At 35.9% G+C, this 144,179-nt stretch overlaps 7 protein-coding genes and 1 long non-coding RNA gene across 10 annotated transcripts; 6 read left to right on the top strand and 2 right to left on the bottom strand.

Annotated features, from left to right (window-relative positions):
• Positions 1-45,157: 45,157 nt before the first annotated feature.
• LOC127118494 (cycloartenol synthase) lies at positions 45,158-48,076 on the top strand. Its single transcript, XM_051048708.1, has 12 exons — positions 45,158-45,436; positions 45,535-45,619; positions 45,696-46,051; positions 46,141-46,377; positions 46,467-46,589; positions 46,676-46,774; positions 46,931-46,987; positions 47,065-47,111; positions 47,190-47,333; positions 47,424-47,685; positions 47,761-47,844; positions 47,929-48,076. Exons 1-12 carry the CDS (start codon positions 45,215-45,217, stop codon positions 48,064-48,066), a joined length of 1,854 nt encoding a protein of 617 aa, XP_050904665.1. The 5' UTR covers positions 45,158-45,214; the 3' UTR covers positions 48,067-48,076.
• Positions 48,077-55,087: 7,011 nt separating this feature from the next.
• LOC127118473 (U3 small nucleolar RNA-associated protein 21 homolog) lies at positions 55,088-65,189 on the bottom strand. The gene is made up of 17 exons (XM_051048688.1): positions 65,011-65,189; positions 64,789-64,917; positions 64,494-64,697; positions 64,166-64,409; positions 62,752-62,927; positions 62,021-62,103; positions 61,241-61,313; positions 60,488-60,553; positions 58,924-58,966; positions 58,278-58,417; positions 57,797-58,009; positions 57,637-57,721; positions 57,170-57,464; positions 56,521-56,791; positions 56,140-56,362; positions 55,622-55,839; positions 55,088-55,527 (listed from the first exon to the last, which is right to left on the bottom strand). The coding sequence occupies exons 1-17, from the start codon at positions 65,134-65,136 to the stop codon at positions 55,372-55,374; spliced, it is 2,745 nt and encodes a 914-aa protein (XP_050904645.1). The 5' UTR covers positions 65,137-65,189; the 3' UTR covers positions 55,088-55,371.
• Positions 65,190-65,314: 125 nt separating this feature from the next.
• LOC127118483 (protein APEM9) lies at positions 65,315-68,412 on the top strand. Its single transcript, XM_051048698.1, has 5 exons — positions 65,315-65,479; positions 65,564-65,797; positions 66,021-66,303; positions 67,506-67,870; positions 68,063-68,412. Exons 1-5 carry the CDS (start codon positions 65,424-65,426, stop codon positions 68,190-68,192), a joined length of 1,068 nt encoding a protein of 355 aa, XP_050904655.1. The 5' UTR covers positions 65,315-65,423; the 3' UTR covers positions 68,193-68,412.
• An 802-nt stretch (positions 68,413-69,214) lies between these two features.
• On the top strand, positions 69,215-71,958 carry LOC127118465 (pollen receptor-like kinase 1). Its single transcript, XM_051048676.1, has 3 exons — positions 69,215-70,000; positions 70,266-70,970; positions 71,066-71,958. The coding sequence occupies exons 1-3, from the start codon at positions 69,352-69,354 to the stop codon at positions 71,653-71,655; spliced, it is 1,944 nt and encodes a 647-aa protein (XP_050904633.1). The 5' UTR covers positions 69,215-69,351; the 3' UTR covers positions 71,656-71,958.
• A 25,310-nt stretch (positions 71,959-97,268) lies between these two features.
• LOC127118443 (U-box domain-containing protein 52) lies at positions 97,269-100,598 on the top strand. Its single transcript, XM_051048650.1, has 7 exons — positions 97,269-97,458; positions 97,571-97,656; positions 97,737-97,858; positions 97,962-98,224; positions 98,312-98,375; positions 98,487-100,128; positions 100,220-100,598. Exons 1-7 carry the CDS (start codon positions 97,269-97,271, stop codon positions 100,298-100,300), a joined length of 2,448 nt encoding a protein of 815 aa, XP_050904607.1. The 3' UTR covers positions 100,301-100,598.
• A 160-nt stretch (positions 100,599-100,758) lies between these two features.
• On the bottom strand, positions 100,759-104,696 carry LOC127118451 (methyl-CpG-binding domain-containing protein 2). 2 transcript variants are annotated; one of them, XM_051048668.1, is made up of 6 exons: positions 104,518-104,696; positions 104,322-104,384; positions 101,846-102,432; positions 101,617-101,670; positions 101,357-101,490; positions 100,759-101,184 (listed from the first exon to the last, which is right to left on the bottom strand). In XM_051048668.1, the coding sequence occupies exons 3-6, from the start codon at positions 102,415-102,417 to the stop codon at positions 101,042-101,044; spliced, it is 903 nt and encodes a 300-aa protein (XP_050904625.1). In that variant the 5' UTR covers positions 102,418-102,432; positions 104,322-104,384; positions 104,518-104,696; the 3' UTR covers positions 100,759-101,041. The 2 variants fall into 2 exon arrangements, with proteins under 2 accessions (XP_050904625.1, XP_050904617.1); XM_051048660.1 differs by having other exon boundaries at positions 101,846-102,447; positions 104,518-104,694.
• Positions 104,697-111,035: 6,339 nt separating this feature from the next.
• Positions 111,036-112,346, top strand: LOC127118434 (uncharacterized). Its single transcript, XM_051048637.1, has 2 exons — positions 111,036-111,291; positions 112,088-112,346. Exons 1-2 carry the CDS (start codon positions 111,124-111,126, stop codon positions 112,136-112,138), a joined length of 219 nt encoding a protein of 72 aa, XP_050904594.1. The 5' UTR covers positions 111,036-111,123; the 3' UTR covers positions 112,139-112,346.
• Positions 112,347-113,517: 1,171 nt separating this feature from the next.
• LOC127118425 (uncharacterized) lies at positions 113,518-114,649 on the top strand. 2 transcript variants are annotated; one of them, XR_007802211.1, is made up of 3 exons: positions 113,519-113,676; positions 113,781-114,364; positions 114,452-114,649. It is a non-coding gene; the product is annotated as an uncharacterized LOC127118425 (long non-coding RNA). The 2 variants fall into 2 exon arrangements; XR_007802210.1 differs by having other exon boundaries at positions 113,518-113,676; positions 113,781-114,649.
• Positions 114,650-144,179: the final 29,530 nt, after the last annotated feature.

The raw sequence follows: 144,179 nt of genomic DNA, 5'->3' as shown, positions 1-144,179 counted from the left end.
TGTTCTCTTACTCGCTAGTCAAATAGTTGTCATTTCTATCCATCTAATTACAATTAAAACGCCATATGGAAATGAAAAGGGAGATGATTTTGAGCCTTAAACTCCTCTCCTCGATTGTTTGAATACGAGTTCTCTTACTCGGTAGTTAGATAATCGTCGTTTCTTCACAAACCTCTAACTCAATTAAATCAAAACATTCTCATAATAAATTAAACGAAAAGGGAGATGTTCTTGAGCCTTCGATTCCTCTCCTCAAATACCTGGATATGAGTTGTCTTACTCATCCATTCAAGTACTTGTTGTTTATCTAAAATACATCAACCATAATCACTCAGATGAAAAAGAAAGCGGTCTAGAGTCTTCTATTCCCTTTCCCGGCTATTAGGATACGAGTTGTCTTACTCGACTATCTGAGTATTCGTTATCCATTTAAAACTCCTTAAATATTATCAAAATCCTTTTATAATAAAGGATGAAAATGGAGATGGTCTAGAGCCTTCGATTCCTCTCCTTGACTATTAAGATACAGGTTATCTTACTCGACTATCCTAGTAATCGTCATCCAACAAAATATCTTAACATATCAAATCTATCTCTCCTTGCCCACGTGCGATCAAAACCAATCAAACAAAACATCAAACATATTAACTTAACTTGTCACCCCCGTGTGATCAAAACTCTTTTGAGAAAGAACAATATTTAATCCTTTCTAATACACACAACAAACTAGTGTTTGAGCCTCCGCTGAGAGTAGACAAGCCAACGTTTAGCCTTTAGAGCGCGATCTAAACAATTGTTCACTAAAATACACCAACCAACCGTAGTTCCCCGAACTACAAATGCTCTGATTTCCTTATTGTACCATAAGGATACGTAGGCACGAGATTGCGAGATCTTGGCGAGCACACTAATAAAAAACCTCCCTTTCCCCCCTTTGAGGTTTCCATCCATCTCTTTTCAATATTTTTATCACTCGAAGAAAAAAAACATAAGCTAACATTCAAATCAGAAATTAAACTAAAAGGTTCTCGTTGAGTACAACGGACGTTAGGGGTGCTAATACATTCCCCTCGCGTAATCGACTCCCGAACCTGAATATAGTTGCGACGACTATTATTCTATTTTTCAAAGGTTTTATCGATATTTTCCTATTCCTTCATTGGAACAAATAAAGTTCGGTGGCGACTATGTTCGAACTAATTAACTAAAATTTTTCCGCGACCATCGCGAGGAATCGTATTTTTCGAGATGCGACAATTTGTACCATGTAATTTTTGATCATGTATCCATTTTGATCTTATCTTCAAATTCATTGGCTTCTGATAAAAATTGATGAAGCATGAAATGAAGAAACATACAGTTGGATTCAGAAACTTCAGAATCTTCAGTTAGAACCTTGACAGTGTCACCAGTCTGGCTTGAGATCTTCAAGATCTTCAGACATAACCTTGATAACCTCAACGTATGACTTGAGATATTCAAAATCTTTAGCTAAGTAACAAAAGTTAGAAGCTTTCCATTCTTCAGAAGCTTGATGATCAGAGTCACATCCAGAAGCAGAAACAGAAAGAACGTTGCAGCAACAACATAGTGTCTCTTCAGAAACTTCTCAGGAGTGAATTAGCATAGAAGCATAAAGAACATGCAACAATAACTTGACATATTTCAAAACTTCTCATGATTAGCACAAAAGTGATATTTGGAACACAATATTCAAAAAATGATGATGTTGCACGTCATAAACTCAAAATCATAACTAGCTGTTAAAGCTACACAATAACAAACCATTAGGGTACAAAAACTATTCTCACACAAATATAACATTGTTATCATTAAAACTCAAGGTACAAATTCATAACCAAATCTTGTTCTAACAATCTCCCCCTTTTTGATGATGACAAGAACATGTATTTTGATGAACAATTTTATACATGGTAATCACAGAAAGATACATCTTAGAGAAGCACAAAGCTCCCTCTGAGATGTATAATCCTAAAAAATAAAATCAGAATGAAAGATAACTTTCCTGATTAACATTTTTAAAGTACCAGAATGATCTTCCATCAAAATCTGGGTTGTCTTCAGAAGTTGCTTGATCTTATCCAGAGCATTGGTTGTTAAAATCAACATTCTGATGAACATCACTTTTCAGAAGCTTGGTTGAAATCTTTTGAAGAAGCTTTAGAGCTTGGTTCTCTTTGAAATTCTCTATGAATCTTAGAAAGAGCTTTCAAAGTCTGGTTACAAATTCTTCTTAAAGAGCTTCAGAGCCTTGTTATAAACCTTAGGACCTGGTTGAGTCAAGTCTGGTTAACATGGAATTCACAATTCCTCAGATCTTGATGTCGAATTTACAATTCCTCAAAACTTGATGCCTGATTCTGATTCTTGGTTGAAGTATTTTTCAAACAGCAGAGTTAAAGCTTCAAACTCAGAAAGTAGACAATTTCTTCAGAAACTGGTAACTTAAGTTCTGATCTGAAAAACTTCAAGAGCTTCTGATGTTCTTGACTTTTCCCTGTAAGACAATTAAGAAACTATTCTTCTAAGTAGTTGTTAGTAAAAACATTAAAAAGTGTTTGGGTTCTGATTCACGAATATAGGTATATCAAAATCAATTACGTTTCTCCCCTACACACGTTTCTCCCGCTTTGTCATCAATCAAAAAGACATAGACAAAAAATAATGAAAAGAAACAAACATGATTTCATTAAAATGTGCCATAAGGCAAAAAAATACAATCATGTTATAAGGACAGAACCACAAAAACACTTAAAATAAAAACACAAAAGTACTTAAACAAAAATAAAAACACAAAAGTACTTAAACAAAAATAAAAACACAAAAGTGCTTAAACAAAAACACAAAAGTGCATAGACTATTTTGAAAACTTAGGGTTTTGTGGCGGAGGAGGCGGTGGAACAACTAGGTAGTCATCAGGTAGATTAAACGGATCCACCAACTGACCAATATTATCCTCAAGGCAACTTTCCATGTAGTACGCCAAGACTTCCGGAGGATCAATCTTGGTGAAGATGGGATAGTTTTTCGATGGGATACTACTACATAGATTTCTTCCTTGGAGGGATGAGTGTTCTTATCAGCAACTGACTGAAGAGAAGATTGATGCTGAGCTTGTTTCTGTTGTTGTTTTTTGTCAACCATTTGAAGAATGTTGAATATGAAGAAGAACAATTGTAGAGAGGGTTTTTAAAGGTTTGAAAGAGAGAAAAGTGTGGGACTAAATGTGAGCATAGTGTGAAAATGTGAGTGAAGTGGTTTATATAGAAAGTATGCAATGATGAAAAGCTAACAAATACACAGACATAGGGGGAAGCATAAGATATTTTAACGTAATTCCAAGAAATGTGAAACCAAATGTTTCATGCTAACATCACGTATGCTCATAAAGTGGGACAACTGTCACCACTAAGAACCACATGATATCAAATGAAATGACAATCATTTAATGAAACAACTGTTCAAAATCAAGAAGGAAAATCGATAAGATTGCTTATGATTAGAACCTTTCTGATTCATGAAACTTCCTCACTTCAGAAAGCTCATGTCTTAGAATAAACAATTAAATTCTTAGAACCTAATCAAGAGTTCTGAAAGCTTAACATTCTAAAATTCATATTTTTATTCTAGACAAAAGTCCATAAATAAGTTTTTCAGAATGAAAACAAATCTATCTTCAGCAAGGCGTTTTGTAAATATATCAACCCATTGATGGTCTGTATCAATAAATTTTAAGTAAAAAATACCCTTCTGAACATAGTCACACAAAAAGTGATGTTTAATTTTAATATGCTTAGCCCTAGAATGCAAGATAGGATTCTTAGACAAACAAATAGCAGAAGTATTACCATAGAGAATAATGTTACTCTCAAATATCTGATAACCTTTCAACTGACCCTTCATCCATAGTATCTGAGTGCTGCATAGCATCCAGAAGTTACGATATACTCAGCTTCGACTGTTGATAATGCAATTATTGACTGTCTCTTGCTGGACCACGAGATTATACTGTCTCTCAGAAACTGACAACTTCCAGAAGTATTTTTCCTTTCTATTCTGTCTCCAGCATAATCAGCATCACAATAGCCTACTAGTTTGTATTCACTTGATTTTATATAAAACAAATCAAGTTTAGTAGTACCTTTCAGATACCTAAAGATTCTCTTAACAACAGTTAAGTGAGTCTCCCTAGGATCTGATTGGAAGCGAGCACATAAGTAGATACTGAATAAAATATTAGGTCTAGAAGCGGTTAGATAAAGAAGAGAGCCTATCATACATCTGAATAACTTCTGGTTTATCTTACTGCTTACCTTTTCTTTCTCCAGAATGCATGTAGGATGCATTGAAGTCTTCGTTGACTTGCATTCTAACAAGTTAAACTTCTTCACAAGTTCCCTTGTATACTTGCTCTAATGAATGTACATTCCTTCCGAATGTTGATCAATTTGGATTCCCATAAAGAACTTGAGTTCTCCCATCAGACCCATTTCAAATTCTTCCTGCATTGACTTAGCAAAATCCTTGTACAATGAAGCATTAGTAGAACCAATCATCAACATAAATTTGTACCACCAGAATATCATTCTTAAAGGTTTTGCAAAAGAGAGTTATGTCCACTCTCCCTCTGGTGAAATCATTTTCCAAAAGGAATTTACTTAGTGTACTACCTCAAAATTTGCCCCCCTCATTCATGCATTCATTTTTAGGTCATTTAACATTTCATATTGCATTTCATCATGTCAATCGGAATTAGATCCAAGAAGCTTGAATATCATCCAAGACACTTTGTGGGTCCTATATGGGTGATCAGTCAACACAAGGGAATGGCTTGAGATACTTCCAACATGTTCAAATGGGGTTTATTAATCAGTCAAAACGTTAATCTTGAAGGAGCAAAAGTTTGTTCATGAGCTGTCATGCTCGCTAGGCGAGCAGAATGGGTCGCCTAGCGAGTCCCAAGAAAAGCCACCAGAATCACCTACGCTCAGAGGAATTTCTTGAACTGTCATGCTCGCTAGGCGAAGCCCACGCGTTTTGAAAATAAAAAAAAAAATAAAAAAAAAAAAAAAAAAAAAACGAAAAAAACGAAAAAGAAAAAAAAAAAAAAAAAAAAAAAAAAAAAAAAACACAAAAAACGAAAAAAAAAATAAAAATAAATAAATAAATAAAATATAACAGAAAAATCTTGGACTTGGACCTCTCTCTTTTGAGCCCACAAAGTCACAAAAATCAGGTTATAAATTCTAGACTTCCATCTCCCAAAGGAACCCTGGGAAAAAGATAGTGAGAGAAGAGCTAATAGAGTTCAGAGCAACCTCCAGAGACTGAAAGGAACTCATATGCAAAGAGTCAATTCCATCTCATATAAACCCTCAGATTGCTTTGCTAACCCAACCGGGCAATTCAATTTCATTCGATCTCTCCAATCAGGTTTGCCCTATTTCCACTACTTTATACTTTCAACCTGAAATTTTTGATACCCTTTTAATGCATTTGTTTGACAAGAGGTTTAGGCCTCCTACCCTTGGTTGATTTTTGTGAGATTTTTGTGAACTTTAATGGCATGATTCATGTGACTCTATTATTTGGGGCAACTCTTGATTGCACCCCATATTGTTTCTCTAACCTATTTGTTGAGTTTTTGTGAGGGCTCACATGACTCCTGAAAGGATAGCTTGCTTGGCATTCCACTTTATTTGTGGGATACCATTTGGAGATTTATTCTGATTACCTGTATTGACTTGCTTTCTTTGATGGTGCCAGCTCAAGAGATCTCTGGGTTTCTTATTTCTTTAGCTGTTATTACTTCGGATCTTTATCCGTGTGGTAGACCTCTTGATCCCTTTATCTTTCCCGCATTTTACCGCTTTCTTAGCTGAAAGACCTCGATAGGAGGCAATGTTTTCTTTTGTTTATTTACTTTTGTGCCCAAAGACCTCCAAAAGGAGGCACCAGTGCTAAAGACCTCCACGAAGAGGCAATTGACGGATAAAAGGGATTAGTAATCAATCCCCCATTATTCAGTGTGTCGTTCTTTATGCTCACACTACATGCTGATGCTTCAGAACAAAAGCCCAAGATCTTTTGTCCGGTCAGTCAGTGGAGAGGGTTCCACCTTTCTGAATCCCCACTTTTTGTCATGAGCTCACCCTGTCCAGGGTTAAGAGCTATGAGGTCTTATCCTCATTACCCTTTTGATCTGCTCACCCTGACGTTCAATGTCAGTGGTTAAGAGCCCATTTGATTACCTTTTTCATGGCTTTGTTTGTCGAGGTTGATATGACCCCTCTTGACTAAAGCCCTACCCACGTATGTTTGAGCCCCCTTGGTGGCCTTTTACTTTATGCATGTTTGTTTTGTATGGTGTGATCGTCTCCCCATAAGATTGCTAGGCTTCGTACAGTCTCTCGTTTGCATGTCAATTAAGGTAGCATTGTTCCTTCGTCTAGGACTTCCTTTTTGCATGAGCATTCCTAAAACACAACAAACTCATTGATTTTTCTTCTCCTAAGAACACGTTAACTCCTTCTACTACAGGCGAGTAAGTCTACAAAGGTCGAGCATCCGGTAGATTGCGTAGTAACATCGTTCATCCAAAAACACAACCCTTAACCCGTAGTTAGCCGAACTACGGCTTGCTCTGATTCTCATTCCAGATGAAATACGTAGGCATAAGACGCGATGTCTTAGCGAGCACACCCCTCTTTAACCCATAGGTAGCCGAGCTACGAAGACTCTGATTCTCATATTCAGATGAGATACGTATGCAGTGGATACGACATCCGTGCGAGTCATTTTCTTTTGACCCCTCTTTTAGTAAATAGTACATTAGATAAACCCACACCCTTTAGACAAGAACAACAAGAGTGGATCCCGTAGAGTACTACGGATGCGTAGGGGTGCTAATACCTTCCCTTCGCATAATCGACTCCCGAACCCAAGATTTGGTTGCGAGACCTTGTCTTTTCCTTTCCTTTTTTTCCAGGTTTACTTCGAGCGTTTCCTTTCCCTCCTTCGGGATAAATAACGCACGGTGGCGACTCTTCTGTCATTTCTTTCTCGCCGGTTTTTTTTTCGCATCTCCTTTTTCAGGTTGCGACAGCTGGCGACTCTGCTGGGGACCCTGGTTTCCCTGAGCGAGTCCCTCCTAGCTTTTGTAGGTTGTTTGTTTATTGGGTGTTCATTCTTTTGTACAGTTATTTATTTTTAAGCATTTACCTGCTTCATTGCATTGTGTACATATCATTGTTGTATCTGTTGACTCTGCTGTTGGTTTGTTTGTTTGTTGGAATGGGGTGTTCTATGAGAGATAAGCCCATTACCCAGGCTTGAGTGTACACACAGGTTTTAGAGTGGATAGTCATGAGGCTTGCGTGGCGTGTTGCTACGTTAAGTCGTTCATGAAGACCCACATCCAGACGAGGTTTCTTTTGGATATATTCTGTCCTATGGGTGTTCCATAACGGCAAATGTTCCTCTAGAAATCGTCGACTCTGGTGACCATTTCCCGAGAACTCAGTCGAGGCCTCTCCTCCGAGATGTGATTATGTTAGCTCTGGTGGGCGCATTCTCGCTGCTCAACCCGAGGACCCCGAGACTGGGAACTTGCTATTAGGATGTCCTGTTGAGGGGAGTCAGTGGAGGTCTTTTATCCCGTAATAATGCCAAACCTTCAGTGGTAAACGTATTATTCTCGACCGAAGGGCCGAAGTTGACAAACTTCTGTTCTTAGAACCTACCAGTGAGGGGCGGGCTAAATTCAGGAAACCTTAACCTCCAACCAACCCGGTTTTCTGGAGCAGAGCTTTGATCTTGTATTATATTCTTCAGTGAGTTTCTCTTCAGACAGTGCAACCCGACAGATATTCAAGCGGATCCAGCAATCCTGATTCCCATGTCACTGCATTGCATCACATCATTTTGCATTCATATCATTTAACATATGTTTATCTATTCCCAGGGGTTTATATCTTCTTCTTGATTCTAGTCGGGGTTTTCTTCTTACACCGTTTATCAAATGTGAGACTGGAATCAAGGGGTTAGAATACCATTTGGAACTGATAAACATGTCATTGCATTGGCATATCCGTCAGCATCTCTTGCATAACAGGTACCGCCACAGTGTTCTCAGTTGTTTGGTGTTCCACTAGCAGGATAGTTGACTCAGGCATTCACCGGTACGATACCCGCAGAAACCACCAGAGAGCAATGGAAAGCCTACAAGTAGAGCTCGCCGAGATGAAGATCCGCATGAACCAATTCATGGATGTGGTTCAAGGGGTGGCTCTGGGACAGCAAGAGCTCAGGCAGATGATGCAGAGGAAACCCGCCACTACTCAACCAGAGACGTTGACAGATCCTCCAGCTGGAGAGGTTAACGGACCCAGTGGACCGGGGCCTACCCCGATCCTACTTGTCAACTCCGGTCAACAACCCGTCCATGATGACCAGGAGGATCAGTTTCCCTTGCTTCAGGAAGACTTTGGTATGGGTCATGGTATGGACCCTATGCTTCGAAGACTGGAAGAGAGGTTGAAGGCAGTGGAAGGACAGAGTCCTTTGGGAGTAGACATTGCTGACTTGGGATTGGTCTCAGGCGTGAGGGTGCCACCGAAATTCAAGGTCCCAATATTTGACAAATACAGTGGAAACTCTTGCCCGAAGACCCATGTGCAAGCCTACTTCCGTAAAATGGTTGCATACTCTGACGATGAAAAGTTGCTTATGTACTTTTTCTAGGATAGCCTAGCTGGGGCATCCCTGGAATGGTATATGAGGCTGGACAGAGCCCACATCCGCTGCTGGAGGGATTTGGCTGAGGCTTTCGTGAAGCAGTATCAGTATAATGTAGACATGGCTCCGGACAGAACTCAACTTCAGAATCTGTCTCTTAAAGGCAATGAGTGCTTCAGGGAATACGCTCAACGCTGGAGGGAGACAGCTTCCCATGTTCAACCTTCTATGTTGGAGAAGGAAATGGCTAACATGTTCATGAACACTCTGCCTGGACCTTATTTGGAGCGCCTGGTGGGTTGCAATGCCTCCGACTTTGCTGATGTAGTCTCTACCGGAGAGAGGCTGGAGAACTATTTGAAGACATACAAGATCCAGAGTGGAGGTGGATCTTCATCAGGGGTGAAGAAGTCGTTCATTCAGGGACAAAAGAGGAGAGAATGGGATGCAAGTGTCATATCTTCTTATCAGAACAGGGATAACCGGAGGAATAACTTTCAGAACTATCATCAGCAACCGTATGTTGCGGCTGTGACCATTCCAGCTGCAGCACCACTATAACAACAACAACCCCAACGTCAACCAACTCAGTACCAGCCACAACAACCGGGTAACAGACCCGCTTATCAACAGAGACAAAGGATGATGGACCGGCGTTTCGACACTCTTCCAATGTCGTACACTCAGCTACTTTCTAGTCTTCAACAACTACAACTTATGCAGTTATGCACTCTGGCTCCTCCTGTTGGTAGACTTCCGATGGGTTACGACGCTAACGCTAGGTGTAGCTTCCACTCTGGGGCACCTGGCCACAATATTGAGAACTGCAAAGCTTTTAAGCACGTAGTTCAGGACCTCATAGATTCAAAGGCCATTGACCTTGCACCGGCTCCGAATGTCGTCAACAATCCCATGCCCCAACATGGTGGTGCAAATTTTAATATGATGGAAGGGGAAGCCAGATCCGTCAAAGATACGTTGAAGTTGAAGACTCCGTTGTCGGATATCAAGGGATACTTGTTGAAGGCCGATGTTTTCCCCGGTTGTGGGAAAGGTTGTTTGGATTGTGCTACTCAGAGTGGAGGTTGTTTGAAGCTACAACAGGGTATCCAGGTCTTGCTCGACAAAGGTATCCTCCAGGTTGAAGATTTGTATGTCCAAGAGTCTGCGGAAGGGGTTGAGGAAGAGGTGTTTGAAGATGCTACTGATGAATTCGCAGATGTTGTTCCTACTGATTCTATAATCCATGATGATGTATTTAATTCTTCCAATGTGGTTGATTCTGATGTAATTGAACTTGATTCCGATGTTTCGGATGTGTGTACTTCAGCACTTCAGACTCGTTAGGGGCCGATTACTTTCTCCAGTGCTGGTATCATTCAGTATGGCTAGGTCTCTGCGGTCAACGATGTAGATGGGGATAGCGATTGCGACATTGATAACTGGGTGCGTCCGAGGATCCCAGGTGAAGTCATCAACAATTGGTCTTCTGAGGAGATTGTCCAAGTCACTCTTCTGGAGGAGTAATTTTCTTTGTTTATTCATGCATATCCAAGTCTTACGTTCCGCTCAGGGCGTAATGACTCATTGTAGGGCTCATCTATGTGGATACTTGCATTTTTTATCATCAATAAAGGACGTCTTTTTGCATTCAAATATTTTGTTCACTGTTTTTCCATTTTTGCAGTTTTCAAAAATCACAAAATATTTGGCAATGTTTTGTTTAGTTTTCATTTTTTCACACTCATAAGCACATACCATCACTCATACAGATGCACATCACCGGATCCTATTGATAACGATTCTGCTATGGCTCGCTTCGACTTTGAAAATCCAATCTTTCAAGCTGAAGAAGAGGGTGATGAAGACTGTGAACTCCCTGAAGAACTTACCAGGTTATTAAAACAGGAAGAAAGGGTCATTCAACCGCATCAAGAGTATGTGGAAGTGATTAATCTCGGCACCGAGGACGCCAAGAGAGAAATCAAGATAGGGGTTACTTTGGAAGATAATGTGAAGAAGAGGTTGATTGAATTGCTGCAAGAATATGTTGACATCTTCGCTTGGTCTTATCAGGACATGCCAGAGCTTGACACAGATATTGTGGTACACCGTTTGCCTCTCAAAGAAGGTTGTCCTCCGGTCAAGCAGAAGCTCAGAAGAACAAGATCAGAGATGGTTGTCAAGATAAAGGAAGAAGTGCAAAAACAGTTGGATGCAGGGTTTCTAGCAGTCACAAATTATCCGCCATGGGTTGCAAATATCGTTCCAGTACCTAAGAAGGATGGAAAGGTACGGATGTGTGTTGACTACCGGAATCTGAACAGAGCTAGTCCTAAAGATGATTTCCCATTACCTCACATCGACGTTTTTGTGGATAACACAGCTCAGTTCTCGGTATTCTCCTTCATGGATGGCTTTTCTGGCTATAATCAAATTAAGATGGCACCAGAAGACATGGAGAAGACAACATTCATAACCCCATGGGGCACCTTCTGCTACAAGGTGATGCCGTTTGGTCTGAAAAATGCCGGAGCAACATATCAACGAGCGATGGTGACTCTTTTCCATGATATGATTCATCATGAAATCGAGGTTTATGTTGATGATATGATTGCCAAATCTCAGACGGAAGAAGAACATTTGGTGAATTTGCATAAATTGTTTGAGCGTTTGAGAAAATTCAAGCTGAGGCTTAATCCGAACAAGTGTACTTTTGGGGTGAGATCTGGAAAATTACTGGGTTTTATTGTTAGTGAAAAAGGGATTGAGGTGGATCCGACCAAAGTGAAAGTGATACAAGAAATGCCTGAGCCAAGAACAGAGAAACAAGTCTGTGGTTTCTTAGGGAGGTTGAACTACATCGCAAGGTTCATCTCTCACCTAATAGCCATGTGCGAGCCCATATTCAAATTGCTGAGAAAAGATCAGGCTATCAGGTGGAATGATGATTGCCAAAGGGCTTTCGAGAAGATAAAAGAGTATTTGCAGAATCCTCATATCCTTATGCCTCCGGTCCCAAGGAGACCGCTGATTATGTATTTGACAGTACTAGACAATTCCATGGGTTGTGTTCTCGGTCAACACGACGAGACAGGTAGGAAAGAGCATGCCATCTACTACCTGAGTAAGAAGTTCACAGATTGCGAGTCGAGATACTCGATGCTTGAAAAGACGTGTTGTGCACTTGCATGGGCTGCTAAGCGATTGAGATAATACATGTTGTCTCACACAACCTTATTGATCTCCAAGATGGATCCAGTCAAATACATATTCGAGAAGCCAACTCTCACCGGAAGGGTTGCTCGTTGGCAAATGGTACTGACAGAGTACGCTATCCAGTATACATCCCAGAAAGCCATCAAAGGGAGTATTCTGTCAGACTATCTTGCTCAGCAGCCGATTGATGATTATGAGCCGATGAAGTTTGATTTTCCAGATGAAGACATCATGTTCCTCAAGATGAAAGACTGCGAAGAGCCAGTTGTTGAGGAGGGACCTGATCCAGACGAAAAATGGACTTTGTTGTTTGATGGGGCTGTCAATGCCAGAGGAAGTGGAATTGGCGCTGTCATTACTACTCCGAAAGGTGCCCACGTGCCTTTCACCGCTCGTATGACCTTTGAGTGCACCAACAATGAAGCTGAGTATGAAGCCTGTATCTTGGGTATTGAGCAAGCCATTAATTTGAGAATCAAGACTCTGGACATCTTTGGAGATTCATCTCTAGTGATCAATCAAGTGAATGGTGATTGGAACACCCTCCAGCCCAATCTGGTCCCTTATAGAGATTACACGATAAGACTATTGACTTTCTTCACAATAGTAAAGCTGTATCACATACCTCGTGATGAGAACCAGATGGAAAATGCTCTTGCCACTCTATCCTCCATGATCAACGTGATTCAGTGGAACCACGCTCCTAGGATCGATGTGATGCGCCTCGACAGGGCCGCGTATGTGTTTGCTGCTGAACTGGAAGTTGACGACAAGCCCTGGTATCACGACATCAAGCGCTTTCTGAAGAATCAAGAGTACCCTGCATGGGTATCCAAAAATGATAGAAAGACTTTGAGAAGGTTGGCAGGCAGTTTCTTCTTGAACAAAGACGATGTGTTGTATAAGAGGAACTTCGACATGGTTTTGCTCAGATGCGTGGATAGACACGAAGCAGACATGTTAATGCAGGAAGTTCATGAAGGCTCCTTCGGTACTCATATCGGCGAACATGCAATGGCTAAGAATTTGTTGAGAGTGGGATATTACTGGATGACCACGGAATCTGATTGTTTCAAATATGCTTGGAAGTGTCATAAATGCCAGATTTATGCTGATAAGGTACATGTGCCGCCAAGTCCTTTGAATGTGATGTCTTCGCCGTGGGCTTTTGCTATGTGGGGCATCAATATGATTGGAAAGATTGAGCCGACCGCCTCCAATGGGCATCGCTTCATCCTTGTTGCCATCGACTATTTCACCAAGTGGGTCGAAGCAACATCGTTCGCGAATGTCACCAGACATGTGGTTGCCAGTTTCATCAAGAAAGAAATCATTTGTCGCTATGGGATTCCCGAAAGAATCATTAACGATAATGGTTCTAATCTCAACAACAAAATGATGAAGGAGTTGTGCCAGAACTTCAACATTCAGCATCACAATTCTTCCCCTTACCGCCCTAAGATGAACGGTGCTGTTGAGGCGGCAAATAAGAACATAAAGAAGATTGTGCAGAAGATGGTCGTTACGTACAGAGATTGGCATGAGATGCTACCCTTCGCCTGCCATGGGTACCGTACTTCAGTACGTACATCGACCAGGGAAACCCCTTACTCCCTTGTGTATGGTATGGAAGCAGTCCTACCTGTTGAAGTGGAGATTCCTTCTCTAAGAGTCTTGTTGGATGTCAAGTTAGACGAAGCTGAATGGATTCGGACAAGGTTCAATGAGTTGAGTCTTATCAAAGAGAAGCGAATGACAGCCATTTGTCATGGGCAGTTGTATCAGAGTCGGATGAAGAGAGCCTTTGATCAGAAAGTGCGTCCTCGATGCTTCCAGGTCGGAGATTTGGTGTTGAAAAGGATCCTTCCTCCTCAGACAGATCACAGGGGCAAGTGGACTCCTAACTATGATGAACCGTATATTGTCACCAAGGTTTTTGATGGTGGGGCCTTAATGCTTGCAACTATGGATGGTGAAAACTTCACTTCCCCTGTGAACTCAGACGCAGTTAAAAAATACTTCGCATAAAATAGACCCGCTGGACAGTAAAAAGAATAGTCCAGGCAAAAATGGGCATCCCGACGAACCAAGAAAATGAAAAGGTTCGGGAAAAAATTAGGGATTAAAAATGAAAAGATTGTACACCCGGTAAGTTGAGAACCTGAAAAGACAACTTAGGCAAAAATGGGTATCCCGGTGGATTGAAAACCCGAAAAGGGAGATCCAGTCAAAAGTTAGGGATTAAGCGAATGACTGCGTTCTGAGTAGTTCTGAATCTCATCTCGTGTCAATGACTGGAAACTTTTGAAGGATAGGAAACAGTCCAATCACTCTTTTCAGAAAGCTGATCATCTAGAGGATCTTGAAGACGAGCAAGTCATAGCAGAATTGGAACCCAATAGAAATCCATTTCACATTGCCATTAGATTAATTTCTGTTTTTATCTTTTGTGCGATTACCTCTTTCTAGGGATTGCTTCCTTATGTAAATGCCTATTCAGAGGCCATTCAATCCATAAAATCATGTTATTCAGTATATCTCTGTTTTCATTTTCATTTTACTGTTTTGTTTGCAAAAATGACGTCCGAATTTTTGATAAACATTGCATCATGAAACATAAGAGCTTTACAGGTACATGCTTAATAAACATTTAAAATTGCTGTAAATGTTAAGTGCTTTAGATCGTCTATTCAGAACAGGTACCCTCGGGGCATTTCCTTAAGGTTCCCAGCCGATGATCGCGAATGTTTTCCCCCAACAGTCGAAGTTGGTATCTTATCCCTGCAGAGTTGATCAGAGCATTGGATTCTTCGATCCCCAGTAGGCTCTCACTGCTGTACCTCCCCCAAGCGGTTGTTTCAGAATATACACTCCCCAGTAGAGTTGACAGTGCCAGACTATATATCCCCAGCGGAGTTGACAGTGCCAGACTGTATCTTCCCAGCAGAAGCGGCTGCTCCTCAGGGTTCGATGCCAGATCGATGATCTCGACGCCAGATCCATGGTCTTTTTCCTTGAAGCAGAATCTTGGTACCGTATCGGTGTTTGCTTCCCCTGCTAAGTCGTCTCTCTCGCAGATTATGGTTGCCAGAACCACTATCGCTTTCCCCAACAACAGGTTTTCAGTGCCGTTCTTTCCCCAGTCAGAGTCTCGGTATTTCGTCATTGCTAGAACACCGTGTGGCGGGTCATTTCCCCACAGAGTTCTTTGCGCTGTGCATCTCCAACAGTCTTTCCAGGGTCTAGAAAATGGTGATCATTTCCCCAGTAGATTCCCTTGCCTCGGCTTGGCATTCTACCCAGCATTTCGCATCCCTGCATGTAGAATCATATTGCATTGCATCCTCCCAAATCGCGTAGCATTTCCATTTTCATGGAGCATTACACCATTGAAAAATTCAAACATACGCATGTAAGCATAAAACATTCTCGGTATCCCAAGTGATAAGCCAGAAGTTGTTTTCAGTACTCAGACTGAAGATTGTTTATGACTTACCTTTATTATCCCTAGCAAGTGTCATTGGCCCATGCGCCGCCTCTATTATCTTTCCCTATTTTTGCCGATGCTGACAGGCATGAAGTTTCCGGTATTCAGACCGAAGTGGCGTTCAGGCCAGTTTTCTGATGTTCAGATCGAAGAAGTTTCCGACGTTCAGGTTGATGCAACTTGCGGCATTCAGGCCAGTTTCCGATATTCAGACCGAAGTGGCATTCAGGCCAGTTTTCGGTATTCAGACCGAAGTGGCGTTCAGGCCAGTTTTCCGATGTTCAGATCGAAGAAGTTTCTGACATTCAAGTCGATGCAACTTGTGGCATTCAGGCCAGTTTCTGATATTCAGACCGAAGTGGCATTCAGGCCAGTTTCCGGTATTCAGATCGAAGTGGCGTTCAGACCAGTTTTTCGATGTTCAGATCGAAGAAGTTTCCGACATTTAGGTTGACGCAACTTGTGGCATTCAGGCCAGCCTCTCGGTGTTCATACCGATATTAATAATCTCATATCTTCCGATGTTCAGATCGAAGTCATTTCCAGTATTCAGACTGATTAGCGGCATTCATGCCATGGTTATTTCTGTGTTACCATTTATTTTGGTATCCAGGTTAACATTCTTTTTCGGTATTCAGACTGACTCTAACCGTACCAGACGGATTCTTCTTTCAAGACCACCTCTTTGCCGATTCTGACATGCATTGTTACTTCACTTCACTTCAGTGCAAATTTTCGGGCTTTTATTGTATTCAATCCCTTGATACCTCGAAAGTGCGAAAGTCGCTGCTATCTTCTTTTCAGGTCTCCAGTTGATTGAATAGGGGCAGCTGTAATACCTCAAAATTTGCCCCCCTCATTCATGCATTCATTTTTAGGTCATTTAACATTTCATATTGCATTTCATCATGTCAATGGGAATTAGATCCAAGAAGCTTGAATATCATCCAAGACACTTTGTGGGTCCTATATGGGTGATCAGTCAACACAAGGGAATGACTTGAGATACTTCCAACATGTTCAAATGGGGTCTATTCATCAGTCAAAATGTTAATCTTGAAGGAGCAAAAGTTTGTTCATGAGCTGTCATGCTCGCTAGGCGAGCAGAATGGGTCGCCTAGCAAGTCCCAAGAAAAGCCACCAGAATCACCTACGCTCAGAGGAATTTCTTGAACTGTCATGCTCTCTAGGCGAAGCCCACGCGTTTTGAAAAAATAAAATAAAATAATAAAATAAATAAATAAATAAAAAACGAAAAAAAAAAACGAAAAAAAAATGAAAAATGAAAAATAAATAAATAAATAAATAAATAAATAAATAAAATATAACAGAAAAATCTTGGACTTGAACCTCTCTCTTTTGAGCCCACAAAGTCACAAAAATCAGGTTATAAATTCTAGACTTCCATCTCCCAAAGGAACCCTGGGAAAAAGATAGTGAGAGAAGAGCTAACAGAGTTCAGAGCAACCTCTAGAGACTGAAAGGAACTCATCTGTAAAGAGCCAATTCCATCTCATATAAACCCACAGATTGCTTTGCAAACCCAACCGGGCAATTCAATTTCATTCGATCTCTCCAATCAGGTTTGCCCTATTTCCACTACTTTATACTTTCAACCTGAAATTTTTGATACCCTTTTAATGCATTTGTTTGACAAGAGGTTTAGGCCTCCTACCCTTGGTTGCTTTTTGTGAACTTTAATGGCATGATTCATGTGACTCTATTATTTGGGGCAACTCTTGATTGCACCCCATATTGTTTCTCTAACCTGTTTGTTGAGTTTTTGTGAGGGCTCACATGACTCCTGAAAGGATAGCTTGCTTGGCATTCCACTTTATTTGTGGGATACCATTTGGAGATTTATTCCGATTACCTGTATTGACTTGCTTTCTTTGATGGTGCCAACTCGAGAGATCTCTGGGTTTCTTATTTCTTTAGATGTTATTACTTCGGATCTTTATCTGTGTGGTAGACCTCTTGATCCCTTTATCTTTCCCGCATTTTACCGCTTTCTTAGCTGGAAGACCTCGATAGGAGGCAATGTTTTCTTTTGTTTATTTACTTTTGTACCCAAAGACCTCCAAAAGGAGGCACCAGTGCTAAAGACCTCCACGAAGAGGCAATTGACGGATAAAAGGGATTAGTAATCAATCCCCCGTTATTCAGTGTGCCGTTCTTTATGATCGCACTACGTGCTGATGCTTCAGAACAAAAGCCCAAGATCTTTTGTCCGGTCAGTCAGTGGAGAGGGTTCCACCTTTCTGAATCCCCACTTTTTGTCATGAGCTCACCCTGTCCAGGGTTAAGAGCTATGAGGTCTTATCCTCATTACCCTTTTGATCTGCTCACCCTGATGTTCAATGTCAGTGGTTAAGAGCCCATTTGATTACCTTTTTCATGGCTTTGTTTGTCGAGGTTGATATGACCCCTCTTGACTAAAGCCCTACCCACGTATGTTTGAGCCCCCTTGGTGGCCTTTTACTTTATGCATGTTTGTTTTGTATGGTGTGATCGTCTCCCCATAAGATTGCTAGGCTTCGTACAGTCTCTCGTTTGCATGTCAATTAAGGTAGCACTGTTCCTTCGTCTAGGACTTCCTTTTTGCATGAGCATTCCTAAAACACAACAAACTCATTGATTTTTCTTCTCTTAAGAACACGTTAACTCCTTCTACTATAGGCGAGTAAGTCTCCAAAGGTCGAGCATCCGGTAGATTGCGTAGTAACGTCGTTCATCCAAAAACACAACCCTTAACCCGTAGTTAGCCGAACTACGGCTTGCTCTGATTTTCATTCCAGATGAGATACGTAGGCATAAGACGTGATGTCTTAGCGAGCACACCCCTCTTTAACCCATAGGTAGCCAAGCTACGAAGACTCTGATTCTCATATTCAGATGAGATACGTATGTAGTGGATGCGACATCCGTGCGAGTCATTTTCTTTTGACCCCTCTTTTAGTAAATAGTACATTAGATAAACCCACACCCTTTAGACAAGAACAACAAGAGTGGATCCCGTAGAGTACTACGGATGCGTAGGGGTGCTAATACCTTCCCTTCGCATAATCGACTCCCGAACCCAAGATTTGGTTGCGAGACCTTGTCTTTTCCTTTCCTTTTTTTCCAGGTTTACTTCGAGCGTTTCCTTTCCCTCCTTCGGGATAAATAACGCACGGTGGCGACTCTTCTGTCATTTCTTTCTCGCCGGTTGTTTTTTCGCATCTCCTTTTTCAGGTTGCGACACTTAGTCTATCATACAAAGCTTTTGGAGCTTGTTTCAAACCATATATTGACCTTTTAGTGAAAACAAAATCAGGGTTTTGAGAACTTTCAAAACCAGGGGGTTGGTGCACATACACTTCTTTAGAAATGTATCCATTTAAGAAGGAACTATTAACATCCATCTGATAAAGAATGATGTTATGATTGGCTGCAAATGAAATTAAAAGACAAATAGACTTTAACTTGGCAACTAGAGAAAAGGTTTTTGTATAGTCTATACCTTCTTGTTGACTATAACCCTGTGCTACCAGTCGAGCCTTATTTCTGACGACTTCACCCTTCTCATTAAGCTTGTTTCTGAAAACCCATTTGGTTCCAATGATATGGAAACCATTTGGTTTCAGAATAAGATCCCAAACGTCATTCATGGTGAATTGATTTAGTTCCTCTTGCATAGCCATAATCCATTCATTATCCAGAAGATCTTCATCAATAGAGGTGGGCTCTATCAGAGATACCAAACCCAAAAGAGTTTCTTCAGAAGGTTTGAATGAAGACGAGTTCTGACTGGTGCGTCTTTATCTCGCAGAATAAATTCTTTAGAATAATAAGTTCTTGGTCTACTCTTCTTAAGATGAGTTAGACCAACTATAACTTCTGGTTGAGTTACTTCTGATTCTTTTGCTTCAGCGTCCTTTGCTTTACCTTCTGAGTCTTTATCTTTAGATTATGAGAAATTAATCTTCATATCTGCAAATTTCTCAACTAGCTTTGACTTTTCAGGGTCAAGCTTATCATTGAATCTAACAAGAATTGATTCTTCGACAATTCATGTCTCAGTGTTAAAGACTCTGCAGCCTTTTGAGCATTCAAAATATCTTAACAATAAGCACTTATATTTCTTAGAATCAAACTTGCCAAGATTCTTTTTAATGTTCAACATAAAACACTCACAACCAAAAGGATGGAAGTAAGAAATGTTTGGCTTTCTATTCTTCCACAATCCATAGTGAGTCTTACCCAAAATAGGTCTAATAGAGATCATGTTCTGAATATAACAAGTTGTGTTAACTGCTTCGACCCAGAAATGCTTAGCCATATAAGTTTCTTGGATCATGGTGCAGGTCATTTCTTGCAAAGTCCTATTCTTCCTTTCTACAACCCTATTTTGATGTGGAGTTCTAGGATAGGAGAAATCATGAGAAATTCCATTTGCATAAAAAATATTTTCAAAATGTTTATTTTCAAATTCGCCACCATGAGTCTCTCTGCCCTTACAGGGGGAAGACGCACACCCAATACTTTTTGACCAGTACAAACATCAAGAGGAAGGCGAAGATGGAAAGAGATTGGTGTGAAAGTAGGAAGCTGAGCTAGAAAGTAAAGAGATAAGATCAAAATTCTAAAAGACAATTAACTATGCTTCAAGTTCTATTCTTGTATACCCATTTACTCCCAATAAGTTTCACATGAGGTGGTATATCAACTATGCTTTAGGTTCTATTTTTGTTCAATGCTTCTAATTCAGGGATTGGTTCAATTCAGGTGAGAATGTGTCAAAGAAATCTAATCCCTGAATTGAAAGCATTGAACAATAATAAAATCTGAAACATAGTTGATCTACCATCTCATGTGAAACCTATTGGAAGTAAACGTGTATACAAGGTGAAACACAATGCTGACGACACTATAGAGATATATAAGACTAAGTTGGTTTCCAAAAGGATACAATCTAATTAAGGGATTGAATTTCTTTGACACATTCTCACCTGTGGCAAAAATCACAATTGTCAGGACACTTCTTACAATTGTTGGAATTCACAAATTATTTTTCATGCTGATGGTGGTAAACTATTTGATGACATTGGAACCTATAGAAGGTTAATTGATAGATTGTTATATGTAAGTACTACAAGGCCAGGCATTACTTTTGCTACACAATAACTAAGCTAATTCCTTCACAATCCTATAATGATTAATTACCAAGCTGCCTGTAGAGTGATCAAATATTTGAAATACAATCCTTGGAGAGGTCTCATGTTCCATAGAAGCTCAGAACTGCATATCCTTGGGTACTCAAATCCAGACTGGGCAGGTTCAACAAAGTCTACTACGCATTCTTCTAATTTCATCACAAGAACAACTTACATACTTTTTGACAAAGACTTTAATACTTCTAAGTTTAATAATTTAATTTCCAAGCTTGACATATCAACGTTCATCATATCAACATTCATCATGCTCAACTTAGAGAAATTGTAAAGAAAATTTTAATTAAACTTAGTTTATAAGATAGTAGTTAGTTATAACTACTTTTCATAATTTTCATTTTTAATTGCAGTGAATAAACTCAATTATTTTTTAATGCTTCCATTAACTCTGATTTTAACACTAATTCAACAACGCTAGTCATATAATGTAAATATTATGGTAAATTAGGAGGGTCAACATGATGACGCATTTTTATTTTGGGGGTTTTCCTTAAAAGAAACACATCTTTTTTGTGAGATACACATAACATACTCACCTAAAACTTCAAGATGATAGGTGTGTGGATTATCCCACTTATAAATGCTCAAGTCTCCATATTTCTAACTAATGTGAGACTTCCCCACACTACTCACACTTGTTATTCTCAACACTGCCCCTCAAGTGTGAGTCTATCTACAATGCCCCCCTCAAATGAAAACTCTTTTTTTATCATATACACTTTTACCGTTGTTGATACTCTTCAACGAGACACTCTACCAACGACCATGTGAGGATACTTTCAATACAAGTGAGTCGGTCCCTTCACTCGAACCAAAGGCTCATGATATCATTGTTGGGGTCAATTTGGGGATCAACATGAGGGATCATCTTCACTTTGAGACTTTTCTTTAAGAGCAACACACATTTGTGAGAGATACGCGACATACTCACCAAAAACTTTAAGGTGATATGTGTGTGAGTTCTCCCACTTATAAATACTCTAAATCTCCACATTTTTAACAAATATGAGACTTTTCCACCTTACTTACACTTATTATTCTCAATAGTAAATACACATCAATTTATCATAAAATAAATTTATTTAAACGAACACATTATTATCACATTAAAAACTTAAGAACCAGTAACATGTTACAAAGAAACATCTAACTTAAATGATTAAAAATAGGGAATAATTTCTCTATCCATTACAAAATAAATAAATAATGTACCTTCAATCAATCACAAAATATTATTTAATTTTTATATATTTAATTATTTATTAAATAATATAACTTTTTATTATTTTCAAAGCATTTTATATTAAGGGTAACCTTAAGTAAATAAGAATTCACCTTAGAAATACATTTGGTCTAATGAATACAAGTTTACTAACGGCCCCACAAGTTTATTATTATTCACAAAAAAGACAAGTAACATTTTCTTCCATTAATGTACTTCAATGGCTCATGACACTACTATTAGGTGGAAATTAAATATCAATACTAAAGTCCAAACAATATAGTAATGATTAAAGAACTATGAAGGAAAGAAAACAACACCATATATACAAGCTTGCGTCTTTTCTCTGCTAAGGAAAGTTACATGAAAGAAAAGTCGCATTTTTCTTAATGAGTATGCACTCAACTTGGCTAACATTTTAATGCATTGGAGAGATATATGCAGAGGTTGGTTGACATTTTAATGTAGTATTCATTTTTGCTGAACTATAACTTCACTAACAAGTTTGGTGTCATATTTTTCAAACAATTATTGGAAGGAAAATGTACCATGTATATTCAAATATTGGTTATATTTTTCTGTCAATTATGATTCAGACTATTATTACACTTGATTTGATTTGTAGACCATAATAATATCTATAGAGATATAGGGAGTATGTTTCTTAACTAACAAGTTTGGTCTCATTTTTCTTACAATTGTCCCCTCCATAAAAGAAATATGTTGCATATATTTAATTAAATAAATAAATAAAGAACTACTGGTTAACATTTAGACAATTTAAATTTGAGATTATAAATAATTCTAATCTTAAAATGTTTAAATTTGAGTTTTAATTTATCTATACTATTAAAGTTTTAAATTAAAATTTAATATAACTACATGTTAACATTTAACATAGATTATTCACTATGGCCTCAAATAGTCTCTTATCAGACCGACATAGTATTTATAAGTACCACCCTGTTAAAACTAATAAGTCAAATGTGAAAATTTCACATTAATTATATATATATATATATATATATATATATATATATATATATATATATATATATATATATATATGGATATTTGAGAATTTATAAGTGGGAGAATCCATAGATCTATCATCTTAAGATTTTGGGTGAATATGTGGTGTGTCACCTCTCATTTGTATGTTGCTCTTGATCCAATATTGATGTTCATCTTCATGACCCAACACCCCCGACGTCAAATCAATCATCAAATATTCATCTGTGATCGAACTTCACCATCTCATCTAGACAAAGTCTACCACCAATCCTCTCAGGTCGACAACCGATCAAGTTTCTTATAACAATTTTTTCTTGAATTTTTTACACTATATACTAGTATATTTGCAAAAGATAACACGAGAATCTCCGAGCACAGGCGAATAAAATCCATCGTCAAAGTAGGGATCCTAATCACCCATTTATTACAATATGCGCTCATCATCTCTAATCATCTCTGGTTCTCTCGCTCGTTGGCCATATCACTCGCTCACTTATGAAAACATGGGGAATAAATAGTCCTTACCCCATAACAGTAAGGGAGAGACGGTCAAAGAAGGAAACCACGTTCTCCAAGATAATACGAAAAATAACACCTCCATTTCCTTAGAGAATCAGATGGTAACTACTTTCTTAGATCCTAAAATTCAGACTCAAACAACCTCTATAAATATCTCAACCCATTAGATTGAGGAGGAAAGACAATTTGTTCAACAATCACCTATATACAAAGCTTCTTACTATTCTTGTGCCCGAGTTTGCTCTAACACCACATTAATCGTAAAATCCTCATACAACCTTGTATAATTAAGAGATATAACAAGATCACATTATTTATAAAAAAAATTATAATATAATAAATTATAACTTTTTAATTTTATTTTCATCTTTAAACAATATTATAATAAATTCTATATATAATCTTTATTCTCATTATCATAATCTATAATCTAGTGGTTTTACATTTTGTGGAATCTCAACTTTAGAATTAAAACGCTTTTTCAGTGCATTATGCGATTCAATTATTTCAATATGAAGACAATGTGCACAATCAATTCATGTATAGATATTAGGTGTTCCAAAACAAGGTTGGTACATTGTACATGAATTTCAAATTTATAGAGGTCCAACAAAAATCACACAGCGTTTGGACATGGAATAGATGCTTATGCTCTTATGGATTATCACACTGATCGTATTCATGCTAATCATTACATTCGCACTGGTTTTAAGAGTTTGGTTGGAACAGTTTTTGAAAGTGGAATTGATGCAGCTTTTAAATCTGATAAGAATGATGAAGCTTATATTCTCAAACAACAATATTATGCATGTGTTGATATTGATCAAGGACATTCTATTGGTGGACACTTGCTTGGTGGTAGAGTCAAGAGAATTCATGATGATTGGAATGCTCTTAGAGGCATATTGCAATTCCATTAATAATGGTTTTGGTGTTAATTATGTTTTCATTCTGCTAATGCTACCTGTAATGTGGTGGTAATCTATAGTATTAGTTGTTTTCTCTTGTTGTTAATGTTTACTTTCTGCAAAATAATGTAAGATATGTTTGGTGGGTTTGTTTCTTTGCTTCAAAGTATAGATCCATATTAACCAATTTTGTTTCAATTTAGACTCTCACATTTAGAATATTTCAATTCAGTTGGTAAGGATAAAAATAACAAGATAATTCCAATATCATATGCAATTATGAAAGCTGAATCAAAGGATTCATGACAATGGTTTCGAAAGTTATTACTTGATGACTTGCAAAAACATTTAACATAAGGTGTATGGGTTCATTTTACATCAACATAAGGTACAATTTATATTTTTACTTATTTTGTTCTATTAAGACAATATCAATTCAAATTATTTTCACATTTTAGGGATTGGTACCGACAATTCTAAAAGTGAAGTCTATTTTCAAGGACAAAATGCACAAAAATGAAATTGAGACAAATTATTAAAAACCTTGTGTGCTATCATTTTCGTTTAGAATTTTGTATGATTTTGTTGATTTGCAAATCCAACCACAATCTAATAGATTGTGATCAACTCAAGAAAACATTTTTCAAAAGATTATCCAAAAGTTTAACTAAACGTATTGATCACACAATCGATGAATTCAATCATTTACAAATGAAAAGTAAGAGAGAGAGAGAGAGAGAGAGAGAGAGAGAGAGAGAGAGAGTACACAAGAATTTGTTTGGGAAATTCCCCAATCGATCGATCTTATTATGGGTACGTCAGCCATCAATTTGAACTCGAATTGAGATAACGAAAATTAATCTTACTTTGCAAAATTAGTTTTACAAGAGAAATGTAGCAATACAACCTCACAAACCCTATGTTTGATGTTGATTCTAATACTTTCTCTTTCCTTGATCTGAGCTTGATCAAGTCACCCAACAATACCAATTTGATTCACCGTCTCACGTTACTCCTTTATAATAAACTTCGCTCTTCAAAGCTTTCACTCGATCGAATCCAAATTGCGAATTATTGTCACCCAAGATTTACCAAGATGATCCACTGTCACACGCTACTCCTTTGTAAGAAACCTTGTTCTTCAAAGCTTTCACTCGATCGAATCCAACTTGCGTAATCTTGTCCAAAATCTTCAAATCACCAATTGATCTTGAAGAAAAACTCCAACTTGGTTTTCTTATTTGAAACCCCCAAAGATTATCAATCCAATTTACAATTCAACAACCTAAATTGGACGTTATGAGCACTGATTCTAGATGACACACAAACAAAAAATGATTATGTGTAATTTATTTGTGTGTATGCATAAAACATGGGTTGAAGATGAAGAGAACTCTTTGTATATTCCTGGTTTCGTATATGGTTCTCCACAACCACCATTTTTAAAATGATGCATGTATAAAGTATATATATGTGTGTGCAAGTTGGAGGCAAAATGAATGCAAAAGATTTAAAAAAATCATGAATTTTTGGAAAAATGCATCGTATGCGTCGACCTATGTAAGTCATGTGTCGACACATTCGAAGCATGTGTCGGCCTGTATAGGTCATGTTTTGACTCAGAAGAAAATTTTCTTCTATTGTCGACCTGAAACTCATCCACAGTCGGCACATTAAACAGAAGCTACAACCTTTAAAAATGATCAACATGTGTCGACTTGTAGCATGTATGTGTCGACACATAGACATGTTTTTTTACATAAAAACCTATTTTTAATGCATGAAACATTTTCGAAATCATTCCTAAGTTTCCTAATACTAAGATGCACATTTAGACCTAGAGAATACAATCCAATATACATAAATGCTAAAATGTCCTAGTTTTGACATCATACAAAATATTTTTAATGGGAAGGTGCACTCACACAAACTACTTGAAGGAATTAAGCATTACATAACAATAAAGACTTTTACTCAAAAATATGTTATACGTAGGTACAAAGGTAACATCTTTCCTAAAATACAACAATTGTTGGAAAACAAAAAGAAGACACCTGAAGGATGGAATCCAACATGGCATTTTGATAATGACTTTATAAAATGGTGTAGAAACATATGTTATTAATCTATTGCAAACTAATGTGTTTGTAGGAGGTTGGATTTAACTAAGATACCATGTTGTCATCTTATCACATGCATCTTATATAACAAGAAGGAGGCAGGAGATTATGTTTCATCATACTATATAGGTAATGCATTATGATATTGTATGCATATGGTATTGTAAGCATGTTATTATGTATAACTACTTACTAAGTTTGTTATTATGTTTAAGAGGTCCAATGTGATGACTACTTATAGTCATGTAACTCTGCCAACAAATGGTCTCCAACTATGGTCCATTGCTGAAACTGCACAAATCAACCCTCAAATCATATGAGTTATTGGTTGTAGAAAGCAGAATCGTAACAAGGTAAATGATGAGACAAGAAAAATAAGCATTTTATCCAAAAAGTATTCAAGCAGTTACATGTAAAAAAATATGGGGATACGAGACATAATAAGAGAACCTATAAAGGAGAAATATGGATGCAAAGAGTGAAAGTGAGAAAAACACAAGAAAGAGGGTTGAATTGTGTTGACTTTTTTATTTTAAAACTCTAAAGCCAGATTCTAAACACAAGGTTATGGAATTTGATTCATTCAGAGGTAGGCAATGAATATAATATGCAAGAAAGAAGAATAACACACAGATTTATCCTGATTCCTCTCACAACTTGAGAGTAATCCAGTCCCCTTGTACTTACAAGAGATTTTAACTATAATCACACAAGATTACAATTTTCTCAAGCACACAAGTGTAGCACCTCAAATTTGCACCTACCTTTTGTACATTCATTTTCATATTAGGTCATTAACATAACATAGTCCACTGCATAACATTGCATTGTCCTTTGCCCAAGTGCAAGCCATCAGACAAGATTAGGTCAACTGGTTAGGAGGATCAGTCAAGCAAGCAAGCAAATGCATTCCTCAAGGAAACAAAGCCCTAGGATTGGGTCAACATGTTTACAGGACCTAGGGGTCCTTTTGAAGTGGTTTGGTCAAAGATTGGATGCTCAGAAGTCATCATTCATTGTTCAATCCATCAGAAACCCTAGAAATTCAACTGTGGTCAATTGTGGTCAACTGTGCCTGATTTTTTGGATTTGAAGGTGGGAGTTGGATTGAAAGGCTTCATTCATGTCCATACAAGTCTTATTTGACATATCAAAGATCAAGGTTGAAGAAAATAAGGTCAGATCAAAAGTTTCCTAAAATGGCAGGTGACCTGTAATTGGAAACTGCCAAAAATGGAAAGTTCTTCTCCTCAAATTTACATCATCATACAAGCTTCAAATGAAATTTTGTCCAACATGAAAGTTGAAGATCTTGATCTCACCTTTCCAAAAAGTCCAAGAACACTCATTTCTCATTTGTGGTTGGCAAGTTATGATCAAATCATTCTCAAGAATTTTTAAACTTCAAAGTGGCATAACTCTTGAACCATTTGGCCAAATTGAGTGAGGTTTTTTGCTACAAGTCACATTTGACATGCTCTATCCAAATCCTTCATCACATTTCACCAAAAATCATCCAAAAAATGGCATTTTTCAAGTGGCTTGAATTAAAAAGAGAGGGGTAAAAAAATGACTTTCAAAATAATCATTTGCTACACTTTCTACCATTTGCACTTGATTAAAAACCATTTTTGGAATGTGTTAGGCCCATTTTCGTGCACTGTAGCATGCACACCATGCATGGGGGTGATTTAAGCAATTTGTCCAAATTTCTCATTTTCATTAATTCCTTTGGTTTGACTTAAGATTAATTAACAAAGTTGCTTAACAGATGGTATAAGTAGATAATTCTAACAGAAAATAGATTAGCATTCACCACAAAACCAGATCTAGATCTAAGAATCACATTTTTCTCTCAACTTTTGCTCTCATTTTTTTTCTGCAAATTCCAATTCCTTGCCATTTCCACGACTGAATCATCATCTACTATCACATTGGAGTTGGATTAAAGCTGGAATTCATCACTGTTGAAGCAAAACCAGCACTGTTACATCCAAGCACCTCCCATGGCAGTTGGACTTTTGAGCACGATTGAGCAAGAGTGAGCTAGGATCATCCTTCCATTCACCTCCTGGAGTATCAAAGAGCTGCTGTTTCTACATTTCAAGGCCAAATAACCACGAAATCAACACTGTCATCACTTGGAGGTAAATTTTCGAACCTTGCTAATGTTGAAATCATGATATGCTTTGGATAGATTTTGCCATGTTGGTTGCAATGAACTTTGAATCGTGAAATATTATTGAGTATTAAGAGAGAAGTGTTGATTTGAAGTTTGATGGTTGAATGTTATTTTGCTTGTTTCTTCCATATTAGCATGAGTTAGGGCTAATGAGTTTTGGATTGTTGATGTACACTGTGAGATGAATCGATTGGTGTCTCATTTGTTGAATTCTTGAACAAAATATTCTTCACCTGGGTTTTGGATGAGGAACTTGATGAACATGGTTAAAACCCTAGCTGCGTTTTTCCAGATCGTGTTTGGCTGGGCTTTGCATGAGTTTCCAGTTTCATTGGCCATGCACCAATCGTAGCTTGCCACACCCTTAAGTGAAACGCGGCGTTTCACTTAAGCGGCCATATATTTACGGATTTGCCATTTCTTATATTTTTATCATTTAATTCATTCTTCATTTCAATTTTTATTTCATCTTGTATGCCAATCTTCAAAAATTCATAACTCACTCAATTTTAATCCAAATTTGATGCAATTTTTTGTGCCATGCTCCTTGTGATGTGCTTGATTTTATGGTGATTTTTAATAAATTTGTGCACGGCTGGAAAAAATAAATGCCTAGGGTTTGCTTTGACATGTCATCTTGTGCACCATGCTCACTCTTTTGCTCATACAACGATGATGCTTCGTTAGAAATTCATGAAATTTTTTGTGCATAAACTAGACTCACTCCTGGTCATTTTGATATGTGGTTTGTAATTTTTGGGTTCCTGGATTGAGAGTTATGACATAATCTTTGTAGGTGTTACATTTTGTATCACACCATTCATGTCCAACTTCTTGATTTTTGTTACCATGCTTATTGAACTCAAAATGGTCTGGATTTTTGCATGAAGATACTTGTGAATGTTGAGAATGCTTGTGAACTTTTCCTGGAATTTTTGAATGCATTTCCTATTTGTTTGGTAATTTCTCCTCTGTTTGACCAATTGTTGACTTCTTGTGAGACATGATTTCATTTGATTTGTGAAATTCTGGTTATTAATTGGATGGATGTGAAATTTGGCATGAGTGTTGTAGACATCTTGAAGTGAATCATGGTTTTAGTCCCATTCATTTATCATGTGTTGTTTCTGTTTTATGATCAATTGAAGTTGATGCTTGTTTTGATGCCATGAATGAGCTTGCTTGAACTTGTGTTGACTTTATGAATTTCATTGACTTGCTTCCCTTAACCCAAATGAGCTGAAATTTGGTATGATTGACATGTTATGAATTCTGTTTGACCATGAATGTTTTGGGAATTTATTGAAATGTTTATGATTTGGTTTGAGTTGAATCTTTCTGTTGACTTCTATGAGCTCCTATTTGCATGCTTTGTGCTATTTTGATCATGAAATGATAATGATGAATGATATGAATGTGAAACCACTTGGATTTGTTTCCTAATTGTTTGATCTTGATTTTGGATAAGTTTCATGTTCTGTTTTGACCTTTTGATATCATTTTGACCCTAGTCTTGTACTAGTGGTTTGTGCTCTCACATTTGAGCTGTGTTTCAGGTTAATAGCACAATGGCCTATGATTGATGATGCTTACACAATTGGAGTTGACTTGTTGCTTGTTCATGACTAACTTTGACTTTGTTTTGTAGGTTTTAAAACTTGAGTTTGTGCCGTATGGCTTGCACCCTTTGTGCATTGTGATTATTGTTTGCCTGTACAGATTAACTGTTGATCTTTGCTGTTTGGTTTTGGTTTGTCTGAGTACTGATTGTATTTGATTGATTTCAGGTACATTAGTTGCTTTAGTTCCATTGAGAACTTGCTTTGTGTTGCTTAAGAGCATTTGCATTGAGGTATAACATCCTAACTCCATGTAGTCTGGAAGACCTGGCCTGTTACTTGGCCAGGCACCTGTCTGAAGTCCTCCTTAAGAGGCAATGTTTGTGTTTGTTTACATTTGTCCTTGTACATATCCAAAGACCTCCTAAGTGAAGAGGCATTGGCAGATACCAGGGATGTGCAATCCATCCCCTGCTATTCTGTATGTCATCTGCTTTGCTCACACTACTGTGTTGATGCATTGCAGATACTAGCCCAAGATCATTGTACATTGTGTCAGTCATATGTGTAGAAGGGTTCCCACCTTCTGAACCCACACATTCATGTCTTAAGCTCTCCCAGGCCAGGGATAAGAGCTGTGAAGTCTCATCTTCACTCACCTTTCATCTACTTCACCTTGACTCTCAATGTCAAGGTTAAGAGCTAACCTCACCCTGTTACAGTGGTTTGTTTGTCGAGGTTGACATGACCCCTCGACTAAAACCTAACCTTGATTGAGCCAACTGATTGCATATAGTGTGTGCTATTTGTGCTTGTGTGTTTGTTTTAGCTTGCTTCCTATGCAAGATAGGTTTAGTTTGGCTTGCTTCCTGTGCAAGTCATGTTTAGGATAGCTTGCTTCCTGTGCAAGTTAGCTAGAAACCTTAACTTAGGGATGATTTTGCATGATAACATCTAGGCTCGAGTCGTAGTCTCCCTAGTTGTGTCTCCCTCTGTTATCTGGTTAGGCTAGCCCCTTTTCCCTTCGTAGGGGAACTACGTCGCCCTGATCCTCATACCAGATGAGGTACGTAGGCAGGAGATGAGCAGATCTCTCCGGGCGCTCTTTTTGTTTTGTGTTGTGTGTGTCAGGAGATGGATGTAAGCCCAGCGATTGGCATTCCGTATCCTCTTGTTGTGTGCTTGGAGTCCGGTATAAGTCCATCAAGTGGCATCGGGTTTCCAATGTGGGTGTGTTTGGTTCGGAAGCTGATGTTAGTCCAGCGATTGGCATTCGGGTTCCATGTTTGCCCATTTTTGTGTGGAGTTTGACGTAAGCCCAGCGATTGGCAGTCGATTTCCTGTGTTGCTTTGTCTGTGTGCGTGAGCCGAGCTACGAATGCTCTGATTCTTCTTCGTCCGAGAAGATACGTATGCATAGGATGTGACATCCTAGCGAGCATGTGTTTTCCCCCTTAGTTCGAACTACTTTGACTCTGATGTCTATGCCCGATAGACTAAGTAGGCCCAGGACGCGATGTCCTGCCGAGTCAGTCTTGTTTGTTTTCTTGTGTCTCTTTCAGCCAGTGTTTGATGTGTGTTTGAGCAGTGATTTTAGCAACCATTTTCCTTCCTATTGTGCGTGGATCCCGTCGAGTACGACGGATGCGTAGGGGTGCTAATACCTTCCCTTCGCATAACCGACTCCCGATCCCATTCTCTTTGGTCGCGAGACCATGCTTTTTTCCAGGTTTACTTCGAGCGTTTCCTTTCCCTCTTTTGGGATAAATAACGCACGGTGGCGGCTCTGTTGTTCTTGTTTTCCCGCCGGTTTTTCGCGTAATGCGACAACAAGCAAGAGACTTTCTTTACTCATTTACACAAGTAAGATATTTCATTTGCTTAAACACACAAGTAAGATACTTTTATGCTCAAGCATACAAGCAAGAGACTTCATTTGCTCAAACACTAAAGTAAGAGACTTATTTGCTCAAGCACACAAGCAAGAGACTTTCAATATTCAAACAATTAGTAAGAGACTTCTAACAATCTACCTAGTAAATAAATGATTATTGGGAGAAATAAACTTGATATACAATCAGAGGTGTATAAAGAATAAATAGCAATAAGACTCTTTTAAGACTTAGTGATTTCTAAAATATACAATGATAAGAAATCCTAAGTTTTAACTTGGGCTTATATATTGACATAGTAACTTCTTTTTTGATGTCAATTGGTGTTCATTGGTATTTTTCTTCAAGTTTTTTAGCTCCTTAAATAGAGAAGAAAAATAGTCGTTGAAGATGCATCACAGTAGAGTTCTTTGAGAAGCTTCAAAAGAGATGTTGGGATGTTTCACCAAATTGTCAAGTTAGGTGAAGGCTAGTTTGAAAACCCTTTTCTACAAAAGGAATTAACAATTGTATCCCAAAATACTCTATGAAGAAAATAAAGCTTAGATCTTCACGTGACAAAGTATGTTCAGAGATGAACAATGACCTATCAGGGTCACCTTGGTCCCCTCACTTTGATTGGCTCGGGTTCTGATCATCAGAGGCAGACTTCTCAAAAGTTTGGTCTTTAGAGCTTGACTAATTCATTCTCTGATCTTCGAACATTGACCTCTTCAGAAGTTGACTTCTTCAGAGTCTGGTCTTCGACTTCTGATCAATCAGATTTTGGTCTTTAAGCTTCTCTTTGAATGTTCATAGTCAGAACCAATACTTGGATTCTATATGAAATTTTAGTCTATGGTCCTACACATTTGAACAAACATTAGTATACCTAATTATTCTTTAAATACTTTGATATCATTAAAAACTAAGGGATATGGGACATACCAATTTTATTCTAACAATCTCCCCCTTTTTTATGATGACAAACATAAGTATTTAAGAACAATGATTGATAATTTAATTAACTAGTTGACTTCAAGGTCTAAGGTTTGTAAGCTCCCCCCGAGTCTAACAACCCATAGTGTGAGGTTTATAAGCTCCCCCTAAGTTTTATCCATATTAATTAAATTTAAACGATTAAAGCACATATATAATCTTTCTGAATTTAAGCAATGATAATAACTTTCAGATTTCAGGTGCTTAAATACTTCTATATGTACCCCCCCTTTTTGTCATCAACAAAAATAATTTAAGGAAATAGAAAAGATATTGATGAGAAATATCATTTAATCAAAGAAGATTCATAGGCACACATAAAAAAATTGAGCATAAGCTACTCAGAAAAACAATGTTTGGTATTTTATCAGATATGGATAAAAATAATTTAAAGTCATTTTTGATTTCCTTTTTTTTTTTAATTTTGAGATGGTGATTGAAAACTGGCTAGAATGGTTGGGAACCAACTCTTCAATCCTCGAGATGGTCAAAGCAGGCTTTAATAGATGAGTATTTGATAGGAATAAGATAGTCAATACTGGGGAGATGTGCTAGAGGACCAAGAATATATCTCTCTCCAAGGTCCATTGGTGCACATTAATCAACATTGACTTTGCTTCATTCCAAACTCTTTATAAAACATGTCCTCCAAAACCATCAAGGTCACATATGACTCTATCTATCTCTTCTCATAACATAAGACATGAGTAACTCATCCAAAAATTCCAAGGAGAGCGCTTCCAAGGAGATTGGCAAGGCTGTCAATGAAGTTGAAGGAAGGAAACACAAAGATAATTTCAAAAAGGTTGTAGGTTCAAAGTAAAAAACAGGTTCATCTGCAAGAGCTTCTAAAGTGGGAATTACATCAGTCTTTAAGATGAAGAAAATCAACAAGGGTCGGGATCTAGCTTTTTAATTTGATTTATATGTCGATGAGGACTGGATGAACTACCTCAAACATCGTGCTTTTTATCTTGAAGAATTTGAAGATGAGTAGTCTATGTAATGCATGTTGTTCCTTATGAGAATGAATTAGGATTTGTAGTAATATTTCACTAATAACAATAGATCCTTTTCCTTTTCATCTAAAATTCTTTTGACATTAGCATCCAATGTTTGAGCCATCAAGAATAGTCTCCTAGAGAGGTTTTCAACCATTTCAGCCAATTTTGTGTTGTGTGTGTTAAGAAAAATATAGTGAGTTTAAAATAAATTTTAGTCACAAAACCATAAAAGGTATTATTTAAGGGGAAACAAAACAAGATTAAATTTTATCAAGGGAAATGATTCTCAAAGGTAACACAGACATATTTGTCAAGAGAAGGAAAATGTATGATAAATGTCACACTCTTTTACTTAACTAAACTTGATTGGTTAGGTTCATTAATATAACTCAGAGACCAGAAGCCATAAAATTCTCAGAAGAATTCTGACTTAGGACCTTCTGAACCAAAAAATCTTCTCATTTAAATAACTTACTGATTTAGAGTCTAATAATTAAAAACTCAGTACAACCAATCAGATACACAAAGGAATCTGATGGAATTAAAGTGTATGGTAATGACAGTTAGGGATGAGACAAGGTATTAAGAACACTTACATCATTAACCATCAGTTATTATCCAACAAATGGGAAATCAAGTGTTAGAAAACCTTTCAGATTCATGACACATAAGTGGACAGATGTCCAAAATGAATTTTCCCACTTATATGCTATCAGAGGAAACTAATCAAATTTTGAGTATCAAAGGTTGAGTTGCTCAGATGCTACTATTCATTAGAAGCTAGTTCAAAGCTTTTAACCACAATAACTTCTGATCATCATCAGACTTTGATCCTCCATTCAGAAGCAAGCACTAATCTTTAACAAAATTCATGTTCAGATTCTTTTGATAAAATCAAATCTTTCAATAGTAAGAGGTTTGGTAAATATATCACATCATTGATGATATGTATCAATAAATTATATATCTATCACACCCTTTTGAATATAGTCATTATGTTTCATTTATATGTGCTTGGTTTTGGAATGTTGAATAGGATTCTTTATCAAACATATTGAAGCACTATTATCACAAAAAATTGGATTATTGCTTCCACTTATTTGATAGTCTTCCGACTAATATTTCATTCATAGTGGTTGTCTTTTACTAGTAATTGATATTAGGTTTTCACCTATGAATTGACAGCTTCCACTAGTGGATTTTCTCTCAATTCTATCCCCAACATAGTTAGCATCACAAAATCCAACTAACTTATAATCTAGATATTTTTTATAAAGCAATCCTAGATTGATTGTTCCCTTCAGATACCTAAAGTTTCTCTTAACAACTTTTAAGTGAGTCTCTCTAGGATCTGACTGAAATCTTGCACACAAACAGACACTAAATAAAATATCTGGTCTAGAAGTTGTTAAATAAATAAGAGAGCCAATCATACCTCTATACAACTTCTGACAGACATTGGTGTTGTTTTCCTCTTTGCTCATGTTGCAGGTTGGATGCATAAGAGTGTTTATGATCTTGAAATCATCAAGCTTGAACTTCTTTAGAAGCTTCTTTGTGTACTGAGTCTGCTGAACATAGACTCCGTCTTTGCATTAATTGATTTGAATATCAAGGAAGAACTTATGCTCTCCCATCATACTCATTTTAAATCCATCTTGCATTGTATTTGAAAATTCATGGAAAAGAAAAGCATTATTTAAACCAAATATAATATCATCAACATAAACTTTGACAATTAATATATCATTCTTAAGTGTCTTTCTGAAGAGTGTGGTGTCAACTTGCCTTTTATGAAATCCATTTTCTAACATGAAATTATTCAGTCTCTCATACCAAGCATGGGAGCTTGTTTGAGTCCATAGAGTGATTTCTTAAGTTTGAAAACATAATTTGGGTGGACTGAGACCTCAAACCTAGGTGGTTGTTTGACATACACTTCTTCAGAAATGACTCCATTTAAGAATGCTCTCTTAACATCCATTTGGTATAAAATAATGTCATGATTAATAGCATAAGAGAGAAGTAATTTGATTGCCTCTAACTTTGTAACTGGTGCAAAGGTTTCATAGAAATCTATACCTTCTTGTTGAATGTAGTCTTGAGCTACAAGTCTAGCCTTATTTCTTACCATTTCTCCTTGCTCATTGAACTTGTTTATGAAAATCCATTTTGTTCCAATAATGTTCTTCTCCAAAGGCTTTGGTACCAGATTCTAGATATCATTCCTTTGAAACATATTCAACTCTTCTTGCATAGTCATAATCCAACCATCATCAGAAAGTGCTTCATCAACAGAAGTAGGTTCAGTCATGGAGAGTAGTCCTAGCATTGAATGTTATTCTCTTAAGGAATACCTTGTATTTATAGGGTTATCTTTATTTCCAAGAATTAACTCTTCTAGATGAGAAGACTTGTACTTGAAGGTCTTTTTGGATTGCGATGCATCTGAGGAGCCATCTTGTGCTTCTTCATATTCTTAATCATCTGGATGAGCTTCTGAGGTAGGATTAACTTCGGGATCATTAGCTTCTAAAGTTCTGATAGCTTATGAGAATCCAACTTCTGATGAATTGCTAGCTTATGAACTTCCAATTTCTGGACCTCTAGCTCTTGATGTGTCTTCAGATACACAAATTTCTGAATTTTTTTTAACTAGCTCTGACATTTTACTACCAGGCTCTTTGTCATCAAATTTAATGTGTATTGACTCTTCAACCATATTGGTTTCAGAGCTATATACCCTGTATACTCAGAGTTTTCAGAGTATCCAAAAAACATACCCTTTTGAGCTTTAGCATCAAATTTCTTCAGATAAACTTTCTTGATTAGAATGTAACATATACATCCAAACTGATGAAATTAAGAAATGTTTGGGTTTCTTCCCTTGAACAACTCATATGAAGTTTTGTTTAGAATAGGTCTAATATATATTCTATTTTGAACATAACATGTTGTGTTCACAGCTTCTACCTACAAGTACTTAGGTAAGTTGTTTTCATGGATCATGGTTCTGGACATTTCTTGTAAAGATATGTTCTTTCTCTCTACAACTCCATTTTACTGTGGAGTTCTAGGAGAAGATAACTCATGGAAAATTCCATGTTTTTCACAAAAAAGTTCAAATGGCTCATTTTGAAATTCACCACCATGATCACTTCTTACCTTTAAAAAATTATATTATTTTTCAGTTTGTACTTGTATACAAAATATTTTGAACACGTCATATGATTCACCCTTGGTTCTAATGAATTTAACCTAAGTCCATATGCTATAGTCATCAATAACGACTAGACCATATTTCTTCCCATTGATTGATGCAATACTAACAGGACCAAACAAATCAATGTGAAGCAGTTCTAAGGGTCTGGAGATAGAGACAATGTTTTTAGATTTGAAAGAATTTTTACTTATTTTCCCTACTTGGCATGCTCCACAAAGAGAACTTGGGTGATAATTGAGATATTGTAATCCTTTAACAAGTTTTAACTTGCTAAGTTTAGAGATTAATCTCCAATTAGCATGACCTAACCTTTTGTGCCAAATCCACTTCTCATCACTCACTAATAGAAGGAAAAGTACCTTTTGATCAACCAATTCATAAAACTTAATTTTATAAACATTTCCCTTTCTCTTACCTTTGAACACTATTGACTTGTCAGATTCATTCATGATTATGTAGTTGTTCTTATTAAACACGACTTCATAATCACTCTCATAAAATTTACTAATGCTCAGTAGGTTACGTTTAAGTCCATCTATAAGCCAAACATTATTAATTAAAATAGAGAAGTTACCAATAGTATACATATCAGTGATCTTTCCTTTCTAGTTTCCTCCAAATCTCACAATTCCTCCCTCTTTTAGAGTTAGGGTTTGGAACATAAGCCTTTCTCCTATCATATGTCATGAGCAACCATTGTCCGGGTATGATGACTGTTGCTTTGCTTCTCCCTTGAGGCATATTTGTAGCAAAGACAATTTGAGATTTAGGTACCCTTAATCTTATGAGTCCTTTAGGGTTACTTGTGACAAGTTTCTTCTTGTTGTGTACCTTTGCTTTTGTATGATAAGGTTTAGGATTATTCAAGACTTTTTATTTAAAAGTTCGTTGTCTTGAATGAACCTTGACCTTAGATTTTGAACCTTTCAGAACCTTAGCTCATGTTATCTTAGGTTCTGGCTTCTTCAGAACCTTTGACTTTAAGGTTTTTGGCTCTGGTTTCTTCAGAACCATTGACTCAGCAACTTTAGGTTCTAACTGATTCAGAACCTTTGCATTTTGAGTATTAGGTACAAAATAAGAGTCAAACCCCTTCTAGCAGATCTTAAAAAGGAAGGGTTTGTTGGTTTACCCAAGGTTTCAAACCTTGGATTAAAATATTTTTGTGAGTAACCAAGATCTTCCCCTTTGCTTCTACTTACTCCATAAATCATGGAAGCAAGATTAGTTCTATTAAACCAATTTATGATAAACTCTTGTAGAGCCATTTCATGCTCATCAAGAGGTTTATCAAACACTTCCTTTACTAGAGCAATATGATCCTTCTCTAGAGCTTCATTTTTATTTTAAACATAATTAAATTCTTCTTTCAAAATATCATATTTCTTTTTCAATATTTTCATATATCTAGATTTCTCTTGACATTGTCCCATGAGATCTTGAATGAAAGTAACTAAATCAGAACGAGATATTTTAGAAAATACCTCATCCTCTTCCTCAAACTCTGAACCAGAATCTAAGTCAAATTCTTCTTCAGAAGATGTAAGAGCCATCAAGGCAAGGTTGGCTTGCTCTTCATCCTTTTTAGAGACTTCTTCATTATCAAGTTCACCCCATGTTTCCATGATACTTTTCTTGAATTTGTTCTTGAAGCTATCTTTCTGAAATCTCCCCTTCTTTGGCTTATCCTTTTGTAGTTTAGGACATTCAACAATGAAGTGACTAGGCTTCTTGCAGTTGAAACATCCTTTCTGATCATCCTTCTTTTCTCTGGAGAAAGATCCTTTGAAGCCACTACTTCTTCCAGAGAATCTTTTGTTCTTCCTAGCCAGATACTTAACCCTTTTAATGATGAATGCCATTTCTTCATCATCCGAGTCACCTTTAGAACCTTCTACATGAGATATTTCTTCAGACTCCCTGACTTGAGGAGCCTTAGCAGTTTTAGCAACATATTTCAAATCCAGAGGCTTTTAATTTCTAACAGGTTCATCTCTATTGAGCTCCATGTCATGGCTCTGAAGATTACTGATAAGACTTTCAAGACTTAACGTGTTTAAGTTTTTAGCCTCTTGGATAGTTGTCACTTTAAGTTGTATCTAACAAGAAGACTCCTAAGAATCTTCTTGACATAATCAGATCTAGTGTAACTCTTATTCAGAACCTAAAGTACGGATACAAGAACTTGAAACCTAGAAAACATGGTTTGAATGTATTCATCCTCCTTCATTTTGAACAACTCATATTTTTGAACTCGAAGATTAACTTTAGCTTCCTGAACTTGTTGATTCCCCTAAAAAATAGCACATGTGGATTTGAAAATGGTTTTAGCAATCGATTTATCAATGATTTTGATGTACTATGATTGAGGTAGAGCATCAACCAAGATTCCTCTAACTCTATGATGTTTTATATAGACCTTTTTCTGAGTTGGATTGGGATTTTTTCTATGAGACACCATTCCAACTCCATTGACTGGAATATCAATGTCATCTTCTAGAATATCCCACAACTCATCACCAAGATCTATATGACTATACATATTGCTCTTCCACCATTCAAACTCAATAGAGTCTCCCCTGAAAGTTATAGGTCTAGCCATATAATTGTTCTTTTATGAGTTACTATAATCATGATTTATAGCAGCATGGGGAGTAGGAGTACCACTATTAGATTTAAAGATTCCAAACATGATTCAATACAATTTTCTCAGGATCTTTTATGGACCACTGAATGTTAGAAAAACACAAGAAGGGGGTTGAATGTGTTGACTTATTCTTTATTCTAAAACTCTTAAGTCAGATTCTAAACACAAGGTTATAGAATATGATTCAATCAGAGGTAAGCAGCGGATATAATCTGCCAGAAAGAAGAATAACACACAGAGTTATCCTGGTTCCTCTCACAACTTGAGAGTAATCCAGTCCCCTTGTACTTATAAGAGATTTTTATTATAATCACACAAGATTACACTTTGCTCAAGCACACAAGCAAGAGCCTTCATTTTATTAAACACACAAGTAAGATACTTTCTTTTCTAAAACACACAAGTAAGAGACTTCTATGCTCAAGCACACAAGCAAAAGACTTTCTTTGCACAAACACTATAGTAAGAGACTTCTTTTCTCAAGCACACAAGCAAGATACTTCCAACTCTCAGACACTTAGTAAGTCACTTCTAACAATCTACCTAGTAGATTAATACTTGTTGGGAGAAATACACTTGATATACAATCAGAGTTGTATAAATAATACACAACAATACGAGTCTTTTAATACTTAGTGATTTCTAAGATATACAAAGATAAGAAATCCTAAGTTTTAACTTGTGCATATATGTTGACATAGTAACTTCTCTTTTGATGCCAAATGGTGTTCATTGGTATTTTTCTTGAAGTCTTTTAACTCTTTAAACAGTGAAGAAAAAGATTCGTTGAAGATGCGACACAATAGAGTCCTTTGAGAAGCTTCAAAAGAGAGATTAGGATGTGTCACCAAATTTTCAAGTTAGGTAAAGGCTAGTTTAAAAGCCCCTTGCTACAAAAGGAAATAACAGTTGTATCCCATTAGACTCTATGAAGAAAATAGAGCTTAGGTCTTCACGTGACAAAGTATGTTCAGAGATGAACAGTGACCTATCGGGGTCACATTGGTCCTTGCGCTTTAACTAGCTTAGGTTCTGAGATTGACCTCTTTAGAAGTTGACTTCTTCAGAGTCTGGTCTTCAACTTCTGATCAATCAAATTTTGGTCTTTAAGCTTCTCTTTAAATTTTCATAGTCAGAAAACCAATACTTGGATTCTATATAAAATTTTAGTTTATGGTCCTGCACACTTGAACAAACATTACTATACTCAATTTTTCTTTAAATACTTTGTTATTATCAAAATCTAAGGGATATGGGACAAATCAATTTTGTTCCAACAAAGAGAGCAATTCCTAAAGGGGACAGTAAGAAAACAAAAACAAGTTGAAAGAAGTCAAAGAAGGGATATGAATCAAAAACAAGTTGAAAGAAGTCAAAAACAAGTTAAAGGAAGTAAAAGAAGTCAAACAAAAACCACAATGTCTCTTATCGTTTTAGGGGTGATGCTTTTCTCACAACATGTCACCTTATCATCCAAATGCTTTTATCGATCCTTCAAGATCAAATTCCATACTCTATCTTGAACTCGCAATATGATCTCTACCACATTCCTCTTTGCGTCTTTAGTTGCACATATTTTGTTCATGACCTCGGTCCAGATAAAGCCAAACTTTCTACCAAATATATCAAATGTATTTTTTCTAGGCTACTCACATATATAAGAAGGATATCGTTGTTTTTGTCCCCAACTTCAATGGTAGATTGTTTCCTCCGATGTCACATTCTTTGAAACCTCTCCATTTTTCTCTTCCTTTGTGTTACTTAATGAGAATGTTACTTTAGATGTTTGAGATATCCCTTCCATCATCCTCACATCCATTTCAGCCCATACACTTCCATTGCAGATCTACCAGCGACAGACACCCCGTTCATCAAAGGTAAGAGATGATATTGATCCACCAATACCATCTCTTGCTCCAACTGCTCCTCCAATTATGTCCCCTGAATGTGGCCTTCCAATAGCATTAAGTAAAGGTATTTAGTATCGTCATCCTAATCCTAAATATGTTTGTGTTTTAAATTATGACCATCTCTCTACTACATATGTCTCTTTTGCTTTTGCTCTAGATTTTGTGTCTGTTCCTAAGTCTACAGGTGAAGTTATGACTGGTCCCAATTAGTGTCAGGCGATGGTGGAAGAAATGGCCGCATTGCATTCAAATAACACTTGGGACATTGTTACTTTACCTTCATACAAAACTATTGTGGGATGTCAATGGGTTTATATAGTGAAAGTTGGACTAGATAGTTAGATCAATCGTTTCAAAGCCCATTTCGTAGCCAAAGGATACACACAAATATTTGGTTTTGATTATGGTGACATTTTTTCTCTGGTGGCCAAGATCAGTTCAGTACACCTCTTTCTTGCAATGGCTTCCATTCATCATTGGTTGCTTCATTAGTAGGACACTAAAAATGCCTTTTTACACGAGGAAATGGAGGGGAATGTTTATATGGGTCAGCCTTCAGATTTTACTGTTTATGGCAATTCTAGACTTATTTGTCGGTTTTGTCGTTCTTTTTAGAGGTTAAAACAATTTTCACGTGCTTGGTTTGGTCACATTAGCTCTTCCTTGATATAGTTTGATATGATTAAATGTGAAGCATATCACTCTGTTTTCTTCCTTCATTCCTCCACCAGTCAACACATCTTTCTTGTGGTCTATGTTAATTACATTGTTATCACTAGAGACGGTACAAAGGGTATCTAGCGACTTAAAACTCGTCTTTTAAAAAAAGCAGACAAGAGACTTGGGTCCAGTCAGGTACTTCTTAGGTATTGAAGTTTCCCAATCCTCATTAGACATTGCAACCAACCAACACAAATATACATTATACATCCTCATGGAAACTAGTATGTTTGATTGTTGTCCTATTGATACTCATATGGATCCCAATGTCAAGTTTCTTCCGGTTCAGAGGGAACCATTGAAAGATCCAGGAAGATATCAACGATTAATGGGTAGACTCAACTATCTTACCGTCACCAGACCAGATTTTACATTTGCGGTGAGCATTGTGAGCCAGTTTTTGAATGCTCTTTGTGATAGTCAGTAGGATGCAGTCATTCGAATTCTTAGATATATAAATAATGCCCCACAAAGAGGACTATTATATAAAGATAAAGGTGATGCTAAAATCATTTGTTATTCAGATTCAGGCTGGGCCGACTCACTATTGGATAGGAGATCCACATCCGGATATTGTGTTTTTATCTGAGATAATATGATCTAATGGAGAAGCAAGAAACAAAATATTGCTACACTATCTAGTGCTACAACTGAATATCGTGCTATGGCAGCAGCCTCAAAGGGGCTTGTTTGACTTAAAATTTTACTCTCAAAATTGAGGTTTAGAGATCTTCAGGCCTCAAAACTCATATGCGACAATCAAACGACAGTCCACATTGCATATAATCCGGTTTTTCATGAATGGACCAGCACATAGAATTAACCTGTCATTATGTAAGGGACAAAATACTTTCAATAGAAATCACCACAGATTGGGGATTCTTGAGTGGATTACATTTGTAACAAACTCAATTCATATGACATATATGATTCAGTTGGAAAAGAACTGAACGGTTAAGAATCAATTATGTTAATATTTGGATATAAAATATTCCTGAGAAAAATATACCTTAGCCTATCTAGAATAGAATATACCGTAATACATTCCTTTATGTAATTAATACAATAAACGGAAAAATTCACTCTATAATACAATCTTCGTAATACTATTCAAATATATTATATTCAAATGTCTCTCATTCTCTTTAATATAAACAAAGTACTAAGAATACGAGAAGTATAAACTTCACAAATCTAACAACCCACACATCATACCAGCAAAAAGAAGGGATAAAATTGAGCAGAAAACCCTCACCATAGCAAACTGAGGGAAGACATAACGAACATCAAAGGAATTAGAGAGGCAGCCGACCAGACAACACTCCCCTACAAAGACTAAATACAAGAGCATGTCTTGCTCCTTGTCTAGAAAAGAGAGGTCACAATGAAGTGAACGATCCGACAATGACATATATACATAATTGATATAAAACTAAAACATTAATTTTGCTGTTTCGGCATTGATGTTATGGAGGATTCTTGCAACAAATGAAAAACAACAAACATGTTGCAGATAAGAATCAATTGTGAACTAAACAAAAACAAAAGATAATCAAACAAAACATTAATATTAATAATAAATAGAGAGAAAGAAGAAGGTAACAACTAGAAATTAAAGAGGTTCAGTTTTTAACAAAATCTCTCTGTCAATCATTTGTATAAAACAATTTAACTTAAAATATAGCCATTTTTAAATGATGTATTATGATGCATATGGTACTGGTTTCCGTCCATGTTTATGTTCAAACAAAAATGACATGATTTAGCCGGACTCAGAATATTAAACTCGGTTTTCTGAACTGTGATATTATATATGAAAAGTTTAAGTCTGAAAGTAATCAATCAATCCAAGATGTGGAAACTCAAGTATTCAGAAAGCAAAGAGGGTCAAGAGTTGGTTACAAGTGTGAATAATCACATTGGAAGACAATATTGGGAGTTCGATCAACATCTTGGAAACGAACACGAACGAGGTCGAGTGGAACAAGCTCAAAAACTATTCAATGATAACCGTTTTGTAAATAAAAACAGTTCTGATCTCATAATGAGACTCCAGGTACATGCATGCATGCATAATGTATAGTATTGTTATTTTCAAGAATAGTTTTAACTTTGGTTTTGCAACAGTTTGAGAGGGAAAATGGTTTAAAGATGAAACTAGATAACAATAAGGTGGAATTTGAAGATGAGATAAGTGAGGAGATAGTGAGAAAGACACTAAAAAGATCATTGAGATGTTACTCAAAGATGCAGACTGAGGATGGTTTCTGGCCAGGTGACTATGGTGGTCCATTGTTTCTTTTGCCTTCTTTGGTATGTAATAATAATTATACCATTTCTCTCTATTTTTGAAATGAAATATGTTAGTTAGTTGTAGAAGTAGTTAAAGCTGTTACTTGTAGGCTAAGGAATGCTATACTGTAGTTGGTCCGTCGTAACTTATGCTGCAAGTAACATAGTTTGTATATAAGTGAAGCTTGTATTCATTTCTTCTTCAATGAGAATTCACCATTCTCTCAATAAATATCTCTTTTGGAGCATTATAATCTGAATTATTTGATTAATTATGTGATATAGGTGATAGGATTATGGGTGACTGGGGCCTTAAATGCAGTGTTAACGTCTGAGCATCAAACTGAAATGCGACGCTATCTCTTTAATCACCAGAACAAAGATGGAGGGTGGGGACTGCATATAGAAGGTCCCAGCACAATGTTTGGCACAGTTATGAGCTATGTAGCATTGAGATTACTCGGAGAAGACATCGACGGTGGAGATGGATCCATCGAAATAGCAAGAAAATGGATTCTTAATCGTGGCGGTGCCACTTCTATTCCTTCATGGGGAAAAATATGGCTTTCAGTAATGCTCTATCATTATTCATTAATCAAATGCTACCTGCATCCACCTTATGAATGACAATGAATCAAAATAATCAGGCATTATTGTTATATCTATAGGTACTTGGCGTATACGAATGGAGCGGAGTGAAACCAATCCCTCCAGAAATATGGCTTCTTCCCTACTTTGTTCCTTTCCATCCAGGCAAGAATCTTGTCATTCATTATATCATATATGTACTATATCTATACTATTTAACTATATGCTATTACTCTAGCAGGAAAAATGTGGTGTCACACTCGAGTTGTATATCTACCGATGTCGTATTTATACGGTAGACGATTTGTTGGACCTTTCAGTGCCATTGTTTTATCCCTTAGAAAAGAGCTATATACCTTACCTTATCATTTACTTGATTGGCACCATGCTAAATATCTATGTGCTAAAGAAGACTTGTATCATCCATCTCCAATCATACAGAATGTTTTATGGAGTTTTCTTGATAATCTTGCTGAACCTCTTCTCATGCATTGGCCCTACTCAAAACTAAGGAGCAAAGCACTTAATCATGTTATCAAACATATTCACTATGAGGATCAAAATACTAACTATATCTGTCTTGGTCCTGTTAACAAGGTATAGTTAATTATATATCATTATTTACCAATGTAATGATAAATATGAAAAATACTAACAAACAAGAATACTTGTAAAAACATATACAGGTACTAAACATGATTTGTTGTTGGTTGGAGAATCCCAATTCTGAGGCATTTAAGTATCACATTTCAAGAATCAAAGATTATCTATGGCTGGCTGAGGATGGAATGAAAATGCAGGGATATAATGGTTCTCAATGTTGGGATGTTGCTTTATCTGTTCAAGCTATTTTGGCTACTAAACTTGATGATGAATACGGTTCGATGCTTAAGAAAGCTAATAATTTTATAACACACTCACAGGTAATATTGTTGTATTTTCAGTAAAAGTTCTTAACCTTAAGAAAGTAACTAAGATAAACATATGAAAATAAAGTATTTTGTTTCTGAAGGTGACAATGAACAGGTCCGGCGATAGTAATAGCTGGTATCGCCACATTTCGAAAGGTGGTTGGCCTTTCTCAACTCAAGACAATGGTTGGTCTGTATCAGATTGTACTGCAGAAGGCTTGAAGGTCACACAAACCTATATTTCAAACACCTAAACTCTTTTGATTTAAATTTGAGAGAACCACATATCTTTTCTCTATGGTATTTTCAGGCAGCCATTTTGTTGTCAAACCTGTCATTTGAGACTGTTGGGAATGCAATGGAAACCGAACAGTTCTGCGATGCGGTCAATTTTATTTTATCCCTGCAGGTATATGTTTGGATTAGGATGGAGTAATTAAAAATTCTAAACAATTTAAATACTTTCAGGAATAAGAAGAATGGTTTTGTTAAAATTTAATTAGAACTTCAACGGTTCAACCACATGGCTTAATCATTTTGGTCCTCCACATTAAATATATTACAGAATAGAAATGGTGGATTTGCATCCTATGAGCTCACAAGATCATATGCATGGCTGGAGGTACAGTTGATTACTTTCTCTAGTTACTTTAGATTCAATTCTTAAATGATTTGACACTTTATTCGTTTCTGTCACAGAAACTAAATCCAACTGAAACATTTGAAGATATCGCCATTGATTATCAGTATGTACCTCACATTGACACATTTTCTTGTAATGTTTTCTATGTCGTTTGAATTTGTAAAAAATGAGTCTGTTATAGGTATGTAGAATGCACATCAGCAGCGATTCAAAGTCTCACCTTATTCGCTCAACGATATCCGCGGCACAGGAAGGTGGAAATAGAGACCTGCATTGCCAAGGCTGCAGACTTCATTGAAAGCATACAGCTAGCCGATGGCTCATGGTTTGGTTTGGTTTGCTTTACTAGTCCAAGAACTTAATTACTCGACAAAAACGGTTTCGAAATGATTTTAGTTAATGAACAAAATTATAGGTATGGATCATGGGGAGTATGCTTTACATATGGGACATGGTTTGGAATAAGTGGGCTTATAGGTGCAGGTAAGAGGTACAAAGACAGCAAAAGCATTAGAAAGGCATGCGAGTTTTTGCTTTCGAAACAACACAAGATTTCTGGTGGATGGGGTGAGAGCTATCTTTCATGCCAATACAAGGTATACACAAACCTGGAAGGAGACAAGTCTCATGTAGTGAACACTGCTTGGGCTATGTTGGCACTAATTGAAGCAGGCCAGGTAACATGAAACTAATTGAGCTAAATGCTGAGATTTGTTTACAACTAAGAGCATTATCGATATTTTATGGTATAGGCGGAAAGAGATCCCGCTCCGTTGCATCGTGCGGCCAAGGTTTTGATCAATTCACAAATGGAAAACGGGGAGTTTCCTCAACAGGTAACAATGAACATCTGTTGCTATGCAGTAGACATGTAGTACATACTGATGAGAGATAGCTGATAAGATAGATGTTTTGTGCAGGAAATAATGGGAAACTTCAACAAGAATTGTACTATCAATTACTCAGCATACAGAAACATTTTTCCTATATGGGCTCTTGGTGAATATCGAAGTCGGGTACTGCTTTGTCTCGACAAAAAGTCGAGAGCAACTGCATAATAGTAATAAGGTAAAGAAACAAATGTCTATATTGTTTTACTTGTTATTCACTTGCATGGTCTCTTATGTTTAACTAGTCTCTACCCTTTCAGCTACACAAGTGCCAGCAAAACAAAAGGACAGTAAGAGCTGCAAAGTTTATGTTGAATAAAACACTAATGTGAAATGTAAATTTCAATGTAATTGATGTGATACAAATTAGTAAGCTTTACCCAGAGCAACATTGGTTATCATGCTTCAAGCAGGGACAAAGTGGTTCAAGGTGAAAATATAACAAATTATAGTCTCTCAAGAACAAGACTTGCAAGGGGCAAAGTAGTTGAGAGTGAAAACAATATATCCTTAGGCCAGGGAAAAATGGTTAAAAGTGAAGACATGACAATCCATATAAACTCAATCATAGGACTAGCTTAATAATTTCAACATGAGCAATCAATATTGATCCAATCTTGGTGATTTACTATGATGATTAGGGTTGTTCACGATATAGTTTATTGAGAAAACCGAACTGAACCGAACCAAACCATGGTAAAAGTTCACTCGAACCAAATCGAATCGTTTCAATTCACTTAGAATCAAATTGAACCAAAATTATTGGTTTGATATACCGTTTCGAAATTCCGAACTGTTAAGACAATTTTTTTCAAATTGAACGTTTTTTGAATTTTTTTTAAAAAAAAATTAACTTATTTTTAGTATCTTTCATTTTTAATTTCGATTCTGTTTGATTTTAGTATTTGTTCGGTTTATTTGTAATATTGTTCGGTTCTAGAACTGTATATATAATATAGTTTTGTTCAATAACCAAACATAATGGTTCAATTATTTTAACATCAATTTGATTCGGTTCGGTTCACATTTTTTGAACAACCCTATTGAGGATCATATATTGTAATTTCTCTTCTCTTGGCATTTTGTTGTGTACATCACAACTTAGCGAGTCCATTCAACATATTCTAAGCGAGATAACATATTTATTCGGTGACTACATTTCAACTTGGTGAGTGGATTTAGATGATTTCATAAATGAGCCGAAATATGTTTTCATTTTTATTAAAAATTAAGTGAGTTTATCTCACCTTCATTGTTGAAAATTAACTAGTTATATCTCGGTATTCATATTGAAGATTGAAAAACTTTATCTCGTATCTCTTATTAAGTATAGAAAGATGAAGTTTAAGCATTTATTGTAAAGATGAAATAAGTTTAAGCATGTAATTGATATAGTTCGTCCATTAAATTCATTGTTAATGTATCACCCGTCAATTCTATTCAAGTCACTACAAATAAAATTTATTTGCGACGTGATTTTCATGTCACAAAGGTGAAAGTCACGTCACAAACCTAAATTAGTTTCGTAGAAAATCTCCAGGCAGGAGCACTTGTGGCAACTATTTTGCCACGTGAAAATCACGGTGACGTGATTTTCACGTCATAAATTTCTGCTTATATCAGACGTGCTAGTCAGGTTGGCAGATTTATCACGTGAATTTCAAGACACAAATATCAGTCTTTTTTGCGTCGTTTTTTTCACGCCACTAAATTAAAATATTTAATAATAATTAAAGTACGAAAATTAATAATAAAAAATTGACAAATTTGTTTACAATTAAAAATATTAACATGTCTCCATTAGATTGCAATAATATAACATAGGGTTCAATGATATTCCATAGGGTGTCACGATAATATGTAGGATGCAACGATACCTCTTAGGGAGAAATAATACTACTAAGTCATGTTCTTGGTTTATAATGCTTCCAAAATGAGTTTACTTGACATCTATCGTGTTATATTGGTGACAAGTTAGTTTTTGACTTTTTTTTGTGTAGTGTTATATTTGTGAAGGCCCTAAACTAAGGCGCCCTCATCTAGAAAGTTGTACCACCTAGGTTAGGTCTTGAAGACTCGCCCAAAGATGTCAATTACGTCTTTCAGTCAAAGGACATGGGGTCTTCCAGTATTTCTAAAATATAGGGGGTCAATAACTTCTTTTGATTAGGGGAAGCGGCTGCCATCACTCGGGATTATCCAAACCATGGGCTCAAAGGGCCTTTATAAATATTCCTCCCCTCAAGGGAAAAAAGGAAAGATCTCAAGCATACAAATCATTACACCACATGAAAGTCATAGCGTTTAACTCACATATATCACCCCCTCATAAGCATATACCTAAGTACTTCATCCATCTACAGAGTCTCTCACCTCACGTGAACTCCTAAAACTAGTGTAATACATCGCAGTACAGGGCTTCTCGTCGTCCTAGACAAGCCCTAACGATCCATAATAGTTATAAACCTACTAAGATCGTTGAGTCGCCATGCCCTTGTGGGGGGAACACGCACGCCTGTACTTTTTTACTAGTACAATGGCGACCATCGTGGGGCCCCGATAAAACTAACACGGGTGCACCCTCTTTATCATCATCACCGTTAATGTTGTTACCTTTCACTCCTATATTTAGTCATTTTTTATCATGGTTAACAGGAGAGCTCCAACCCCTATGCCGAAAGGTACCATCGGTAGTAGTGATGTCAACGCTCTGACGGAGATGTGTGCCACCATGGATGAATTACATTCCCATAATCAGGCTTTGAAAGACGACTTCCATATCATCAGACAACATCAACAAGATTCAAATCCCTCATAGGAGATAGAATAGGTGGACCTCAACCACTCTCATACACGATATGGGGGGAGCCTGTCTCATAGGACTTCAAACCTCCTGTCTCATTGGACTTCAAACCTCCCTCCTTAACCAAGTTTGATCAGCGCAGCGGCCCCTACGAGCCTGTTACCTTCATCTATACATAGATGGCCATCATAAAAGCAATTAACTCCCTAAAATGCAAGATGTTATGTGGCACAACAGTTCCATCTTTTCAACCTTCTTCATTTTTACCTAATTGTTATCTAGTTTCATCTTTAAAACTTATATGAGTCACACATACTTTAAAAAATCAAAGTTTGTTCTTGATATATTATCTATCATTATTTTTGTTTTAAGCTTAAATATGGCTTTTTTAAAAATTGAATTAGCTTATTAATCTATTTAAAAACTTATTATGAGTTAAAGCTTAAAAAATTATAATATAAATTTTGTGTTAAGACTGTTTTATTATTTTATTAAAAAAATTATTTGTTATTATATATGTCGGCCTAATAGGTCTAGTAGGATTTTTAGATAACCAAGTTTGGCATGCTTACATAAATATGTTTTATAAAGAGTTTGAACATGATTTTTTAATTGGAAAATTTCTTAATGCATCTTATATGTTATTTAGATAACACGTGAAAATATTTAAATGCTCATATGTTCTAGAGATCCATCTTCGGACGCACCCAATTATGAGTTAACATTAAAATATTTCATAGATGCATCTTCGAACTTATTTCGGAGATGCATCTCTGGAATGTTTTGGAGGTTAAATCGCGACATAACCTTTCTCCTTCGTCATTTTTGAAAAATCTCAAAACTTCTTCAAACTCTAAAAAAAATTTATCACCAAGTCTAAAATTAAACAACCAAGCTCAAAATATTGTCAATCAACATCAGAAACATCATCCAACACTGAAGCAAAGTGAAAAATTGTAAGTTTTTTTATGTTTTAAAAAGTTTTTGAATTTTTGTGTAAATGAGTAGAAATTGATGATTAAGGTAAGAAATAAGTAGAAATTGCATGAATGATAGTGTAGACATAGTGCTAAACATGTTTGTTGGCTGTAAATGATGATCAAAGCATTATTTTTTGTGTTTGCCTGTAAGCATTTCCGCCTTTGACGCATTTGCTATGTTGCAGAAAATTCCAAAGATGCATCTCTGAAATTTTTCAACGTTTAAGTTTTCCAATAACTGGAGATGCGTCTCCAGAATTTTCTCAGTCTTTTGTTTGTTTTCTTACGTGTAGGATTGCTTTTTTGAACTAATTGTCTGGTTTACTTTAACTTACAGACATTATGGCAGATAGACACGATAGACTGACGCACAGGAGGATTGCACAGCAGGCATCAGTGCGGCGGGAGAAGAGTCAGGTTTTAGAGGCTCATACTCATTATGTCCATGTAGAGTCATCTACTTCTATGGCTCATGCTTCTACATCTTCTTCCTCCCGTAGAATACGGGTTTCACCTATCGACACGTCACTCTCTCCATCCTTCTGCAGGCGTCAGGCTTCATCTATTTCGGCACCAGAGGTACCCCAGTCACCGGTGGTATCGACGACACCTCTTACTACTGATATTGTTGATGCTTATGAGTCAGTGGCACCTCCTACTACTGATGTTGTTGAGTCAGTAACACCTTTGGATGGTGACGCTATTAAGGATGTTGAGGCAGAGGCATTTGGAGGAGGCCTTGTAGAGTTGTTACTATTGCCTCTATACACATATCATACTGCCAGAAATATCTGGGATGGAGAGGTAGCATTAATTGAATTCATTATTTTTAATTTATGTTTATTTTAATTGACAAGTTTCTAACATTTATTATTATTTTCTGCAGGACCGTGATCCGCAGAAGTTTATTAACCACGGGCGAAAGATTACTGACTTGTCTCAACCGAATGAGGATTGCTTTCAGGTAGTTTTATCCCTACCTGAGATTAAGGACTTGTGCATGACCGGTTATATTATGGTCAACTACGGGATTCTTAATGCATTTGTGGAGAGATGCACACTCTAGACCTCGTCATTTCATCTCTTGCTTGATGAGATGTCTATCACACCCGACAATGTGTCATATTTGCTACATATTTCAATCAGGGGGAAACTTCTAGATCATATGAAGATTATCAAAGATGAGGCACTCGAGATGATGGTAGACTATCTAGGGGCTGACCCAGCGGAGGCGAAAGAGGAGTTAGATAGAACTAAGGAGGCTCATGCTAGGTTTGAATACCTGAAAAGGGTATATACATATGACCTCCAGAGAGCACATCAGGCTATAGGTGATGACGAGCAGATGAGGCTCCATAAAGCGTATGCAATGAGAGCATAATTGTTATATTTGGTTGGCACTACGAATTTTATGGACAAGAGTGTCACTTATACGAATTTCATCTACCTAATATATTTCGAGGATTTCGAGCGGATTCATTAGTACAACTAGGGAGCGCTTGTTTGGTTTACTTGTACTCGAAGTTATTAGAGGGTTGTAGGTGAAATATGAAGCTGGTCACAGGCAGCATCACACTACTGACGGTAATATTTAATGGTCTTTTAATTTTTCTATGTCATTTTTATTTCATCTTTACGACGCCATTACTTATGATTCGTGTGTTCCAAAATTTTCAAACTTGGATCCTCCAGCACTTCCTGCGTGTCTCCGGATAGGCGGGTGTACTGACTTACCCTAAGGATATATGGTGTGCTACTGCATTTTCCCAACTTAGAGGGAAACAGGCGACTGAATCATTCAAAGTTTATCTTGACCGCTTGGTTGCCGAGGACATGCACTTCAACAGCTATGTCGATCACCATGAAACGCAGCCATTTGATGAGATAATGTTATACTCTATATACTTGGCATGAGAACCACGTCTCACTGCTCCTCATCTTCCCGAGCATGTCATGTGGCAGTTCTGCTACACTCAGACCATTCCCATACAACCTATTGTCTCTGCTCCTCCTGCTTTGACATGTAGACAGATGGATGTCATATTTGATGATTATGAGAGTCATTTATAACCGCATGAGGCACGGATTATCATAGTTGTGAGCGATTAGAGTTACGTCGACATGTATATCAGATGGTTCTTCAGAGTGATACATCCGTATATGGTGCATGATGTTCCAAGAGATCCACTAAGGTCAGCTCATCAAGAGATATTAGAAGAGGAGCATGCACAATTAGATCATGTTGATGATGTCTTGTCTAGATGTCGTTGCATATTGGAGATTGCGCAGACAAGCATTGACAGAGGTGTCTTCCTTGATGGATCTGATGTGAGGTAGATCCTAGATGCCATCATGATGGAGGCACGGGGGACATTGATGTACTAGAGACAACGCCAGAGGGCGAGGGGATTGATGGCCGATGAGACATATGAGATGTAGTCTGACATACACAGTACTGCAGTAGTGTATAGTAGTTGTATTATGGATTGTATTTTATTTTCACCCCATACTACTTTATCGTTGTATTCGGCTGTATTTATATATGATATTTGGACCATCTGAATTTATATACGTCATTTTTTGCTTATGGATTGTATGGTGTATATGGATTGCATGGTTTAAATGTTTATCTGAATACACGTAAACAAAACATAACATGTATTATTTCGTTCTGATGAGTCAGACCTTGAGTAGATTAGACCATAAGCCTCACTAATATTACATATTGATACACAGAAAGTATCACATATTCTAAGTCTCAGATACAAGTGCATATAAGGATCAGACTACCTACAATGTCACCTTCCTTTGCAGATGTTTCCTTCTAAATTTATATTGAAAAATCTCATCCAGATGTGGGAGTTAATAGGAATATGATATGTTATAAAGTTGACTAAAAAATTAAATGAGTTCAAAAATCCTGTAGAAAATAATTATATAGCTATTTAGTCTGTAACAAACGAAGGATACGTAGTCATCAAGAATCTCTTACATAAATTTAAATAGTTCTCTTTTGGTCACTTTAAATACATTGTGATCAATCTTTGAAAAAATTCTTATGTAATATTTGCTTCAAAGTTACCTATAAACATTTTTGAAAAAAGTAGAGTTGAAAACATTACTAAATAAAACGTCTAAAAAAAATTATCTTGAAAAAAAATTTGAAATTTTAAACAAACACACAATTAAGTCAATTGATGATTTGCAAAACATCTTTTGCTTACACAAATCACTTAAAAGAGTCGAGAGCAATTGCATAATAATCGGGTACGCAAATAAATGTCTATATTGTTTTACTTTCCGTTTTTGTAATTAATTGCATCCTTTCAGCTACACAACTTACAGTAAATGAACACAAGCAAAAAAAAAGTGCAGAAGTGCAATAAAATCTATATTTAAGACAGCATTGATGGGAAATGTAAATTGCAATTTAATTGTTACAAAATTTGTGATACAAAATTTGCCCTCGTACGAGGATGAATATACCAGACTAATTTACCCCAATACAAAATTCCTCCATTAGATTCCCCACAGAAATTTAATAAATGAAAACAGAAAACATCCCACACAATTTTTAACCAATTTTCTGCTCAGATTTCTCCATCAATCAAAGCATGAGTGGAGAACAAATATATTTCTAACCCGTTTTCATTTTCTGCCTAAATTTCCACTTGCAGAGCTGAAGACTCGTCAAGCATGAATTTGGGAATTACTAAGAAAAGCAACCACACACCTCGTACTTTGAAACAACTTATCCACCCTCTGCCATACCATGGACTGAATATCTAGGAGTTTCCTTGCTTTTTCTTGTAAGTGTGAATGTTTTCGAATTGTCTCCCCATGGATCTGCCAAGATGAAGAAGAAATATAGTAAATATACAATCACATTCATTTGAACTTGTATAAACAACTAGAATGGCCAACGAGGCAAGTCTCTTACCTTTAAGAATAGCCTGATGACAGCTTGTAGAAACTCAAAATTGTTTCTGGAGGAGAGCTCAAAAATAAAATAATCTATCAGCTGTTCAATCGATACTAACTCAGGTCTCTTCTCATCTTCTTGCTCATCATCGTCATCATCAATGATCTGAAGCATTCGGAGTTCCATATCTAGAGTTGAAGGAGATAATCCTTTGATATAATCGGTGAATGCTCCATCTGCAATATGGAACAGTAAATCCTAACAGTACAGTTTTCAGAAAAGAAAAGAAAATTATAATTGTTATATCCAGTGCATATTTATCAACCCGGTGAAAAGGTTTTATCACTTAAATAAAACCAAGGCTCAGAGACAGACAAATTTATTTTGAAACAACTAAACACCAGCTTTTTACAAAAAAACGACATTGTCTTCCTGAAAAATCATTTTGAAGGATATGCACATAGTTTCAAAGAATGATATAATTGACTGTAATTAACATATGAGATGCAAATAAGAACGAAATGTAGGATTCTTACAACTGTCTGAATCCTTTGTGGATTGAAGAAGATGCAGAAAACGGGATGATGGTGTATCTAATTTTGTTTTGTTCATTTGCTTTTCATTGTCTACTCCCTCGTTCTCCTGTACTGACCCCTTCCCAGGCTCAAACAATATTTCCCCCGAGAGCAATGGAACTGATGGCAGGAAGAATGGAGCCTTTTCAGGTTTTTTGGGAGGCTCAATAGGTTTATTACGAACCTGGAATTCGGAATTCAGAATTCATCATTCAACAAACAGAACAAACTAATGTCATTCAAGAGCATAACAGAAAATAAAAAAAGAAACAGAAAAGGAAGAATATAAGGTTCAAACAGAAGTTCACAGTATGAGAAGGAATTATCTGAGTGGTAGAAGACCTTTATAATGTCTAAATTGATCAAGCTTTGCCACTGGCTCTTGGGCAGCAGTGAAAGTGTAACTAAATCGGGTATTTGCTTTTCTTGAGTTGGGACAGCCGGAGTTATCGCCGGAGCATCTTTAGGTTGAGAAGCATTCACCAGGACACCAGAATGCTCAGCTTGAGCATCTTCTGTGGAAGAGATAGTTGGCAACTTGACACTCACAACCTCTTTTCCACTTGCATATGAATCAATATTTGAACTACTAGAGAACATTGTCTGGCTTACCCTGATAAAATTTCTCAATATCAGAAATGGTTTTATATTAGAGCATTCAACTTCATTCTGAAATTTATAGAACCATAGATACATTCAATATCATTTAAATTACAAAGGAAACATTTCTCCCATTCAAGATTGTTTGCACCTTTCAGAAACTTAATAAAATAAGTATATATTGACATGATAGTGAAAATGTTATATAGAGTGTTGCCCTTCATTCAAGAAAATGACTTTAACCTACAAGACGGAATCGGTTTGCTCATCTTACAGGATCATTTGCCAAAAACCATACAAGAATACATATTAGGTGCAACACTTGAAAAATGCAAAATATTTTCTGCAAAATTATGCTCAATGGATAAAAAAAACAAATTTGGAAACTTACCACAGGTATACCCCATTTTGATCAACATGGGTAGTTGCTAATATATCCATGTTTGGGGACAGAGATAATGCTGTGATAGGCACATCAACTTGTATAGCATCTATCTGTCTAGCTAAGATCACATCCCAAATTCTAAGACTTCCATCCATACTGGATGAGAGAAGCCACTTCCCATCCTCACTGAAGCATAAATCTGTTATACGATCTGTATGACCTTCAAATTTACGAACAAGTCTGAGAGCCACGATGTCAAACAATCTGATTGTTAAATCATCTGCTACTGTAGCCAGGAGTCCTGAAATTCATTATAACCCTTCAATCACTTCATGGCTCAAGCATATGAATTATATAGTAAAATTTTATTTTCTTCAATTGATAGCTTACACAATTTTATTTAACAAAAAAGAATTAGGAATTTACAAACACGTGGATACATGGATTTAAAAAGTAATGAATATTCAGATTACCATTATAACGATGGTAAACAATTTTAACAACAGAACAACCAATCTCCCATCTAGATTTAAGACCCCGTCCTTTGAAATCCCAAACCTGCAATACAACCCATAAATAAGAATTTCTAGTATAATTAGCAATGCAAACCAAATTTTCTGATTGTTTATGAACCTTTATATCTCCGTGATATCCTGCACTTATCATGAAAGTATTTGTTGAGTCACAAGCAACCCCAACCACTTCACTGTCATGAGCACAACTTCTTGATTCTGACGTGTCAATGTAAGCCCCCCTATGAATTCCTGATTGAAGGTTAAACTTTTCAATCCAACCACCAGCTGTCCCTAAAATGGCAAAATTGCCACAAGCACTAATGGCACAAGCCTGTTTCAATATGAAAGCAATACTCAGCTAGTATCCAACACTCAGTCAAAATGCCTATTAAAAAAATGACACCCTGACAGGGAAATGAAGCATATTAAGTATTATTCTGCCACACGTCCAATAGTTTTTTCATTATAAAAAGTAACTTGAAGAAACAAATTGAGTGGCCAGCTAAAATAAGTAGACCACTTCACGCACACCTTCTATGAAAGCAGAAATTGTTAGGAATCAGAAAGAAACAAAAATTCAGTCAAGACGAATTCCTAACCTTTACAGGCGTTGGATTTTCAGGGCATGGATTTAATATATGCTCTCCAAGAACAAAATTTTGAAGTCTCCACACATATGCTTGAGCAGTATCCATATGACAAGTAACCACATTGCACCAATCACGCTCTCTAATTTCAGCTGAAGTTTGCACAAGAAAAAAAATAAGTGAAACGTCTAAAATAACTTTCTCTTATAAACCATAGCATAAATGCTACAAGTGCAATAGTAGACAAAAAAAACTTCAAGTTTTCTTTGGATTAACAGCTGATTTGGGACAATATTAGATGATTGGATTCTATTTCATGCAAAACACATGGTCCTTTAAAAGGCGTTTCCTCAACAGATAATATGCAGAGGGGTTGGGCGGCATCGATATGACGTTTTCTCTTTTTCCGTGTTTATTTCCTTTTTCTGCTCAATTACTAAATATTAATCAAACTAGCTAGAATGTAAGACATATACAATCATCATTTACCCATTCAATTCTTTGTAAGCGTATATACATATCAAATGCTTACCAGCCATACTTTTGATAAATCATTTAAAAGAAACAATTAAAGTCATTGGATTAAATTCCATGTATAAGTTCGATCTCCGCCACTCCAGCACAATTACACATGAATGAATGCCAAGAAAGAACTTACCACAATCAAACGCAATGACAGGCTTCAATTTTATTTCTTCCTCCTGTACAATCACACGTGTATGCACACATGAGAAGTAGATAATGTGGATTAAAGCACGTAAAAGACAACGTACAAAATTTGAGTTTACAAAAGAAACAATTATTTAGTAATAAGCAGCTATAACAAAGTGCACCACAGTCATTTAATTGAGCAAGGCAGGTTGAGTGGGAAAATAGCTGATGTGTTCAATAAATACAATATTTCATTCATGAAGAATGAAAAGAATCAGAATACAATATATTTCTTAATCCCTCCCTACCCATGCTGCAAATAGCAAAAGGCATTATTACTCAGATTATTAACAATAACTACAAACTTCATTTTACTGACTTCCAAGTTTGAGCACAACATACAACTATCATGAAAAAATGTGATTGACAAACTCCAGATGAGAACAAATCATGTGACAAATTCCAGATGCAATTTTTACTCTTTAAGAGTTTGTTGACAAAGTACAGATAGGAATAAAAGTTTGGAAGGAGTTTTAATCTTATATAAAGAGATAGCAAATAGCAAGGCATTAGTGATGTTCATTGAATAAATTGCTTCTAGATCATACATCTAATTTAATCATGTGGATTTGAATAAACCCTTCAAGATGTAGCAACTTTTTAGTTCTCCACAAATTTTCTCAAAAAGAATCGAGAGGAAATTGTGGTTAGGGAGGGAGAGAGTTATATTATTATAGGGAATGGCTGCAGTACTAGAAAGATGAATAAAAAATGCAGTTTTTCAGATTAACACTGAACTCCAGAGTTAGGTCTGAAAGTATCCTTGTAAAGGGGTTTTTAGGGTGTGCTTGGTATGAAAGAAGTAGAGAAGAGAGAGTCTAAGAGGAGAGAAGTTGATAAGAAAAGGCCAAGTTACCTTGATTGGTACAGAGGAGAGGTAGGAAAGAGAGAGTAAACGTCTATCAGTCCCACTAAAAAACCTTTCTCTCTTCATTAACGAAGAAATGGAAGAAGAGAGCGTGTAGCCTTTTAAATTTCTTTTATGCCCTTAATTTAATGTTTTATTTATATTTCTTAATTTATTTAATACTTTGGATTTTTACAATGATAAAAATTATTTATTTTCAATTTTTTTCAGTGCCACTTAAAAGAATTATTAGTATTTTTTATAAAGAGATACAGTTAATTAATTAATTAAATTTAAATTAAAAGAATTAAATTAATTTGATTGAAATGTTATTTATCATAAGGGCATTATAGTACTTTTCAAAATCTGCAACACTTCTCTCTTCTCTATTTCTTCTCTCTCTCTTAAACCAATCAGTACCTCAAATCTACTTTATTTTTCACATTTTTCTCTCTTCTCACGCTCTCTTATCTATTTCTCTCTTCACAACTTCTCTTTTAAATCAAACACACCCTTACTGAACCAGACATTACTATGCAGGGCCATGCAGGTGAGTGTGTAACCAAAACCTTCAAAGTTCAAATATGAAATAGTGAAGGAGCAATGCTGTTGTAAGATCTGTAAGGCAGCAAAAAATTCAGAATGAGATCACCACCAGTCATACCTTAACTCTCAGCTTCTTAGCGCGTTTAGAAACATGGCGTTGAGAAAGCTCCCTACTTTGCTGATCCTATTAAAATTTCAAATTCAATAAATACAACAGCAATAAATATGGGGAAAGATATTGAGTAGAAAATGATTACACACTGCAATCATACACAAGATTAAGCCATTAAATGTAGGAAAAAAAAGAGGGGGATATAAGTAGATGTCAAAAGGCATGGAGGGAGCAAAGGCCATAGACTAAATGTATATAATAAATACTCCACCCTTCTCATTATAGTGGAGCAGTTAGGCAGATAGATTATTTAAATAAATGAAGGTATTGTTGGAAAATAATAAAAAAATAATAATTTTGGCATTAAAAGTGACATGATTTGAGACAGAAATATTCCAAACGGGGCACTTATTATGAGATGGGGCATCTAAATACACATAGGCATTAACCTATTGCATCTAAACTTTCTAAAAAAACTCAGCAAATATACAAAAGAGTACTACTTTGCGCTCTTTGCAGAGTAGTCTACTGATACATCAGTAATAAACCTAAAGTACTCCTTCGATTGTAAAGTGTTACTCCAACTCAAATACTCTTCATAGAAAACAACAAAAAGGCTTATATTGTATGAGGCACTTAGATGATTATAACCTATAGGTTGTAAAAAACTTGAATAAATGACATTTCAGTTGATTACAACCAAACGTAACAAAATTTCTGATGAATAGAGAAAGCATTCTGTAAAGAACTACAACTAACCTGTATAACCGAGAAAAGGCGAAAGGCCCGATCCTGGCCAGCAGAAAGAATATGTCTTCCATTGGCATAAAACCTGACACGTTGCAAATTGGAAGTGTGAGATTTACAACCATTGTGTAATACGGTGACCATACCAAAAACACATGGCCTAATTTAACCCAAATACTTGAAGAAAAGAACAGTTAAAAAGGAGGGAGGAAGAATGGTAGCGAATCCTTCATAAAATTAATTTTTTTTAAAAACACCACTAAAAAGGAACAAAGCAAAACCTCAAACAGAACTGTTAGTGGAAAATAGTTTTACATCCCCTCTGCAAATCTGCGTAGGGGATTCAACAAAGAACAATATGCTGAAAATCACAGAAAGGCCGTGAAAGTGGCACTGTTTCCAAGCATGTTAGGGGTAAATAGATAGAGACCTTCATTCAGAAGTTAAAAGTCAAATCACTCCTTTATAACCAAAATGCAGAAATCATCCAAGGAAAGGTTGACAAATGGATATAGAGAAGAGATGGTGGAGTAGATGTTTCAATAGTAATTAGCACTAGACAAAAAAGCTAATCGAAAAAAATCTTATAAACTAAGACTGGAAATCCACTATTACTTTATTTATGTAGAGAGAACTGACATTGTCATCCAAGGAAAGGTTGTCAAATGGAAAATAAAAAACAGCAGATAATGGAGTAGAAGAACTCTTTTCTGATCCACAATAATTAACATTACCCAACAAAGTTAATAAAAAAATATCCTCATAAGCTAAGATCCAGAAAATAATTATTACTTTATGCAGAGGGGAGGAGCACTATGTCCACTTCGAAAGCGCAAAAGGCGAGGGTCACCATCACTTGTGTCAAAAATCCACATCTGAGAAAAAATAAAAGCCATTCTTTCATGTTCAGGCAGAACAAATACTTAAAAACATTAGAAACATAAACCACACCAAGCAAAATCAGGCAACAAAAATGAAAATTTTAAAATATTATTTTTAAAAATGGATTGCTTTATCCAAACAAAACAAAAAGTATTTCAGGTGCAACATTTAGCTCAATTAAATGGAGTGAAGTCAAAATGGAAAAAGATATGAGCATGCGTATCAATAGTAACAACCAGGAACACACAAAGAACTGCATATAGAGTTTGGTACAAATTCATTATAATCTATGCTGGAAGCCAATTGTCAGTCACAGCTATTCGGTAAAGAGTATAGACTACCAACATAGCTCAAGTGATTATTAGAATAGATAGATTTTTACTTTTCTAAAAAATGTTACCAGTAAGGAAAATGATGTTATATTGACAGTAATCAATAAGATATTGCAGGCATCCAAACTTACAAGTTATCTTGAATTAAAAAACAAATATCTTCATTTTGCATATTAAAACTTGAAATTAAACAGAAAACAACCTATGACACATCCAAAAAGTAATATAATATTTTCACACATTTAACTCTAAACAAGAAATTTAATTGAATACATACAAGTGTGCATATTATTGACACAAAAATCTTACTTTAATAGAGTTGTCTGTCGATGAACTCATTAGCACAGGCTCGTTAGCAAAAAAATGCAGCGAAGTTATCACACCATCATGAGCCTCTCTTACAACTGAGTGGAGCCTTTTCTTTTCTAAATTCCAAATGCTTATAACACCAGATGATCCTCCAGAAGCCAGAAGGGGTTGTCCATCTAAAACAGATAATCCAATAAATAACATAGAATAATGCAAAGAAACACACTTTTTCAATTTAATTATGTGATGTGTCATGCATTCTTATTCTCAATTCTTACTACCTCTGTTTTTTATTATATGTCGCTTTGGAAAAATATTTTGTCAATTTGTCTATTATATGATTTATAATATGAATAAATCATTAATGTTATTTTTCCTATTATACCCTTAAATATTTATTATTCTCTCTCTTTTCAATTATGTCAATTTGTCTTTTCAATACAATTAATGAAGGACAATTTTGTAAAATCCTTCATAATTTCTCTTTTTTATACCACAATTATTATATTTCTTAATACGTGTGAAAAGTCAAAAACGACTTATAATAAAAAACGGAGGGAGTATATTCTTTTAGATAAAAGTCAACAGATCAGTTTCATCAACATGAAAATTGCAAACCTCAAAAGAAAATCAAAAGTGTGACTGACATAACTGTCAACTACTTGAATAGAAATATTAACATAGTTCATTTGAATGAGACTTAAAAAAAAACATGTTAATAATTAAACGGAGGGAGTATATTCTTTTAGATAAAAGTCAACAGATCAGTTTCATCAACATGAAAATTGCAAACCTCAAAAGAAAATCAAAAGTGTGACTGACATAACTGTCAACTACTTGAATAGAAATATTAACATAGTTCATTTGAATGAGACTTAAAAAAAAACATGTTAATAATTAAATACCTCATTCAAATTTGCAGAAAGTTAGCAAGCAGAAAAAAAATTATCTAAAGTTGGAGGGGAGCAAAGTCTTTCCTCGCTTAACTTTGGCATCCCGCCCAGATTGGGAGAATTTAGAAAAGAGAGCAGATATTTTAATAAAATTTTAAGCGATAAACTAAAACATCCTGGCATAAAATATGACATGATTGATGTAAAAAAAAATTTAGCAATGTCCCTCCATTAAAATTCCTCTCTCCCTCTCAACAAAACAAATATCTCTTTGAATTTGTCCCCACCCCTCCCCTCATTTGAACCAAACACACCCTATGTACTTCATTAAAAGCCTATGGAAATCCTAAAAACTATTAATCCTTTTAATTTCAATAAATAAATGACAAACATAATCTCATGTAGCATAAGAAAGACAATTAGCAAACAAATTACTAGCAAAGAAATATAATATGTACAACAAAAGTATTGCATGCAGCAAGTGTAGTGAATTAAAGAATTTGAATGTTGCTCGGTCCTACCAGTGCTGAAAGATAAAGCGGTTACAGAACCACGTGTGGAATGTGTAAACGTAACCAATTCTTCATCATATCGTATGTTATGAACATGAATCTTTCCATCTGTACAGCCAACTGCGACAACGTCTAGAGCAGGGGATGAGACGCAACAGGAGATAGGTGAATCCCATCCTTTAAACTCAAATATTTTTTTCTTTGTGCTAATGTTCCAAAGCTGCATAGGGCCTTGCTCACTCCCAATAAGAACCTGTTTACAGTGGTCTTTGGTTTAAGTTTAACCAATACAATATCTATATCTATGAATCTTTGTCATTATGAAAGACATATTTACCTTATTTAGGTAAGTATCTGGATGCATAATACAACTGGGGCTAAAATTCTTATCTAGCATAATATGACCAACGGGAACTAGGTTGTCCTCGATTCCCTTGAACGCCCACAAGAACATGTTGCCCTGAGCATCAAGACTAACAATATGTTCTCCAAACAACAGTAGCGATTTAACCTTAGCATTATGACTGCTCCAAGTTGCAACCTGAAAATGTATCAAATGTTAAAATTTCCCAAATAAAAAGCTCCAAAAAATTACAAAACAAATAACTTAAGAGCATCGTGATGCACAGAACCTGGTGTGCTCTCTTGAAAACACCAATGGTGTTTCCATATGCAGCAAAAGTATAATCACGATAGGAAGCAAGAGCACCAATCTTCTTAGGAAGTTGAGGACCAACGACAACCAAAGTGAGCTTTGCACACTGCAGGAAGCAATTGAAAGTTTAGCGAAGAGAAACATAATATATATTAAAAACAAATCAAAGAAGAAAAAAAAGGAAGGTGAGTGTTGTTACGTTGAAAATCTGAAAAGCCTTTCCAACACTGACGGTGACAAAAGCTTCGGTGCCGAGCCTCTGAACGGAGAAGGGGACGCCGCCGGCGATACATCCGATAGCTCTATAAGGTTCAAAAATCCCCATTTTGCTCCTACTAATGATACAGTTTTAGGGTTTTTGATTCATTGTTAGGGTTTTTGCACGTTGTTGGTGATATATTTTTATTTTTTATTTTTTCAAAGAAACTTATGGACACGTGGCAAAGTATAGGACGTTCGATACATCGGACGGGTCAAACAGTCCAAAAGTATGGTACCTTTCCCGCTACAAACGCACACAATCTCGATCACTTTCTTCTTCGTTATCTCCATTTTTTCAAATTTCTTCGCTACATTCGCAATTTCTAACGGCGTCGTACTGAAACGGAAATTATGGAAGATTCCGACTCCGAAACACCGACATGGGAAGAAATAGAGGCTTCAGAGAGGTAATGTTTTCTTCAATTCTTCTGTAACTCAAATATTAGGGTTTTGCTATTGCTGATACTTTCAATGATGGGTTTTTTTTGTAGCTACCTTGTTTGCTCCATGTATGAACAAGCTGCATCATTAGCTTCCTCTATCTTGAAACGCTTGCCTCGTGATTATGATCACAGAGACACTGCAATTCAAGATATGCTTCAATCAACTGCTATGGTCCTCATTCAAGCATTCGATCAGCTTGGCAGGACACCGGAAATTCTTGATCAACTTAGAATGTATTTCATTTCACTAAAAGCTGTTCCTGCACAAGTTCTCCTTACTGGGTATGCTTTTTGCTTTGTTTCACACTCATTCCTGCACAAGAGCTATGAAGCACGACACTGATACTGACACGGCGACACCATTAATATTTATTAGTGTCGGTGTAGGTGTCCAGCACCGACACAGTCACATTTTTTCAGAGGTGTCGGTGCTACATGTCACAAGAGTCTGGGATATGTAGGTCATTGGTCAAACTCATGTTTGTGTTTTTTTTATTTGGTTCAGAGCCTGTTTTCAAATAGCACAAGGTTCTGCTTTGGGTGTTCGAGAATTTCTCGAAGAATTTCTTAATGGATGGACTCTTGGTGATGGGAAATATGATGCTGTCATTGCAGAAGCAAATGTAGAGCATGGAAATAGTTTCGAAAGGCATTTTGTTCTTGGAATTGATGAATATTTGGAAGTCGTTGAAGTCTTTGCCATCACACTTCTTGCAACGGTTCTAGAAGATGTAGATCTTGCAATTTCCTGGGTTGAAAATGCTCCATTGCCTGAGGAAAACCGACAGGTAAGAGTGTTCTCTGCAGATTAAGTTTGTTACTACTAGTTCTTCAACGACATCAATGCTTTTTTTAATCAGTAATTTCAGCTGAAAGTTGGGAGGCAGACTTATGTTCTTGTTTTGCCTGATTAGAAATGATCAATTTTCCTGCTGGCATGCACTTTGTTAACAGTAAATCAGCCGAACTTTCTATGTGTGGCACATGTTAAATTTCAACGGTGTTATCGATGCAGTTGAGTAGGAACTAAGCATTAAGTTATCATTATGCACGAATCATATCATATGCTTTTATTTTATACCGATTGCAAGAACCAAAATCAATGGTTGTTTCTATTGTTATCTTCGCTCTTTGTTCTCATTGTTCTTCGTGCATATGTTAATGGAAGGTGAGTTTCGTTGAGTTGATTAAAGACTCGGATTTAATTTTTTGCATGTAAAGTCTAAAACTTGAAGCATGATAACAAATGTTACTTTGTGTACCACCGACTCAGACCCTATAATTTGTTTTTTGATAACAAATGTTACTTCAATTTTATCAACCTACCTTGATCTGATATCTATTCTTTACATTGCTGCTCAAACTCTGATAGTGAAAGTTGCATGTTCATCTTCTGCAAGTGATATATCTCTTGATTGTATGCTTATATTTCTCCTTTGCTGTGTTTTTTTCATTAAAATACCTGATTAGTGCATTCTCTATAATTAACTCCTCTCTCTTGCTTTAAGGGAATATATGTTGTAAGTTTTTTTTTGTGTTTGATCTATTAGTCTGAGATTTTAAACTGACACTATTCCTAAGTCAGTTGTCTTTCCACTGATTCTACTTGTTTTTTTTTTATATTAACCGCTTATCATTTTGCATTAAGATACTTAGGTTTCATAAATATGCATAAAATAAGGATTTTATTTAGAGAGTCTAACAGCTAAGGAAATATTTAGCTCAACATTTACAAAAAAATGATTTTTTATAACAAAAATCTGTAGTGTGATTTAGTTGTCAATAGTGGTTATTATTTCATTCATTCTAAAAACTTGGTGCCTAGCAGGTTGAACTCGTAAATATAACAAGTTAACAACCATTCTCTGCAATGTAACAGCAAAACTAGTTTTTAATATTTGAAGACTCCTGCTTTTTTGAAATCAGTCTGTTTCTCCTAAGATGTGATTTCCCATGCATTTACTAAATATTGGTATGTCACTATTCATAGGGACTTCTGAGAAGGTTACACTCTATGCATTCTCTTAAAAACACCATTTTGTCTCAAGTTTCCTCTCTGCAATCACCTACAACGGCTACAGATAACAACGAAACTTATTCGTTGAAAGAATTACACGAGAGTAGAGGATTGCCTGAAGCATTGAAAGGCAAGTATGCCAACAATAAAATGTATAGATCTAAAGATGGAGGGTCAAAATTGTCTGAACGAATAGAGACATGTTTCTGGTGTTTCCGTTCTATTAATTTGAAGTTTGGTAATGCGGAGTTCGTCGTACCTAGTGGGAAGATTATACTTGGTTGTATGATCTTGTTTGTCTGTTATGTTATCAAAAGAAAGCAAGCTACTTTAAAAAGGTAATCACTTGAACTCATGGCTACCTAGTAGAATCTCATGTCTATATCGCCTCACATTAGACTTGTGTGTCAAAAATAGCTTAGTTTAAACTAATCTTTATTTTTCTACTGTTTTGGTGTTGGTTTTCTTTTCTGGGCTGTTGTTACTGATCTTTTATGAATTTCTGAATATAGTCACTCTTCATGTTTTAGGACTGTAAGAAGACAAGTGGTCGCAGTGAAGAGGGCTTTGGTCGATTTATGGCAGCTTGCATTTTCATATCAAGTTAATCCTTTAGCCGCTGTTGAACCACTCGTTGTTGCAACACGTCAAGGTCAGTGATGAAGTTGTTGATCAAGCATGACCTTCAAGACTGTGTCATAAGTAATCCTTAGAATACCAGCTTGGCTATCCTTCTTGTACCGGAAAAGGCAATATGTTGTTTAGAAAGGTGCTTGCTTAAGCTGATCCATAAAGCCTTGAGAAATTATGTGCCTTGAGTTTGTATGAAAATTTGTACATAATAAATGCATCTATAAAAGAAGTGCTCGAGATTTGCGCTCTTGATAATCTTTTATTTATATAAAATATCACAAATGCACTGTAGTGATCAACAAATTGTTTTGCTATGAATATAAATTTAGTGTTCTGAACTTTTGCATTTTGGTGGTCAAAATTGGAAGTTTCTTAAATTGTTATTATGTTTTGTATAACTGTACGCTGTAGATGAAGTAAATCAAATCACAATTGTTTATTATATAAGCTAAGTAAACTAGGAGAAACTCTTGAAGAAAATGGTTATGGATTTTGAGATTTATGAATCGTGGTCCTTTTACTTTACTATGGCTACAAAAGGCTGCATGGGAGCATGGGAGCTTTGGTTTATGCTCTAGAATTTGGTCCTCTTAAATTTTTCTTCAAACAACGACTGTTAAAGTAAATTATAAATAATAATATATAAATGGATTATATATAAAGGAATATAGTTCTTTTGATTTTTATATATATAAGAGAAAGTTGTGTTAAAATTGGTTTTGACGCAACTTTCTCATATATTTAGGATAAGTTTTTGGATCTTATAATTGGACTTATAACTTTATGATGGTGTATTGGTTGTTGTGGTAATTAAAGGCTTTCCGTGCATTTCTGGTGTGTGATCATGTGAATTCTCCCTCTGATGCAACACAAATAAGAAAATAAATAAATATATAATTAAAGGACTGGGTCAATTGATTAATTAATTAACCTCACTCTATGGATCTCTGAATTAATTAAACAAAAAAACAAAAAAAAAAGAAACAACCTTAACCAACCAACCATCCTCGTATTCATGTGTTCTATTATTAGCTCTGTTTCTTCCTGCTCCCTGCGTTTCTCTCTTTCACTTCCTCCATCTCAAAAATGCAACGCCATCTCTCTTCGCCTTCCAGAACGGCTGACTAACATCATCATTCTAGTGCAAGTGCGTGTGCATCATGTGCATGCCCTTCACTACGTTATTATGGCACCACAATTCTTCATCACTTCTTTAACCATCTTCTTTTTCTCTATTCTCGTCAAATTTTCCTCTTCTATTTCAGATATAGATTCTCTCCTCCTATTGAAAACCTCTTTCCAAAACACCGTTGCGTTATCTTCATGGAACACGTCCATCCCTCCATGTGATGGTGATCATGCTAATTGGTCGGGTGTTCTTTGCTATAGAGGACATATTTGGGGGTTCAAACTCGAAAACATGAACCTTAAAGGCACCATCGACGTCAATGCAATCAAGGATTTACCTTATATCAGAACCATTAGTTTCATGCACAACCAATTCGATTCACCCTGGCCCAACCTCAACAAACTCACTGGTCTCAAGACCATTTTCCTTTCTGATAATAAATTCTCTGGCGACGTTCCGGATGACGCGTTTAAGGGGATGCAATGGTTGAAGAAAATTCATCTCTCTAACAATCAGCTCACTGGTCCTATTCCATCTTCCCTTGCTTCGTTGCCAAGGCTCATGTCCTTGAAGTTGGATGGAAATAAATTCAGTGGTCCTATTCCTCAATTTCAACGCACTATTAAATCATTCAGTGTAGCAAATAATCAATTAGAGGGTCAAATACCTGCCACCCTTAGCAAGATTCCAGCTTCATCTTTTTCTGGTAAGACATATGTATATATAGACTCGTGTATTCAAACAATAGTTTAATTCAGCGCTCACAGCATAAGCGCTTATATATATATAATAAGCTATATGCTGTTTTCATTGGCTATCTGTCGTGGAGGCTTTAAAGAAAGAAGCCGAAAACAAATTGTTTTCATAATATCTTTCAGATAGTTTTACAAGTACTTATGTTACTAGATAAGTTCAAATTCAAACATGCTCGTAGTAATCAATGAATTGATACAAAAAAAGGGTCAGCGCAGGTAATGAAAAGCTGTGCGGAGCCCCTTTAGGACCATGTTCATCCCAAAAGAAATCATTATCACCGCCATCATCATCATCGTCGTCATCATCGTCATCATCAATAGATGCGCACGGTATTTGGTTTGTGGTTCTTGCTAGTCTTGCACTGCTTGTGATTGCGGCAGTAATATTATTTTTCATTATTAGAAGGAAAAAAAAAAGTGAACAGGGAGCATTAGAAGAAGGAGGAGGAGTTGGTCTAATTGGCACCAGCAACAGAACTGTGGAAAGTAGTAGTACTCAAAAGAGAGGACCATCATCGTCGAATAATGATAATTCAGATGATCCAGGAGGTTCAAGAAAGTCACGCGGAAGCAGCAACAACAGTAGCAGAAGAGAAGAAATGAAGTTATCTTTTGTTAGGGAAGAAGCATCAGAACAATTTGATTTACAAGATCTTTTGAGAGCCTCTGCTGAGATATTAGGAAGTAGTTGTCACAGTTCATCTTACAAGGCTGTTCTGTTGAGCGGCTCCACCGTTGTCGTCAAAAGATTCAAACAGATGAACAATGTCGGTAGGGAAGAGTTTAAAGAACACATGAGAAGATTAGGAAGGTTGAATCATCCTAATCTCATTCCTCTCTTAGCTTACTACTACAAAAGAGATGAAAAACTCTTCATTACCCCATCCATTCCCAATGGCAGCTTAGCCGTCCGTCTTCACGGTACGTGTTTCCTGTTTTCATTTGCAATTCAACTAATAAACATCATAGAATATAGATTCAATAACTAGCGTAACTAACTTTTACATCTGATACAGGATATAAAGCCATAGGACAAGTAAGCCTTGATTGGCCGAAAAGGTTGAAGATTGTGAAAGGTGTAGCACAAGGTATTGCATATCTGTACCAAGAGTTGCCAAACTTGATTGCGCCTCACGGTAATCTTAAATCTTCCAATGTTCTATTGGGCGAATCGATGGAGCCTATTATAACTGACTATGGATCAGTACCTGTGACAAACCAAGATATTGCTCATGAGATAATGGTTGCGTACAAGTCACCCGAGTATTTGCAGCACGGGCGGATCACTAAGAAGACTGATGTGTGGAGTCTTGGTTTACTCATTTTGGAAATTCTAACTGGAAAATTCCCTGCTAATTTTGTACAACAAAGCGAGTTGAGTTTGGCGAATTGGGTTGATTCAATTGCGCAAGAAGAGTGGACTAGTCAAGTTTTTGATAAAGATATGGAGTTTAGTAGAAATAGTGAGGGAGAGATATATAAGCTTTTGAACATTGCATTGGCTTGTTGTGATATTGATGTTGATAAGAGATTGGATTTACAAGAAGCTGTTGATAGAATTCAAGAGGTACAAATACAAGAGGATAATAATGAGGAGGATCTGTAGCGAATGAGTCTCCGAAATCAAGATTTGTCGTGTTTCTTGGGAAGGAAGAAATCAGATTTTCTTCATGAATGGTTGAATGAGGGTTGCGATAAACATTTGTTGGATTATATGATATGATCTCCCTTAAAAAAAACACATGCAATGCCATGGCAGGATTGAATGAATGATGGAAAGCAATGGTGTTCATATGCATGCATGGTTGTATCTCTGTTACATAACTGGGTTTCAATGTTTGAATTTTCAATCTGTTGATTGATTTTTTTCCAGTGTAATAATGAGGTGAGATTAAAGGAGAATGTATTATTTGAGGGGAACAAGAGCTTAATGCCAATCATGAAATGAGAAGTACTTTTGTAATATAATTTAGTGTAAAAAAATTTATAAAAAAAAATTTCATAAAAGTTTCAGATAAAAATCTCCTCTTAAATTTCATATGATTATGAATGAACTCAAATAAAGACAGAGTCTGAAGTAAACTAATAAATATATGTTTGACAATACCATTTTGATAAATTTTATTGGGAAAATTAAGAGTACTATTTTATTGATTATGTTTAATGGATTGATTATAGAAGAAAAAGAGAAAAAGAATTCCTAATTTCGTGACTATAGAGTTAGGCTCTTATAGGAAACTAAGTTAATACTTCATATTCATTCTAATTTTTCTGACTCACAAAGATGTCATCTCAACCCACACCTCTACTTCTTATAAATGGAAATTTTTACGGCTCACTCACATCCTTTTCAAGAGTTATCTATAATTCCTCATTAAATGAAAAATGTTACACTTTAATGCTCTTCTCACAATCATCTTAAGAGTTATTTATAATTCTCTTTTTTTTTTTCACTTTTAGAATAAGCTTACATTACTTTAGGTCAGATCGGATTTGGACCTATGCATTCTAGTCCATTGCACACGGCCTCCAAATCCTAAGGGCTTCTTATTTAAATTGAGTATTATTTCTCCCATCTTTAAGGGTGCACCATTGTAAAAAACTAAAACTGTCTTTGAAATTCAAAAATGTATTTTTGGACGCACCCTCATTTCACACCACATCCATTTGTAAGTAAGTCACACCCTCATTTTTGGCAAAAAATAATTTGAAAATGCATATTCATAACAACTTAAGAAAATATACCTTCGGACGGAGTTTTAATCAATTAGGATTCAGACATTCCCCCTTCCTCATTTCTAGCAAAACACACCAAAACTATTCACCCTTTCATTCCTCACTAAAAGAAATTTATCAATCTAAGTTTCATTTCTATCTGAGGCACGAACAACATTGCAATACAGGAGGCTTTGAAGGAATGTAGGGTTTCGATATATCCAGTATGATAGTATTTGTATTAGGGATTATGGATAATATTATCATGTGTAATTTATTATTTTGATAGTATATGGATTCTGGATTAATTCTAATATATGAGATTTTCATCTTATTACATCAGTGTATGATTTAATAGATAAAAAAATTATTATAATGTATAGTTATAATACATGGTCTATTACATTAGTGATTTTCTAAAAAATGTTAAAACTTACTACCTAAAGGGATATTTGTTGCGGAGATGCATCTCTACAACAAATATATGGGGTGCATATGGGGTTATTACAGATAGGCATCTTCAGACTCATTTTTGAAAAAATGAAGGTATGACTCACTTACGCATGGATTTGGTGGGTAATTTAAAATTTATATAGGGTGGCTCCTCGCCACTAAGGGTAGGATAAATAATGCCCTTTAATTTACACTAGGCCTAACCCAAATGGGTATATAGGGGGATTGCTCTTTCTACCCTTGGGGGTGTTCCTCCACCATTGTGAAAAGTCACAATTATCCCTAGCGTTCGGAGATGTATCTCCGAACACACGTTCCACACTCCTCAATGCAAATTGACGAGAAGTCCTTGTTTTGCCCAAATTTAATCCGGAGATGCATCTTTGTATGTGTATAAGGTCATTTGGAAGAAGCATCTCCGTAAACACCATTAATTCAAAATTCATTGAGTGGGACATAAATGTATTTTCGGACGGGATGAATACATTAACGTGCGCTAGAACCTTCCATTTGTTGGTGTAAGCCCTAGAGGCCAATACTTTTGGTACTTGTATCAGAGTTATTTATTAATAATAAAAGACTTTTTCTTTATTATGTTTATTTAATAAAGTCCCTAGAATAGCTAGTTCTTTTAATGTATCAAGTGTGACTTAATCATGAGATCACTTTAAACATAAGGACATTATTCTTAAAGTATTTGTAGTCGATCTTTATTGTGAAGTGGGATAACATTAAAGCATTAAGACTATTATGTATATAGACTGATGATCACATCTCATGGATCAGGGATAAGGAGTTATCAAGTCTTAAACATAGGTATGAATATTAAGAGTAATATTTATACTTGATTGACCCGCTATGAGAATATTATATAGAATGTTATGCAAAGTGTCATAAGTTATTCTCATGGTGATAATAGTGTATACCATCCTTCGACCTGAAACCATTATGGACCCTAGATGTAGAGTCGAGTGCCTTATTGCTGATTAAACATTGTATGTAATTGGTTGGTCATAAAGACAATTGATGGGTACTCCACGAAGCATGTTGAGGGACATGAGTGACCTAGATGGAATTTGCCCATCCTGCGTAACAGGATAAATGTCTATGGACCCAATATTGAACTGGACAAGGATGACACGATCTATGCCTTGTATTCAATATAGACATAAGGGCAAAAGGGTAATTGTACACCTAAGTATTATCACAAAAGGATTTGTTAGATCACATGACATTTTTGTGTCTTGGGTAGCAGTGACGTGTTGCTAGATACCGCTCACTGTTTATTATGTTAAATACGTGATTTAATATAATTGTCAATGCCACGAAAACCTACAGGGTCACACACAAAAGGACGAATTGATGAGAGATAGAGTAAATAAGGAACACCGTAAGGTACGGTGCACTTAAGTGAATTGTAGAACATCGTAAGGTACGGTGTACTTAAGTAGAATACGAAATATGGTAAGGTACCACACGCTTAATTAATTTTGGCATATTATAAGATATGGGCCACATACACTTAAGTGGACTTTTTAGCTTGCAGCCCACACAAGTGGTTCTATAAATAGAACCCTTGTGCAGAAGCATTTGTGCAGTTGCAAATTCGTTTCTCTCTCTCTCACTCAAAGCCTTCATTCGTAGCAGTTAGCACTGAGATTGAAGGAATCTGTTCGTGTGGACTGAGTAGATACGTTGTCATCGTTCAACGTTCGTGATCGCTCCGTAGATCTGCATCAAAGGTTACAATCGCCACAAGAGGTAACGATTCTATCACTGATCATGCTCATTTGTAAGGATCACTAAAGGAGAAATTTTTTAAATTCCGCTGCATTTTGGATCGCTCTTCTCCTTCAGTGGTATCAGAGCCACTTACGAAACCATGCATTTGATAGCTGTTTATTTTCTGTATTTTTTGTATTAATACGATTAAAAGATAGAATGAATCAAAGAATAAACGAGTAATTAAATTTGGCATCATGTATGTATGATTTGGATGATTGATGTTGACTATGCTTCGGAATCCAACGTTAGTATGGTGAAGCAGCGATACATCAATCGTCCATAGGTTACGCAATTGAGATCGATGAAGTTATATATATGATATAAGTAATCCTGATGCAAAATACGGTATATATGATATATTGTTTCTGTTTCGTTCATTCAAACACTTAATGGTTGTTTTCCTTTGAGCGATCAATGGTCATTTTCTTCTTGATCCGACATTAGTATGGTGAAGCAATGACGTGTTGACCGATCATACTAAATTAACAATCGAGGTGTGTTTGACGGTCTGAAATTGGTGCATTAGGGTTAATGACAGCACAAGGGTTATGCTGTCAAAGAGTTATGCGATTAGGGTTGTGACGGCGCAAGAGTTATGCCTTAAAGTATCAAGTGTTTATGCGGAAAACGACGTCAATTTCAAATGAATTGTTCATTAAAATTTTGAGTCGGGGTGCTGCCCTGCAACCCTGACTCAAAAATTAATAATAATGTGTTTATTATTATTGTCTTGTGGTGATCGCTTATGGCCTTGGTTTTCCTTTATTTTGTTTTGGGATTTTAAAATATGACCCGTGTGTCGTGCCTCTCTTTTAATCTCTTAATGTAACTTCTTTTCTCATCTCACTACCTCGTATATAAAACGAGTTTCTTTTATGTAATGTAATGTTATGAAGAAAGAGAAGAATACAATATCAAAGGAGGACAACCTTGAAGATCTTTCTTTGAGAAGCTTAGATCGTTATTAGGTTAGCTTAGGTTCTCTCATTGGCTTGGGAGAACAATTGCGCTAGGGGCCATAACTGTTTCATTATGTGTGTTGATGCATGTGAATGTATGTTGATGCATGTGAATGTATGTTGATGCATGTGAGAGACGATTTATATGATAAATAAGCCGGTGAGATCAGATTACACTACGCCAAATAAGGGAAAAAAGGGCGCTTATTTTGGCCTATAACAGCGCTTTTAAGCGCCCTCTAAAGTGGCGCTGGCATAGGTAAAGACAGCGCTTTGTTTTCCTGGAGAAAGCGCTGTCTAAAGTGGCCCTTTAAGGGCCACATTCTAGTGCGCTTTCATAAAAAAGCGCTGTCTAAAGTGGCCCATAAAGGGCCACTTTAGAGGGCGCTTTCTGGATAAAGCGCCCTCTAAAGTTGTCATGTAAAGCCACCTTAGAGAGCCACCTTAGAGGGCGCTTTCTGGATAAAGCGCCCTCTAAAGTTGTCAATGTAAAGCCACCTTAGAGGGCGCTTTCTGGACAAAGCGCCCTCTAAAGTTGTCAATGTAAAGTGTTTAGAGGGCGCTTCCTGCAGAAAGCGCCCTCTAAAGTGTTAGTTATTTTAAAAAAAAATTGTTTGAAAAGCAGTGGGTATTTAATTGGGAACCTGTTCGCATGCTGCAAAAGTGTAAAATTCATATTGATTTCATCCTTTAATCCAATGTTATACACCATTAATCCATTGATATATACAACATGAATCCATTTATATACAACATTAATCCTCCATATATACAACATTAATATATGATTCTTTGATCAACAATATACAACAACATATTCATGATTTAGTAAAACTAGTACAACAACAATATACAACATATATACAACAACAACATACAACAACAACATTCCATACATATATGTACAACAATATACAACCTAGCTATATGATTCTTTGATCAATAATGAATTGACACAATTCATCCTTCATTTCATCCAAATGAGCTCTTGAGTAAGATTTGTATTCGTCAAAGTACTACAATTAAGAGAATAAAACATATTCAAGATTTAGTAACAAATTAGATGAAATATCCGATAATATTAAAATAAACCCTAAGTTATTATTCCATACCATTTTTGGGATGTCTATACGATTCAACGCAATGATATCTCTCATAAATCTCAATACAAAAAATCCGCAATCGACCGAATTGTTTTGCTGAGGACACTACAAAGAAAAACAAACAATATATATATAGTTAATTTCTTACAAACACTATTATAAGCAAAAAATAAACACTATTATAATTAAGCAAAAATAAGATACTTAATATATACCTCAACTCTGACCCAGGTAATGTCCTTCCTATTACGATAATTCTTTTTCGATCTAAATTTTAGTATTGCCCTAACAAGAACAAAAACGTATATTGAGATCAATCTGACAGACATAATTAAATATACAAATACACACGAATATTTAGGGGAATTTCACTTACGCGTCAACCGTCTTCTTCATACTCGGATATTTACTCCAATCACCCGATAACGAATCCAGATAATACAATATGAGTCTCGAAAGATCCATAGCAACCAACACCCAGTGACCACTGTAAAATAAAACAAAAATTTAGATGAATGAAAATTTTCTACGTAAAAGATATACATAGATTAGAATGAAATTATTAGAAAGAAAATCTAACCCGTTGCCAGAATTAAACGGTAAAAAATACAAACTGGGTGTAGTATTATCGCCGGCCGCCATGAATCTATCGACTAGATCATTCTTTACGGATGTTGGATTTTTCGTTATTAACGTTGCGTTGATACGGGAAGCAGCAATAAAATTGAAACGGTTACACAATTCAGTTCCCCGCATCAATGTTACATACATATACCTTAAATAGAAACATAATAAACATTAGACTACTCATTGAAATGTGTAAATAAATTGTTCAACTAAGTAAATTATAGATTGATCGGAGTACCATATGTATGTATGAATGACAGCGATGCCCAATTCGTCATGTTCAAAAAGTTGTTGCATGTCCTCCTTTGCAATTATTTCGAAATGAGCAATTCCGAAAACACCTTCATCAAAATCTATACTACGAATGGCCCCGTGCATAATATCGGACTCTTCCACCATTTTCTCAAGACGCATCATAATTTGAGATTTTGTCCCGGACGTCGTTGGAATATCCTTACCAGCGCTTTTCAACTTTCGATCGGGAACCTAAAAATTCATATAAAATAAATCATGACTTTTTGTGATGCAACAGAATCGTTGCATATATAATTAAATGGGTATATATATTTGTACCTCTTTTTGAGATGCAACCGACTCGATGCGTCTTGAAATCCCTTTACCAGCTTTATGTGTGGGTCTTGTAGGAGTCTAACATTACCATGTAATAAGGATTGATTAAATATCATAATTGTAGCTGAATTGAAATGTGAATACTAAATATTCATAATCATTTAGAACATATATACCTCGGCATCGGGGAAAATTAGATCTGACGGCCAACCAACAAAGGATCCGACTGCATCTCGCATCAACGTTGTCTCTGAAACAACGTCAGGTAATGGTAGAAGAGCGTCCGTATCTAATACAAGGTCAACCGAAACTTTCATATATCCCACCGGGAGGGGATTATGGTGAAGTAATTCACCCGAAGTATTGTGCACTTTTCCCTTGCCAACTATGCGATAAGTTGGTGACGATAGATACAGCTGACAAGGTGAAATGCCCTAAACCAATAATAAATGTTATTGTTAACATGTATATGTGTCAAGTAAAAAAGTGCTATTTTAATTTCATAATAACATATATAATTACCTCGGGAAATTTCGGTTGACAATTGATACTAGCTCGGTCACTAGTATCTTTTGCCTCGGAAGCGCACCTTTCCTCTCTATACCTTGCATTCTCGTTTTGCAGTTGGAGTACTTGTGCCCTTAACTCCGCCAAGGTCTTCATCACCTCTTTGTTGGTAGGACTTTTTGTTTTTGGTTTTTTATAAAATGACGACGGAGTCACACCAAAACCCTTACCCCTCACACGACCGGAATACTCAGGAACATTTAGTACTCGACTAAGTACGCTCCTGCAATCCTGGACCTCGGTTGAAGGTAAGGTTTGGGATAAAGTCTCCTGAAATATTATTAGAGGAGATTAAAAATGAATTATATGTCTAACAAACTTTTCGATATAATTAAAGAAATAATGTTACATATACTTACACATTCGTCATAAACATTTTGGACCGCTTCAACGACAGCCTCATCCTTCCCAACCCGAGCAGCCTTCCATAATACGTGCTCCGGAAGAGATGTTGCGTCACTTTTCTCCTCGGCTAGCTACACATTGAATTAGATTATAAGATCATCAATTATAACATATTGTGACAATGTATAAGCTCATAGCATTTGAATATACTCACAATTCTTTGTTGTAACCGTGCATATCCCGTACGCCCTTTTTTGTACGGATACGCGGGTTTTGATGCCCTTTTCCGATTTTTATCGCTTACTTCCTGGATAAAAAAGTTTAAGGCATATTAGAACCAAGTAACTTAACAATTGTATAATACCATAATTAATAGACATTACATGGAATTTTTCGTTTCTTCGTTTGGCGACAAAGTTATTCCATTCATCGGCTGAAATAATCTCGGCATACTTCATTGGTCGTTCTGCTTCAACAAATTTTCCTTCCTCATCCTTGAGAAATTTGTTGGACAAAAAGGATCGAAATCCTCGGAGTCTTTTTCCGGCCAATTGAATACAATATTTTTGCTGGCTTTCATCGATGTGAAAGGATCTCTAAAAAACATACACATGGAGTGTGTTATTATAAGTAATATTATAACAATATATGGTCAACAAATAGTCAACAAAAAAAACATATAACAATATATGGTAAGTACCTGTATCTCGGACCATATTTTTTCTTTGCCAACCTTCAATTCCAGACTTCTCCAATTATCACATGTAATCGGAATATGTTGTCGAACAAGGAAACCAATGTAACTTGCCAACATTGAACCGTTAGGCTCAATTAGTTGGTCTTCAGCACTCCAATGTACTTCAAATTTTACACCCTTGTCTCTTGCACGAATGATTGACTTCATAACAGTCAATCCTCGTTTGATTTCTTTTTCAACATTGTTACGTAATCCATTCGCGTCATGGGTATCGTCTTGGTTAGCCATTTTATCTGTAATATAGAAATGATTCAATAAGACCCAAGTAAGACAATGACCATATTCGTGAAGCTACACAAAAAACACATTCATATACCTTCCATTTCTCTCATGTTACAACAATCTAAACTCTTTTTTTTTATCATTATTGAATACAAACTCACACACACCTACTGCATACAAAAGACCAATGCAAACTTATGGTGTTTGGAACATGAACAAACTTGCATCCATAATCATCAAACTTCCAAGCACAAGCTCAAACACACTTCAAATGATATCAGTTTTCAATCAGAAATAAAAAACTCAGTTTGCCCTAAACAACATTAATCAACATAATGCACAAAATGTAAAACTAAGTTTAGAAAATTCCCTAATCAAACACATGAAGAAAGTGAACGGTAACGATGGAGAAGAGAAATACCTTCAAGGTGACGGTAACGATGGAGAAGAAAGTGAACAGTGACGGTGGACGCAGATAACTCAGTGAACGTGAACGCAGCAGCAGAAAAAGGCGACGACGACGACGACGGTGAGGGAGGGAGAACGAACGGAGGACGAGAGTAATCGCAGTAGAGAGAAAACCCAGTTACGTAAACGAAATAGCTTGTAGAGAGGGAAAATAAAGAGACATGCAGTATATGTTATAATTTTAATGTTTACTAAAGGGGACCTTAGAGGGCGCTTTTGTAAAAAAAAAGCGCCCTCTAAAGGGGGCCTAAGAGGGCGCTTTTGAAAGCGCTCTCTAAAGCTTTCCAAAAGCGCCTTCTAAACTGGAAATGTACATGGACTTAGAGAGCGCTTTTTTAAAAGCGCCCTCTAAGGGTAACCTTAGAGGGCGCTTTCATTAAAGCGCCCTCTATTGGTGTCCATCCATTTCCTCATTATTTTTTATTTGGCTTCACTTTAGAGGGCGCTTTGTTACAAAAGCGCCCTCTAAAGGGGGCCTAAGAGGGCGCTTCTAAAAGCGCTCTCTAAGGCTTTCCATAAGCGCCTTCTAAACTGGAAATGTACATGGACATAGAGAGCGCTTTTTTAAAAGCGCCCTCTAAGGTTACCTTTAGAGGGCGCTTTCAATAAAGCGTCCTCTATTGGTGTCCCTCCATTTCCTCATTATTTTTTCGCTTCACTTTAGAGTGCGCTTTGTTACAAAAGCGCCCTCTAAAGTGCGCTGTCTATTCCAGTAGTATGCTCCTTATTTTTTCTCTTCACTTTAGAGTGCGCTTTTGTAATAAAGCGCCCTCTAAGGGGCGCTTTCTATTCCAGTTTTTGGCGTAGTGTTAATTGCAAATTCCCTCAAAGTAAATATTAAGTTTATGATTTCCAAGTTTTAGCACTCATCAAGACTAGTATCGGATAATATAGGTTTCGCCTACGCGAGGTGCATGTTCTATATTAGTAAGGTGTGATGGGATAACTGTAATATCCAATTGCTAAAACAATGGGTCAAACTTAACTAAACAAATTATAATAAGATTATATATGTTTAGAAGCAAGAGTTGGAAATGATCCATGTGATGGATTGGAATAAAGAGTTATTCACCCAACTAAAATATTCGAGAGTTGTATTAGATACAATTGGAAGGAGTTCCTACCTAAATAACTTAGTTTTGTGTATTAGTATCGGATAATATAGGTTTCGCCTACGCGAGGTGCATGGTCTATATTAGTAAGGTGTGATGGAATAATTGTAATATCCAATTGCTAAAACAATGGGTCCAACTTAACTAAACAAATTATAATAAGATTATATATGTTTAGAAGCAAGAGTTGGAAATGATCCATGTGATGGATTGGAATAAAGAGTTATTCACCCAACTAAAATATTCGAGAGTTGTATTAGATACAATTGGAAGGAGTTCCTACCTAAATAACTTAGTTTTGTGTAATCCGCCTACGCGGACTTAAAACAAAGTGAAATGTGGATCTCGACCCACTAGAAAATCTTCCAACGGGATTTTCCGAATCAAATGGTGAGGGTCATTTGTTTTGAGTAAAATAGTGGGAGCATATTTAACTAAAGGTCTAAATTAAATATGTTATTGATACTTATATTTTCACTATTTTTATGTAGATTACCATGACAACAAACACCTCTAACAACATTTTACGATCAATCCTTGACAAGGAAAAATTGTCTGGGACAAATTTTCTGGATTGGCACCAAAATCTGAGGATTATCCTCAAACAAGATAGAAAGCTGTATGTCTTGGAGAAACCTGCTCCTGAAGAGGAACCTCCTAGTTCTGCACCTAAGGCAGAAAGAGATGCTTATAAGAAGCATGTCGATGATGCCAATGAAACTGCTTGCCTCATGCTAGCTACCATGAACTTAGAGTTGCAAAAGCAACATGAGAATATGGCAGCGTTCAATATGATCGAACACCTGAAGATGCTCTATCAAGAGCAAGCAAGGCATGAAAGGTTTGAAGTTTCAAAAGCTCTTTTTTAAGGCAAGTTATTTGAGGGAGCCCTTGTAGGTCCCCATGTGCTCAAGATGATTGGGTATGTGGAGAACCTTGAGAGATTGGGTTTTCCCCTCGGAAAGGAACTTGCGACTAATTTGATCTTGCAATCGTTGCCAAATAGATTCAATCAATTTGTCCTTAATTTCAATATGAATGATATGGACAAATCTCTTCCTGAATTGCTGGCCATGTTAAGAACTGCTGAGCAGAATCTGAAGTCAAAAGGGAAGTCTATTCTGATGATCGGAAATGGAAAGAGACATAACAAAAGACCCACCAAGCAGGGTGATAAAGGGAAAGGCAAGGAAGTTGCCAAACCCAAACCCATTGTTGCTACTTTGAAGCCTAGTGGAGGCATAACAAAGGAAGGCACCTGCTTCCATTGTGGTAAGACCGGACACTGGAAGAGAAACTGCCCAAAGTACCTAGAAGATAAGAAGAATGGAGTAGAGACTTCAACTTCAGGTATTTTTATTATTGAAATTAATTTATCTACTTCTGCATCATGGGTATTAGATACTGGATGCGGTTCTCACATTTGTACCAATGTGCAGGGGCTAAAAAGGAGTAGAGATTTGGCAAAAGGTGAAGTTGACCTACAAGTTGGCAATGGAGCAAAGGTTGATGCTTTAGCCGTAGGAACTTATGTATTAACTTTACCTAGTGGTTTAATAATTCAGTTAGAGAATTGTTATTATGTACCTGCAATTAGTAGGAATATTATTTCCGTTTCTTGTTTGGACAAGTTTGGTTTTTCATTTATAATAAAGAATAATTGTTGCTCAATTTATTTGAATGATATATTCTATGCTACTGCACAAATGAACAATGGACTATATGTCCTTGATCTTGAAATGCCTATTTATAACATTAATACTAAAAGGATGAAACCTAATGAGTTAAATCCAACTTACCTTTGGTATTGTTGATTAGGCCACATAAATGAGAAACGCATTTCCAAACTCCATAAAGATGGACTCTTGGACTCTTTTGATTATGAATCATATGAGACATGCAGGTCTTGTTTAATTGGAAAGATGAAAAAGTCTTCATTCACAGGAAAAGGTGAAAGAGCTAATGATCTTTTGGCCCTCATACATACTGATGTATGTGGACCACTGAACATACCATCCAGAGGAGGTTTTCAGTACTTCATCATATTTACTGATGATTTCAGTAGATATGGTTATGTGTATTTAATGAAACACAAATCAGAGTCCTTTGAAAAATTCAAGGAATTCAAGAATGAAGTACAAAACCAACTAGGTAAGAATATTAAAACTCTTCGATCAGATCGAGGTGGGGAGTATTTAAGCCTAGAGTTTGATGACCATCTGAAAGAGTGTGGGATCATATCCCAACTTACTCCTCCTGGAACACCTCAATGGAACGGTGTATCTGAGAGAAGAAATTGAACCTTGTTAGACATGGTCTGATCCATGATGAGTCACGCCGATCTTCCAAACTCCTTTTGGGGACATGCATTATTGACAGTAGCTTACACACTTAACCGTATTCCATCCAAAAAGGTTGAGAAGACACCATATGAGATATGGAGTGGTAAGAAACCACATATATGTTACATGAAGATCTGGGGTTGCGAAGTTTATGTGAAACGACAAATTTCAATTAAGCTTGAGCCTAAATCTAACAAATGTTTATTTGTGGGGTATCCTAAAGAAACAAGAGGGTATTACTTCTACAATCCTTCTGAGGGCAAAGTGTTTGTCGCTCGAACTGGAGTTTTCCTAGAAAAGGATTTTATTTCCAAAGGAATCAGTGGGAGGAAAGTAGAGCTTGAAGAAATTCAAGAATCACAAAGAATTGATACACCTATGAAAGAATTAGAGCAGGAAACACAAGTAGTTGTGGAAGAGTAACCTGCTCAAGTAGAACAAGACCAACGTAGGTCAAGCAGGATAGTCACCTACCTGAGAGATATGGATATCTCATAACTGATCAAGGTGATGTATTACTGATGGATCAAGATGAGCCTGTGACCTACCAAGAGGTCATAATTGGTCCCGAGTCTGAGAAGTGGATAGAAGCCATGAAATCTGAAATGGATTCCATGTACACAAACCAAGTTTGGACCTTGGTAGAGCCTCCTATAGGAGTTAACCCTATAGGATGCAAGTGGGTCTTCAAAAAGAAGACTGACATGGATGGTAAGGTACATACCTATAAGGCAAGACTGGTTGCAAAAGGATATAAAAAAATTCACGGGGTTGACTATGATGAAATCTTTTCACCAGTTGCAATGCTTAAATTTGTTCGGATTTTACTTGCTATCGCTGCATATCATGATTATGAAATATGGCAGGTGGATTCCAAAATTGCTTTCTTTAATGGGAATCTTCTTGAGGATGTGTACATGACACAGCCTGAAGGATTTGACATACCAGAAGAAGCCCAAAAGATATGTAAGTTACAAAGATCAATCTATGGATTGAAGCAAGCTTCCAGAAGTTGGAATCTTTGTTTTGATGAAATAGTAAAACAATTTGGATTCATCAAGAACGAAGATGATCCTTGTGTCTACAAGAGGGTTAGTGGGAGCATGATCGTTTTCCCGGTATTATATGTAGATGACATATTACTCATTGGAAACGATGTCCCTACCCTACAACAAGTAAAGTCTTGGTTAGGGAAATGCTTTTCTATGAAGGACTTGGGTGAAGTAGCCTATATATTAGGAATCAGGATCTATAGAGATAGATCACAAAAACTGCTTGGCCTAAGTCAGAGTAAATACATAGACAAAGTGTTGAGACACTTTAATATGCATGATTCCAAGAAAGGATTCATACCTATGAAACATGGCTTGTGTTTATCAAAAACACAATCCCCTTCAACTAAGGAAGAAAGGGATCGCATGAATAAGATTCCATATGCACCTGCAATAGGATCTATCATGTATGCCATGTTATGTACTCGACCAGATGTCTCGTATGCTTTAAGTGCAACGAGTAGGTACCAATCTGATCCCGGTGATGCTCATTGGGTAGCTGTCAACAATATCCTTAAGTATTTGAGAAGGACTAAGGACTCATTCTTGATATATGAAGGTCAGGAAGAGCTTGCTGTAAATGGATACATCGATGCTAGCTTCCAGACAGATAAGGATGACTTTAGATCGCAATCTGGTTATGTGTTTTGCTTAAACGGTGGCGTTGTGAGCTGGAAAAGTTCAAAGCAAGATACAATTGCTGATTCTACAACTGAGGTCGGGTATATTGCTGCCTCAAGTGCAGCTAAGGAAGTTGTTTGAATCAAAAAGTTCATTAGTGAACTTTTCATAGTTCCTAGCATTGTGGATCACATTGGTCTCTATTGTGATAACAATGGTGCTATCGCACAAGCTAAGGATCCTAGATCTCACCAATGATCCAAACACATACTTAGGCGTTATCACCTCATTCGAGAGATAATAGATAAAGGAGATGTGAAAATATGCAGAGTACCTACACTTGACAATATTGCTGACCCACTGACAAAGCCTCTTGCGCAGCAGAAGCATGATAGCCATACTAGATCTATGGGCATTAGGGGTATGCCTGATTGGCTCTAGTGCTAGTGGGAGATTGTTGGTGTAAGCCCTAGAGGCCAATACTTTTGGTACTTGTATCAGAGTTATTTATTAATAATAAAAGGCTTTTTATTTTATTATGTTTGTTTAATAAAGTCCATAGAATAGCTAGTTCGTTTAATGTATCAAGTGTGACTTAATCATGAGATCACATTAAACATAAGAACATTATTCTTAAAGTATTTGTAGTCGAGCTTTATTGTGAAGTGGGATAACATTAAAGCATTAAGACTATTATGTATATAGACTGATGATCACATCTCATGGATCATGGATAAGGAGTTATCAAGTCTTAAACACAGGTATGAATATTAAGAGTAATATTTATACTGGATTGACCCGCTATGAGAATACTATATAGAATGTTATGCAAAGTGTCATAAGTTATTCTCATGGTGATAATGGTGTATACCACCCTTCGACTTGAAACCACTATGGACCTTAGATGTAGAGTCGAGTGCCTTATTGCTGCTCAAACATTGTCCGTAACTGGATGACCATAAAGACAGTTGATGGGTGCTCCACGAAGCATGCTGAGGGACATGAGTGACCTAGATGGAATTTTCCCATCCTGCGTAACAGGATAAATGTCTATGGGACCAATATTGAACTGGACAAGGATGACACGGTCTATGCCTTGTGTTCAATATAGACATAAGGGCAAAAGGGTAATTGTGCATATAAGTATTATCACAAAAGGATTTGTCAGTGTAGCGGGGTATTCGTTACCTTTAGATTTATTGACTAAATGAAAAGTAAATCATACAATTCGAGTCGCCACCGCACTTCTATTTATCCAAAGGAAAGGTTAGAAAGCGAACAAAAACCGAGAAGTTTTATCAAATCAAAAACTAATAAAAATGTCAGAGATCTGGGTAAGGGGGGTTGGTTATGCAATGGGAAGGTTTTAAGCACCCAAAACATCCTTAGTACTCTAAGGGAGCCCTTTTTGCAAATGTTGTATGGTAGGTTGGTATTTATGAAAATATTTGCGCAAACATGATTGGGGAGATGAGAAAAGAATATACAAGTTATTTACAATTTTGTTGTTTGAATGGATAAACCCATTGCCTACGTACCATCACAAAGGTAGGATCAAAACCTCGTAGTTCGGGGTAAAAATCTCAAAATAAGTTGATGAATTGGTTTATCAAAAGCCTTAAGGTCTTTTGTTATCAAAGGGAGAAAACTCAACATAAACCAACAATCCACCATGTGAGGAGAGCTTCAACATACTAGTGAAGAATCCACCCTATAATAAGTATGGAAGACTTATAGTCCAATCACTAAGGATAAGGTGAGGTTTACATCAACCACTATGATAACTCAAACCTAATAGCTAATGTTTATGAAAAGCTTTGGCAAAGGTGGTCATTGGAACCACAAAAGAATTTGAAGTGAGTTGGATTTACCAATTAGAAGTATTCACAAAAGAAAGTCAAAGTTGACTTAAGGTTCAATTCAAAATAAGTATTATGAAAAGAGTTTGAAAAATCACAGGCATAGTGCCTAAGTTTCTAATTTTGAAAACAATGTCAATGTTTGCACAAAACAAGTTTGGCTTGGGTTAGAGTGGAGAGAAGAAGAGAAGGGTTAGGTCCTAAACATTAAAAGATGAGAGAAGAGAAATAAAACCCTTGGAGTTCCCTTCTTGAGATCATAAAGATGATCCAAGTTGCTCCTTTCCTTTGGACTTAGTAAGCAATAAGCAATTAACTCAAGCAATCAAGCAAATATTCAATCAAGCTCCTAGGATCTTCCAATTTGGATTTGTCTCTCTTATCTTGGATGCTCATGACAATGGTCCTTCTAATTGGCTCAAGTTTGGGATCCCTACCACACAAGAACAAAAAAATCAAAAAGTTCCACAATGCAATAGAAAGAATGGACAAGAATGAGTTTAGAATAGGGGTCCTTTCAAGTCATCTTCAAGATTAAGCATTCTAAAGGCATGAGGCCTAGTTGCTCTTCAACAATATTTATCATTCTAAAGGCATGAGGCCTAGTTGCTCTTGAAACTCCATTAAGCATAGGTAAGGTCCTAATTCTAAGTCCTTTCTCCTTTTTTCATTGGTTCACACAAACAAAATCAACACAAGCACAAGGCAATAATATATACACAATAATATGCTCAAGTGAGCAAAAGGCAAATGGAATAAACATAAACATGAGCTCAAGTGAGCAAAGGGCAAAGACAATATGAATAAATGAGCAAGAAATTTAAATTGCACTAAAGTAAATTGCAATAATTAAATGCTTGAATTAAAAGTTAGTAATTAGTAGTTAGTGTTAGTGTGCCATAAGGCAATTTAGCGCTATGTTAAGCAATCGTAAGTGGACTAATGTAGTATTCACACCTATCTGAGGCCGGTCAATAAAACTATAGGCAAATAAACACAAGTTAGAGACCATGACTAGTAAGCCAAGCTCCTACAACTTGCCATGCCAAAAGAAAAGAAGAATGACCTTGTAAGGATTTCAGGTTCTTTGCTTGACCAAGAAGCAACCTATCTTGGACACAAAGCAATTCATTTGATCTTTGATCAAGATGAATTTGATTTGGATCAAAGAAGGTTAAGCCTCTATATGTCAAGGCTAACCACAAATCATTAACTCATTGGTCAAAAGAAAAAAGAAGAAGGTGAAGATGGAAATGGAATGTACAAAATTGAAATTCAAAAGACATAACCAAAACACATTGATCAAACATGAATGGAATCAACATCAATCAATGGTAAACAGAAGTGAAATGAAGATTGGAAGTCAAGAAAGGTCAAACACATTTTTGGTATTTTTTAGAATTAAAATAATGCATAAATAAAATGAATAAATAAAGGTCAAACTTCAAATCCAATTCAAATCAACTTGGATAAGTCCAATTGGATCATCATAAGTCTAACATGGTCAAACAAGGTTTGACAAATTTTCTCAACATTTTTTAAAAACAGAAACTAATTTTAAACAATTAAAAATGGAGAAAAATAACATAATTGGACTAAAATCTCAAATCAATTAAGAAATTGATGAGAATATTTTTTATAGATTCATCATCATCCAAAGATGTTAAGAAAATATTTTGGCATTTTTTGAATATCAAAAAGCATTTTAAATGAATTAAAAACAATCAGAAATGAAATAATTCACAAAAAATATTAAATGGAATCACAAAAATAATTAAAAATCATTTTTAGAAACTAGAATTTAAGAGATTTTTTTTGCAATTGGTCCCATATTTTTGTGATTCCAAATAAAGAATTTATGAATTTTTGAAATAAAATGGAATAAAGGAAATTAAAACAGAAATTAAAAAAAGCAAAAAATCCACAAGCGTCTGATCAACGCTCATTAATTGACGTGGCTGATCAGATAGCTATGAAGCGCGCACTCATTGTGTGAACGAGTCAACAGCGAAACATGAATGATTTAAAAAAGTCATATCAACACAAGGCTGAGATTAGATCTGGAAGACTGGATCCAAGGGCCAAGGTTTGGACGCATGGGGACGGTGGTGGAAGCCACCGTCTTCTCCGGTGAGAAGGCCTGAAAACGTCACCAGTTGCAGGTTTTACAACCTCAACCATAGCACGCGATCCATATACCATTCGAAAGCTAGGGTGATGTACATTACCCCTGTGACCTTAGTTTCTTCTTAAGATTCTTATGGAGGAAGAAATCTGAGGTTGAAATATGAGGTGTTCAATCTGAAGTTAACTAATTCTCAAAATTAAAACCATAAATCAATTGCCTCTCACATGAGGACTTCAGAAATGCCAACCAAACCAAGCAATGCACAATATTCCAAGAGATTCGAATCAAAACAGTTATGAGATAAACCTTTTGAAGTGTAGCTTTTAAGAGCTTGATCCAATCCAACCTTGAGTGCAGCTTGATCTTGAAGTAACAATGAAGCAAGGCTAAGGAATTAGAAGCTAAAGATCAACCAAGGAAGTTGAAATTTAAGCTTGAAAAGAGAATTGAAATTTCAGAATTCCTTTGGTGAGAGGGTGGGGATTCAATTCTGCAGAGGTTCAGGCGCCTTCAGTTTGCCAATTGAATGAAATGAAACGTCTATTTATAGCCACAGCTGATGCAAGGTGTGTGAACAAATTGTGTGCATGAACTTGGGTCCTCCATGCATGGGCCTGTACAGGCGCACGTGAGGCCCAAAATCAATTGGTTTTGCATGTTGAACATCAACCAAATGGATTTGGACGTGCAGATGGCAATGCATTAGCTTGTGCACAAAGATTTCACTTGGTTTCCATAAATGATCACAAAACTTCACCTCTTCGAAAATGCCAATTGGAAAATCCAAACATAAGCATGTGGGTAATGGTTGGAAAGGTCTTGACATAAGGAACAAATGTTATGTTGAAAAAAAAATCATTTGGATTGTGGAAAATTGTGAAAATTGGCCATGAAGTTCAATGTACAAAACATGTATTTGAAAATTTTGCCAAAATGGACCAACTTCAAGCCCTTTTGTTTCAATGATGCAAGTCTCAAATGACAAAACCTTCAACATAAAAGTTGTAGATATTTTCAATAAAATCAATTTGGACTTAAATCTAGAATCATTTGGATTTTTGATGAGAAAGTTATGGGCACTTGAAGTTGGACTTTTTCAAGATTCAATGGCTTTGGTCCAAAATGACCTATAATGTTTTGTATTATCACATGTACTTATTTTAGGATTATGAAATTTTGTCCAACATAACAATTTAAGTAGACATCTTAAAATTTCCAGTGCACTTTGTCTCACCTTAAAATCATAAAATATGAAGGAGTTAGGTCCTTGGGAAGTTGACCCAAAATTAGGGTTTCAGTCAAAATGACCTATAATGTTTTGAAATCAATGATGATCTTCCAAGTTTCAAATGAATTTTTGATGAACATGAAGGTTGTTCATATGGTTCTTAATAACATTTTTTATCTTGTGATAATCATCATTTGACAAACACATAAAAAGTTAGGTCTCAGTGGATTTCAAAATAGTCAGATGAATTGGCTGATCAACTTCTCAAGTCCAAACTTCAAATATTGATGAATGAATGATTGAGGACACTCACATAGGCTCATATATGCATAAAATTATTAATGAAATAACTTCCCTTGATTGTATTTGATCATAGGTTGAGGTTGCTTCATGAGTAAGGCACAGTCAATGCACAGTTGAATTAGGATTTCTTTGGGAAACAATCCTCAAGCCCTTTGGTTTATCTTGATCAAATTGTCAAATTAAGATACTTGAGAGGAATATATGATGATTGAGAGCTTTGGGAAACATTGTCATGCTTGCTTTCATCTTCATCTGGCCACATCAATGGGCATAGGGGCCTCCTAGGAGCCTTGGATCACATGACTGCTTAAGCTTCAAAACAAACAATGTTAGTGACATATTTTTGTGCTTTTGGTTAGTAAACAAAATAAGAAAAGCAATAATATACAATTCAAACATTCTTGGTGGTCTCAAACCACTCACACAAACCCCAACCCAAGGGTAAGGAGCCAAGATGCCTTGATCCTTGAGGAAAATGCAATGAGCAATGATATGATGCCATGAGGGATCTTAGGGTCAAAATTAGGATCTTACAGTCAGATCACATGGCATTTTCGTGCCTTGGGTAGCAGTGGTGTGTTGCTAGATACCTCTCACTATTTATTATGTTAAATACGTGATTTAATATAATTGCCAATGCCGCGAAAACCTACAGGGTCACACACAAAAGGACAGATTGATGAGAGATAGAGTAACTAAGGAACACTGTAAGGTACGGTGCACTTAAGTGAATTGTAGAACATCGTAAGGTACGGTGTACTTAAGTAGAATACGAAATATGGTAAAGTACCACGCGCTTAATTAATTTTGGCATATTATAAGATATGGGCCACATACACTTAAATGGGCTTTTTAGCTTGCAGCCCACACAAGTGGTTCTATAAATAGAACCCTTGTGCAGAAGCATTTGTGCAGTTGCAATTTCGTTTCTCTCTCTCTCTCTCTCTCTCTCTCTCTCTCTCTCTCTCTCTCTCTCTCTCTCTCTCTCTCTCTCTCTCTCTCTCACTCACTCAAAGCCTTCATTCGTAGCAGCTAGCACTGAGATTGAAGGAATTCGTTCGTGTGGATTGAGTAGAGGCATTGTCATCGTTCAACGTTCGTGATCGCTCCGTAGATCTGCATCAAAGGTTACAATCGCCACAAGAGGTAACGATTCTATCACTGATCATGCTCATTCGTAAGGATCACTAAAGAAGAAATTTTTTAAATTTCGCTGCATTTTGGATCGCTCTTCTCCTTCACCGTCTTCCTCCTTCATTTGTCTCAAAAGTCACCAAACCTAAAAAAAAACAGGTGTTCTCCCTTATCCATTCAAGATTATCATCCAATCAAGCTTCTCATCCAATTTTACTTCATTTGCTGGAAAACTTCTCGCTTCATTAAAGCTTCTCTCCACAACTTAGATTTGGTAAGTTTTTCAAAAACCCTTCCTTTTTGTTTCGAATAATTTTTTTAGGAAAAATAAGTTGTTTAAGTCACATTAGGTAGGGTTCAGTCGAAATAGGTAGCTTATATGGACATGCATTGAAAGTTTTTTGGAGTTTAGGGTTGCAATTGTGTTTCTTCCATTTTTGCAAAATCGCAACTTTGTCCGGAGATGCATCTCCGGATTTTTTCTGTGTTATTTTTTAGATGTATCTCCAGATTTATACCTGGTTAAACTTGGTTGAATATTTTATGTGATTGTCTGGTTTTATCGCAGCTGCAATGGCTAAAAATAACCCTGGCCGAATTAGGCTCGACCGTGTGTCCCAAACCGTGTCGGTACGACGTGAGAGGGTCGTGGCTAAAACCACAATGCCATGAGTCAATGATAACTCGTTTGATGGTTCTCAACGTCGAGGTTCCTAACCATCTAGTTCTACTTCATGTAGACTCATGTCTCAAGCCTCTACTTCACGGGGCCACGAGTCCCATATGATGCAACAACACCTAAAGCCCTGGAAGCCTATAAGGAACCTGGTTCTGGTAGCCCTTTAGAGATTTATCTAAGAAGTCCATTTGACACATCCTTACTTCATCTCTATGCAGACCATGTTGCTATGCATGTCAGGGAAGGAGAGGTATACTTATTTTCTTTTGCAATACATATGTCTTAAACTAATTAAATTGATATTGATAGTGATTATTTTTTACAAGAGGGTTTGTGTTTGAAATCGGTAAACCATAGCAGAAAGATATTGGAGTTGGCATAACCCACAAATGATTAGTTCATGGATGTTATCCGTTATTTCAGTCTTACCGGTTTATGTTCTGCTGTGTACATGACCATAAACCACAGCATGCAAGTGGCATTTACAAAAAGGTGGCATTTAGAGACGTCATCTTTCCACCTTCCTATAGGCGAAATGACCATCACCCTGGATGACGCGGGTTAAGGATGCTGAAGGTGATGATCTATAAGTTGACTACCATCAGACTTGTGCATTGAGGTGTTACCTCTTGTTCTTTGTTGGCACGTCCATTTTTATGGACAAAAGTGTCACCTACATCAATGTGTTATACCTTAAGTACTTCATCGACTTCACGGTGATTCACAGATACAACTGAAGGGTTACCTGTTTTGTCTACTTGTGCTTGAAGCTTGGCGAGGGTTGCCTTTAGAAGACAAAGAGATAATTGGGAGTTTCATGATGTTTATGTTTATTTACTGGTGCTAATATCTTCATAATTATTTTGTTACACTTGTTATTAATATTTTATTTGAACCATATTTCAGGGATGGATCATATCCCGCTTCCCTCACATTACCAAGTGGGAAGTTGTGCCTACCTACACTGATAATTGGCCACGTGCTTCCACTTTTGCGTCTTACATAGGGAATAATGTGTTTGAGCCATTTAGGGTGTATTTTGTATGTACTCTAGCAGATGACATTTCCTTCTGCCCATATGATCGTCACTGCGAGTTGCATCTGCTAGACCATATTTCTTTATACTCTGGATGTTGGCATGTGAGTCATCTCTTATGTATCCTTGTCTATCCAAGTGAGTGATGCGCTAATTTTCTTATTTACATATTATTTCGAGACACACCCTCCGAGTTTTCTCCTCCCACCATCTACCGTAGAGATTTAATTGTGATAATTGATAATTTCGAGAGTCGTATGGTACCATATTAGTATCGTGGGGTGCTAGCTCCTATACATTGGGTCTAAGCATACTGTTACATGACATAGTTATATAGTGTATCACACCCTATCATGACACCAGACGCTTCTCGAAGACCATCTAAGCCAACTAATCATAAGGAACTTGAGGCTAGGAATGACCAAACTAAGGACATGTCGGCGGTCTGTTAGTGTATTATGGAGATGGGGAGATCGGGCATAGAGACAAGATTAATTGAGGATGTCATCCCCCAATTATCCCTCGTAGAAGGCCTGATTTCCTAGGCACATAATGCCTTGTAGTACAGGCAGAGGAGAAGGCATCGGGGTTAGACATACCGAGTAAGTTTTTGTCTGGTTATATTATTTTATATTTGGGGAACAACTTATATTCTTGAAATAAGTTCATTAATATATATATATATATATATATATATATATATATATATATATATATATATATATATATATATATATATATATATATATATTTGAAATAAGTTGACCAAAATATAGTTTTTGAATTGAAAAGTTTTCTTTGTTTTTTCACTGTTGTTATACAAAAGTTGATCCAATTCAATTATACAAAAAATTTCTTTGTAGTTTTCATTGTTGTTTTTTTGTTAGTTAAATCCCATATTTCTTGTGTTTATATAATCGAATTTAGCATATGCGATGATTCATTTAGGTTATTTGTTGTTTGAAATAAGACAATATAACATCGATATTGATAGTGAACAAATGAGAAGAAATTCTTGTTTTATTAAATTGCTGCTAGATAGGTTGTGGTTCATTCTGATTTCGGATGAATAAGGAGAGTTAATTATTTTTTTCAATGAACTCTAGGTAAAGCAAACACACCATTTTATACGCTTTCTTGTGTATTTTAGTTACATAAAGTTTATGTGCAATTTAGACTACACAAAAGTATCTCATAACATGTTTCAAATTAGAGTTTAAACCATGAAGAAAAAAAAAACTCAACATAGATTTGGAATATAGAATTTGAATCTAAATAAGGTGTCTTGTAATTATTTTAGATTTTATAATATGAAATTGTCTCTTATAATATCGAAATTCATTTCTTTGATGATAATATATTTAAATTACACTTTATAAACACTAATCTAAAATATCATAAAGCCTATTGTAAATAAAAAATAGAATGAAATGTAGAAAGTGTGGTAGAGTAGAACTTTTAATGCCGCGGAATAAGGGTGCGGCAGAATAAGGGTTCAACTATAAGGTTAACACTTCAACTATCAAATTAGTATGTGTAAGAATATTTAATATTTAAATTGTGTTTGAAACTTGTTAAGTGAAATGGAGTCATTCCCTATAGGGAAGAAGAATAACGATATCGCTATCTTTTAGTCATAGAATCGTTGGATGTGTCTGAAGCAGGAGTCTCATGTAGTGAAGTGCAGGATAATCTTACTAGAAGAAAGAGATTTTGGAAGTATGATCATTTAGTTGGTTGATAGATTTCAACCAAGAGTGTCTTATTTTATGGTGGTCGTTCCGAATGAGATATGGACGACCCGGAACATAATTATTTGAGTCATTTATTTGAAATTAATAATATTAAATTATAGTTATATTATATATTTGAAATTAGTAATATTAAATTGTAGTTATATTATAGTTCATTCTAACTCCGAACGAATAAGGATGATTTATTATATACAAATTATTTGTGTTAGTTATGTTAAATTTATATGCAATTCAGACCACACAAAAATATAATCTAAATCATGAAAAAATAAAAAAAACTCTAACATGAATTTGGATTATAGAATTTTGAATCTAAATGAAATCACTCAAAATTGTTTCAGATTTTATAATATGAAAGTGTCTCTTATAATACAAAACTCATTTATCTGAAATAACACCTTTAGATTTCACTATTATAAATAATAATCTAAAATATTTATATATATATATATATATATATTCAAAATCCTTAATATGTTAATATAAATATATAATAATATTGTACACAAAATACAAATCCTAAAAAAACAAATCTTAAAAAATACACATCATATTAGGTTGCATTGAATTATTTGTCTCATCTTCATTCTCAATACACTGTTGATTTAAAAATGAGATTAATTACTATGCACGGTCAGTCTATCGATTAATCACCATCACCCGTTTGCATTATTTTATAGGTTTTTAAAATGAAAATCAAACTTATTTTAATATTCAATGTCTAAGATTAACTGACGGTGTAAAATCATTTTACATTGTCAATGTATTTCAATTAAATCATTTAAAAAATTATCTTTATTAAAATTTTGTATTATAGTAAAAAAATTACAAAAATATATTTATAAAAATGAGATCGTATATAAAAAATATAAAAAATATATAAACAATATTCATAAATAAAGATAAGCAAGCTAGTAAGCAATTTTTTTCGAAAGACATTAAATATTATTTAGATACAAACTTTCTCATAATTAAATTTAATTTATTTAAAATACATAAAAAAAATTATATACATATAGTATCAACTAGTATTAATAAATAATATTGTCACACAAAAAAAGTAGCCATGTTTTGTTCAAATTAAGGAAGACAGAGAAGAAGAAAAAACAATTGTACATATCCAAAAATGAAAGGGTTGCTTAGGTAATATTGTTAGATAATCTTAACTAAACTTAGAATCTAACAACAAACAACACTCACAACGGCCGCTGGAGTTTCAACAAATTAAAAACATATAAACATGTTCCCTTACTGTTTGTTTCTTAATTCATCAACTAGATTATGCTAATTAATTAATTCATTAATCTTTTAGCTTCTTTTGTAAAGGAAGAAGAAGCTATAAGAAAAAGAATCATATATATATATCATATATCAAACATATATCAAGAAACCAAACACAAATGTCTCGGTTGAATTCAGAAAAGAAACTCGGTGCAGGTCGTGTTGTTGCTGTTGCTATTGAGAATAACAAAACAAGCCAACATGCTGCTAAATGGGCCGTTGAAAATCTTCTTCCTAAAGATCAATGCCTCTATCTCGTTCATGTTAAATCAAAAACTAATTCTTCAACTTCCGTCTCATCATCGTCGTGTAATTCTTTCATTCTCCTCCGTCTCTCTGTCTTGTTGTCCGTTTGTCTACTATAACGTTTTTTCTTTAATATATACTTACAAACATTCTGGTGCAGCTGGAAGCTATGCAGGTAACGGCGATGTAAACGAAGATACTATTGATAGCGAATCAAAAGATCTTTTCGACTCCTTCCGTGTTTTCTGCAATAGAAAAAGCGTATGTTCATTTCATTATTATGTTATGTTATATTAATTCGGATTCGAGAAAAAGAATAAAAAGTGATTCTGCAATGACAGATACAATGCAAAGAAGTGTTGTTGGAGGATGCAGATATATCAAAGGCATTGACAGATTGCATTTCGACTCTTTGTATTGAGCTTCTTGTGTTAGGAGCATCATCAAGAGGTGGCATTGTTAGGTACATTTTTTAATGTTAATTCATCTGTTTCATGTTTTATTCATTTTCATGATCATGTATATATATATAACAAAATTCTGTGTGAATGAACAATTTATGACAGAAGATTTAGGACTACGGATGTTCCAACCACTGTTTCAAAAGCAGCACCACCATTCTGCACTGTATATATAATATCTAAAGGAAAAATTTCGACGGTTAGATCCGCAACGGCTCCAATTCCAAAACCAGCCGTGCCGGTCGCGGCGTCTATGATTGCGCCACCAACACCGTCGCGTAATCAACAGTTTCAACAGCAATATGCAATGCCGACTCGAAGTCCCGAAAGATCCGACCCTCAGTTGACCAGAAACTACCCGCCGCGACGTATGTGCGATTAGTTTACTAATTAGTAATAATTTGTTTGTGTGATCAAAATTCAGAAAATGTCTGAATGAATGTGTTTTTATACAGCTGTATCAGATAGGCATGCAACATATGGGATGCGGCAGGGGCTCGATGATGAACAAGAAATGATGTATGTTTGTTACGATATATATATATATATATTCATTTCGTTTAATATAATAGTTATGTTCATTGATTGATACTAATTAATGAAGTTGTTGACGATGACATGGTCGATCAGATCACCGTTCAACAGGAGAGGACACAAAGCGTACGAGTCATCGGTTCCTGATTCAGATATATCATTTGTGAGCAGTGGAAGGCCGAGTATTGATCGAATATTCCCTTTGATGTATAACATGGAAGATCTGGCCACTAGTATTAGTAGTGGAACTCCCACCGGGAGGCTTTCAGATTTTGATGCAAGAAGCAGCTTTGCTTCGTCGTATTCTGGAGGAGGAGGAGGAGAAAAGTCCATTGACATGTCTTCTCCTTTGGATAACTATTCATTCAGCTCCCAAAGCAGTGGTGGTGGTCTTTCTTCATCGAGGTTATCTGATGCCGGAGATGAAGTCGAAGCAGAGATGAGGAGGCTTAAGCTTGAACTCAAACAAACTATGGAAATGTACAGTTCAGCTTGTAAGGAAGCACTCTCAGCCAAACAGAAGGCACTAGAACTTCAACGATGGAAATCCGAAGAAGAAAAGAAGTTGGAAGAGGCGAGAGAAGGTGAAGGAGCAGCTCTGGCTATGGTAGAGTTGGAGCAAGAAAAGTGTAAAGCTGCACTCAAGGCAGCGGAAGCATCTCAGAGAATCGCAACATTGGAAGCACAAAAGCGAATGAACGTAGAAAGAAAAAGCGAAATAGAAGCAAGTCAGAGGAGAAAATCTGACGATTCTTATAGTCCAAGACATACCACTGCCAGATATAGAAGATACAGTATTGAGGAAATTGAAGATGCAACAGAGAGATTTTCAGACAGTCTCAAAATTGGTGAAGGAGGGTATGGTCCTGTTTTCAGATGTGAACTTGATCATACGCAGGTCGCTATCAAAGTGTTGAAATCAGATGCAGCTCAAGGAAGGGCACAGTTTAACCAGGAAGTTGAAGTTTTGAGTTGTATAAGACATCCAAATATGGTGCTTCTGTTAGGAGCATGTCCTGAATTTGGTTGTATAGTGTATGAGTACATGGCTAATGGAAGTTTGGATGATTGTTTGTTCAGGCGAGGAAAGGCTCCCCCTCTTCCTTGGCAGTTGAGATTTCAAATTGCGTCCGAGATAGCCACTGGACTCCTTTTCCTTCACCAGGCTAAACCAGAACCGATTGTGCACCGTGACTTGAAACCTGGAAACATTTTGCTTGACCGAAACTATGTGAGCAAGATTGGTGATGTTGGTTTGGCAAGGCTTATTCCTCCTTCTGTTCAAGACACTGTAACTCAGTATCGCATGACTTCGACTGCTGGAACTTTTTGTTACATTGACCCTGAGTACCAGCAAACCGGTATGCTTGGTATCAAATCTGATATTTACTCACTTGGAATCATGCTTTTACAAGTGATTACCGCCAAGCCTCCAATGGGTTTGACTCATCATGTTGGTAGATCTATTGAAAAGGGAACTTTTGCTGACATGCTTGATCCTGCTGTTCAGGACTGGCCTGTTGAACACGCCTTGCATTTCGCCAAACTTTCCCTTCAGTGTGCGGAAATGAGAAGAAAAGATAGACCCGATCTTGGAAAAGTTGTGCTTCCTGAGCTCAACAAACTCAGAATATTCGCCGAAGAAAACATGCCTATGATGATGTTTAGAGGCGGTAGTGCAGCATTCAATCCCAGAAGTACCAACTATTTCATGAATTGCACAGTTTCTACAAATCAAGTGAGTCAGTTGATTTCATTAGTTATACAGTAATATAACATTGACACTATCAAATTAATATTGAATTATATATCTGTATGTTTTGTTGTAGGACATTAGTGAATCGGATTCTTTGTCTGGCAACTCCGGATACGAAAGCCGTTCAAGCACATCATCATTGGGGAGATTGTAATGGTCAGAGTATATATAGTTCTTTGAAGTTTTCCTTTTGTTGGTTTGACAACATCAAATCAGGCAGCCACATACATGTTGAAGTTTAAGGTTACCATGCATCCATGATGCATCTTTGAAGAAATTAAATGTCCAGCCAAAATTTGTAACCCTTGATTTTAATGTATTTCACAATTTGATGGATACTATACCAGTACCATGAATTTTGTCTGTAAATGAAATCCAAATGCCATTCTATGTAGCAAGTCGCATAAATGTAAAATTTGGCACCTGGCTATGATTGAACCCATTTTATGTCTCGAATAATATTCTACAAAAATTATTTCATCTCATGTCATTTAAGAAAACTATTTTTCTCCTAAACTGACTGCAAAACATTCCATACATTTCGATTATGAAAACCAGCATATTACATATGAAGATGCAATCTTACATCCAAAAGAGTGTACACAATAAAAATCGAATAAAATTTCAATCAAATTGATACATCAGTATACATTGTACACATTGTTTCGGAATGCTTAGACCATACCTCAAACTACATGCAAGGCTAAACTGTATTTTTCATCCAATGTAGCAGTTGATTTTGAACTCTTGGTTTACTAATGCAAAAAATAATACAATTCTCTATTTGCAACAGACAAATTACAGATGAAAATGGAATCTTACATCCAAAAGCAACTAAAAAATGGAACAACTTCGAAATGGATGTTTAGTGATTTGGTCAGGTGTTTGCTTTGTTTTATGGAAAAAAACTCCGAGTGGCTTGCTTCTTTGCAGGATGGCTGTCAGGGTCATATGCTTCCATGAAGGGAGCAGGAAGGCCAAGTCTTCCCTCATTTGAATTAGTGCCATCTTCCGGACCTACCCAAGCCAGAGGTCTCACTGCATCACACATATTACCGTGATAACACGGCAAAAAAATTCTCAGTACCAACATTTCATTTATAATAATAAGGGTGCTAGATAACTTTTATCCGTAAAAAATTTGTCGCATCAAGTTTAAAATCATAGTAGTACAATTGAACCCTTATGATTTAGTTAAAATTTTATGTACCTTGCTCAGGTTCAACTGATTTAGCATGAGAGCGCTTCCTCACATAGTTTTCTTGCAATGGCTTAGGTATTTGAAATGAGAACCGTGAAAGAGTTACGCCGTCTATCATGTACTCTGGATGTTCCACCAAGAACCTAAAAACACAATCACCACGAGCAAGATAAAAGAAAGATGAAAGCCAGCAATTAATAATAATTATGACAATAATTCAATTAAGACAAGGTGTAAATGGCATAGATAGTAAAGTAGAAGGAACATACTTCTGGACCTCGACCATTGAGCGCAATCTCTTGCCTGATGGTGCTACATAGTATCTGAAACATTAAAAGATCACAACAGTGACAAAATGATGATGAACAACTTAGAACTTCCATGAGAGGGTCGACTTCTTAGCCCAGAAAATTCATAATAGTGGTATTGTATCATTGGATAAGGTTTTGTTTCAATTCTAATAACTGATTAAAAGAATAACCGAAAATGGATACATACATATCTGCAAATTTGCTGCTTCCTTCACCTCTAATTCGTAGAAGTCGCTGCCATCCATCTGGAGGCTGTGCAATGCTAGGCTTGTCAATAGCCCAAATTCTACTGCCATCCTGGGAAATATCCTCGGGATCATCACAAGATATATCGGGTCGCCACTCACGAGCTTTTTCACAAACAAAAGGATGTTGAAGGATATACTCGCGTATTTCTTCGTATTTTTCCTTTGTTGGAATCAACCTCCATTTAAAACAGGAAGCACATTGAACAGTGAAAGCACCAACTGCTGGCAAAACTCTAGGAGTTGAACTTGAAGGTTTACTTCGTGGACGCGGTGGAGACTTAAACTGAAAAGGATCCGGGGATTGAATAGTGTTGTCTCCATTTATCACAGGGTCATAAAGTACTAATTGTTTAGATGCGTCGTCATTAGAGATGTTATTTTCATCATCTGAAGATGAAGAAGAAACATATATGGGTTCGGGAAGACTTCTATGTTGATTATCAGGAAAACCTGAACCTGCTAGGTCATTGACTTGATTCTTGGGTGTAAGTGAAAACTTCCCACGATGCATTTGATTTTCCTAGGTCTAGCACCTGATACACTGAAAAAGATGATCAAATTAATAATTAGAAAAATAAACCTCATCAATATTGTTACACAGCGAGCTTTAGGAAAAAGATAATTCTTGAATAAAGTCAACCCTTGAAAAGAATTTTTATTCTCATGTTTCTTGAGACTATATATCAATCTCATCAAGGGTTATGCATATCTTCTCTTGTCTATTCATTGAATAAGAATTAGGCACAATCAAGGTTCTTGAATCGAGATGAAAGAACCCAGAAAAATTGGTAACACTATACTAATTAATGCAAATGGTTGAGCTTAAAGCTCTTATAATGGTGGATGAAACAGAAAACTAAACCAAGGTTCCAAGAACTCATAAACCAGAAAATAACTCTCATAACAAACTTTCTAACAATATTTCTGAATGAATTTCCCACTCTCTTACATTGTCTTTTATAACAGAAAACCCCTTAAAAGTAGGGAAAATATTCTAACTGACTCATATTCTTAAAGCTTCTAGAAGCTGTGCTGATGTAATTGACCCCAATAATTGGGTCATCGCGCATTTAAGAACTCTCCACTCAAGGGTTATGCATATCTTCTCTTGTCTATTCATTAAATAAGAATTAGGCACAATCAAGGAGGTTATTAAACCGAGATTTGAATCATAAATCGGAAGAACTATTTTCTAACTCGTAGATTAAATCTTATTGTGAATAATAAAATGACCAATGTTATATAGAGCAAATTTTTGCTTCGTGAATGCATCACGACGCTGATGTATTATGGTTTCAAGGAAATTTTACTCCCGTGTTTCATGGAAATAATGGACATCATGGGAAATCAAAGTTTGACAGCCAGTAAAAAAATGTACGTGAATCATTTGCGATGCTTCATGACACGAGATCACAAAGCACACTGTAGGCAGGAAGAAAACAAAAATCACACGTAGGAGGGACAGACGGAGTGAGGACCAGAATAAATATGCTGGGGCTGTTTGTGAACCTGTATCAGGTTAACCGAAAGTTTGGTTTTTGCTGATTCTGTTCCATTTAAAGAAGAAAAAAAATGAAAAACAACCCGTGTGGGCCTTTTAGAAATGGGCGAATGCGGCCTGGCCCTTTCTAGGCTGCACCAAGCAGTATTCATGATTCATGTGAATCGGGATTTACACTATTATTAAGTTCCAAAATAGATTAGTGTTTTGATATGTATCAATTGCATTTGATATCATTTTCGAACCAAGATATGAGTCGCACAAATCGCGCGATACTCACTAACGACATTGGGCACAATATTCACAACCCTTACAGAAGGAGGATAGATCGTTTAAGAGAAAGGTTAGGAAGCACAATTTTGAGCCTTGCAAACTCGGTGGCATGGCAAGCTTGGAAACAATCTAAAAGGTAGCCCAAGCTGAAACAAGACTCCACATGACAAAGCAAAAATACCAAAATTTAAATATTGTTTTGGAAAGTATATCCAATCCTCTCAGTATTCAAGCTTAATATGACATGAAAAAGAGCAGAACTCAATTATAATCTCATAATCACATACAGAAAGTAGCAAACGACCTAGATTCACCGATTTTAATTTTATTTATACCAAGTTCTAACCATAAAGTTACCAAACAACAACATTTAAAGGCTGTAATAACTCAAACAGCATATAACACACATGAATTGGTTTGAGTATTGGGTTCTGGCAATGAGTTGAAGGCTTGATCTCGGTATAATAACATATTCCTCTTAACACATAGCAACAAGAAAATCACATTGTTTCAATCAAAACAAATATCAAATTACAGTCTAGGGCAGTGTAAGGTTTAACCCTTGTGCAATAAACAAACGTTCATATTCTCGTATATTGAAAAACACAAACAATGTAGAGTAAACATATATATATATATACCTAGAGGGAGGTAGATAGAAGAAGAAGAAAGAGGCTGCAAAAGTTAAGATCCTGTTGCTGAACCTGTGGCAACAAAATCAGATCAGAACATGAAGATAAGATCAAGAATTCATGAAATGAAATCTAATAAATAAAGGGTTGAATGATATCTATCTATCTAGGTATATGATCTAAGAGAAAAGGGGGATCGAGAAACCTTAAAAGAAGGAAAACACAGAGAGCGTTGTAAGGATGAATTGACAAAGATTTATGAGACAGAGACAGAGCTGGGTTCAATTATCCTCACAACACAAAAACCAAGGACCTTCTTTGTTCCACTTCTACTCCACTTGTTGTCGTTTCAAATCTAAAATAATATTTACTCTCATCTCACTATTTATAACATTCTTTCCCAAAATATTACTACTTGTTACCTAAATATAAGCAACGTTCAAAATTATAGACGCCACATGCATTTCTTACCCCTAATTAATACTAGTACTCCTCTTAATTTATCTCACACTATAAAAAATATTTTTACAAAGTAAAGAAAAAAAAAAAAAAATATATATATATATATATATATACTCCCTCCGGCCTTATTTATAAGCAAAAATCTTCTAAATTTTTTGGCCTTAAATATAAGTAAATGTCAATAAATTTATACTCATTTAATGCCTTTATTCCAAAACTATCCGTGCATTAATTACTTAGATGACAAACTAATTAAGGGTATATTAGTAATTGAGTTATCTTTTTTTCATGAAACCAAGAAAATTAAATGCACTTAACTATCATTCTTAATAAACGTGAAAGTTATCTTTTTTGCTTATAAATCAGGACGGAGTAGTATATATATATATATATAGAGAGAGAGAGGGGGGTGTTCGGATGAGTCCATTTCATTAGGAATTCATTAAATTGTATTTTAGCGTGAATGAAATGGTTAAAAAAAATGAAATTCTTTTATCATGTTCAATGGATAATGGACATATCGGATGAATTTTAGGTTGGTCGGTTAAAAATATTAAGGAGGGTCGCTCATTACACCTCATAAATTTCTCCCAAACCTTATAAATTTTCTAAATTATTTATATTTTTTATGGATCGATCAAATAAACTTTAGGTTGGTCCGTTAAAAATACTAAGGAGTGTTGCTCCTTACACTTAATAAATTTCTCCCAAATCCTATGAATTTTTTAAATTATGCATTTTGCTTTGTCTGTATATTAAAATATGGATGTATCATATGTGTTTATTTGGATATTATTATTTAGATAAATCCAATTTTGAGAATTGTGGCAATTTAAACATCCATAATTTTCAAAAAATTAGGTTAATGTTGCTAGGATTATCCAAATAAATTCAATTTTGATTATTGTGTTGTCTAAAAACCGCCATAATTTTTAAAATTAGGTTTGTTTAGATAAACACAATTTTGAGAATTGTGTCGTTTCATTTAACAATGGGATACACACACCACAAACTCCTTTTATGACCCATTTCACACTTTTGTTTGGTTGGTTTGTCAAATAACTTTGTGTACATGATCTCCTTCTACATATGGATTTTCCTAATGTTCAACTCATTTGTTAGGAAGTCATATAACATTTTATTATGAAATTGGTGTACCTTAACATGTTTCTCTGTCCACACTCTTGTTATTCCTCCTTTATGTAATATTCATTATGCGTTATAATGTTATAATGTCTTGCATGTTAAGGGTCGACTTCTATGTTAAAAACTCGTTTAAATGTATGGCCTTATGCTTGATTTGGAATGTGACTATAAATATCTTATACTCATGGTTATAAACCTTCATACTGACTTCATTGAATCAAAAAAGGTATTCCTTTAAGATCTTTGAACAAGCTCGTCACAATTACTTTATGATGCTTACTCTTAGAAAATTGATGAACTAATTTTCGAGAATAGTTGGAGTACCTGGTGATTGAGTGTCATAATAGCTTCATATACCACCCAAAGTGTTTGAAAAGAGCTTACACTTTAGTGTTTCTATTGCCCTGATAATGGTCATTTGTGTATTGATCGAAGCCAGATTCTCCAAAGGATTACAATTTCCATATTAAGGGGTGTCAAGTTTTTTAGGACCGAGACATCACAAATTTCTTCAAATAGAGGTTGAGTATCCTCTAACTTGTTTCTAGAGACATCCTTTACAACTCACTCTTATTGGATTCCTTGGACTTGTGTATGCAGGGCGTTGTTCAAGCACCATAACTCATTCATGGTGGCTCGAATTACGTCTAAGTTCTCATTTTCTTTAAGTGGGATATTGACCGCCCATCTAATCGATTGATATGAAATTGATGAATTATTCTTAGAAGATCACATAATGGGCACTAAATGGTTTTGTTAAATGAGAGAGGGATGGATCTTGTTAGTAGTATACTATGAATAAGACCTTACTTATGTATAAGTGGGTTATGGGGATTTCTACTAATTGTGTGTTATGATTACAACTGTTTATGTTTTAGAGTTATGGATGTATAATCATGGCTCACGTTCATTTTCCTATTTATATTTGTTATGACACTTGTTCTAACCCAATTAAGGTCCTCAACATGGGTGATACTCAAAGATTAAAAAAATTGGCAATGACTCTTTCGTAATGGCGAAATCGTGTAGGTGGAGACCAGACTTATCCTAATGTTAGATAAACTATATTGGAGTTTATATTTGTTTGTCTATTCGAACCCAGATCATGAGATAAAGAGCCTATAGTGTACTATATGCTCATTTTAAGGTCTCGACTGCTTCCATGTCCCTATATTGAGGCAGCCACTTTTAGAGTTAGTTTTATGTTTGTGTGTTGGGCTTATGCTGTGAGTTATCATGTATAGTAGTATATCATAAGATCGTGTTTGTTTGAGGTTAAGTTTATGATGTTTAAGTTTTATATTAGGCAAATTATCAAAAATATATATTATATATTATTTCATATCTAAATTCGAAATATCACATCATTACACATCACAAAAATAAACTACAAACTGCATAAGAATAAAATTCCAAAAATATCATAAAATAAAGGGAATTAAATTCTCAATTTAAAATAAGAGAAAACAATCTTATTTTAATTAAAATAACATCATTAAAAGTTCATTTAACTAAAATCTACGGAATTAACATTGTATATTTATATAGAGATTGTATGAGATTGACAAAAAATAAAGTAGAATATAATATAATGTTGGATAAAATATGTTTTTGGTCCTTAATTTTATTTTTAGTCCTTTTAAAATATTCTTTTCAAAAAATGGTCCCTCCAAATTTTTTTATCCATACAATCGGTCACTGACGTTAAATGCCTCAAATGGAGTATGATGTGGCAGTCCACGTGGATTAAAATTTTAATTATTTAATTGTTTTTTTACTGTGTTACTGGAAGTACACGTGTAATCATTTTTATTGTGTAATTGTTTTTAATTTACCATTTGAAATCTAATTTACAAGAAACCGTAAACTTCACATTCATTGCCAAATCGTTTCTTTAATCTTAGCCACCACTCATACTTTCTTCTCCATTGAAGACGAAGACGATTGACGTTTGTGCTCCATTGAAAGTTGCGGCCCCAAAAACCTTTTTGTCTAAGAAGATTTCACATTTTGAAAGTTGTGGTCCAAACAACATTTTCTTGTACGAAGATTTCTCATATTGAAATTTGTGGTCCCAACAATTGTATATCACCCACGATTAAGTCAAGTTAGTCCCACATGTGTCTTTGTTTGTTGTATTTCCAATTTTTTATGATCTCTCTTTATTTTTTGCTTTGTTTTGCTCTGCCCCACTTAGTTCTAGGATTATGCATTGTGTTTTTTCGTGTTGACTATAAACATCTAAGATTTCAGCACGTTAGTGGTCCATTTCTATGAATGTAATGTCAAATTTACCCCCTTTCATGTTTGTAATGTACATGAGATGGTATTCTGTAAGGTGGTATTTTATACAAAGGGTTGGTTTTAAAGGACCCAAAGTCAAGGTATGAATGTGGGAATATTTATGCATTCAGTGAGCAAAACTTTGATTTTTGGTCCTTCTTTGAAGCTCGTAACCTAATTAAGGGGATGAACTCAACCTTTAATGTTGATGATGTAAAAATATGGTGGAAACATGAAGATGATTGTCTTAAAAAGGATCTAAAACCATTTAAAATGACGAGGATGCATCATTGTTAGCTTTGTTTACTGAGAAGAAGAATTGTGAAGTTGAAATTTTTACAGAGCCCAAATTATCTACAAGTGAGTTGACTTATATGGAGAGATTAATAAAGAAACAAAAGGGACGTGAAAGTTTTGAGGACAGTGATTCAAGTGAAGACTCTATGAATGGTATATAGTTTGAAGACAGTGAAGAAGAAATAATTCATGATTTTGATGAAGACCTTAATGAAGATATTTATCCTGCAAGATCAACGAAAAGTGTTAGGTACACAATCTTCATAAAGCATCCACCAACGAGATCCCATACTCTCTTCATAGAGATAAGATATTTATCATGTAAGATCAACGAAAAGTGTTAGGTACTCAATCTCCATTGGGTCCTTGAGGATTAATGAAAGCTTGGTTGCATTTAGGCAACCATTGAAAGGCACCTTTAGGAATAAAAAGTCTCATAAACTCTCACTTTGCAATAGTGTGACCCTTTTTACAACAATAATGACAATATAAGTTGTGAGAATATGTGTTTTTGCTATTATAACCCTTTTCAATAAAACTATACATTATATAAGGATTATGAGAAAGCATATCATATTTAGAAGTATCAATAGCAAAAGTAACCTTAGGTTGTAAAGTCTTATCCAACTTTGCTTTAAGATTTTTTGCCTCCTTTTGCCAAATGCGACAAGTTTGACAGTCAAACCATAAAGGTTTTTCATCCTTATTCTTATCTTTTAGAATATCTAGTATAGATTGCTTAAGACCTTCCATATTCTTTTCATTTTCCAAAACTTTAACTTCTAAGTGTGAAATGATACTTTTGTTTGAAGCTAACTTTTTGAAAGCGTCGATGGCTTATGTTTGTAGATGTTCGAAAGATTTTTGTAATTGAGAATAAGATAGGTCATGAGTATATTCAAGCTTATAGTGACTTACAATCTTCTTCTTCTTTTTGTTTTCCATGTAGCAAATCTTGGCTAATTCGACACTTGAGTTCGAGCTTTCATCTCTTGAATAATCACTTTTGCTCTCCCAAGCAACATAAACTCTCCTAGACTTGCTAGATTTCTTGTGATGGACTTTTTTTTTTGTAATATTTTTTTATCATAGGATACTCCGGCCTATAATGACCTGTTTTTACACGATTATAGCATAAATTTCTAGGTTTATCCTTCTCGATCTCATCTTCTTTTGAGGAGTTAGATAGCCTTCTAGATTTGCTTTGGTTCTTTTCGAAGTACTTATCTCCATGTTTCTACATGTATCTATTAAACTTTTTGATGAACAACCCCAAATCTTCTTCATCGAAATACTTGTCATCTTTAGTTTCACAATCACTTTGCTCATTATGTGAGGGATTTGAGCTTGAAGTCTTTAGAGCAATGAATTTCTTCTCTTCCACCTTGTCTTTACCTATCTCCTTCTTTACCTTTTTTTCATGTTTTTCCAAGCAAGTGAGTTCTTACTTATGTTCTTCCAATTTTCCAAATAAAGTAGTGAGATAAAGTGTTTTAAGATCATTTGCCTTTTTGATTGTGGTGACCTTGAGTTGCCATTCCCTATTAAGACACCTCAAAACTTTATTAGTAGCGATATAATTGAAAATAGGCTTACCTAGAGCATTCAACTAGTTAATAAGATGTGCGGACCTGTTTTGCATTCTGGTAATGGTTTCACCATGCTTCATATGAAAGAGTTCAAAATCTTGATTCAATGTATTGATCCTAGCCTGTTTGACCTCATTAGTTCCCTCATGGGCAACTTGTAATGCGTCTCACATAGCTTTGACGGTTTCACAATGGGAAACACGATAAAATTCATCAACACTGAATGCGGATATAAGAATGTTTTATGCTTTCCAATCTTAAATTTATTTTGATTATTAGATAGAAGATATTGTGAAGTTGGATAGCCCGATAAATTTCATCTACCTTAAAGATGACACAATGATGAATACTTTTTTGTTTATTTATACACATGATAAATATAAACAACAACAAATTATGGAGGAGATAGTTTAGTGTAGATGATACTTGCCAAAAACATATACAAATTGTACTAGAAAAAAAAAACTACCGGTAAACTAGTTTGGCCACACTAAGACATCATGACTTCAAAGCTATTATATTATTATAAGTAATTTTCTTTGCTTATTCTCTATTTTTAATTTTTGGTGGTTATTCCTCTCCTCCATTTTATTATGATATATTTTTTTATAATTATTTATATTTTTGATAGTTTTGTATGACCATTCAACATTATATTATATTATTATTATTATTATTTTGCTTTTTAAATTTGCTGATTTATCTTTTGAATATTTTTCTTTTAATCTTATCACTCCTTTTCTATTATCCTGAATTTTTATTTATATATATTTTATTTTCTATTTTATACACGAGCTTTAAATATTTCATTGTTTATCTTATACAATTTATACAATTTTGTTTTTCTTTCAGTATAATATAATTTTACATCTATAGTTGGAAGAAAAACAAAAAAATATAGGTGTAGAGAGTGTTAATTAGGTGGGTTAGGCCCAGGCCCAGATCCATTTACAGAGAGGAGAGTAATAGAAGTGAGTGATGTGAGAGAAGAGGAAGAGAGAGAGAGAGATCGAAAGGAAGAAGAAGAAGAAAAAATGGGTGGAGGAATGGAAGCAAACAAGAACAAATACATTGAAGAATGGGGCGCTGTTAGAGAGAATCTCGAGCACAATTTCCGTTGGTCTCGCCGGAACCTTCTTCTTGTTGGTATCTTCGGTCTCGCTGTTCCTGTACTAGTCTACAAAGGCATCGTCAAGGAATTCGTAAGATCCACTTTCATCTTCTTGCTTTCACTCATCCTTATTTCAATCCACCATTGATTTACCCCAATTCTCAATTTAGGGATTTTATTTTAGGTTTTGATGAGTTGCGATTAGGTTGTATATCTGATTTGAATGCACTCACTTCTATAATTTGATTTTGTGTTTCTATCTGAACAAAATGCCCAGGGTTGTTTGAAGGTGCTGGTAGGCAGTAATTTTATATGCTTGGTTGAATTATTGGTTGCAATTTCTAAATTATGAAGTTGAAGTTTGAGATGTTGGATCATATATGATATTGTTAATTAATGTTACTGAATTCTCCAACTCAGACCTTGTTGAATAGCGTCTTATTGTTGTTACTGAATTCCTTTTGGTTTCTGTAAAGATTTCAACATTCGATGAGATAACACCTAAACATGTTTAACATGGAGGCAAACATCTCATTACAAGCCTATTTTGTAAGGGTTGTGATTGACCCAACTCAAATTCTATCATGGGATCAAAACCTATCCAAAATTCGTCAAGTCACATGCTATCAGACCACTAGGGTCATGTTACGGATGTCCAGTCCTTAGCGTAAGGGTATGTGCTAAGTGTTTCATATTAGACGAGATAAGACATTATAATTGGGGCAATCCTTATCTTACAAGATAATTTTGTGAAGTTTGAGTTAGGTCAAATTCAAAATTTAAAAGCAATGTATTGTTAATCAATGACGTTCTTATGTAGTTTTCAAACCATTTTGATTTTCTTTGCGTTTAGACGTGATTTTTTTTATTTATTTTTATGATTACAGCATATGCAAGATGAAGATAATGGCAGACCATACAGGAAGTTCAAGCCTTGAGCATGGAAGATGCTTTGTAATAATCATGAGTTATGAAAGGTAGACCTTAATGAGGCTACAATGTGTTTTTTCTTAACTTGCCAAGGGCTGTTTGTTTATGTAGTTTGGTTCTATCAAACCACTCCATGTTTGGCTATCTTCATTGATATTTCTGTGATGTTAAATTGGTACTGATGTTTAAAATCAATAATATATTTGGAAAACAAAAGCATGAGTTTGAGAAAATATTATAGTAACAACTACTATTAGATTCTATTTGCTAGGTGAAAAAGCTAATGGTGTTACTCACACTATTATATTTCTTGCAGTAACTTTCATTATATGTTTTTGTTGTATTTCTCATATTAGCAATGAAATGCTTTGATTCTTATTCTGTATGTTACAAGAAATCATGAAACATGGAAACACTTCTAACCATGAACTAACCATGAAATGAATGATAATGTTTGGCCCCAAAAGATGGATTCCAAGTGGGGATGAGACCCAAACCTGTTGTGTTAGAGGACAGTGCATAAAAAGATGTTATTGCCATTCCTTTTCATTAAAATCTTGTTCAACAATGGTTGTCACAAATTTATAAATACACAGTTATTGTTATTTGGATTTAAATTTCATATTTGCATGTTTTTGTTAGGTGTAATTTATAGCATAAGCTCTATATGATTTTCCTTAACATTGCATGGAGGATCAGTGTCGGCACAACGGTTTTGGAGGTCTAAAAAGCTCCTTTTTATTGGTGGATTATAAAAAAAATTGGTTGATAAAAAAAATTGCTCCTTTTAAATACAATATATAAATTTCGAGTCATACAAAAATAAATTATAAACTTAATGGTTACACTACATGTTAAAACTAAAAGTTAAATATGGTATTTATAAATATACCATTTTTTATTATTTCTCTAAACGATGGTTTCCCATCTTTGATTTTAAATCTATCTATAAAGTGTTAGGTTTATCTTTTTAACAGCTATAAACAAATAATATATCAAATAGAATTTAATTGAAATGTATTTTTGGTATAAAATAATACAAACGGGTAATGGTGATGACTTAAATGTATTTTTGGTCCTTAATTTGAGTTTTTTGATCCATTAGTTAGAGCTTTTTAAATAATTTCTCATTATTGATGACTAGAATAATTTATTAATTAATATTTTTTTAAGGATAAATTAATAATTAGTTGTTTTAATTAATATTTTTAAAAATTAATTATTTAAAATTTTGAAAAGAATTATTAGATCCAAGTCCAATTCATAATAGTAATCATTTTATTTAACATTTGTCCAATATAAAATGACAATAATTTATGTGTGATTAAATTTTATAGACACTCATTTTATTTGTAAATAAAATAATGTGAGATTTTGTTGATAAACAAAACAATTCATTCACCGCCTATTTCATCACCACACGCACCACCGCCCTTAAGCAGCAATGTCATACAAAACAAAAGAGAACTAAAAGCATTCCCTTTTCATTTGTGTAGGATGACAAGCGTAAAAAACTTTTGATGGAAAAAGCCATTAAAACATTAAAGTAAGTTTATGAATTATTAGCTTGTTACAGTTTCTGCTACAATGGATATCTATGTTTCCACTACTTTGCTTGACATGTATGCTAAGTGTGGCCATTTGTTTCAGGCACAAACACTATTTAATATTGTGTCCCACAAGACTAGGGATGTTGTCGCATGGAATGCCATGATCACTGCCTTTTCATTTCACGCACTTCCCACTCAAACACTGCACTTGGTTACCCAAATGCATCAAGCTGAGATTCCTCCAAATTCTTCAACTCTGGTATCTATTCTACCCAAAATTGGACAAGCTAATGAACTACTCTAGGGGAAGGCTATTCACGCACACTATGTTCACAGAACTGCACTTTTGGATATGTATGCTAAGTGTCATCAATTATCTTATGCCAGAAAAATATTCAATGCCGTCAATAAGAAAAATGAGATATGTTAGAGTGCTATGATTGGAGGTTATGTACTTCATGATTGCATCAAAGATGCATTGGCTCTTTATGTTGACATGGTATGTATATACGGCTTGAACTCCACACCAGTCATTCTTGCAACCATGCTGAGAGCTTGTGCATAACTCACTGATCTGAAAAGGAGAAAAATCTTGCATTGTCACATGATTAAGTCAGGGATACACCTAGATACAATAGTAGGAAACTCACTGATATCAACAGTAAAATATAGTGTGATTCTCAAGTAGGTTTTGGTTTTGCTTAAGTTTTGGAAAATGGCAATGACTTGTGAAATGATTTTAATTTGGTCATGCTTCCTTTTGCTATATAGGTTTCTTTGGATGGATAAAGCATGTCTTGGAAGTTGTTTGGGCATGAAGAAAGGATCATATGGCATAGTGAATCAAAATAGAATGCTTGAAGATTTAGTGAAAAATCTTTAACTTTTTAGGTTTTGTTCTAGGGACTGTGTAAAGATCACAATTCTAAATGTAGAAGACTTATGTAATGCAAAATAGATCTTTGAAAACTCTCTTATTTTTTAGAATTTTAGATATAATGCAAAAGATGTTTGAGCATAAAAATGAATGATATGTTGGAAAATTTGGATTTTCATGTTTTGATTTAATTTCAAAACTTTGAATCCCAATTGTAACATGCCTAAAAAATGGAATGAAATGTAGTGGACTAAATGAAAATCTTTGAAACATGGGTCAATTATTTTTATTTTTATATTTTTTTACTATTATATTTTTTTAAGAAAAAAAGAATGAATGCATATATGGATTATAGATGTATGACCTTAAATGGACTTTAAAAAATGTGAAACATAAGAGATGAATCATGCAAATGAAATGATAACGAGGCCTCACTTGTTTTGATATGGAATGCATGGTCTGACCATCCAAATGATGATACAAAATTCGAGTTGTTGACTTCTTACAATAAAGACTATCCAATGACCAAACAAAATGGTCAATGTATAGTGATGCAAATGAGACATTAATGAATCATGCAGATAAATGAATGCAAATGAATTAGGTGGCGTAAAATTTAGGGTGTGACACCATCCATTTGCATCCCTCAATCATTAAGCTATAACTAGCCGATTACAACTTGCTACATATATAGTCTTTATTCATAGCACGGGGTTTAACTATTAAAAATTAATTTTGACTCAATGCAAAGCATATTCATTCATTATCTCTTTTTACCATATGCATCCATTAGCCATTTTTGAACATTCATTGATGCACTTTTGTCTCTAAATAGATAACTTCATTTATAAGTTATTAAAAAGAAGATGAATCAAAGTAAGAATTATTTGAAGCATGATACAAGTTCTTTTTGAATCTGATGTTTCAAATTACAAATTAATTTGACTTTTTGTTCTACAAGGGATCATTTTTGTTTAATGTATTAGTAGGTCTCTAAACAATGTACAAACTGGACTAATTTAATGTGAAGCATCATGGAATCTTCAAATATTTTTGATTTCAAAGAATACAAAGAACCAAGTTACAATGCAAGCCTACTACTATTTGAATGCAAGTTGTACAAAAATCCTCAGAATCTACAATGTCTTGAATTACAAGTTTTTGTACAAGATCATAAGCTAAAAGGGGGGGGGGGGGGGGGGGGGGGGGGGGGGGCACTATAAAGGGTCAACGGCAACCATGTTTATGAATTTCCCAAATCATTTTCATTTTCCAACTTCTTAATTCTATCACCTTTGCACCACGTGGAGGTTTCTTCTTGATATATAAGCCATAACCCTATTAAAAGAATATCAACAAGAAAGAGAATGAGAAATATCATCAAATTGAAACCAAAGTTTGCACATTGAACATTCATGCGATTCACTATATACTATCAAGGTTTTGGAGTTAAAGGCTGGATCGAATTTGTAACCCACAAAAGTTACAATAGTAAGAATAAATTTACAAGGAGAATTTACTTATTCACTCAAGCAACATGGGACCATTGGTTTCCTTCTAGAAATTTGGCATTCACACACCTCTCTCCAATTCTAACTAAGTTCCCCAATTGCCCCTAACAAATTCACAACTTGCACAACTCAATCCCAAAAAATCAGGGACGATTATAAATCCCTCTAACAACTTTATTGACCTTATTCTTATCCTATCAATTTTTACAAAAAAAAATCCGCACACTTGTGGAAAAAATATTTGCATTCTGACACGTACACCACTTCACTATATAAAGACTATTGTTTCATTCACCAGGGGGAGGAAAAGAAAACTCTAACGTTACTCTAAAAAATCATTTCCCAAATGACACTGAGAGCTCATCAATCCTAAAACTACTTAGAGTTTCTCACTGAAACTCTGAGATAGTTGAGCTAAATCACAAAGAGACAACAACAACAAACGTTCATAGAAAGAAAAATAAAGTAAGGAGAAGAAGTAGGGGTGGCAACACGGGTTTGGCCCGTTGGGCATGCCCATTTTTCTCACACTTTAGTGCGGAGCGGGCAAAGGATTTAGGTCCACATCCTCTAGTGTGTTTGTCCCGCCCCACCCCATTTTCTTCGCGGGCTTTTGTGGGCACATGCATTTACATAAGTTTTTGCGTTTTTTAGCTTAAAAGGTGCAGTGACAGTGGGTTTTCCCTACTCCACCCTTAATTTTTTGCGGGGTAGGCCTAGGTTTTAAGCCTGGATCCTCAACTATGCCCGCCCATTCTGTTTTTTTGCGGGATTTTGTAGGGCGTGCCTAAACGGGGAGGGCATGATCGTTTGCCACCCCTAAGAAGAAGATTCAAAAGGAATATCAGAAAGTGGATGAAGGAAAAAAGAGAAGCAACTGTCGTACCTTGAAAAATACGATCCTTCACGATGCACATCGCACCCTCGCGGAAAAAGTTTCGAATAAAGTCGCCACCGAAATTTATTTATTCCAATGAAGGAATAGGAAAATATCAACAAAACCTTTTGGAAAAGAACACAGTCGTTGCAACCATGTTTGGGTTCGGAAGTCGATCACGCAAGGGGAATGTATTAACACCTCTCACGTCCGTTGTACTCAACGAGAACCTTTTAGTTTAATTTACAATTGAATGTTAACTTATATTATTTGTTTTATTTGAATTATTAAAAGTATAAAGATAAAAATAAATGGGTCACAATTTTTTTTATTAATGTGCCTGACGAGATTGCGGGTCTCGTTCCTACGTATCTCCGGGTGTGATGGAAAACTCAAGGAATACACAATTTTGGATAGAAAATATTTTGTTTGTTGGTCGATTTTAGCAAAAGTTATTTTGTCACAATCGACATAAAACATTGTTTTACCAAAAATAGGTGATGAGTGGATATTTGCATCACATTGAATGGATTTTTACATATCAATATTCACTGAAAAACGTCACTTATCTCAACTCAACGGTTGTGGATGAAACATTGCTTTGCATCATCTCGAGATACACATAGATACACATAGATACAATAGTAGGAGCAAGCATGAAATATTATGAGGTTTATGTGTTTGGCTTCGAAGGTTGTGTCGAGATGCAAGATTGAGGAGTTGAAGGTGATGTGGTTTTACGTCGATGGTGTTTTTAAATAAATGAGTTTGTTGAAAGCAATGAGAGGCATGAGTCCAGATTGGAAATGGAGTGGGAGGTAGCATGAAGGATATTTATGGTTATCATGATGGTATTTTAAGGTGGTAGTATTTTCATGTAGTGAAGAGAGAGTTGATGTTAAGGAGGAAAAATGTGTTGTTGATGATGGAGTTTTGTTATGTATGAGGGAAAATTAGTTTCTTTTGTGATGAGGGGGGTGATAATGAAGGTTTATGGTTATTAGTTGGATGTTTGTTGGTGATAAAAAGTAGTTTATGTGGTTGTTAAAAGGATGGTGATAGCTCGGAAATGGTGGAGGTGAGGGTAAAAGATGGAAGGAAAGTGGGATGATGAGCTTGTGATATGTGAGTAAAGAGATGATGACAATGAAAAGTGAGAGTTTTTGTGTATAATGGATGTAATACCCCAATCATATGCATTAGCATTGGGATCATACATTGACATCCTCCTTACTCCTCTTTAATTGGGTTTGTTTTCGGAGAGATCACCAAGAACTATGTGATTCTATCATAATTGTATATTTTCATTTCACTAACCAAAATACCAAAAATATGTCTTTATATTTGCCAAACTTTTTGTAGGTAGGGCATGATCCTCATTGATCTATCAAGTCCACACCTAGGGTTTGAGACCCTCATGGCTAAGAGCACAACCAAGGATTGATTCACAATATCTCAAAGCATCATATATGAATCCCAATGATCTCTGCATGTCATATTGATCAAGTATTCTTCAAGACTTTGGAAGTGATTTGCCTTGGAAACCCTAGTTTGACTAGGTATCTTGAGTAACTTCTCCAACAAGCTATCTCACTAACTGATAAAATTTCTCAAGGGACACTTCAAAATTCATAATATTATGCATATATGATCTACCATGAGCCTATAAATTCAAGAGAATTGAAGGTTAGCAAGTTGGTTGATGGTGGTTGGCCAGATGAACTCATCTCATAAAAACTGGGTCTCCCTAGACCCTATATCCTACAATTTTCACCATATGAAAAATGATTCTAAGAGAAAAGTTACTCTAAATGACATTCCAAACAACTTTCATGTTAAGACCTAGAGCTAGTTTTGCTTGGAAAATCATTTTCTATGTTGAAACATTATAGATCATTTTGTCTAAACCCTAATTTGAAAGTCAACTTCCCAAGGCCATAACTTGCTCAATTTGTATGAGATGAAATATTTAAAAGTTTCAAAATCAAATTCAAGATGTCTAATTCAACTTTGATGTTTGGAGTGAGAGATAATTCAACTTTTATGAGCATGTGATATGATGATACATTATAGGTCATTTTTGACCCATACCGTTGAACAAGTGATTTTCCTCAACTTCAAAAATGCATAACTCTATCATTCTAAATCCAAATGACATGAAATTTCTGACTATTTTGAAGGTCTTTTAAATATATACAACTTTGATAAAGACACTTTTCTTATTTGAAGCTCACATAAAAAGTTAAGTAAGATGGAATATTGAGGTATATGGCTTGACACTTAGAAAAAATTTCAACATGTTGAAATTTCCAAACTTCCACCTCAAAATTCACCATGATACAAGTTCTAAATGAAAAAGTGTCCAACATTAAAGTTGTTCCCCTTGATCTAAGCTTTCCAAAAAACCCAAGTTCATGCATTTTGGACAAAGCTTTCTAGGTCTGCGCATGGCTTTAACAGAGCTGCATGATTGGAAGAAATCAAATGCCAAAAATCACATTTCACATTGCCTTGACATCCAAGCCTCATTTGAACTTCAGAATGATTATACATGGATCAAATTGGATTGCTTTATGGGCCTATACACGCCCATGCAAGCTTGTGCATGAAATGTCCAAATTTAGCAATTTTTCAAGTGTGCAAATATCAGTCACAATTGCTATAAATACAAGCCCTTGGAGCTCTATTCAAAGACATCTTGCGCGCCAACTTTTCCCCCCAATTGAAACCCTCACCATTCAAAGGAAAACCTGAGAATTTTCAACTTGAAAATTGAGTTTGAATCTCACTGTTTGGAGATTCAGAAACTCCAGGATCCAAAGCTTTGTACCATTGCCAAACCTCTCCTGCAAGCTTCTCAAGTGTGATCATATCAACATTGAAGCAAGCAAGATCCATTTCTGCACAGCATTGAAGGTAAATTTCAGAAAACTTCTTCTCTTCGATTCTCACTTAATTCTCATCAATTCTCTTGAATCTTTGATTGTCTGAAGTCCTACCAATGTAGGCAAGAAGGTTGAGTTGCTTTGAGGTCAAATCGAAGCAACTCAATTATCACACCTCAAAATTCAACTCCTCATATCGTTTTATATATTTGGAGTTAGTTGAAATTAAGGCCAGATTCGTGCTTTGCGCCATTTTTTCTTTCAGATCATGTCCTCTTTTTTTATTTTGGTGATGGTTGAGGATGGACCAGTCCGGTGAGGTCCACCGGAGAAGAAGACCAGAGATCTGGCTCCGACGTTGTGTTGGCACGTCTCCCAGCCACAAGATCCATTCAAATTGTTTTAATCTTAGGCGTTGATTTTGATTACCACGCGTGTGGCGCGCTGACTAGGTTCCACCATGGAACGTGCACGCTGATCCACTTGATCTGCCACCTCAATTAATGAGGGAGATCAAGTGGCTCACATTTTTTTGATTTTTTGATTTTTGTTTTAATTCATTTGATTTTCATTAATTCATATTAATTTTAATATTGATCCAAAAAATATGAGAGTTTCACCAATTTTTTTAAAATAAATTCCTCTTTCATATTCTGAATTAAAATCATTTTTTGGATCATTATTAATATTTTTCATGATTTAATTGATTTTGTGATTATTTTTAATTGTTTAAAAATGCTTTTAAGTCTTGAAAAATTCTGAAATTTTTTCTCCAAGGTCCTTTGATCTTGTTTGACGTATGATAAATCTCATGGCCATTTCTTTGGTGTTTTGATGAGATTTTAGGAATTTGACAAACCATATTTAATTTAAATGCATTATTTTAGTATTTTTAAATTGGATAAATGTCAAATAATTGTGTTGACCTCTTGTGATGGTTTGTATAAGTTTGACTTGTGTTGTTGGGCCTTGGTCAAGGTTGATTTGACTTTGCTAGGTTAATATCATTGGATTTAGCGGATTGATGGAATGTATATTCCATCTCCCAAAATGAATGAATGATATTAATTTGGTAAAAGTCCTCCTTTGATCAATTTGAGTTTTGATCCATTCCCTCCCCTCTTCATCTAATTCCCCTTCTTTATGCATCCATTTCATTTGGCCTATGATGTCTCTAAGTCCTAAGGCTAGTTGATTGCAAAATCAACCTAAGTATGGATAAGATTAGACCACCTCTTTTGCATATTCTTTTTGTGTATGGTATGTTTCATGAGCATAGTCCATTATACTATGTCTCTAACATGCATTAACACCAAAATTCTATTGCCCGACCTCAAATAGTTGTGACTTCTACATAAGTCCAATTACGATTGCTTAACATACCGCTAAAATTTTGACACAAAAGGCATAGTATTCTAGTTAGTGAGATTGTAAGTCTCCCCTCTTTCATGGTATTGTGTGGAAACTTGACATTTTTCCTTCCTTTGGAAGATGTCTTAGCTCAAGGATCCATGCTTGTGATAACTGGGTTGAGTGTTCTCCAAAGAATGACTTAAATCAAAAGCAAAACAATACTAACTTCTAACTTATTAACAACTAACATTTAATTTCAAGTCCTTTATTTTAATGCACTTAAATTTCAAGTTCTATTAATTTTGCCATTATTCATACCATTCTAATTGTTTATGTTAGTGCCATTTTCACTTTGTCCATTTGGACCATATTGTGTGATATATCTTGTTTGTGTATATTTTGTTTGTTTGTATGGTCTTTGACTATTAACGTACATAATAAGAAACAAAAAAACCTAAAAGACTATTGTGTGGACTGTTGGTTTGATCTTGAACAATTGGACTTAGAATTTAAGCAACATTCCTATGCTAAAGGACTTGGCCAATGCCAACTTTCATGTAACCAAATGCTTGCAATTTGAAAGTTCATCTGATACATCTTTGAAGATCCCTTTGAGTTCATCTGCAACATGATCATTGTGAAGCTGTTATTTTGAACCCGTGACTTGTGGAATTCATCTGCTACATGGGCAAATTTGAAGAAGATCATGGAGTGGCTAAGGCTTGGATGGGGCTATCTTTATTTGATGCCTTGCTCTTCAAGATAATATTGTATGCATTGTGTGTTGCTTGATTCTAATATCCAAGGGAATTTGGGATTTCTATAAGACATTCTTGTCTATTGGATTGCTACCCATTGGTCAGATCTTTTCAACTCTTAACTTTTAATTTTGTGCATAGGATTAGTCTCTTCATCTCCTTCCCACTTATTTAATTTTAAAATCTCCCCCTCCTTTTAAAAATTCTTCTTTGCTTGAACTAGTTTTGTTCTAAACTTTGACCATTTTGCAAACTAGAAACTTTGGCCTTATGCAATTGCATTTTCAAACTTCTTTTCTTAATCAAACCTGTAAATAGACTTAATTGTACTTGACTTAAACTTTCAAAAAGCCAAAAAAAAACTAACTCATTCAAACCATTTTTATGCCTTTGTGCCTTTCAAACTTAATTTTTTTTAAAAGCAATGCACTCACTTTGAATTTTGTATCACGAACTACAAGGTTTTTGTAGCGGGGTATTCATTACCATTAGAGATATTGACTAAATCCAAGGTAAATCATACAAGTCGAGTCGCCACCGCACTTCTATTTATCCAAAGGAATGGTTAGAAAGCGAACAAAAACCTAAAAGTTTTAACAAAAACTAGTAAAAGAGAAACAGAGATTTGGGTAAGGGGGTTGGTTATGTAATGGGAAGGTGTTAGGCACCAAAAACATCCTAGGTACTCCTAGGGAGCCCTTTTCACACTTGTTGTAAAGGTTGTTGTCTTTTGTGAAAATTTTGTTTGTGCAAACATGATTGAAGAGATGAGAAAAGAATATACAAGTTTATTTACATTTTGTGTTTGGATGGATAAACCCATTGCCTACGTACCATCTTAAAGAAGATTAGGATCAAAACCTCGTAGTTCGGGGTAAAAAATCTCAAAAGAGTTGGTGAATTGATTGATCCAAAAGCCTTAAGGTCTTTTGTTATCAAAGGGAGAAAACTCAACCTAAAACCACAAATCCACCATGTGAGGATAACTTCAACATGCTAGTGAGGGGTTAACCCTATAATAAGCATGGAAGACTCATTGTCCATCACTAAGGATATAAGTGAGTATTACATCTACCACAAAGATAACTCAAACCTAATAGCTAAAGGTTATGAAAAAAAATTGATTAAAGAAATGGCCATTGGAACCACAAAAAAAACATTTTGATGGGTTATATTTACCAATTAGAAGTGTGTACAAAATGGTCAAAGTTGACTTAAAGATTCAATTCAAAATAAGTGTTATGAAAAGAGAGTTTGAAAATCAAAAGCATAAGGCTTAGGTTTCTAATGTTTGAAAACAAATGTTAAGTGTTTGCACAAAAGTCTTGGCTTGGGTTAGAGTGGAGGGAAGAAGAAGAAGGGCTAAGTCCTAAGTAAAGCAAAAAGGTAAGGGATAAAGAACAAAACCACAATGGAGTTCCTCTCTTGAGATCATATTGATGATCCAAGTAGCTCCCATCCTTTGGAATAAGCAAACATACAAAGCATAAACTCAAGCAATCATCAATCAAGGTGAATCTTGGAAGAAAACTTCTCAATGCATCTTGGATCTCTCTCTCTTGGGAGCTCATGGTAATGGTTCTTCAATTAAGCTCAAGTGGGAACCCCTAACACAAGAACACGCACATCAAAGAGTTTTATGAAACAAATCAAGAATGGACAAGAGTGGGTTTAGAGGCTTGGCCCATATTCATCATTAAGATCCTTTTGCTCCAATTTTGCATAGGGAATGTCCTAGAAACTAAGTCCATTTCTCCATTCTTTGCATAGGGAAAAATCCTAAGATCTAAGTCCACTTCTTTGCATTTGGTCCACAACAATGAAAACAAAAACACAAGCACAAAAGTATATACACAATTATGTGCTCAAGTGAGCAAAAGGCAAATGGCATTAACATAAACATGTGCTCAAGTGAGCAAAGAGAAAAGCAAATGGGTAATATGTGCAAGAATAGTAAATTGAATAAAAGTAAAGAGCAATAAGTAAATGTTAATGGTTAATGGTTAGTGTTAGTAGTTAGTGTGCCATAAGGCAAATTTAGCGCTATGTTAAGCAATCGTAATTGGACTTATGTAGAAGTCACAACTATCTGAGGCCGGTCAATAATAATGTAGGCAACAACACAAGTTAGAAGTCTTGATTAGTGAACCAAGTTCCAACAACTTGCCATGCCAAAAAGAAAAAGAGAATTGATCTTGTATTGGTTTAAGCCTTTTGCATGATTTAGAAAACAACCTATCCTTAATGCAAAGCCATTCACTTGATCAATTGATCAAGATGAATTAGATTTGAATCAAGGAAGATTAAGTCTCCCTAATCAATGTTAACTTATCAACCTTCAACTCATTGATCAAAGAGAAAGAAGAAGAAGAAGGAGATGAAGAATGGATAAGGAAAAATGGAAAGATAAAAAATGCATAAGATGAAATAAGATGTACCAATCCATATGTATTGACCAAATGACATTGAAAGTCAAAGTCAAACAATAAGAAATCAGAAATGAGATGGAGATTGAAGATCAAACAATAAGCAAAATATTTTTGGCATTTTCAATATTAAAATAAACTTAAATTAAAAATAAAAGAAATGTCAAACTTCAAAATCACTTCAAATCAACCTTGAAAGGTCCAAGTGATTTATCCCAAGTTCAACAAGGTCAAACTAAGTTTGACAAAAAAATTCAGCATTTTTAAAAGTCAGAAACTATTTTTAATCAATTAAAAATGGATAAAAATAACCTAATTGAACTAAAATCTCAAATAAATCTCAAATCAATTAAAAAATTGATGAGAATATTTTTCATAGATCCATCATCATTCAAATAGATTAGGAAAATATTTTTGTATTTTTTGAATATCAAAATCTATTTAAAATGAATTAAAAATAACCAGAAAAGAGAAAATTCACAAAAAATATCAAATGACAAAATAAAAAATATTAAAAATCAGAAATATAAACTAGAAATTATTTGAAGAAGAATGCAATTGGTCCCATAGTTTTTGGATTAAAAATGAAGAAGATATGAATTTTTGAAATAAAAGGGAATAAAGAAAATAAAATCAGAAAATAAGAAATTCAAAAAAACCAGGAGCGTTAGATCTGAGCTCATTAATTGAGCTGGCAGATCATGCGCTCCAGATGCGCGCTCCCACCATACGCTTCAGTCAATGCGTGCACACCATGAATTAATGAAAGTCATAACAAGCGAGGGCCAGGATTAGATCTGGAAATTCAATCCAACGATCCATAACGCGTCTGGCAATGGAACGGCCACCAAAGCCACCTTCTTCTCCGGTGAGCATGAGGATTCCGGCCAATTTTGCAGACAACCAAATCTTAACCAAAATACACGATCTATACATCTTTGGAAAGCTGGGATGATGTACATCATCCATGTGCCACTCAATTCCACTCTAGATCTCTATATTGAGAGAAATCAGAGATGGAAGTTCTGTGGTGTTCATCATGAACTTAATCGATTTCAAAAATTAAATGCACAGTCATGATGCCTCTATTGAGAGGACTTCAGCCAACACAAGATCCAAGCAAATAGGTCAATATATGATGAGTTTCGAAGAAAATACCAGTTGAAGAACAAACTTGATTTCTGGACACTTGAGCTTGATTCCTTGCTTTCTTTGCTAAAACAGAAGATCAATGAGCTGAAGGATGAAGGTTTAGAAGCTTTAGATCCAAGGATTCAACCAGATGTAGTTGAATTTTGGATCTGAAAAATTTGAAGAAAAGTGAAATAGCTTCTTTGGTAATGGTTATGAATTCAGTTATGCAGCATCTCAGGCGCCATTAGGTTGGATTTCAAGTGAAGCAAGCAAGTGTATTTATAGCAAGAGCTGATGCAATGCATGATCAAACTCGTGTGCATGTGAATTGGGTCCTCCATGCATGGGCCTGTACAGGCGCATGTGAGGCCCAAAACTTGGTGCAAATGCAAGCTGAAATGAATGTGAGATGGTTTAGACGTGTAGCTTGCAGTGAATTGGCTTGTGTGATGAATTTCAACATGTTATGCATAATCATGCCTAAAACTTCTCCTCTTCGAAAATGCCATTTGCCAAATCCAAACATGATCATGTGAGTAATGGTTGGAAAGGTTTTGATGTAAGGAATAATTGTTATGTTGGGCAAAAATCCATTTGAAATGTGGAAATTGGTGAAATTGGAGTTTAAAGTGCAAGGTGTAAAACATGTAAAGGCAAAGTTTCTAAATTTGGCCAATGTTCAAGCCCTTCTATTTTGATTATGCAAGCCTAAAATGGAAACACCTCCAACATAAAAGTTGTATATCTTTTCAAGAAAATCAAAATGGACTTAAATTTTGCATCATTTGGATTTTTTATGAAGAAGTTATGGGCACTTGAAGTTGGACTTTTTTGCCTTTCAATGCATTTGGCCCAAAAGGACCTATAATGTCTTGCATTATCACATGTATTTCCTTTGAGATTTTGAAATTTTGTCCAACATAACATTTGAAGTAGACATCTTAAGATTTCCAATGCATTTGATCCCACCTCAAAATCTTAAAAAATGAATGCGTTATGTCCTTGGGAAGTTGACCTAAAATTAGGGTTTCAGTCAAAATGACCTATAATGTATTGGAATGGGAGATGGCCTTCCAAGCTTCAAATCAATTTTTGATGAACATGAAAGTTGTTCATATTGTCCTTAAGAACATTTTTTTCTTTTGGAATCATCTCCATTTGACCAACACATAAAAAGTTAGGCCTCAGTGCATTTCAAAATAGTCAGATGAATTGACTGATCAACTTCTCAAGTCCATGACTCATATCTTGATGAATTGATGATTGAGGACACTCAAATAAGTTCAAATATGCATGAAATGATGAATTAAAGAACTTCCCTTGATTGTATTTGACCATGGGCTGAGGTTGCTTTATGGGCAAGGCATTGTGGTGCACAGATGAATTAGGGTTCGTTTGGGACACAAACCTCAAACCCTTTGACTTGCCTTGATCAAAATGATGAATTGAGATTCTAGGGAGACATATTTTATGGATGAGAGCTTTGGGAACCATTACCATTCTTGCTTTCATCTTCTCTTGGCCATATCTCTGCATAAAAGATCTCCTAGATGCTTTGGACCTTGTGATTGCTCAAGCTACAAACAAAAGATGTTAGTGACATATTTTTGTGCTTTTAGTTAGTAAACAAAATGAGAAAAGCAATGATATACAATTCAAACATGCTTGGTGATCTCCAACCACTCACAAGAGGTCCCACCCAAAGGCAGAGGGAACCAAGATGCTAATGATCCTTGAGGCAATGCAAGTGCAATGTTATGATGCCATGAGGGATCTTAGGGACAAAATTAGGGTCTTACAGTTTTGATCCCTCATTTTTATGTTGCTACGTAGGCACAAGTCCTAAGGTCTTGTCAAACACAAAAATATAATTAATGAATTTTTTTCTCATCCCCCCATTCTATTTGTTTATAAACATCATTTTTGTACAAAATACATATGCGCACAAAAAAGGGCTCCCTAGGAGTACCTAGGACACTTTGGGTGCTAACACCTTCCCTCTGTGTAACCAACCCCCTTACCTGTAATCTCTGATATTTTATTAGTTTTGATTTGAAAACTTCTTACTTTTGGGTTTTGTTCGTACTTTTTCCCTTTTCCCTTAGAAACAATAAAAGCGCGATGGCGACTCTTGTTATTTGATGTCTAGCTTACCCATAGCTTGATGATCATGAATTTACCGCTACAGAAATTAAGTGGCGACTCTGCTGGGGAGTAGTCTCCAATGGGTTTAGTCTACTTTTTTGTGTGTATCTAATTGTATATATGTGATGTATGTATATTTGTTTGTATGATATAATCTGCTTGTTGTGCTTGGTGATCTCTGAGTGGTGAGATAAGTTCTAACCCGAACTTGAGTGCAATTAAGATAGGAGGATGGTATAGTCATGTCCGACTTGTGTGGAGTAGTCCTTAACAAGTTGGCTTGAGATCCATCTGCTCAGTGAAGACTCTTTTGGATTTGCAAATGTCACACAAGTATTTATGGTTAGGCATTACTATCTCTAATTTGGGTCCGAGAAGCCGAGGACCGTAGAACATTTACCCCTCTTGGCCTATTTAGGACGTAGTGCAGAGACTGTTCAAGTGTAGACTTGATAACAATTGTTACGCGATACTACACTCAGACGAGTTTCTCTTGAGAATATTATGGGTCGATGAGTCAGTCATCTTATCCTGTAATATCCGATAGATGGAATTAAGACTCTAGGAACTTTTTAGAACATGATCTACAAGTTTTTATTCGTAGTTCACTCCTTTGGGATGGTTCTTACCCAGACTCCATGCTCGTGACTTGCAACAAACCCTTGATTCTTGGTTGATCCAATCAAGTCTTGTCAATATCAATGGAACTTGGGTGTTGATAAGGTGTAAACCATAATCCACCAAAATGGATGATTGATCTTGACAATGACTTGATTCATCCCTTAACCTTTGTTTTCCTTGTGTGTGATCCCTTATTTGTGATTGTTGCATTCATGCATTCATGCGCATCATAACATTCATCACACGAAAATTTCAAGGAACTGAGGTATTATTTGTAGATATTTTTAGACCATGGATTGTGGATGAAGGAACACTAAGAAGTACAGTTTCAGATGTCCTGACTTGAAAGAGCTAAGGAAGCTAACATCTTTTGTATTAGATCCCTTGGAATTAAAACAACGCCATGGGAAGCTTCTATATATCTTGTCTGTTGATGTGGTTGAAGGACTCTTGAGTGTGCTAGTGCAGTTCTATGATCCTCTCTACCGTTGCTTCACTTTCCCAGATTATCAGCTTGTGCCTAAATTGGAGGAGTATGCCTATCTCTTAGGGATACCTGTTTCTAGTAGGGTTCCTTTTAGTGGATTGGAGAAGATTCCTAGATCTCATCTTATTGCTGAAGCTCTTCACTTGAAGAAGTCTGAGATAGAGGCTCATTGGGTGAAGAAAGAGGTTTATTTGGGTTGCCATCCGATTTCCTCATCAAGGAAGCTACTGCTTTTTCTCAAGCCGGTAGTATGGATGCTTTTGAAGCTATGTTTGTGTTGCTCATCTATGGATTAGCTTTGTTCCCTAACATTGACGGTTTTGTTGATGTTGTAGCGGGGTATTCGTTACCATTAGAGATATTGATTAAATCCAAGGTAAACCATACAAAGTCGAGTCGCCACCGCACTTCTATTTATCCAAAGGAATGGTTAGAAAGCGAACAAAAACCTAAAAGTTTTAACAAAAACTAGTAAAAGAAACAGAGATTTGGGTAAGGGGGTTGGTTATGCAATGGGAAGGTGTTAGACACCCAAAACATCCTAGGTACTCCTAGGGAGCCCTTTTCATACTTGTTGCAAAGGTTGTTGTTTTGTGAAAAATTTGTTTGTGCAAACATGATTGAAGAGACGAGAAGAGAATATACAAGTTTATTTATATTTTGTGTTTGAATGGATAAACCCATTGCCTACGTACCATCTTATAAAAAGATTAGGATCAAAACCTCGTAGTTCGGGGTAAAAATCTCAAAACGAGTTGGTGAATTGATTGGTCCAAAATCCTTGAGGTCTTTTGTTATCCAAGGGAGAAAACTCAACCAAACCACAAATCCACCATGTGAGGATAGCTTCAACATGCTAGTGAGGGGTTAACCCTATAATAAGCATGGAAGACTCATTGTCCATCACTAAGGATATAGGTGAGTATTATATCTACCACAAGGATAACTTAAACCTAATAGCTAAAGGTTATGGGAAATTAGATTAAGAACGTGGCCATTGGAACCACAAAAAGACATTTGAATGGGTTATATTTACCAATTAGAAGTATATACAAAAATGGTCAAAGTTGGACCTTTCAATTCAAAATAAGTGTTATGAAAAGAAGGTTTGAAAATCAAAAGCCTAAGGCTTAGGTTTCTAATGTTTGAAAACAATGGTTAAATGTTTGCACAAAAAGTTTTGGCTTGGGTTAGAGTGGAGAGAATAAAAAAAATGGCTAAGTCCTAAGTAAAGAAAAAAAGATGAGGGATGAAGAATCAAAACCACAATGGAGTCCCTCTCTTGAGATCATATAGATGATCCAAGTAGCTCCCATCCTTTGGAATAAGCAATCACACAAAGCATAAGCAATCATCAAACAAGCCTCTTAAGAGATCCTCAATGTATCTTGTGTCTTTCACTTTGGATGAACATGGCAATGGTCCTCCAATTAAGCTCAAATGGAAACTCCTAGCACAAAAGCAAACACATCAAAAGTTCCATGAAGTAAAACAAGAATGGACAAGAGAGAGTTTAGAGATTTGGTCCTTCTAATTCCATTTTCATCATTTAAGATCCTTTTACTCCAATTTTGCATAAGGAAGATCCTAGAATCTAAGTCCAATTCTCCATTTCTTTGCATAGGGAAAGTCCTAGAAACTAAGTCCATTTCTTTGCATTTTGGTCCACAACAAACAAAACAAAACACAAGCACAATAATATATACACAATTATGTGCTCAAGTGAGCAAAAGGCAAATGGCATTAACATAAACATGTGCTCAAATGAGCAAAGGAAAAACAAATGGATAATATGTGCAAGAATAGTAAATTGCCTTAAAGTAAATTGCATAAAGTAAATTGCATTAAGTAAATGTTAATCGACAATAGTTAGTGTTAGTAGTTAGTGTGCCATAAGGCAAATTTAGCGCTATGTTAAGCAATCGTAATTGGACTTATGTAGAAGTCACAACTATCTGAGGCCGGTCAATAATAATGTAGGCAACAAACACAAGTTAGGAGTCTTGATTAGTGAACCAAGTCCCAACAACTTGCCATGCCAAAAGGAGAAGAGAATTGACCTTGTATTGGTTTAAGCCTTATGCATGATTTAAAAGACAACCTATCCTTAATGCAAAGCCATTCACTTGATCAATTGATCAAGATGAATTAGATTTGAATCAAGGAAGGTTAAATCCCTCTAATCAATGCTAACTTATCAACCTTCAACTCATTGATCAAAAAGAAAAAGAAGAAGAAGAAGAAGAAAGAGATGAATAAGAGAAATGGAAATGACAAAATAAAATGCATTAAATGGAATAAAATGTATCAATCCTCATATGTTGACCAATAACATTGAAAGTCAAGGTCAAACAATCAAAAACAGAAGTGAGATGAAGATTGGAAGTCAAGAAAAGAATAAAATATTTTTGGCATTTTTTTAATATTAAAAATAAACTTGAATTAAAATAAATGGAAAGGTCAAACTTCAAAATCACTTCAAATCAACCTTGAAAGGTCCAAGTGATTTATCCTAAGTTCAACAAGGTCGAACAAAGTTTGACAAAAAATTTCAGCATTTTTAAAAGTCAGAAACTATTTTTAATCAATTAAAAATGAATAAAAATAACCTAATTGAACTAAAATCTCAAATAAATCTCAAATCAATTCAAAAATTGATGAGAATATTTTTCATAGATCCATCATCATTCAAATAGGTTAGGAAAATATTTTTGTATTTTTGAATATCAAAAACTATTTAAAATGAATTAAAAATAACCAGAAAAGAGAAAATTCACAATAAATATCAAATGACAAAATAAAAAATATTAAAAATCAGAAATAGAAACTAGAAATTATTTGGGAAATAATGCAATTGGTCCCATAATTTTTGGATTAAAAATGAGAGAGATATTGATTTTTGAAATAAAAGGGAATAAACAAAATAAAAACAGAAATTGAAATAATGTGGAAAATCAGGGATCGTTGGATGCATTTCATTAATTGACGTGACACATCAAATGGTACAGAGGCGCGCGCTCACCATGAGTCCAGGTCAATGCGTAACACACAACATTAAAAATAGTCATAACATTGGACAGTGGAGATTGCATCGGGAAAAAAGGATGAACGATCCAGATTGAATCTGGAGACCAGACGGTGGCCAGCGCCACCGTCTTCTCTGGCCAACCTCCGACCACTTCAAAAAATTGCAGAAACGCAAATGGCCACCAAATGAGACGATCTATATATCAATCGAAAGAGGAAGTGATGTACATCACTTCTATACCATGCACTTCCACTCTAGATCCCTATAAATGGAGAAATCAGAGCTGGAAGTATGATGGTGTTCATCATGAACTTCATGTTTTTGCAAAATTGAAAGCACAAATCAAATGCCTCTATTGAGAGGACTTCAGCCAACATTAGATCCAAGCAAAAGGTCCATGGATGAAGAGAATCGAGGAAATTACCAGTTGGAGTGCAAGCTTGAGTTCTGGTGAATTGAGCACGATACCTTGCTTGCTTTATCAAAACAGAAGTTCAATGGATCAAGGTGAAAAGGTCTAGGAACTTTTAGATCTAAGAAAACAGTCGAGGAAACTGAATTCTAGATCTGAAATTTTTAGAGAAAAGAGAGAGTTCCTTTGGTGTGAGGGTGTGGATTCAATTCAACAGAGTTTCAGGCGCCTTCAGGTTGAAGAATTGAGAGGGCAAGGCAATGCATTTATAGGTAAGGCAATGCTGAATGCATGATTTCAAATTTGCATGAATGGAAAGGGCCTCCATGCATGGTCCTGTACAGGCGCATGGAGGGCCCAATTCCACTTTGTTTTGGCAGCTGATCATCATCATGTACAAATTGGACGTGCAGATTGTGTATTAATGGATCATGCATGGCAATTGAAATGATTTTCACAAAATGCACTATTACATTGAAGCCTTCGAAAATGCCATGCCCAAAATCAAAATGCAAGCTTATGAATAATGGTTGGAAAGCTTATTGCATAAGGAACAAATGTCATATTGATCAAAATTTCATTTGGGCCTTGGAAATTAGTGAAATTTGAGCTTGAAGGGTGATGTGCAAAACATGTCAAGGCAAGGTTTCTAAAATTGGCCAACTTTCAAGCCCTTCTGTTTTGATGATTCAAGCTCCAAATGGAAAAACCTCCAACATAGAAGTTGTAGGTCTTTTCAAGACACTCAAAATAGACTTAACGTTTTCATCATTTGGATTTTTGGTGAAGAAGTTATGGGCACTTGAAGTTGGACTTTTTTGACTTTTAATGCCTTTGGTCAAAAAGGACCTATAATGTATTGCATTATCACATGTATTTTATTTGAGATTTTGAACTTTTGTCCAACATAACATTTGAAGTAGAAATCTTAAGATTTCCAATTAATTTTATCTCACCTCAAAATCATAAAAAATGAGTGAGTTATGTCTTTGGGAAGTTGACCTAAAATTAGGGTTTCAGTCAAAATGACCTATAATGTATTGGAATGGAAGATGGTTTTCCAAGCTTCAAATAAACTTTTGATGAACATGAAAGTTGTTTATATTGTCCTTAAGAACATGTTTTCTTTTGGAACCATCTCCATTTGACCAACACATAAAAAGTTAGGTCTCAGTGCATTTCAAAATAGTCAGATGTATTGACTGCTCAACTTCTCAAGTCCACAACTCATACCTTTATGAATTGATGATTGAGGATACTCAAATGAGTTCAAATATGCATGAAATGATGAGTTAAAGGACTTCCCTTGATTGTATTTAACCATGGGCTGAGGTTGCTTCATGAGCAAGGCATTGTGATGCATAGATGAATTAGGGCTTCTCTGGGGAACAAACCTCAAATCCTTTGACTTTCCTTGATCAAACATGATGAATTGAAACACTAGGGGGGCATGTTTGATGGATGAGATCTTTGGGAACCATTACCATGCTTGCTTCCACCTCCTTTTGACCAATGACCTCCTTGAAGCTTTTGATCTTGTGATTGCTCAAGCTACAACCAAAAGATGTTAGTGACATATTTTTGTGCTTTTGGTTAGTAAACAAAAATGAGAAAAGCAACGATATACAATTCAAGCATGCTTGGTGATCTCAAACCACTCACAAGGAGTCCCACCCACAGGCAAAGGGAACCAAGATGCTCAATGATCCTTGAGGCTATGCAATTGCAATGTTATGATGCCATGAGGGATCTTAGGGACAAAATTAGGGTCTTACAAATGTTAACACCATTAGACTTTTCTTGATTGGGAATTCTATGCTTACTTTGTTGGGTGTATTTCTCTTTGCATCTAAGGAATTCTAAGGGTGGAGGAACTATTGTCTATTGCATTCCTCTTCTGTACACGTGGTTTATTTCACACTTGCCTCAGACACCTGTTTTTGTGGAGAACAAACAATGTCTACGGTGGTCTCAGAGACTTATGTCTCTCACTAATGATGATATAGTTTGGTATGATCCTTCTTTGAGCAGTTTGGAGATTATTGATTGTTGTGGTGAATTCTCTAATGTGCCTCTCATTGGTACACAAGGAGGAATTACAACCCTGCTTTGGCTCGTTGTCAACTTGGGTTCCCCTTGAGAGACAAACCTAATAACACTTTGTTAGAAGGTCTTTTCTATCAAGAGGGTAAATATCCCCAACATTTGAAGCATAAGATTGTGCATGCTTGGCATAATGTGCATAGGAAGGGAAGATGCGAGCTTGGTCCGTGCAACTATGTAGCTTTGGAAGCTTACACTCTTTGGGCAAAGAATAGAGCTTTGGAGTTGAAGATGCCTTATCCTTGTGAGAGAATTATATCTATGGTTGTGGTTGAGCCATTAACTCTCCCTAACCAAGATGTAGAGGAGTTGTAAGACGCACTCGCCAAAAGCAAGAGAAAGATATGTGGGAAGAGCGTTTCCGTGCTTTGAGCTAAAAGCATGAAGAGTTGCAGTTGGAGTATATGGACAAGGATGCACTTATTGAGCTACTTGAAGACCGAGTGACAAAGAGACAGAGAGAGCTGAAGGTTTCATCTTCTAGCATGCCTCAGCCTTTCGTTTCTTGGAAGAAGATTGTTGATCAACTTGTCCTCGAGAAGACTCAGATGAAGGCTTCTTTTGAGATTGAGATTCGACGCATTCGTAGGAAGTACGCTCCTTCAGCCAGATCTTCTGATGTTGTTAGGGATCCTTAGGATGGCTAGTCTCCTTTTCTCTTGTATTTTTCATTTGGTTTCTAAAATTGTACTCAGTGTAATCCTTCCAATTATATAAATAAAAAGAGATTTTTATGGTCATATTAAATTGTTGCAATTGTTGTAAAATACATATATATTTGCAAACGATATAGTAAGTTCCTTGAAAATAAAAATAAATAAACAAGCATTGCATTTCATGCATCATTTGCATAAACAAGTTTCTCTTTCGCTAGATGTCTCATTGGTGTTTCTTCTGTGCTTCAGCCAAGTTGACTCATCGGTACAACACTCACGCCAATCATCTGAGAATCATGGAACATCTTGAGCAAGAGAACAAAGAGTTGAAGGACGAGATCGCTCGACTGACTGCCATGATGGAGTTAGTTCTTGCTGTTTAGAGCCAGTCTTCTCCAACACCCGCAACTCCTCCTCCTCAGAGGACTGTTATTTCAGAGGTAGCCACCTCTACCATGCCTACTGCTACCGCCCACTTTGCGCATGCTATGACTTCCGGATTCCCGTGGGGAATGTCGCCAAACTTCATGCCTGAAGGCTTTGCGCCTACTTTTGCTTCTATGTCGACATCTATCCTGGTCATGTCTGTGCCACCTCCCATTGTGCACATCTTACCTCGTGTAGAGGACACCATTTATCATTCCGAGCCATCTGAGGGCCCAGATGTTTATGAGAAAATGGAAGAAATGAAGGATCAGTTTCTTGAGTTGCGCAAGGAATTGAAGACGTTGAGAGGTAAGGACTTGTTTGGGAAAAGTGCTACTGAGTTATGTCTGATGCTGAATGTGAAGATTCTGGTGAAATTCAAAGTGCCTGACTTTCAAAAATACAAAGGGAACATATGTCCGCTCAGTTATCTAGTGATGTATGCCCGCAAGATGTCTACCCAAACTGACAATGATCAGATGTTGATCCACTACTTCCAAGACAGTTTGACCGATGCTGCGCTCTGTTGGTATATGGGGTTGCACAGTGCAAGCATTCTTACTTTCAACGATTTGGGAGAGGCTTTTGTCAAACAGTATAAGTACAATGTGGATATGGCGCCTGATAGAGACCAACTGAGGTCTATGTCTCAGAAGGATAAGGAGACATTCAAAGTGTACGCGCAAAGATGGAGAGAATTGGCTGCTCAGATCACTCCTCCTTTAGAGGAGAAGAAGATGACAATTTTTTTTTGAAGACCCTGAGTTCATTTTATTATGAACTCATGATTGCCAGTGCCCCTAGTGACTTTACCGAAATGGTAAATATGGGGATAGGGCTTGAGGAAGGTGTCCGTGAAGGACGTTTGTCAAAAGAGGAAGCATCATCAAGTAAGAGATATGGTAGCAGTTATGGGAAGAAGAAAGATAGCGAAGCTAATGCAATTTCTAGTGGGAGGCAGAGGAGGCCTCAGATCAGAAAGAATCAACTATCCCGTCAAAACCATCATCAAGTATCTTCAGTCATTCCTGTATTCTCGAATAATCAAGCAATACCAATTCAACAACAACAACAACGTCAACAACAACAACCACAACAACGAACAAACACCTACAACAACAACAATACCAACAATCACCATCAACAAAACTTTGAGAGGAAGAAGGTCTCTTTTGACCCAATTCCTATGACTTATGCAGAGCTTTACCCATCTTTGGTTCTCAAGAACCTACTCCAACCAAGAACCCGCCACAAATTCCAGAACCACTTCCATGGTGGTACAAGCCTAAACTCCGTTGTGCTTTTCATCAAGGAGCACCCGGACATGACATAAAGAATTGCTATCCGCTCAAGTATGAGGTTCAGAAGCTAGTAAAGAATGGAATGGTATCCTTCGAGGATCGTGCATCGAACATGAAAGCAAATCCATTTCCCGCTAATGGGAATTTTTCTGTTAATATGGTGGACGGTTGTCCTGGGGAGTTTAAAGTGTTTGATGTTCGTTTCATCCAGAGGTCCTTGGTGACGATGCATAAGAACATTTGTATGGTGAGTGACTGTGAGCATGACCATGATGGTTATGCTATCTGCAGTGTCAACCCGAGAGGTTGTGAGGTTGTGAAAAGGGACATCCAGCGGTTGATGGATGAAGGCATGATTCCGGATGTTCAATCCCGTCATGTAGATGACGATGTGAATATCATAGTGCCCGTTTTCAAGAATCCCGAGAGAGTAGTCATTCAATATGATAACAGTAACAGTAACAGCGTCAGCAACAAATCGGTATCGCCGTTGGTTATATGGTTAGCGGGTCCAGTCCCGTACTCATCCGATAAAGCTGTTTCGTATCAGTACAATGCAACAATGATGAAGGATGGTCAAGAGCTCCTGTTGCCTACGACCAACTCTGTAGTGAGCATTGCTGATGTTACCAAGGTGACCCGCAGTGGTCGTGTGTTTGGGCCGGTGTTCCCAAAAGACAAAGAAGAATCAACTATCAGTAAGGAGGTGGACGTGCCTGCTGTAGATCCGGTTAATGCTTCAAAGTGTCAGTCTGGTGAATCCAGCAATTTGAAGACTAATGATAATGATGAGGTACTTCGTCTGATCAAGAAGAGCGAGTTCAATATTGTGGAACAGTTGCTCCAATCCCCCTCAAAAATTTCAGTACTGTCTCTGCTTATGAATTCAGAAGTGCACAGAGAAGCACTGCAAAGGGTTCTTGAGCAAGCATTTGTGGAACATGATGTTACGGTGGATCAATTCGATCATATTGTGGCTAACATCACTTCCTGCAACAATCTCAGTTTTTGTGATGAAGAACTCCCCGAGGAGGGTAGAAATCATAACTTGGCTTTGCATATCTCTATGAATTGCAAAGATGATGCTTTATCTAATGTGCTTGTTGACACCGGGTCGTCACTAAATTTGCTTCCGAAGTAAACTCTTTCGAAGCTGTCATATTAAGGAGCGCCCATGAGGTATAGTGGTGTAATTGTCAAAGCTTTTGACGGTTCACGCAGAACAGTTATTGGTGAAGTGGACCTTCCAATAAAGATAGGTCCAAGCGATTTTCATATTACTTTTCAAGTAATGGATATCCACCCGGCCTACAATTGTATGTTGGGAAGGCCATGGATCCACGAGGCGGGAGCTGTTACCTCCATATTGCACCAGAAACTCAAATTTGTGAAGAATGGCAAGCTTGTCATTGTTGGTGGGGAGAAAGCGTTGTTGGTTAACCACCTGTCATCTTTCTCTTATGTTGAAGCTGAGGATGAGGTTGGAACTCCGTTCAAAGCCTTATCTATTGCTACTGAAAAGAGAGTTGGGGCACCTATGTCCTCATTGAGAGATGCAAGGAAGATTGTTGAAGAAGGCAATGTTGATCAGTGGGGGCGCATGGTAGAGGTCTCCGACAACAAAGGTAGAACCGGTCTGGGTTTTCAGCGAGGTTCATCAACTACAAGGTCTGAGGATATGCAACTTAGCTTCCGTAGTGGAGGGTTCATTAATGGCAATGAACAACACTTAGCTGTTGTGCTAGAGGATGACGAAGAGGATGACTGCACCAATTTTGTGATGCATGGAAAGGCTTGCAACAATTGGACTGCTGTTAATATTCTTGTTATTTTGCATAAATCTAAGTAATTTCTTTTATATGTTTTAAAAAAATCCTTCTCATGTGCCTAAAGGAGAAGTGAACATTGTTTGGGCATTTTGAAATTGATCATTAATAAAATTAATTCTATTCATCCACATCTATGATGTTTTGTTTTTACTTTTTGCTTTATTATGAAAATGGTAATCACAAAAAACATAAATAAACAATATAATTGTCCATCTGCATAATATTTGGTCACAAATTCATTTCTCTAAAATCAAAATATCAAATCATTATGCAAGTTGGTTTCTAACCCCATTGAATACAATGATCCTTCTCCTTCTCCAAATTTTGAATTCCTTGTGTTTGAGGCCGAGGAGGAAAGTGATGAAGAAGTAAGTGAAGAATTATCTCGTCTTCTTGAGCATGATGAAAAAACCATTCAGTCGTTCTAAGAGCAGATTGAGCTAGTCAACTTGGGTTCCGAGGATGATGTGAAGGAAGTCAAGATTGGGTCTCGACTGTGTCCAGATGTTAAAAAGGGGTTGGTTGATCTTCTTCGAGAGTATTCAGATGTGTTTGCTTGGTCCTATCAAGACATGCATGGTTTGGATTCTGAGATTGTGGAGCATAGATTTCCGTTGAAGCCAGAATGCCCGTCAGTCAAGCAGAAGTTGAGAAAAACTCATCCTGATATGGTAGTGAAGATTAAGAAGGAAGTGCAGAAGCAGATTGATGCCGGTTTCCTAGTGACCGCTGAGTATCCACAATGGGTGGCCAATATTATGCCTGTGCCGAAGAAAGATGGAAAAGTCCGCATGTGTGTTGATTATAGAGATTTGAATAAAGCCAGTCCGAAAGATGATTTCCCTCTGCCACACATTGATATGTTGGTAGATAACATTGCTAAATTCAAAGTCTTTTTGTTTATGGATGGATTTTACGGATATAATCAGATCAAGATGGCACCCAAAGATATGGAGAAGACAACATTCATTACACCTTGGGGAACATTCTGTTATAGAGTGATGCCTTTCGGTTTAAAAAATGCTGGTGCAACTTACCAAAGAGCAATGACTACTCTTTTTCATGATATGATGCATAAAAAGATTGAAGTTTATGTCGATGACATGATTGCTAAATCAATTGATGAAGAGGAACATGTTGGGCATTTGTTGAAACTATTCCAGCGTTTGAGGAAGTATAAACTCCACTTGAATCCCAATAAGTGTACTTTTGGTGTTCGTTCTGGTAAGTTGTTGGGCTTTATTGTCAGCGAGAAGGGTATTGAAGTTGATCCTGCCAAGGTCAAAGAAATACAAGAGATGCCTGTGCCCAAAACTGAGAAGCAAGTCAAAGGTTTTCTCGGCCGTTTGAATTATATTTCCAGATTCATTTCATACATGACTACCACATGTGCACCTATATTCAAGCTTCTTCGAAAAGATCAGTCTTGTGATTGGACCGAAGACTGCCAGAAAGCCTTTGGTAGTATCAAAGAGTATCTGCTTGAACCCCCGATTTTGTCTCCACCTGTTGAAGGAAGACCGTTGATCATGTATTTGACTATGCTTGAAGATAGTATGGGTTGTGTTTTAGTTCAGCAAGATGAGTCTGGAAAGAAAGAATTTGCTATTTAATACCTCAACAAGAAGTTCACTGACTGTGAGACTCGATATTCCATGCTAGAGAAGACTTGTTATGCATTGGCTTGGGTGACTAAGCGTCTGCGTCAGTATATGTTGAATCATACGAATTGGTTGATATCCAAAATGGATCCAATCAAGTATATATTTGAGAAGCCTGCTTTAACTAGGAGGATTTCCTGTTGGCAGATTTTGTTATCAGAGTATGATATTGAATACCGATCTTAGAAAGCGATCATATATAGTATCTTGGTTGACCATTTGGCTCACCAACCAATTGAAGATTACTAGTCAGTGCAGTATGATTTCCCTGATGAAGAGATCTTGTACTTGAAAATGAAAGATTGTTATGAATCATTGCTTGAAGAAGGGTCGGAACCTGGTTCCCGTTGGGGCATGGTATTTGATGGAGCTGTTAATCAATATGGTAATGGCATTGGGGCAGTGATTATTACTCCTCAAGGCACGCATTTTCCGTTTACAGCTAGATTGACTTTCAAGTATACAAACAACATGGCAGAATATGAAGCTTGCATTATGGGGCTCGAAGAGGCCATTGATCTCAGGATCAAGTATTTAGATGTCTTCGGAGATTCCGCTTTGGTTGTGAACCAGATCAAAGGTGAATGGGAGATGAATCAACCCGGTTTGATACCATATAGAGATTATGCGAGGAGGATTTCAACTTTCTTGACAAAGGTTGAGTTTCATCATATCCCTCGAGATGAGAACCGGATGGCATACACTCTTGCAACATTGGCATCAATGATTGTGGTAAAGTATTGGAATGAAGTTCCCAATTTGATCGTGATGCCTTTTGATAGACCAACTCATGTATTTGCTGTTGAAGAGGTCCAAGATGAAAAACCGTGGTATTACGATATCAAATGTTTCCTCCAAAGTCATATTTACCCGCCTGGGGCATCTTTGAAAGATAAGAAGACTTTGAGAAGATTAGCCGACAATCTCTACTTGAATGGTGATGTACTGTACAAGAGAAACTTCGACATGATTCTGCTCAGATGCATGGATAGACACGAAGCATACTTGTTGATGACTGAAGTGCATGAAGGTTCCTTTGGTACTCATTCCAATGGACATGCAATGGCAAAAAAGACGTTGAGAGCAGGTTACTATTGGCTGACAATGGAATCTGACTGTTGCAAGCTTGTGAAGAAGTGCCACAAGTGTCAAATATATGCAGATAAGATTCATGTTCCTTTGACACTATTGAATGATATCTCTTCCCCATGGCCTTTCTCCATGTGGGGAATTGATATGGTTGGGATGATTGAGCCTAAAGATCTGAATGGACATCGTTTCATTCTAGTGGCAATTGACTACTTCACAAAATGGGTTGAAGTGGCATCGTATGCAAATGTAACCAAGCAATTTATTGTGAGGTTTATCAAGAACCAGATTATATGCTGTTATGGTGTGCCAAGTAAGATCATTACTAATAATGGATCAAACTTGAATAATAATATGATGGAAGCTCTTTGCAAAGATTTCAAGATTGCACACCATAATTCTTCTCCCTACAAACCTAAGATGAATGAGGCTGTTGAAGCTGCGAACAAGAACATCAAGAAGATTATTCAGAAGATGTTTGTCACATATAAAGATTGGCACGAGATGCTCCCATTTGCTTTGCACGGGTATCGAACATCCATCCGCACTTCAACAAGGGAAACCCATTTCTCTCTTGTTTATGGTATGGAAGCAGTGCTCCCCATAGAGGTTGAGATTCCTTCATTGCGTGAGCTCATGGAAGCCAAGTTGACTGAGGCTGAATGGTGTTAGACCAGGTTTGATTAGTTGAATTTGATAGAAGAGAAGAGATTAACTGTCATGTGTCATGGTCAGTTATATCAGCAAAGGATGAAGAAAGCTTGTCAGACCTCGGGTGCTCAGAGAAGGTGACCTTGTGCTCAAGAAGATTTTATTGTTCAAACCAGATTCTAGGGGAAAATGGACTCCTAATTATGAAGGCCTATATGTTGTTAAGAGAGCCTTTTCAGGCGGTGCTTTGATTCTTACAACTATGGATGGTGAAGAGTTTACTCGTCCTATGAACGCAGATGCAGTCAAGAAATACTTTGTCTAAAAAAGAAAAGAACAGCTCGCTAAGTTGAAAACCCGAAAGGGCGGCTTAGGCAAAAAAGGAACGTCTCGGTGGATTGACCTGAAAGGGCGACCCAGGCAAAACTTAGAGACATAAAACAAAAAAATTTATCGCGATAAATTAAGTACCCCACCTTGGGGCGATTTATGCAAAAATTAGGGATTATGGCAAGTAACTGCATACTACCGATCGTCCAGTATTGGAGAGACTTTGTTGAGCATAAGGGTTGATGGTGATTCATTATCCCCAGTAGCGGTCAAAATCACAGTGGATATCAAGAGTTGGTAGAAGGATTAACGGTCAATTGTATTCAATGTAACCCCTTTCCATGAAAATTACCATTTTTCAACTTTGTAAAGATCTATGGAGTCTTGTCATTTAAAGACTACCGTTCTATTAAATAAAGTTGAGCTTTTATCCAATTGTTTCTACTCTTATTTATTTCAGCCAAATAGTTTTAAATTTTATTATGATCATTTTTGAAATTAATTTTTTTTAATCAAAATCATTTTCTTAAACATATAAAAGAAAGAATTTTTTAGAGGCAGTTTTAAAGCAATATCAACAACATTTCAAAAAACAACAAGTCTTAATGTGAAGCTCTATTGGTTCCCCCAAGCAGTTAACTCTTCGGGTATCCTTAGTCGAGTTTGTTGATCCAGTTCCCCTGCGGAGTGTTTTGATCCCCAACGGAGCTTCTGTACTTTTCCCAACTGAGTTGGTTGATTCAACCCCCGATAGAGTTTGTGTGTTCCTTAACATGGTTGATTTTCTGTTTCGATCTTCAGCAGAGTAAGATCGATTTCCCCAGTAGATCGCCTTGGTTTCTCCACCAGTAGCCATCCAACTCACTCCCAGTCAGAGTTTCCTCCTGGTTTCTGAGTAGTTGTTTGTGTTTATCCTCTGTATGGTTGTCTCCCATTTGATATGGTGTTGACCTAAAATTCCCTGCAGAGTCGATGATATTTCCTTTCTTCAGCAGATCTCCTCCTTCCTCGGATAATGTTGAGCCTTTGGGATGATTGATCTCCCTATTCTCTGGCAGTTGTATCCCTTTGTTGTGGATTGACCGAGGATTGTACCGATGATTCAAATTTTTGCGACACCTTTGTATCTTTTGCGATCGTTTTGTCAGCATAATCATCATACATATACATATACATATACATATACATATACACTCAGATAATTTCATGATTACATATTTTTGCATAATCATATTTGTGATTCATTGTTTGAGATTCTTATTCTTTGCTTTGGTGGTACTTCATCCCCATACAAGTTCGGTATCTGTCCTCTCAATGATAGAAGTGTCGGCCCCTTAAGCAGAAATATTTAAACCTTTCTCCCTTCCCCACTGAGTTATTTCCTCGTGGATGATCATTGTTTTAGTTTCCTGCCCAGTTGATTATCTGGAAGGAATTACTCCCCTTGAGTTATATCCTCATTGGGTTGAGTCTTGATTGACTTTTTCTTTTTAGATCTTACCTAGATAGATGCTTTTGGTCCCCTGAGAATCTATTACCCAGTAACTGGTAATATTCTTCTCATGTTTTTCACTTTTGCCCAATACCTGGCAAGAGCAACTTTTTCTCCCCAGCGGATTCATTTTCACGTTTCCCTAGGAAGTATATCCTTGATATGTTCATCCTAACCGATGACAGATATTTTCTTCCCTTTCCTTAGGTCTATCCTTAATATGTTCATCCTAACCGATGACGGATATTCTCATCCTTGGTATTCTACCCAGTAAAAAGGTAGTTGTAATCCCTATTTTGTTCCCCAGAGGGCTAATCCTTGATATATTCATCCTAACCGATGACGAATTTCCTCCTCTTTGAGGTCTTCTACCCAGTAACCGGTAGTTGTAAATCCTACTCTTCCTCTCAACATAGTTTATCCTTGATATGTTCATCCTAACTGGTG

The sequence above is a fragment of the Lathyrus oleraceus genome, chromosome 1 (assembly GCF_024323335.1).
Source record: "Lathyrus oleraceus cultivar Zhongwan6 chromosome 1, CAAS_Psat_ZW6_1.0, whole genome shotgun sequence".
Lineage (NCBI taxonomy): Eukaryota > Viridiplantae > Streptophyta > Magnoliopsida > Fabales > Fabaceae > Lathyrus > Lathyrus oleraceus.
Note: the sequence above shows the minus strand (reverse complement) of the source record. Positions and strands in the feature narration are given on the sequence as shown.

Coding starts and splice junctions, on each gene's coding strand:
- LOC127118494 (XM_051048708.1), top strand. CDS start 45,215: ATGCGACGCTATCTCTTTAATCACCAGAACAAAGATGGAGGGTGGGGA. Junction 45,437..45,534: donor GGGGAAAAATATGGCTTTCA/GTAATGCTCTAT, acceptor TTATATCTATAG/GTACTTGGCGTATACGAATG. Junction 47,112..47,189: donor GATATCGCCATTGATTATCA/GTATGTACCTCA, acceptor AGTCTGTTATAG/GTATGTAGAATGCACATCAG.
- LOC127118473 (XM_051048688.1), bottom strand. CDS start 65,136: ATGGGGATTTTTGAACCTTATAGAGCTATCGGATGTATCGCCGGCGGC. Junction 58,418..58,923: donor TGTCATTGCGTTTGATTGTG/GTAAGTTCTTTC, acceptor TGCAAACTTCAG/CTGAAATTAGAGAGCGTGAT. Junction 56,792..57,169: donor CAAAATGGGGTATACCTGTG/GTAAGTTTCCAA, acceptor AAATTTTATCAG/GGTAAGCCAGACAATGTTCT.
- LOC127118483 (XM_051048698.1), top strand. CDS start 65,424: ATGGAAGATTCCGACTCCGAAACACCGACATGGGAAGAAATAGAGGCT. Junction 65,798..66,020: donor GCACAAGTTCTCCTTACTGG/GTATGCTTTTTG, acceptor TATTTGGTTCAG/AGCCTGTTTTCAAATAGCAC. Junction 66,304..67,505: donor TGCCTGAGGAAAACCGACAG/GTAAGAGTGTTC, acceptor CACTATTCATAG/GGACTTCTGAGAAGGTTACA.
- LOC127118465 (XM_051048676.1), top strand. CDS start 69,352: ATGGCACCACAATTCTTCATCACTTCTTTAACCATCTTCTTTTTCTCT. Junction 70,001..70,265: donor TCCAGCTTCATCTTTTTCTG/GTAAGACATATG, acceptor GGGTCAGCGCAG/GTAATGAAAAGCTGTGCGGA. Junction 70,971..71,065: donor CTTAGCCGTCCGTCTTCACG/GTACGTGTTTCC, acceptor CATCTGATACAG/GATATAAAGCCATAGGACAA.
- LOC127118443 (XM_051048650.1), top strand. CDS start 97,269: ATGTCTCGGTTGAATTCAGAAAAGAAACTCGGTGCAGGTCGTGTTGTT. Junction 97,459..97,570: donor TTCCGTCTCATCATCGTCGT/GTAATTCTTTCA, acceptor GAAGCTATGCAG/GTAACGGCGATGTAAACGAA. Junction 98,225..98,311: donor CAGAAACTACCCGCCGCGAC/GTATGTGCGATT, acceptor GTTTTTATACAG/CTGTATCAGATAGGCATGCA.
- LOC127118451 (XM_051048668.1), bottom strand. CDS start 102,417: ATGCATCGTGGGAAGTTTTCACTTACACCCAAGAATCAAGTCAATGAC. Junction 101,671..101,845: donor AGCAGCAAATTTGCAGATAT/GTATGTATCCAT, acceptor TTAATGTTTCAG/ATACTATGTAGCACCATCAG. Junction 101,185..101,356: donor ATCAGTTGAACCTGAGCAAG/GTACATAAAATT, acceptor TGTGTGATGCAG/TGAGACCTCTGGCTTGGGTA.
- LOC127118434 (XM_051048637.1), top strand. CDS start 111,124: ATGGGTGGAGGAATGGAAGCAAACAAGAACAAATACATTGAAGAATGG. Junction 111,292..112,087: donor AAGGCATCGTCAAGGAATTC/GTAAGATCCACT, acceptor TTATGATTACAG/CATATGCAAGATGAAGATAA.